At 46.7% G+C, this 142,598-nt stretch overlaps 4 protein-coding genes and 1 pseudogene across 11 annotated transcripts; 4 read left to right on the top strand and 1 right to left on the bottom strand.

Annotated features, from left to right (window-relative positions):
- The first annotated feature begins 125 nt into the window (after positions 1-125).
- LOC148139300 (putative G protein-coupled receptor 139) lies at positions 126-2,589 on the top strand. Its single transcript, XM_087980964.1, has 2 exons — positions 126-195; positions 1,667-2,589. The coding sequence occupies exons 1-2, from the start codon at positions 126-128 to the stop codon at positions 2,587-2,589; spliced, it is 993 nt and encodes a 330-aa protein (XP_087837090.1).
- A 21,119-nt stretch (positions 2,590-23,708) lies between these two features.
- On the top strand, positions 23,709-26,146 carry LOC148139299 (putative G protein-coupled receptor 139; annotated as a pseudogene).
- Positions 26,147-51,829: 25,683 nt separating this feature from the next.
- LOC122544241 (sialic acid-binding Ig-like lectin 13) lies at positions 51,830-75,355 on the bottom strand. Of its 7 annotated transcripts, none has more exons than XM_087981026.1 (8): positions 74,603-75,355; positions 70,558-70,938; positions 68,451-68,753; positions 63,224-63,511; positions 60,204-60,491; positions 58,389-58,473; positions 55,501-55,567; positions 51,830-52,151 (listed from the first exon to the last, which is right to left on the bottom strand). In XM_087981026.1, exons 1-8 carry the CDS (start codon positions 74,646-74,648, stop codon positions 52,029-52,031), a joined length of 1,581 nt encoding a protein of 526 aa, XP_087837152.1. In that variant the 5' UTR covers positions 74,649-75,355; the 3' UTR covers positions 51,830-52,028. The 7 variants fall into 7 exon arrangements, with proteins under 7 accessions (XP_087837152.1, XP_087837153.1, XP_087837157.1 ...); XM_087981027.1 differs by having other exon boundaries at positions 55,501-55,564; XM_087981029.1 differs by having other exon boundaries at positions 52,012-52,151; positions 58,397-58,473.
- A 13,447-nt stretch (positions 75,356-88,802) lies between these two features.
- Positions 88,803-119,178, top strand: LOC122544177 (C-reactive protein-like). Of its 2 annotated transcripts, XM_087981034.1 has the most exons (4): positions 88,803-88,933; positions 96,227-96,377; positions 114,113-114,182; positions 118,181-119,178. In XM_087981034.1, exons 3-4 carry the CDS (start codon positions 114,125-114,127, stop codon positions 118,984-118,986), a joined length of 864 nt encoding a protein of 287 aa, XP_087837160.1. In that variant the 5' UTR covers positions 88,803-88,933; positions 96,227-96,377; positions 114,113-114,124; the 3' UTR covers positions 118,987-119,178. The 2 variants fall into 2 exon arrangements, with proteins under 2 accessions (XP_087837160.1, XP_043539147.1); XM_043683212.2 differs by lacking the exon at positions 96,227-96,377 and having other exon boundaries at positions 88,814-88,933.
- A 5,919-nt stretch (positions 119,179-125,097) lies between these two features.
- Positions 125,098-130,063, top strand: LOC122544178 (C-reactive protein-like). Its single transcript, XM_043683213.2, has 3 exons — positions 125,098-125,146; positions 126,731-126,806; positions 129,022-130,063. The coding sequence occupies exons 2-3, from the start codon at positions 126,743-126,745 to the stop codon at positions 129,633-129,635; spliced, it is 678 nt and encodes a 225-aa protein (XP_043539148.1). The 5' UTR covers positions 125,098-125,146; positions 126,731-126,742; the 3' UTR covers positions 129,636-130,063.
- Positions 130,064-142,598: the final 12,535 nt, after the last annotated feature.

Raw genomic sequence — 142,598 nt, 5'->3', positions numbered from 1 at the left:
ACAGGGGTATAACAATGCCAGTTGAGACTTATTCTCTATATAAAAAAATCTATGAGAGCAGATCAGCTGAGAGATCTTGTCAGAGTCTTGGGCACACAATAACAAAATAACAGTCTTTTATAGAAATGGGCTATTGTGGAGTAAAGGAGATAAGGCGTGTTTATTATCCTTTAATTTCAGCTGTTGGAGTTCCTGGTAAGATGTTATCACATTTAATAGTATTGTAACTCTATTGTTGGCTCTTCCTGCCATTACATTTGACTGTTTTAGGCAGCTATCTGGTCTGTCCAACAGTTGGATGACAACATTTTCACTGCTGTTTCTATTTTGACAGGACCATGTTATATCGGTGATGGTTTTTGCTGATCAAAGGCTGGTTTTATTTCAGGGTCATTCTTCTACGTTGAAAGTATTGGAATTGGATACTTGTGTTAAGAGCAGAAATCGGATCACCAGGAAGTGTTAATAATTTCACTTTTTGGGATTAACTTGCAGTGTAATTTTTCTTATAAACATTCTTTTAGGGATTGATGAGGCACCATGTATTACATGGATCTATCATTATTCCCATTCTCTATGGTAGTATTCAGATAAGTGTATCTTCTGCTGCTTTTGATGAAAGAACTGGACAGCTATTCTGAGGGGAAAGTTTATCCTGATTTGTGGACAGAGATTTCTGTTGGTCTTGATCATAAATTATATTGCAGATTTCTGGAAGAGGAGTTGGGTTGGAAGAATGTCAGGCCCTGGTGTGTGTGAGTTTATAGCAAAGAATCTGAAAACCCAACATTCCTGAGCAAGGAAGGGATGTAAAATGGATCTATGAAATTGGGTTTTTGCAAGGGGAGAAGATGGTGATGTAGTTGGAAAATGAGAATCGAAGGCTGAATATTGGAGTGGGTGATATGTAAGTAGAATTTTTCACTGTTTCTACTACTTCAAAACGAATGGGAGCTGTGAATTGGCCCATAGTGCATAATGTCTCCACTGACAGTTTAGATAAAGCAAGTCTAATTAATATATGCAGCCAAGAATGAAGGGGAGTAGACTCACAGCTTCTGTGAAATGTACCATTGTATCTAAGAATGTACACATGGAACACTTTTTAATTTATATATGCTCTTTGGCAAACCAAATCTTCCTAGGAAAGGAGCTGAAGTTGAAGTCTTGACAGACATTGTGGCTGTAATTTATCACATATATGCTGAGTGGTTTAACTATTAACTTACTGCAATTTGCCATGAATTCATGTTTAACTTATGTTGACTTTGCTTTGGATGTTAATATAAAAGTTAGATAAAGGAAACTTTGTCCATTGAGTTTCATTTCCCCCTTGGACAGTTTGGTATGTTTGGATCTTTGTTTTTGTTTCTTCTCAACAGGGGTCATACACAGTACACTTTAAAATTCAAAGACAGGTAGTTTATCGGGCTGATATTTAGAAGAGGATTTAGATTGTCTTCATTCCATGTGGTGCAAATTAAGTGAAAAGTGTGCAGGAACATGTGGAAAGTTGGAACATCTGGAGAAGCACTGGAATATTGACAGAAACCTCACTGTTCGGCTATGATTGGATAGTGGGCTTGTGGACAGGATGGAAGATGTGAAGGCAAAATTAAATGCACAACTGCTGATGGATCTTTTCCTCTCTCTTTCTCTCTGATAGTTAACCTGGTGGCAATTGTTATCCTATGCCGAGGCAAGTGTGGTCTTTCACCATGTATCACTTGCTACCTTGTGGGAATGGCAGCCTCTGATCTTCTTGTTGTCATCAGTGATCCCTTATTGAGGCAGACAGCCTCAATGTACTTTGCAGATTCCTTCATTTTCATTACTCCTCTCTGTATTGTAATTTATTTTTCAGCCATGGCAGCCACTGTTGCTTCTGTGTGGCTCACAGTTGCTTTCACTGTGGATCGATTTGTGGCCATTTGTTGTGAGAAGCTGAAAACAAAATATTGCACCAAGAAAACTGCAACTGTGGTTATATTAACAGTGAGTCTGCTAGGCTGTTTGGAGTCTATCCCTTGGTGCTTTGTAAAGGAACCTAAATATGTAATTGGTAATGTTCCCTGGGATTGTGTCACTAAACCGAGCTTCCATACATCCCCTGGATGGGCTACCTTAGAAATGATTCATTACGTTTTAACACCCTGCATCCCTCTCTTTTTAATTCTGCTGCTCAATGTTTTGACAGTCAGACACATTTCAGTAGCAAGTAAAGTTCGAAGAGGACTTCGGGGCAAAAGCTACAGAGATGAGCACAATGATCCAGAGATGAAGAGTCGTAGGAAATCCATTATTTTACTCTTGAGCATTTCAGGCAGTTTCATCCTGTTATGGGTGTTACACATTGCGTACATCATCTACCGGCGAATTGCAGATATGATACCGTATTACTCCTATATTGACCCGAACTACACCATATACCGCACATCAAAGATGTTGCAAGTACTCAGTACTTGCACTAACACGGGTATTTATGTTGTGACCCAGACTAAATTCAGAGAGGAGCTGAAGAATGGGGTGAAATACCCATTCAATCTCATTGGTAAATTTCTGTCAACAGTCACGGGGACACGCTTGTAACCTTCTCCCTTGATTTTCTCCCTCACTTTACAGTTTAGACCCAAACATAAATAATAAATGAAGTCTGACACACACACACACACACACACACACACAAAGTTTCAGGATTCTTCCCTCTGGTTGACTCTCTGCATCAGAACTAGGAAGCAACAATCAGACATACACTAATTCACACACACATACGCTCTCTCACGTATACACACAAACTCACTCACACTTCTTTTCACACACAAATACACTTACACACACACTTGCTACCTCTCTCACATACAGACACTCTCTCTCTTTCTCTGACATGCACACACTCTCTTTCCGTCTCTCACGTACGCAGTCACCCAATATTGCAGAATAACATATGCATTCAACAAAGCACAAATATAAACATAGATAATAGCGCAGGAGCAGGCCATTCAGCCCTTCAAGCCTGCTCCACATTCAGCATAAATATGGCTGAACATTCAACTCATTCCCACGCTGGCCTTCTTCCTCATGAAGTGGCAGATGGCACGGGGCAGGGTGACACTAGGCACACAGACACACAAGATGGCTGCTGAGCCCTAAGTTGGCCACTTGATGCACAAGATGGCCGTCGACCCACAATATGGAGAGAGACAGCTGAGCAAACACAAATACTGCCTGGGGCCACCTGAATGCCAGCACAATGCACTCACAACCAAGTTGATTCGTGTAAGATGGGTGGGGAACAGAATAAACATGTGTAGCCTATATTGCCCGCCAAAGTGCCTGGATCCAGCCAACTCCTTTGATATAAATGCTAACAATTTGATACAGACTCAATACAAAGTGCTAATAGCCAGGGCTGCAGTAATGGTCCTTCTCAGGAAGAGCAATTAGCGCCCATTACTGCAGCAATGGACTTCCGCTCACACATCGAAACTGACAATGTCCACACTGAAACTGACAACAACCACGTTGAAAGTAACAAAGGCTGCGCTGGAACTGACAATGACTGCAGCAAAACGATCAACGATTCTGCAATACTGACAATAAACTATCTTACAGAGACAATAACCTCATCACTGACCTATTTCTCACAAACTGTATAAAAGTATCTTGATATGTGCTCCGGGTTGAGAGAAGACTCACAGCCGATCACTGTGCTGTTGATATCTTTCTCTCCCCGGAGCTCTGGTATTTCCTTGTACAATAAACTCTGTCATTGAACCCCAACTCAGACTCCGAGGCTGGTGATTTTCCCCACAACAATTGGCACTGCGAGCAGGGTTCTTATTACTGGGTGCCTTGGTCGAAAGCCACGATCGGGGAGCCAGGGTATGAACCAGTTTGTCTCTGCAAACGGGAAGAGTCAGACCGGCCAAAGACACAGTTTAAAAGGTATAAGATTGCGAGATGGGATGTAGGCCAGAGGTAGGCATTGGGAGCCTGTGGAGGTTGTGATATTGATCAGACCAATCACAATCTGGGATCAATGCTGCTGCTGAGAAGATCCAGGTGATTTCCCCAATCTTCCACCCTCAGGATCATTGGAAATCAGATACATGTCTCAAACTTTGAATTGGATGGCATTGGGATCATCTCCTGTCCCTCAGCCAATTTTTGAGAAGAGCTCAAAATAGCTGATTGCTGCTTTCTCGGTCACATCTCTTTTGAAGCAACTGTTTTGACTGAAGCTCGCAGAGTTCCTGAGTTCGGTCACTGCTCGTTCAATTGTTGTCCTGTTTCCCCAGAAAACACTTCCTGCTCAACACGAGACATCGATTCCTTCTCCCCTGCTCACTCTCCCCATTTAAACAAAACAGATGGACTTGTTGGGGTGGGCGAGGGGCCGTATATTGCCCCTAAGCATTCCCCACCTACCTTGGGGATACACTGAGTAGACAATCTCACTCATTTTCCCAATGGACACTGATGGCTTCTGCTGTTGCTGATGTCTGCTTTGGTTCCAAACTGGAAAATGTGAAGCCGGAGTTTGGGGGATCTGCTCAGGCACAGGGCAAGAGAAAAAGAGGACGGCAAGAACCACAAATATGTAACAGGAGAGAGAGAGGCAGGAAGAGAGATAATAAGTGATAGAAAGGCAAAAGAAACAGATAAGACAAACAGAAAGGAAGAGAGAAAGATAAAGAGTGATGCAAAGACACAGAGATAGCTAGAGGGAGAAAGGGAGAGAGACTGATTTAGAGAGATGGAAAGGAAGATAAACATATAGTGAAGGACAGAAAGGCAGAGAGACAGATAAAGAGATAAAGACATATAGAACATAGAACATAGAACATAGAAGAATTCAGCGCAGTACAGGTCCTTCGGCCCTCGATGTTGCGCCGATCCAAGCCCACCTAACCTACACTAGCCCACTATCCTCCATATGCCTATCCAATGCCCGCTTAAATGCCCATAATGAGGGAGAGTCCACCACTGCTACTGGCAGGGCATTCCATGAACTCACGACTCGTTGAGTGAAGAACCTACCCCTAACATCTGTCCTATACCTACCCCCCCTTAATTTAAAGCTATGCCCCCTTGTAATAGCTGACTCCATACGTGGAAAAAGATTCTCACTGTCGACCCTATCTAAACCCCTAATCATCTTATACACCTCTATCAAGTCACCCCGAAACCTTCTTTTCTCCAATGAAAACAACCCCAAGTGCCTCAGCCTTTCCTCATACGATCTTTCTACCATACCAGGCAACATCCTGGTAAACCTCCTCTGCACCCGTTCCAGTGCCTCCACATCCTTCCTATAGTATAGCGACCAAAACTGCACACAATACTCCAGATGTGGCCGCACCAGAGTCTTATACAACTGCAACATGACCTCAGTACTCCGGAACTCAATTCCTCTACCAATAAAAGCCAGTACGCCATATGCCTTCTTCACCGCACTATTTACCTGGGTGGCAACTTTCAAAGATTTGTGTACATGGACACCAAGATCCCTCTGCTCATCCACACTACCAAGTATCCGACTGTTAGCCCAGTACCCCATCTTTTTATTACCCTTACCAAAGTGAATCACCTCACACTTAGCTACATTGAACTCCATTTGCCACCTTTCTGCCCAGTTCTGCAGCTTATCTATATCCCGCTGTAACCTGCCACATCCTTCCTCACTGTCTACAACTCCTCCGACTTTCGTATCATCCGCAAACTTACTCACCCAACCTTCTAACCCCTCCTCCAGGTCATTTATAAAAATGACAAACAACAATGGTCCCAAAACAGATCCTTGCGGAACACCGCTAGTGACGGCACTCCAAGATGAACCTTTGCCATCAACTACTACCCTCTGTCTTCTTCCAGCCAGCCAACTCCTAATCCAAACCTCCAACTCACCCTCAATGCCATACCTCCGTATTTTTTGCAGTAGTCTACCATGGGGAACCTTATCAAACGCCTTACTAAAATCCATATACACCACATCTCCTGCTTTCCCCTCGTCCACCTCCTTAGTCACCTTCTCAAAGAATTCAATAAGGTTTGTGAGGCACGACCTGCCCTTCACAAAACCATACTGACTATCCTTGATCACATTATTCCTATCCAGATGTTCACAAATCCTATCCCTTACAATTCTCTCTAAGATTTTGCCCACAACAGAAGTGAGACTCACCGGCCTATAGTTACTAGGGTTATCCCTACTCCCCTTCTTGAACAAGGGAACCACATTTGCTAGCCTCCAATCTTCTGGCACTACTCCTGTAGACAACGAGGACATAAAAATCAAGGCCAATGGCTCTGCAATCTCCTCCCTTGCTTCCCAGAGAATCCTAGGATAAATGCCATCAGGCCCAGGAGACTTATCTATTTTCACCCTTTCCAGAATTTCCATCACCTCTTCTCTACATACCTCAAAGCCATCCATTCTACTTAATTGTGACTCAGTATTCACATTGACAACAATGTCCTGTTCCTGATTGAATACTGACGAAAAGTATTCATTCAGTGTCTCCCCAATCTCTTCAGCCTCCACACGCATCTTCCCACTACTATCCTTGACTGGACCTATTCCTACCCAAGTCATTCTTTTATTCCTGACATACCTATAGAAAGCCTTAGGGTTTTCCCTAATCCTACCAACTAAGGACCTTTCATGACCCCTCCTTGCTGCTCTTAGCTCTCTCTTCAGGTCCTTCCTGGCTACCTTATAACTCTCAATTGCCCCAATTGAACCTTCACGCCTCATTTTACATAGGCCGCCCTCTTCCATTTAACAAGGGATTCTAATTCCTTATTAAACCACGGCTCCCTCACACGACCCTTTCCTCCCTGCCTGACGGGCACATACTTATCAAGGACACTCAATAGTTGCTCCTTGAACAAGCTCCACATATCAATTACACCCTTGCCTTGAAGCTTACTTTTCCAGGCCACACATCCTAAGTCATGCCTCACAGCATCATAATTTCCCTGCCCCCATCTATAACTCTTGCCCTGTAGTGCACACTTATCCCTCTCCATCACTAGAGTAAAGGTCACCGAATTGTGGTCACTGTCCCCAAAGTGCTCACCTACCTCTAATTCTAACACCTGGCCTGGTTCATTACCCAGAACCAAATCCAGTATGGCCTCACCTTTTGTTGGCCTATCTACATATTGTGTCAGGAAACCCTCCTGCACACATTGGACAAACACTGACCCATCTAACGAACTTGAGCTATAGCTTTCCCAATTAATATCAGGAAAGTTAAAGTCCCCCATAACAACCACCCTATTACTTTCACTCTTCTCTTGAATCATCCTCGCAATCCTTTCTTCTACGTTTCTAGGACTATTAGGAGGCCTGTAAAAAACTCCTAACAGGGTGAGCTCACCTTTCCTATTGCTAACCTCAGCCCAAACTACCTCAGATGGCGAGTCTTCATCCATCGTCCTTTCCACAGCTGTAATACTATCTTTGACAAGCAATGCCACACCTCCCCCTCTTTTACCCCCACCTCTTACCCTACTAAAACATTTAAACCCTGGAACCTGCAACAGCCAATCCTGTCCCTGTTCTACCCATGTCTCCGTAATAGCCACAGCATCGAAGTCCCAGGTACCAACCCACGCTGCAAGTTCACCTACCTTATTTCGTATACTTCTTGCATTGAAGTATACACACTTCAAACCACTTTCCTGTTTACAGGCACCCTCCTTTGAAATTGATGCCATGTTCCTAACCTCCCTACATTCCAGGTCCTGCACCCTAAAGCTACAGTCTGGGTTCCCATGCCCCTGCAGAGTTAGTTTAAACCCCCCCCAAGAGCACTAGCAAACCTCCCACCAAGGATACTGGTGCCCCTCAGGTTCAGGTGTAGACCATCCTGTTTATAGAGGTCCCACCTTCCCCAGAAAGAACCCCAGTTATCCAAATACCGGAATCCCTCCCTCCTGCACCATCCCTGTAGCCACGCATTTAACTGTTCTCTCTCCCTATTCCTCGACTCTCTATCACGTGGCACGGGTAACAAACCAGAGACAACAACTCTGTTCGTTCTAACTCTGAGCTTCCAACCTAGCTCCCTGAAAGCCTGCCTAACATCCTCAGCGCTCCTCCTACCTATGTCATTGGTGCCAATGTGGACCACGACTTCGGGCTGCTCCCCCTCCCCCTTAAGGACCCGGAAAACACGATCAGAGACATCACGTACCCTTGCACCTGGGAGGCAACATACCAAACGTGAGTCTCTCTCGTTCCCACAAAACCTCCTATCTGTGCCCCGAACTATCGAGTCCCCAATTACTATTGCTCTGCTCTTCTCCACCCTTCCCTTCTGAGTAACGGGGACAGATTCCGTGCCAGAGGCCTGAGCCCCGTTACTTGCCCCTGGTAAGTCGTCCCCCCCACAAGTATCCAAAACGGTATACTTGTTCTTGAGGGGAATGGCTGCAGGGGGTCCCTGCACTGGCTGCTTCCTCCCAGTCCCCCTCACTGTCACCCATCTATCTGCCATCTTTGGAGTTACTACTTCCCTAAAGCTCTGATCTACGACCCCCTCTGCCTCCCGAATGATCCTAAGTTCATCCAACTCCAGCTCCAGTTCCCTAACACGGTCTTAGAGGAGCTGGAGATGGGTGCACTTCCTGCAAGTGTTATCAGCAGGGACGTCCATGGCATCCCTCACCTCAAACATGTTGCAAGAGGAACATTGTACTGCCTTCACTGCTATCCCTCTGAAAGTAACCTTTTATAAAAAAAAAACTGGGTCTAAAGAATACAACAAGCAAAATGCAGCACTTACCTACTTACCAATATAGATTGAGAGAAAGGAAGAAAGATGGTTACAGCAAGATAGAACAGAGAAATAAGAAGACAGAGAGATTGAAAAGCAGAGACTCAGCCAAAGAGAGAGAATGGCAGACAGCCTGCTACAGAGATGGAAAAGCAGAGAGAGGTAAAGAGATAGGCATGTATGGGATAGGTAAAGAGGGATAGAAAGGCAATGAGACAGATAAAGATAAAAAGACAGAGAGAACGATAAATAGAGAGAGAAATGTACAGAGACAGAGAATTCAGAATATAATGGGATGAACAGAGAGAGATAGCGAGAAGATAAAAGCGAAAGGAGCTGAGTTGTGAAGGGATGGAGAAATTTCTCAAACTTGTTTCCCTCCTGTTTTGGACGTGTTAAAACACTGCCCTCTGTTGGTGACTGGAGGGACGGACCCGATGGCAACGACACAAGCAGAGGGCAGCATCGCGTAGTGTTCAATCCACAATGGTACATACAATAACACAGCCTCAGGCTCAATGTGGACATTGTGAAATGAGAGGTAATTAGCAACAAGACATATTGCCAGAATCTTAACATTGTTTTTAAATATTTGCTTTTGCACATGGGCAGCTTCATGTAGCTGTTTTATTTTCCTTCCAGAACGAGAAGCTTTGCTTGTGATAAAATGTGTGACACAACTATGACTCAAAATCTTTGGTAAAAGCACATTGGAAATCCAAAACTCCCATTACCTTAAATACGCTTAAATGTTTAAACGTTGCATTGATTATAGAAACATACAGTACAAAGGATGCCCTTTGGTTTCTGTTTTTCTATCTCTCTTATCAATGTGCCTGCCTTTATAACTCTCCGAGGCGAGGGCTGTTTTCCCTGGAGCGTCGGAGCCTGAGGGGTGACCATATAGAGGTTTATAAAATCATGAGGGGCATGGATAGGATAAATAGACAAAGTCTTTTGTCTGGGGTGGGGAGTCCAGAACTAGAGGGCATAGGTTTAGGGTGAGAGAGTAAGATATAAAAGAGACCTAAGGGGCAACTTTTTCATGCAGAGGGTGGTTTGTATATGGAATGAGCCGCCAGAGAAAGTGGTGGAGGCTGGTATAATTGCAACATTTAAAAGGCATTTGGATACGTATATGAATAGGAAGGGTTTGGAGGGATATGGGCCGGGTGCTGGCAGGTGGGACTAGATTGGGTTGGGATATCAGGTCAGCATGGCCATATTGTCTGAAGGGTCTGTTTCCGTGCTGTACATCACTATGAATCCATATAACTCTTTTTTTTCTGTTTGCCTTTCTATCTATCCTTATTAATCTCTCTGCCTTTCGATCTCTCCTTTCTACCTCAGTTTATATATATATATATATATTATATCACTCAGGCTGTCCTCTCTTTCTCTCACTTACACTGCTGGAACACATCATCAAGTCTGTCCTGCCAAAACTACATGACTACCTACATTGGTCGGGAGCTGGTCGGGAGCTGGTCGGGAAGGTAAGTGATTGATATTTGAGTGGGTGTGTTCTATACCCCAGGCCCTACATAGTAGGGCCTCCCTCCCATCCTCCTCCTCTAACCTAACTTTAAAGTTCACAGGTAAGCTACTCAGTGTTCTTGCTTTGGAGATGAAGTGTAGCGTAATGGCAGCGCAGGCAGTGGAATGTTCCTCCTGCCGGATGTTTGAGATAGGGGTGACCACAGATACTCCTGCCGACTTCATCTGCAGGAAATGCAGTCAGATTCTGCTCCTCACAGAACGAGTTAGGGAACTGGAACTGGAGTTGGATGAACTGAGGATTATTCGAGAGGCTGAGAAGGTGATAGAAAGAAGCTACAGGGACATAGTTACGCCAGTGAACAGAGGTAGCTGGGTAACAGTTAGAGGTGGGAAGGGGAGGAAGCAGGCAGTGCAGGGATCCCCTGTAGTCATTCTCGTAAACAATAGGTATACCGCTTTGGATACTGGTGGGGGGGACAGCCTAGCAGGCGTAAGCTGCAGTGACCGGGTCTGTGGCGTGAGGTCTGGCTCTGAGACTCAGAAGGGAAAGGGGGAGAGGAGGAGAGCGCTAGTTATAGGAGACTCTCTAGTTAGAGGGACGGACAGGCGATTCTGTGGACATGGGCGAAACTCTCGGATGGTTTGTTGCCTCCCGGGTGCCAGGGTCCGAGACGTCTCGGACCGTGTCTTCAGAATCCTTAAGGGGGAGGGTGTGCAGCCAGAAGTCATGGTGCACATTGGCATCAACGACATAGGTAGGAAGAGAGGTGGGGAGGTCATTCAAGAGCTCAGGGAGTTAGGCTGGAAGCTGAAAGCTAGGACAGACAGAGTCGACATCTCTGGATTGTTGCCGGTGCCATGTGACAGTGAGGCAAGGAATAGGGAGAGAGTGCAGTTGAACACGTGGCTGCAAGGATGGTGTAGGAGGGAGGGCTTCAGGTATTTGGACAATTGGACTGCGTTCTGGGGAAGGTGGGACCTGTACAAGCAGGACGGGTTGCACCTGAACCAGAAGGGCACCAATATCCTGGGGGGTAGGTTTGCTAGCTATCTTCGGGGGGGTTTAAATTAATTTGGCAGGGGGATGGAATCCGGACTTGTAGTCCAGCAAATAGGCTAGCTGTTTGTCAGGATGTCCAAATGTGTGGGGAGGCTGTGAAGAAGGTAGCACTGACAGGGAATACTTGCGGACACAGAGATGGGTTCAAGTGTGTATACTTCAACGCAAGGAGTATCAGAAATAAGGTCGGTGAACTTAAGGCGTGGATAGGTACCTGGGACTACAATGTTGTGGCCATCACGGAAACGTGGATAGAAGAGGGACAGGAATGGTTGTTGAAGGTTCCTGGTTACAGATGTTTCAGTAGGATTAGGGAGGGTGGTAAAAAAGGAGGGGGGGTGGCGTTGCTAATTAGAAATGGTATAACAGCTGCAGAAAGGCAGTTCAAGGGGGATCTGCCTTTAGAGGTAGTATGAGCTGAAATCAGAAATAGGAAAGGTGCAGTCACCTTGTTGGGTGTTTACTATAGGCCCCCCAATAGCAGCAGAGATGTGGAGAAACAGATTGGGAAACAGATTTTGGAAAGGTGCAGAAGCCACAGGGTAGTAGTCATTGGCGATTTCAACTTCCCAAATATTGACTGGAAGCTCTTTAGATCAAGTAGATTGGATGGGGCGGTGTTTGCGCAGTGTGTCCAGGAAGCTTTTCTAACACAGTATGTAGATTGTCCGACCAGAGGGGAGACCATTTTGGATTTGGTACTCGGTAATGAACCGGGACAAGTGATGGGCTTGTTAGTGGGTGAACATTTTGGTGATGGTGACCACAATTCTGTGACTTTCACCTTGGTTATGGAGAGAGATAGGTGCGTGCAACAGGGTAGGTTTTACAATTGGGGGAAGGGTAATTATGATGCTGTAAGACAGGATCTGAGGAGCATAAGTTGGGAGCATAGGCTGTCGGGGAAGGATGTCGTGGAAATGTGGAACTTTTTCAAGGAACAGATACGACGTGTCCTTGATACATATGTAGCGGCCAGGCAGGAAAGAAATGGTCGTGTGAGGGAACCTTGGTTGACGAGGGAGGTTGAATGTCTTGTAAAGAGGAAGAAGGAGGCTTACATAAGGTTGAGGAAACAGGGTTCAGACAGAGCAGTGGAGGAATCCAGGATAGCCAGAAGGGACCTGAAGAAAGGGATTAGGAGAGCCAAGAGAGGGCATGAAAAATCTTTGGCGGATAGGATCAAGGATAACCCAAAGGCATTTTATGCGTATGTGAGAAACATGAGAATGATGAGAACGAGGGTAGGTCCAATCAAGGACAGTAGTGGGAGACTGTGTATTGAGTCGGAAGAGATAGGAGAGGTCTTGAATGAGTACTTTTCTTCAGTATTTACGAATGAGAGGAACCGTATTGTTGAAGAGGAGAGTGTGAAACGGACTGGTAAGCTAGAGGAGATACATGTTAGGAAGGAAGATGTGTTGGACATTTTGAACAACTTGAGGATAGACAAGTCCCCTGGGCTTGATGGGATATATCCTAGGATTATGTGGGAAGCAAGAGAGGAAATTACAGTACCGTTGGCAATGATCTTTTCATCTTCACTGTCAACGGGGGTGGTACCAGGGCACTGGAGAGTGGCGAATGTTGTGCCCCTGTTCAAAAAAGGGAATAGGGATAACCCCGGGAATTACAGGCCAGTTAGTCTTACTTCGGTGGTAGGTAAAGTAATGGAAAGGGTACTGAGGGATAGGATTTATGAGTATCTGGAAAGGCACTGCTTGATTAGGGACAGCCAGCACGGATTTGTGAAGGGTAGGTCTTGCCTTACAAGTCTGATTGAATTCTTTGAGGAGGTGACCAAGCATGTGGATGAGGGTAGAGCAGTGGATGTAGTATACATGGATTTTAGTAAGGCATTTGATAAGGTTCCCCATGGTAGGCTTATGTGGAAAGTCAGGAGGCATGGGATAGAGGGACATTTGGCCAATTGGATAGAAAACTGGCTAACCGGCCGAAGTCAGAGAGTGGTGGTAGATGGTAAATATTCAGCCTGGAGCCCAGTTACAAGTGGAGTTCCGCAGGGATCAGTTCTGGGTCCTCTGCTGTTCGTAATTTTTATTAATGATTTGGATGAGGGAGTCGAAGGGTGGGTCAGTAAATTTGCAGATGATACGAAGATTGGTGGAGTTGTGGATAGTGAGGAGGGCTCTTGTCGGCTGCAAAGGGACTTGGATATGATGCAGAGCTGGGCTGAGGAGTGGCAGACGGAGTTCAACCCTGCCAAGTGTGAGGTTGTCCATTTTGGAAAGACAAATAAGAATGCGGAATACAGGGTTAACGGTAGGGTTCTTAGTGAGGTGGAGGAACAGAGGGATCTTGGGGTCTATGTTCATAGGTCTTTGAAAGTTGCCACTCAGGTGGATAGAGCTTGTAAGAAGGCCTAAGGTGTATTAGCGTTCATTAGCAGAGGGATTGAATTCAAGAGTCATGAAGTGATGTTGCAACTGTACAGGACTTTGGTTAGGCCACATGTGGAGTACTGTGTGCAGTTCTGGTCGCCTCACTTTAGGAAAGATGTGGAAGCTTTGGAGAGGGTGCAGAGAAGATTTACCAGGATGTTGCCTGGAATGGAGAATAGGTCGTACGAGGATAGGTTGAGAGTGCTAGGCCTTTTCTCGTTGGAACGGCGAAGGATGAGGGGTGACTTGATAGAGGTTTATAAGATGATCAGAGGAATAGATAGAGTAGACAGTCAGAAACTTTTTCCCCGGGTACAACAGAGTGTTACAAGGGGACATAAATTTCAGGTGAAGGGTGGAAGGTATAGGGGAGATGTCAGGGATGGGTTCTTTACCCAGAGAGTGGTGGGGGCATGGAATGCGCTGCCTGTGGGAGTGGTAGAGTCAGAACCTTTGGTGACCTTTAAGCGGCAATTGGATAGGTACATGGATGGGTGCTTAAGCTAGGACAAATGTTCGGCACATCATGGCCGAAAGGCCTGTTCTGTGCTGTATTGTTCTATGTTCTATGTTCTATTACTCCCACCTCCCAGGTGAAGGCCTGAAGTCTTGAATGTTGCATCGTTCAAGTGCTCAGCTAAATGATAATTTAAAGTTTGCGAGGTTCCCCACCTCAACTCCCCTCCCAGGCAGTGCATTACAGACCCCACTCCAACTGTTTAGATGTAAAACATTCCCGAAGCTCTCTTCCTGCTCGCTCTCAAAAGTAAACTTGGATTCAGGAATCTAAATCACATTTTCCCAAAATGAGACTTTACCAAAATGAGATTTTACCATGTTAACTATTAATTAAAGATTAACAATCCAACAAGACTTTTGGTTCAATAAAGTTTCTGTCCCAAGTTGTGAAATGGTATCTTATCATTGACTTCAGGAAGAAAGGCGGACACACACTCATCTACATCAACGGAACGGAGGTTGAGAGCATCAATTTCCTCAGAGCGATGAGAACCGACAACCGGTCCTGGACCTACCACATAGATGTGACGGTCAAGGAGACACAATCACATCTCCTCTTCCTCAGGTGGCTTAGGAAATTCGGCATGTCCATAATGACCCTCACTAACATTTACAGATGCCCCATCGAAAGCACACTGTCTGGGTGTGTAGTGGCCTGGTACGGCAAATGTTCTGTCCATGAGCCGAAGATTGTGATCACAGCCCAGACCATCATGGAATCCAACCTCCTATCCATGGACTCCATTTACACTTCTCGTTGTCAGGGAAAGGCTGACAATATCATCAAATCTCCCTCCCAACCCAGTAACGCTCCCCTACAGTGGGAAGTGTGAAGGGAGCAGCATCTATGCTATAGTGGGGGAATGGGTCTTGGAGTGCTGGGGGAGAAAGGGTGTTGATAATTCAGATTGAGTGGTGGGAATGTGAGAATGGCACAACCCAGACTGGGATGGGGGAGACAGTCCCACTGGGATGGAGACTGAGGAGAGAGGACATGGGGACTGAGGAATGTAACGAGGAAAGCTGAAAGAAAGGAAAGGGATGGGAGTGAGTACACAGTTTGAAGGTGTTGAACTCTATACTAAGTCCAGAAGTTTTTAAAGTGTCCAATCTGAAGGTGGGATGCTATTCCTCCAGATTTCAGCAGAGGTTTGTGACGTCACCACATGCTGGGGTTCCCACCCTCTGCTCGTGAGTTCACCAATAGAGAGGGAAAGAAACGTTGACTGATAGCAGACAGTTGCCCAAGGCTGGAATTGAACCCAGGTCCCGTGAGGCAGTAGTGCTTACCACCATGCCACCCAAAGTCCACCTGACCCACAGGTGTATGATTAGTGTCTGGTCAGGTAGTTCAAGATTCCTAACCAGGGAATCAGTGGGAATGTTGCTGTTGACAAGAGTTGAAGCATCAGCTGAATTTGAAAATTAGCATTGTCTTCATTCACCAGACATGGGCATCGCTGGCTGGGCCCAGCATTTCTTGCCAATCCCTAGTTGCGCCTTGAGAAGATGGTGGTGAGCTGCCTTCTTGAACCAATGGAGTCTATGTAATGTCAGTGGACCCACAGTGCCCCTAAGGGAAGGATTTCCAGCATTTTGAACCAGAGAAATTGAGGAAACTGCAACATATTTCCTATTCAGGATGGCGTTCCAGTACCAGATTTGAAACATTAACTCTGTTTCTCTCTGCACAGATGCTGCCAGACCGGCAGCATTTCTCCAATAGTTTGTTATAGATGATCAAGTTGTTTGGAGATTGTCACAGTCAAGTTTGACCTCTTTCCATATTGACAATGAATGTGAGAATCAAAAGTATTCTGTCCAACGTTAATTGATAAACACACTGCTTTAATGCCTGTATGTCACAGCTACCAAAGTGTCAGCTCCGTCCTTTCTGTTTGCTTTCATCCGGTTGGATTTTGATTTGGACTTGAGTACAGGAATACAGTGAAAATTGTACAAAGTTGCTATACTCCGGCAACATCATACTCCCCAAAGGTCAGGATGAAAAGCAGAGACAGAAATAAAATACACACAAAATGGGCAGTATCGAGTGGCATTATTCAGAAAATCGCAGATTCCTCACATTAAACATTCACACAGCAGGCTCCTGTCAGACTACCTGAAGGCTCCTAGACTGATTTCTGGAATGAGGGATGCTGGGAACTATGTTACGTTGACACAAATGGTATATTGGTCCTCGGAGTGAGGGAATTCAAGTACAGGAGCAGGGATGTCTTGCTGCAACTGCACGGTGCCTTAGTGAGACCACAATAGGAAATTTGTGTGTGGATTTTGTCTCCTCATCTATGAAAAAATGTTCTGGAAATGGAGGGAGCGCAGCAAAGATTTACCAATCTGCTTCCTGGGATGGCAGAACTGACATTTGAGGAGAGATTACATTAGTTTGGATTATATTCAGTGGAGATTAGAAGAATCAGGGGAGATCTAAGGGGAGTTAGAGGGAGTGGCTGAGTGGACTCGGATGTTTTACCCTGGAAATTCGGAGGCTGAGGGTTGTTCTTACAGGGGTTTATAAAATCAAGAAGGGTATGGATAGGGTGAATAGCCAAGGGCCTTTGCCTTGGCGGGGGGAGTCCAAAACTAGAGGGGATAGGTTTAAGGTGAGAGGGGATAGACTTGAAAGTCACCTCACAGGGAACTTTTTCACACGGAGGTTGGTGCATGTATGGAACGAGCACCCAGAGGAAGTTGCGGAGGCTGATAAAATTACAATTTTTAAAAGGCATCTAGATTGGTGTATGAATAGGAAGGTTTAGAGGGATATGGGCCAAATGCTGACAAATAGATCTCAGTAGGATTAGGAAGTCTGGTTGGCGCAGATGGGTTGTAGCAAAGGGTCTGTTTCCGTGCTGTATGACTATCTCATAGAAAATTCAAACAGGATTAGAAAGAGTAGATGTAGGAAAGATGTTTTTGATACAAAAACATAAATTGTGGGATTAAAGGGAGAAAGTAGCAAGAGGAGACTGATTTGCAAGATCAGCTGTGATCATATTGAATAGAATGGCCTCATCCTGTTCTTATATTCAATGTTTCTTCTCTGAGGAAGAGTTGAGCAGATTGGGTTTATACACACTGGCATTTTAAGAACAACATGTAAGATCTTAAGGCAGCTCGACAACGAAGTCTCTGAGAGGGTGCTTCCTCCTCGAAACTCGAATGATGGGGCACAGTTAAAAACAAAAGGTCTTTCATTGAAGACTTGATCTTTCTCTGACATTGGATCGCCATTGCACTTCTGTTCCGCAAAGGGCTGGGCCATTGCATACACTCAAGGTTGAGTCAGGTTTATGATTTACGGTGCCACGGTGGCTCCGTGGTTAGCACTGCTGCTTCACAGCACTCAGGATACAGGTTCAATTCCAGCCTCAGGCTACCTTGTGGAGTTTTCACATTCCTCCAGTAGTCTGTATATGTTTCCTCCCACAACCTAAAGATGTGCAGGTTAGGTGGATTCCTCTTTTACGTTTTATCCACCCCCTGAACATTCTTAGACATCCCGGGTTCTCTGGGCTTGTTGCTCCCACATTTCGTCCTGAACGAACATGTTGGGCCTGTCTCTTGCCCAGTAACTCGAACTGCTGTGCTGCAGATTTATACTCAACTAGCTGTTCCCAGTCTATTTTGGCTAGATCCTGCCTTATATTAACAGAATCTGGCTTCCCCCGGTCCAAAGCCCAACTATCCAACAACATTGAGTGAAAATACAGAAGGCAGATAGAGGGCTTGGTAACACGGCGCAATGAGAACAACATCTGTCTCAACGTCGGCAAAACTAAAAAAGTGATAATTGACATAAAAAAAAAGAACAACATGCTCCCCACCCCCCCTTCCCCCAATCAGCGGAACAGGGGTTTGAAAGGATGGAGAGCGTCACGTTCCTCAGAGTGATGATAACTGACAATCTGCCCTGGACTTCCCACATAAATGTGAAGGTCAAGAAGGCACCACAACATCTGTTCTTCCTCAGGCCACTCAAGAAATTTGGCATTTCCATCAAGAAACACAACAACATCTACAGATGCACCACTGAAAGCATAATGTCCGGGTGCATAATGGACTGCTACAGCAACTGTTCTGCCCAAGAGCATAAGAAATGACAGAAGTTTGTGTGCGCAGCCCAGGCCATCACAAAACCAAGGTTCCTTCCATGGACTCCACTTACACAGCTCACTGCCATGGAAATACTGCAAACTTCATCAAAGACCCATCACACCCTGGTAATGATCTCCTATAACCTCTACTGTCAGGCAGAAGCCTGAAGACGTTCATCATAAGGTTCAGGAACAGCTTCTTCCAAGCTGTTTTTGACTGATGAACTGACCGTCTAGCCTTAAATAATGCTGATCTTGCTAACTTGGATGCTGTCTCATGTGCACTTTGTGCAATATAACCTGTATGTCTCTGTCTAGGTCTTTTTGATCTGTACATCCTTGCTTACTATGATCTGCCTTTACAGCTTGTTAACAAAGCTTTTCACTGTACTTTGCTACACATGACAACAAATCAATCAATGCTATTTGAAGATCTCTGAATTTCTGCAGTGCATCTTGTAGATGGTACATGCTGCTGTTACTGACCATAAGTGATGGAGGAGGTGGATGCTTGCGGATGTGGTGCCAATCAAGTGGGGCCGCTTTGTCCTGGATGGTGTCAAACTTCTTGAATGTTATTGGAGCCACACTCATCCAGGCTAGTGGGGAGTATTCCATCACACTCCTGACTTATGCCTTGTAGATGGTGGATAGGCTCAGGGGAGTCAGGAGGTGAGTTGCTCACTGCAGGACTCCTAGTTTCTGAATTGCTTTTGTTGCCACTGTGTTTATGTGGTGAGACCAGTTGTGTTTCTGATCAATGATAAGCCCCAAGGTGATAGTAGGGGATTCAGTGAAGGAAACTCCATTGAATGTCAAGGGGAGGTGATTAGATTGTCTCTAATTGGTGATGGTCATAGCCTGGCATTTGTGTGGTGCAAATGTTAATTGGCACTTGTCAGACCAAGCATGGATATTGTCCAGATCTTGTTGCATTTACACACAACTGCTTCAGAGTCTGAGGAGTCACGAATGGTGCTGAACATTGTGCAATGATTGGCGAACATCCCCACTTCTGACCTTATGGTGGAGGGAAGGTCATTGATGAACCAGCTGAAGATGTTTGGGCCTAGGACACTAGCCTGAGGAACTCCTGCAGAGATTCCCAGAACTAGGCACAGCGCTGCACTGTCCCTTGAGGGAGAAAGTGAGGACAGCAGATCAGAGTAGAAGAGTGTGGTGCTGGAAAAGTACAGCCAGTCAGGCAGTATCTGAGGAGCCGGAGAGTCGATATTTCGGACATAAGCTGTTCTGCTCGAAATGTCGACTCTCCTGCTCCTCGGATGCTGCCTGACCGGCTGTGCTTTTCCTGCACCACACTCTTCAACACTGTCCGTTGAAGCACCATCTATATATCGATATAAAAAACTCTCCTGAATACATTTCAAGAAATTTGTCTTCTCGAACCCTTTATGCTATGATTATTCCTATTAATATTGAGGAAGTTGAAATTCCTTAATTACACCTGTATTGGTTTACATACCTTACTGAATTGCCTACCACTTGACAGGGTAGATGTAGAGGGTTTTTGTTTCCCTTGTGGGAGAAAATGGGACAGAGACTATAATTTCTGAACAAGGGTCACACCTTTAAGACAAAGATGAGGAGGAATTTCTTCAATCAGATGATTATGAATCTGTGGAATGTTCTACAGCAGAGGGCTGATGGGATTTTGGGGAAAAGGCAGGAAAGTGGAGTTGAGGAATTTCAGATTAGCCATCATCTCAGTGAATGGTGGAGCAGGTGCAATGGACTGATAGGCCATGTGCTATAGTCTTATCCATCGTATCCCCATAATCACATACACTACTGGCGAACAAGCATCAACCTGTCCCTCAATCCTTCAGATCTCCAGCAGTGGCTTGCTGTTCTCACAAACTACAGATGGGGTCTGTGTTTAAGCCATCTACAATGTTGACTTTCCTGTTCCTTGCCTGACCTGTGTGCTTTTCCAGCTCCACATCTATTGACCCAAAGGCACAAACTATACGATTATATGTAGGGCCTTGGTGGTGTTGTAGAACAGACAGACCTAGGATTCAGGTACTTAATACTTTGAAATGTACATCACATATAGATGGGGTGGTTAGAAGGCATTTATCACACTTGCCTTCATTGCTCAGACCTTTAAGAATGGGAGTTGGGACGTCATGTTGAGGCTACACAGGTCATTGGTGGGGTCTCTTCTGGAGTAGTGTGTCCAGTGTTGGTCACCCTGTTACAGGAGTGTGGGAGGGTTAGGGTGACCTTATAGCAGTTTATAAAATCATGATGGGTAGAGATAAGGTGAATGGCAGGTTTTGTTTCCCCTAGGGTGGGGTATTTCAAGAGTAAGGAGCATATTTTTCAGGTGAGAGGAGGGAGATTTAAAGTAGACATGAGGGCAATTGTTTTTAGTGCAGAGAGTCATTCCTGTGTGGATTGAACTTTCAGAGGAAGTGTTGAATGCAGGTACAGTTACATTGTTTAAAAGACATTTGGATAAATTTATAAACAAGAAATGCTTGGAGGGAAAGGGCCAAGTGCAGGTGGGACTAGTTTAGTTTGAGATTGTGGTCAATATAGACTGGGTGGACCGAAGGGTTCGTTTCCGTGCTGTATGAATCTATGACTCAATTTGGCAGAAAGGAAACAGAATGTATCTTCTCAAGAAGAATTGTTAGTTCTTTTGTAGCATGTGACTTATTTTTGAAACTCACACTCCCCTTTGAGGCAGGTAGGATTTGAATCCTGAGCTTCTATTCCAAAGATAGATATTACCACTTGTTAATAGAATTAACAGTGTGGAATGAAGCCATTTGGCCCATTACGTCTGCACGAAAGCATCCCACTCAGACCCATAACCCCCTATTTACCATGGCTAATCCACCTCGCCTGCACATTATGGGACATTTCGTGTAACCAATTCATGTAAGCTGCACAGCTTTGGAGTGTGGGAGGAAATCAAAGCACTCAGAGGAAACCCACTCTCACACAGGGAGAACACATAAACTCCACACAGGTTAGAAACAAAGCTGGGTCCCTGATGCTGTGAGGCAGCAGTGCTAACCACTGTGCTAACCATGCCACCGTAGATCATTAAATAGCATTGGTCATAGCATTGATTTAAATATTGGACACCCAGTATCTCCTGTTTATTTGACAGGATATCTGCATATTTCAGCTGATGACAAACAGCTTGCTGGAAGAACTGCACCACAAAGCATTCTATCATCCACAAATTCCTGAATGTTCACTTTGCATCTTAAATTTAGTCTACCTTTCTCTGAAATTCAAAAGAGAGAGTGGAAATTGAAAATTCATGGGAACATAGGCTAAGTTTTTATGGTGTTGGCATTCGGAAATGTTTAAACTTTGCATGCCTTACAGTTCAGGTCAATCCTTCAGCCAAAACTTTGAAATGTTATTTTTTTCCAGCGATATCATCAAGCTTGTGAACGGGAAATAGCAAACAGATTGTGGAATGGAGGATTCTCACTGTAGTGGAAACAGCCAACTGCAAAAGGACGAGGACAGTGAAAGTCACAAATAGTTCAAGTGTAACAAAGAACTGAGCTCAAATATCTTTGTGCTCACAAGTCAGTATTGAGAAGGAGAAACATAGCCAAGAACTAAAAGAGTTCTGATTTGACTGGAGACAACAGTCGATGTAGAGTCATAGAGATGTACAACATGGAAACAGACCCTTTGGTCCAACTCATCCATGCCGACCAGAAATCCCAACCTAATCTAGTTCCCCATTTGTCAGTACTTGACCCTGTATCCCTCTCAATATATCCTTTTCTAATACTCTTCCAGACGCCTTTTAAATGTTGCAATTGCACCAGCCTCCACCACTTCCTCTAGCAGCTCATTCCATACAGGTATCACCCTCTTCATGAAAAAGTTGTCCCTTAGGTCCCTTTTATATCTATCCCCTCTCACTTTAAACCTATACCCTCTAGTTCTGGACTTCCCCATCCCAGGGAAAATACTTTGTCTATTTATCCGACCCATGCCCCTCATAATTTTATAAACCTCTCTACAAGGTCATCCCTCAGCCTTCAAAACTCCATGGAAAACAGCCCCAGCCCATTCAGCCTCTCCCTATAGCTCAAATCCTCCAACTTTGGCAACATCCTTGTAAATCTTTTCTGAACCCTTTCAAGTTTCACAACATCCTTCCAATTGGAAGGAGACCAGAATTGTGCGCAATATTCCAAAAGTGGCCTAACCAATGTCCTGTACAGCCACAACATCACCTCCCAACTCCATTACTCAATGCTCTAACCAATAAAGGAAAGCATACCAAATGCCTTCTTCACTATCCTATCTACCTGTGACTCTACTTTCAAGGAGCTATGAACCTGCACTCCAAAGTCTCTTTGTTCAGCAACACTCCCTGGGACCTTACCACTAAGTGTATAAGTTCCACTTTCCCAAACATGCAGCACCTCGCATTTATCTAAATTAATCCATCTGTTACTCCTCAGCCCAATGCCCCATCTAACCAAGATCCCATTGTAATCTGAGGCAACCTTATTTCCTGTCTATTACACTTCCAATTTTGTTGTCTTCTGCAAATTTACAAACTATACTTCCTTTGTTCAAATCCAAATCATACATGTAAATGATGAAAAGTGGTGGGCCCAGCACCGATCCTTTTGGCCCTCCACTGCTTACAGGCCTCCAGTCTGAAAAATAATCCTCCACCACCAGCCTTTGTCTTCTACCTTTGAGCCAGTTCTCTATCCAAATGGCTAGTTTTCCCTGTATTCCATGATATCTAACCGATGGGGATCGTTGTCAAATGAACAGGTGATCACTTTCAGAGAAACAGGCTTGAGCAGGAGGGCGAAGGAAACACTTCCTCTATTATTACACTCAGCAGCTATTCACAGGCTGAAATGCTGAGTGTTCACTTAACCTGTTCCCATTGTAGGGACTTGGTATTGTGAATGGAACACTGCACAAAGGGAAGCACAAATGTTGGGGTCCCTGGTAAAGTTGAAGAGTGGAGAAATCTGTCACATTTATAATTGTATCGATGATATTGAATTTGCTCTTTAAGATTACATGAAATTGGTAAATGAACTGATTCCAGCTTCATTACTTCATTAACTTCTAAACCATGAAATGATTGTGCTCGATTCACCATACCCCTCACATCAGAGACAACTCTGGTGAGGTAATGTGTTTGTTCAACTTCTTGGAAATAATCTCAACGAACAGGGGTATAACAATGCCAGTTGAGACTTATTCTCTATATAAAAAATCAATGAGAGCAGATCAGCTGAGAGATCTTGTCAGAGTCTTGGGCACAAAATAACAGTCTTTTACAGAAATGGGCTATTGTGGAGTAAAGGAGATAAGGCGTGTTTATTATCCTTTAATTTCAGCTGTTGGAGTTCCTGGTAAGATGTTATCACATTTAATAGTATTGTAACTCTATTGTTGGCTCTTCCTGCCATTACATTTGACTGTTTTAGGCAGCTATCTGGTCTGTCCAACAGTTGGATGACAACATTTTCACTGCTGTTTCTATTTTGACAGGACCATGTTATATCGGTGATGGTTTTTGCTGATCAAAGGCTGGTTTTATTTCAGGGTCATTCTTCTACGTTGAAAGTATTGGAATTGGATACTTGTGTTAAGAGCAGAAATCGGATCACCAGGAAGTGTTAATAATTTCACTTTTTGGGATTAACTTGCAGTGTAATTTTTCTTATAAACATTCTTTTAGGGATTGATGAGGCACCATGTGTTACATGGATCTATCATTATTCCCATTCTCTATGGTAGTATTCAGATAAGTGTATCTTCTGCTGCTTTTGATGAAAGAACTGGACAGCTATTCTGAGGGGAAAGTTTATCCTGATTTGTGGACAGAGATTTCTGTTGGTCTTGATCATAAATTATATTGCAGGTTGTTTAGATTTCTGGAAGAGGAGTTGGGTTGGAAGAATGTCAGGCCCTTGTGTGTGAGTTTATAGCAAAGAATCTGAAAACCCAACATTCCTGAGCAAGGAAGGGATGTAAAATGGATCTATGAAATTGGGTTTTTGCAAGGGGAGAAGATGGTGATGGAGTTGGAAAATGAGAATCAAAGGCTGAATATTGGAGTGGATGATATGTAAGTAGAACTTTTCACTGTTTCTACTACTTCAAAACAAATGGGAGCTGTGAATTGGCCCATAGTGCATAATGTCTCCACTGACAGTTTAGATAAAGCAAGTCCAATTAATATATGCAGCCAAGAATGAAGGGGAGTGGACTCACAGCTTCTGTGAAATGTACCATTGTATCTAAGAATGTACACATGGAACACTTTTTAATTTATATATGCTCTTTGGCAAACCAAATCTTCCTAGGAAAGGAGCTGAAGTTGAAGTCTTGACAGACATTGTGGCTGTAATTTATCACATAAATGCTGAGTGGTCTAACTATTAACTTACTGCAATTTGCCATGAATTCATGTTTAACTTATGTTGACTTTGCTTTGGATGTTAGTATAAAAGTTAGATAAAGGAAACTTTGTCCATTGAGTTTCATTTCCCCCTTGGACAGTTTGGTATGTTTGGATCTTTGTTTTTGTTTCTTCTCAACAGGGGTCATACACAGGACACTTTAAAATTCAAAGACAGGTAGTTTATCGGGCTGATATTTAGAAGAGGATTTAGATTGTCTTCATTCCATGTGGTGCAAATTAAGTGAAAAGTGTGCAGGAACATGTGGAAAGTTGGAGCATCTAGAGAAGCACTGGAATATTGACAGAAACCTCACTGTTCGGTTATGATTGGATAGTGGGCTTGTGGACAGGATGGAAGATGTGAAGGCAAAATTAAATGCGCAACTGCTGATGGATCTTTTCCTCTCTCTTTCTCTCTGATAGTTAACCTGGTGGCAATTGTTATCCTATGCCGAGGCAAGTGTGGTCTTTCACCATGTATCACTTGCTACCTTGTGGGAATGGCAGCCTCTGATCTTCTTGTTGTCATCAGTGATCCCTTATTGAGGCAGACAGCCTCAATGTACTTTGCAGATTCCTTCATTTTCATTACTCCTCTCTGTATTGTAATTTATTTTTCAGCCATGGCAGCCACTGTTGCTTCTGTGTGGCTCACAGTTGCTTTCACTGTGGATCGATTTGTGGCCATTTGTTGTGAGAAGCTGAAAACAAAATATTGCACCAAGAAAATTGCAACTGTGGTTATATTAACAGTGAGTCTGCTAGGCTGTTTGGAGTCTATCCCTTGGTGCTTTTCAAAGGAACCTAAATATGTAATTGGTAATGTTCCCTGGAATTGTGTCACTAAACCGAGCTTCCATACATCCCCTGGATGGGCTACCTTAGAAATGATTCATTACGTTTTAACACCCTGCATCCCTCTCTTTTTAATTCTGCTGCTCAATGTTTTGACAGTCAGACACATTTCAGTAGCTAGTAAAGTTCGAAGAGGACTTCAGGTGATGAAGAGTCGTAGGAAATCCATTATTTTACTCTTGAGCATTTCAGGCAGTTTCATCCTGTTATGGGTGTTACACATTGTGTACATCATTTACCGGCGAATTGCAGATATGATACCGTATTACTCCTATATTGACCCGAACTAAACAATATACCGCACATCAAAGATGTTGCAAGTACTCAGTACTTGCACTAACACGGGTATTTATGTTGTGACGCAGACTAAATTCAGAGAGGAGCTGAAGAATGGGGTGAAATACCCATTCAATCTCATTGGTAAATTTCTGTCAGCAGTCACGGGGACAAGCTTGTAACTTTCTCCCTTGATTTTCTCCCCCACTGCATAGTTTAGACCCAAACATAGATAATAAATAAAGTCCGACACACACACACACACAGTTTCAGGATTCTTCCCTCTGGTTGACTCTGTATCAGAACTAGGAAGCAACAATCAGACATACACTAATTCACACACACATACGCTCTCTCACGTATACACACAAACTCACTCACACTCCTTTTCACACACAAATACACTTACACACACACTTGCTACCTCTCTCACACACAGACACTCTCTCTCTTTCTCTCACATGCACACACTCTCTTTCCGTCTCTCACGTATGCAGTCACCCAATATTACAGAATAACATATGGATTCAACAGAGCACAAATATAAACATAGATAATAGCGCAGGAGCAGGCCATTCAGCCCTTCAAGCCTGCTCCACATTCAGCATAAATATGGCTGAACATTCAACTCATTCCCACGCTGGCCTTCTTCCTCATGAAGTGGCAGATGGCACGGGGCAGGGTGACACTAGGCACACAGACACACAAGATGGCTGCTGAGCCCTAAGTTGGCCACTTGATGCACAAGATGGCCGTCGACCCACAATATGGAGAGAGACAGCTGAGCAAACACAAATACTGCCTGGGGCCACCTGAATGCCAGCACAATGCACTCACAACCAAGTTGATTCGTGTAAGATGGGTGGGGAACAGAATAAACATGTGTAGCCTATATTACCCGCCAAAGTGCCTAGATCCAGCCATCTCCTTTGATATAAATGCTAACAATTTGATACAGACTCAATACAAAGTGCTAATAGCCAGGGCTGCAGTAATGGTCCTTCTCAGGAAGAGCAATTAGCGCCCATTACTGCAGCAATGGACTTCCGCTCACACATCGAAACTGACAATGTCCACACTGAAACTGACAACAACCGCGTTGAAAGTAACAAAGGCTGCGCTGGAACTGACAATGACTGCAGCAAAACGATCAACGATTCTGCAATACTGACAATAAACTATCTTACAGAGACAATAACCTCATCACTGACCTATTTCTCACAAACTGTATAAAAGTATCTTGATATGTGCTCCGGGTTGAGAGAAGACTCACAGCCGATCACTGTGCTGTTGATATCTTTCTCTCCCCGGAGCTCTGGTATTTCCTTGTACAATAAACTCTGTCATTGAACCCCAACTCAGACTCCGAGGCTGGTGATTTTCCCCACAACAATTGGCACTGCGAGCAGGATTCTTATTACTGGGTGCCTTGGTGGAAAGCCACGATCGGGGAGCCAGGGTATGAACCAGTTTGTCTCTGCAAACGGGAAGAGTCAGACCGGCCAAAGACACAGTTTAAAAGGTATAAGATTGCGAGATGGGATGTAGGCCAGAGGTAGGCATTGGGAGCCTGTGGAGGTTGTGATATTGATCAGACCAATCACAATCTGGGATCAATGCTGCTGCTGAGAAGATCCAGGTGATTTCCCCAATCTTCCACTCTCAGGATCATTGGAAATCAGATACATGACTCAAACTTTGAATTGGATGGCATTGGGATCATCTCCTGTCCCTCAGCCAACTTTTGAGAAGAGCTCAAAACAGCTGATTGCTGCTTTCTCGGTCACATCTCTTTTGAAGCAACTGTTTTAACTGAAGCTCACAGAGTTCCTGAGTTCGGTCACTGCTCGTTCAATTGTTGTCCTGTTTCCCCAGAAAACACTTCCTGCTCAACACGAGACATCGATTCGATTCCTTCTCCCCTGCTCACTCTCCCCATTTAAACAAAACAGAGGGACTTGTTGGGGTGGGCGAGGGGCCGTATATTGCCCCTAAGCATTCCCCACCTACCTTGGGGATACCCTGAGTAGACAATCTCACTCGTTTTCCCAATGGACACTGATGGCTTCTGCTGTTGCTGATGTCTGCTTTGGTTCCAAACTGGAAAATGTGAGGCCGGAGTTTGGGGGATCTGCTCAGGCACAGGGCAAGAGAAAAAGAGGACTGCAAGAACCACAAATATGTAACAGGAGAGAGAGAGAGGCAGGAAGAGGGATAATAAGTGATAGAAAGACAAAAGAAACAGATAAGACAAACAGAAAGGAAGAGAGAAAAGTAAAGAGTGATACAAAGGCACAGACATAGCGAGAGGGAGAAAGGGAGAGAGACTGATTTAGAGAGATGGAAAGGAAGATAAACACATAGTGAAGGACGGAAAAGCAGAGAGACAGATAAATGGCAGAGAGCGTGCTGATCAGATAGAAAAACAAAGACAGGTAAAGAGATAGGAATGTATGGGATAGGTATTACAGTGGTGGAAAGGACGATGGATGAGGACTTGCCATCTGAGGTAGTCTGGGATGAGGTTAGGAATAGGAAAGGTGAGGTCACCCTGTTAGGAGTCTTTTACAGGCCTCCTAATAGTCCTAGAATCATTGAAGAAAGGATAGGGAAGGTGATTCAGGAGATGAGTGACAGTAATAGGGTGGTTGTTATGGGGGACTTTAACTTTCCTGATATTGATTGGGAAAGCTATAGCTCAAGTTCGTTAGATGGGTCAGTGTTTGTTCAATGTGTGCAGGAGTGTTTCCTGACACAATATGTAGACAGGCCAACAAGAGGTGAGGCCATACTGGATTTGGTTCTGGGTAACGAACCAGGCCAGGTGTTAGAATTAGAGGTAGGTGAGCACTTTGGGGATAGTGACCATAATTCGGTGATTTTTACTCTCGTGATGGAGAGGGATAAGTGTGTACTACAGGACAAGAGTTATAGCTGGGGTCAGGGAAATTATGATGCGGTGAGGCATGACTTAGGATATGTGGCTTGGAAAAGTAGACTCCAAGGCAAGAGTGTAAATGATATGTGGAGCTTGTTCAAGGAGCAACTATTGAGTGTCCTTGATAATTATGTACCTGTCAGGCAGGGAGGAAAGGGTCGTGCGAGGGAGCCGTGGTTTAATAAGGAATTGGAATCCCTTGTTAAATGGAAGAGGGTGGCCTATCTCAAGATGAGACGTGAAGGTTCAATTGGGGCGATTGAGAGTTATAGGGTAGCCAGGAAGGACCTGAAGAGAGAGCTAAGAGCAGCAAGGAGGGGACATGAAAGGTCCTTAGTCGGTAGGATTAGGGAAAACCCTAAGGCTTTCTATAGGTATGTTAGGAATAAAAGAATGACGAGGGTAGGAATAGGTCCAGTCAAGGATAGTAGTGGGAAGTTGCGTGTGGAGGCGGAAGAGATTGGGGAGACACTGAATGAATACTTTTCTTCAGTATTCACTCAGGAACAGGACATTGTTGTCAATGTGAGTACTGAGTCACAAATAAGTAGAATGGATGGCTTTGAGGTATGTCGAGAAGAGGTGTTGGAAATCCTGGAAAAGGTGAAAATAGACAAGTCCCCTGGGCCTGATGGCATTTATCCTAGGATTCTCTAGGAAGCAAGGGAGGAGATTGCAGAACCATTGGCCTTGATTTTTATGTCCTATTTGTCTACAGGAGTAGTGCCAGAAGACTGGAGGATAGCAAATGTGGTTCCCTTGTTCAAAAAGGGGAGTAGGGATAACCCTAGTAACTATAGGCCGGTGAGTCTCACTTCTGTTGTGGGCAAAGTCTTAGAGAGAATTGTAAGGGATAGGATTTATGCACATCTGGATAGGAATAATGTGATCAAGGATAGTCAGCATGGTTTTGTGAAGGGCAGGTCATGCCTCACAAACCTTATTGAATTCTTTGAAAAGGTGACGAAGGAGGTTGATGAGGGGAAAGCGGTAGATGTGGTATATATGGATTTTAGTAAGGCGTTTGATAAGGTTCCCCATGGTAGGCTACTGCAGAAAATACGGAGATATGGCATTGAGGGTGAGTTGGAGGTTTGGATTAGGAATTGGCTGGATGGAAGAAGACAGAGGGTAGTAGTTGATGGCAAAGTTTCTTCATGGAGTGCCGTCACTAGCGGTGTTCCGCAAGGATCTGTTTTGGGACCATTGCTGTTTGTCATTTTTATAAATGACCTGGAAGAGGGGTTAGAAGGTTGGGTGAGCAAGTTTGCGGATGATACGAAAGTCGGAGGAGTTGTTGACAGTGAGGAAGGATGTGGCAGGTTACAGCAGGATATAGAGAAGCTGCAGAGCTGGGCAGAAAGGTGGCAAATGGAATTCAATGTAGCTAAGTGTGAGGTGATTCACTTTGGGAAGAATAACAAAAAGATGGGGTACTGGGCTAATGGTCGGATACTTGGTAGTATGGATGAGCAGAGGGATCTTGGTGTCCATGTACACAGATCTCTGAAAGTTGCCACCCAGGTAAATAGTGCGGTGAGGAAGGCATATGGCGTACTGGCTTTTATTGGTAGAGGAATTGAGTTCCGGAGTCCTGAGGTCATGATGCAGTTGTATAAGACTCTGGTGCGGCCGCATCTGGAATATTGTGTGCAGTTTTGGTCGCCATACTATAGGAAGGATGTGGAGGCACTGGAACGGGTGCAGAGGAGGTTTACCAGGATGTTGCCTGGTATGGAAGGAAGATCGTATGAGGAAAGACTGAGACACTTGGGGCTGTTTTCATTAGAGAAAAGAAGGTTTAGGGGTGACTTGATTGAGGTGTACAAGATGATTAGGGGGTTAGATAGGGTTGACAGTGTGAACCTTTTCCCGCGTATGGAGTCGGGTATTACAAGGGGGCATAGCTTTAAATTAAGGGGGGGTAGATATAGGACTGAAGTTAGGGGTAGGTTCTTCACTCAGCGAGTCGTAAGTTCATGGAATGCCCTGCCAGTAGCAGTGGTGGACTCTCCCTCTTTATGGGCATTTAAGCGGGCATTGGATAGGTATATGGAGGATAGTGGGTTAGTATAGGTTAGGTGGGCTTGGATCGGCGCAACATCGAGGGCCAAAGGGCCTGTACTGCGCTGTATTCTTCTATGTTCTATGTAAATAGGGACAGAAAGGCAGTGAGATAGATAAAGATAAAAAGACAGGGATTGATAAATTGAGAGAGAGAGAGAGAGATAGCGAGACAGGGAATGCAGAATATAAAGGGATGAACAGAGAGATGACAAAAGCAAAAGGAGCCGAGTTGTGAAGGGATGGAGAAATTTCTCAAACTTGTTTCCCTCCTGTTTTGGACGTGTTAAAACTCTGCCCTCTGTTGGCGACTGGAGGGACAGACTCAATGGCAACGACACAAGCAGAGAGCAGCGTCGCCTAGTGTTCAATCCACAATGGTACATACAATAACACAGCCTCAGGCTCAATGTGGACATTGTGAAATGAGAGGTAATTAGCAACAACGCGTATTGCCAGAATCTTAACATTGTTTTTAAATATTTGCTTTTACACACGGGCCGCTTCATGTGGCTGTTTTCTTTCCCTTCCAAAACAAGAAGTTTTGCTTGCGTTAAAATCTGTGATGCAAGTATGACTCGAAATCTTTGATAAATCTAAAACTCCTATTTTCTTAAAGAAGCTTAAAAGTTTAAATGTTGCATTGATTATAGAAACATACAGGACAGAGGATGCTCTTTGGTTTCAGTTTTTCTATCTCTCTTATCAGGGTGCCTGCCTTTATATCTCTCCTATTTAACTGTCTTTTCCTGTCTGTCTTCCTATATTCTTATTAGTCTCTCTGCCTTTCTGCCGTTATCAATCTTTCTCAGTGCATCAGTTTCTTTACCTTTATCTCTCCTTCCATATGTGTCTATCACTCAGGCTGTCCTCTCTTTCTCTCACTGCCAGAACACATCATTGAATCTGTCGTGCCAAAACTACACGACTACCTACATTAGTCCCACTTCCCAGCTGAATGCCCATAGCCTGGAGTGTGGTGTCACTTCAGGTGCTCAACTAAGTGATAATGTGAAGTTAGCGTGGTTCCCCACCTCAACCCCCCCTCCCAGACAGACACTCCTACCTTTCGGATGTAAAGGTCCAGGTCCGCAATGGCCTGGTACAGCAACTGCTTTGGTATTGATGCTAAAAAAAACTACAGAGATTGTAAAGACAGCCCAGACCATCTTGGAAGCCAACCTCCCATACATGGAGTCCATTGACACTTCGTGAGGCCATGGAAAGGATGCCAACATCACCAAAGATCCCTCCAAACCCAGTATCACTCTCCTGCAATGTTTTCCATAAGTCAGAAGATAGAGAAGGTTGTACTCAGTTACTACCAGGTTCAGGAACAGCTTCTTCCCTGCTATTATTAGACTGATGAATTGACTCTCTAACTTCAAATAATGTTGATCTTGCTCATGTTGATCTTGATTTGTGAATCTCCTGTGCAGTGTAACTTTGTATTCTTCACTCTGTCTAAGCACTCTATGGTCTGTATGTCCTTGTTTGCTATGATCTTTCTGTATTACAAAACAAAGCTTTTCTCTGTACTTAGGTGCATGTGACTACGGCAAATCAAATTATATCAAGGTATCTTAGAAGATTTACTCATTCTCTTTGTGCATGGGCCTGTCTTTCTCTCTTTCTGTGTAACTCAATGTCATCTGTCTCTTTCTCTCTCTCTATGTGACTCTCTGTCTGTCTGTCTGTCTGTCTCTCTCTCTCTCTCTGTAACTCACTGTCTGTCTCTCTCTCTCACGGTACAACCATTCCCCTGGAATCACACATTGACCTGATGATACTTCCATTTGCTCACAGGCACCGTGATTTATTGCTCCATCCAGGTGGCTGTCGTTATAGCGACATGGTTGAGAATGGGGACCAGATGATAACACATCCCTCAGGGGCAGCAACTGTCACATCTCCAATTTTGGCAAGATTCAGCCACAGGCCCAAATAAAATAAAAACAAATAAAACAACAAACAATTTGACATTGCTCTGGCCTTTTCCTAACCCCCCTGTTGTGAGTTTTTGTTCTATTGGGTCACTTGAAATTGGGTCACACTCAGAATGTAAGTGCGTTGTAATTAAAAATAAACCATTACAGGTTCACTTACAGTTAGGGCTTCACTGAGTAAATCCGGGGAGGGGGCACTCACTTTGAAGGGTCGCTCCGTTTCTTGTCACCCCAAATGTTCGAAGCATCGGTGGAGACTTGTGACGGCAAATTACTGCAGATGCTGGAATCTATGCTGAAAACAGCAAATGCTGGAGGTCACAGCATCCATGGAGAGAGCACCAGCTGATGTTTCGAGACTAGATGACTCCTCATCATCACTGAGGTGAAGTGTGGAGGGGGCAGCATCTACGTTATAGTGGGGGAATGGGTCTTGGAGTGCTGAGGGAGAAAGGGTGTTGATAATTCAGATTGAGTGGTGAGAATGTGAGAATGGCACAACCCAGACTGGGATGGAGGAGACAGTCCCACTGGGATGGAGACTGAGGAGAGAGGACATGGGGACTGACAATGTGACAAGGAATGTTAAAAGAAAGGAAAGTGATGGGAGTGAGTTAACCAATAGAGAGGGAGTAGACCAATGATTGAAGGGTGTATTGACCAATAGAGCTTGGGAGAACCGGTGAATGTGGGTAGGCTTGACCATTGGAATAAGAGAACTGTCAACTGGGATAGGACTGACGACGGTGGGCCGATTTAACCAATTAAAACAGCGGACTGGTGACTGAAAGCAGAAATAACCAATACATTGGGAGAGGGCCTGTGACTGAAGTCTAGATCAGAGTGGTGCTAGAAAAGCATAGCAGGTCAGGCAGCGTTGGAGGAGCAGGAAAATCGTGTTTCAGGCAAAAGTCCTTCATCAGGAATGTGAATAGCCAAGGGCTTTTACCTTGACTAGGGGAGTCCATAGCTAGAGGGCATAGGTTTAAGGTGAGAGGGGAAAGATTTGAAAGGTATACCACAGGCAACATGGCCTGTGACTGAAGGCAAGTCTGACCAATAGAGTGGGAGAAGAAAGATGTCTGTGGACAACTCTGACCGTTAGAGTGAGAGACTGTGGTGACTGAAGGGGTAGGACTTACCAATAGGTTGGGGAGAGTGGTGATTGAAAACAGGTCTAACCAATAAAGAGGCAGAGCTCCAGTGACTGAAGGCAGGTCCGACCATTAGAAAGCGGGTGTACAGGGGCGTGAAGGCAGGTCCAAGTAAGAAGACAGCTTACATTGGTTACGATTATATTCACTGGAGTTTAGAAGACTCAGAGGAGATTTAAGGGGAGTTATAGGGAGTGGCTGAGTAGGCTGGGACTTTTTTCCCTGGAACGTCGAGGCTAAGGGTTGATCTTACAGGGGTATGGATGAGGTGAATAGCCAAGGGCTTTTACCTTGGCTGGGGGAGTCCAGAGATAGAGGGCATAGGTTTAAGGTGAGAGGGGAAAGATTTGAAAGGTATCTCACAGGCATCATTTTCACACGGAGGTTGGTGCATGTATGGAATGAGCAGCCAGAGGAAGTTTCAGAGGCTGATAAAATTACAATTTTTAAAACGCAATTTTAGATTGGTGTATCAATAGGAAAGATTTAAAGGGATATGGGCCAAATGCTGACAAATAGTTCTCGGTAGGATTAGGATGTCTGGTTGATAGGTTGTACCGAAGGGTCTGTTTCCATGCTGTATTGCTCTATGTCATAGAAAATTCAAACAGGATTAGGAAAAATAGATGCAGGAAAGATGTTTTTGCTACAACAACATAAATTGCTGGATTAAAAGGGAGAAAGTAGTAAGAGGGGACTGATTTGGAAGATCAGCCGTGACCATATTGAATGGAATGGCCTAATCCTGTTCTTATATTCAATGTTTCTTCTCTGAGGAAGGGTTGAACAGATTGGGTTTATACACACTAGCATTTTAAAAACAACATATAAGATCTTCCCTCCCCACCCCTCTCCGCCTTCCGCAAAGACCGTTCCCTCCGTGACTACCTGGTCAGGTCCACGCCCCCCTACGACCCACCCTCCCATCCTGGCACTTTCCCCTGCCACCGCAGGAACTGTAAAACCTGCGCCCACACCTCCTCCCTCACCTCTATCCAAGGCCCCAAAGGAGCTTTCCACATCCATCAAAGTTTTACCTGCACATCCACTAATATCATCTATTGTATCCGTTGCTCCCGATGCGGTCTCCTCTACATTGGGGAGACAGGGCGCCTCCTAGCAGAGCGCTTTAGGGAACATCTCCGAGACACCCGCACCAATCAACCAAATCGCCCAGTGGCTCAACATTTCAACTCCCCCTCCCACTCTGCCGAGGATATGGAGGTGCTGGGCCTCCTCCACCGCCGCTCCCTCACCACCAGACGCCTGGAGGAAGAACGCCTCATCTTCCGCCTCGGAACACTTCAACCCCAGGGCATCAATGTGGATTTCAACAGTTTCCTCATTTCCCCTTCCCCCACCTCATCCTAGCTTCTAACCTCCAGCAACTCGATCCCCTGACCTGTCCGGACTTGTCCGACCTGCCCAGCTCCTTTTCCACCTATCCACTCCACCCTCTCCTCCCTGACCTATCACCTTCATCTCCTTCCCCACTGACCTATTGCACTCTATGCCACTCTCTCCCCACCCCCACCCTCCTCTAGCTTATCTCTCCACGCTTCAGGCTCTCTGCCTTTATTCCTGATGAAGGGCTTTTGCCCGAAACGTCGATTTTGCCTGTCCTCGGATGCTGCCTGAATTGCTGTGCTCTTCCAGCACCACTGATCCAGAATCTGGTTTCCAGCATCTGCAGTCATTGTTTTTACCTCATATAAGATCTTAAGGCAGCTCGACTGTAAAGATGCTGACAGGACGTTTCTTCCTAGAAACTCGAATGATGGGGCACAGTTAAAAACAAAGGGTCTTTCATTGAAGACTTGGTCATTCTCTGCCATTGGATCGCCATTGCACTTCTGTTCCCCAAAGGGCTGGGCCATTGCATACACTCAAGGTTGAGTCAGGTTTATGATTTAGGGTGGCACGGTGGCTCAGTGGTTAGCACTGCTGCCTCACAGCACTAGGGACCCAGGTTCAATTCCAGCCTCAGGCTATTGTGTGGAGTTTGCACATTCTCCCTCTGTCTGTATGTGTTTCCTCTGGGTGCTCCGGTTTCCTCCCACTGCCTAAAGATGTGCAGGTTAGATGGATTGCTCAATTGCCCGTCATACCCAGGGGTGAATAGGTTTGCCATGGTAAATGGAGGGTGGGCAGGTGGGTCTGTGTGGGATGATCTTTGGAGGCTTGATGGGCTGAATGACCTCTTTCAGCGCTGTCGGGATTCTCTTGATGAGAGAGTTTAGTCGATAATCAGGACCTGCTGTGATTGGATTGAGGCTGTAACGGCCACCATCCTGCTCTTTCTTCTTGAACTTCTGTGCAGGGAATCCACCCCAAGCTATAAAATGGAGGCGTGATCAAATCTCCTCCGTTTCCAATGGTGGAAAAGGTTTCTCAGCTGTGACAATTGGTCAACATCACCAACAACTGGAAACATCCAATCATCTTTCTGCTTTCAAAGAGCAACACAGAACTCTGTTCTGTCCCTACACAGTACATTGTGAAGCTTGGGAGGCTCAAAACTCACAAACCAAGACCTTCAGAGACTATGGGAACTGGCTGTCAATCCTTAAGTGGAGCAAAAGATCCTCTGAGAGCACGGACAGAGCCTTGGTTTAACTTTTCATCTTTCTCTCTTTTTCTGTCTACCTGTCTGCCTTCATCAATCTCTCTGCCTTTCTATCTTCCTCGAACAATCTTTCTGCCTTTCTCTCTCACTTTTCTATCTCAGTTTACCAGTTTCTCTGCCTTTATCTCTCCTTCTATACATTTATCACTCGGGCTGTCGTCCCTTTCTCTGCCTCTCTAACTGCCGGAACAGACCATCAAGTCTGTCCTGACCTACGTTCATCCAACTTTCCAGCACAAGGCCATAGCTTTGTGCAACTTCAAGTGTGCATCCAAATGTTATTTTAAAGATTGTGAGGTTTCCTGCCTCAACTGGGTATGTGTAACATTTTACAATCCCCAGCAGAGGGCGATTATGCTGTGACTGTCTGCATTGTGAAGAAACTTCTACAATGTGTTTCTGTCTTATTTTGGAAGTGTGGAAACGCCGCCCTCTGTTGGCGACTGGATGCAACGCCACAAGTGGAGGACACCGTCATCTAGTGTTCACTCCACAATGGCACGTGCAGTAACATAGCCTCATACCTAGTGTAGACATTGAGAAACCTCCAGTGTATCTCCTCCACTTGCTGCACCCTACCCCTCCAACCACAACAAAGATAGAACCCCCCCCCGATCCTCACCTTCCACTCCAACAATCTCCAGATACAATGCATTATCCTCCGCCATTTCCAACACTTACAGTCAGACCCCACCACCAGAGATAGATTTCCCTCCCCATCCCTTTCAGCATTCCACAGGGACCAATCCTTCCACAACGCCCTTGTTAGGTCCATGCAAACCCCGGACTCCACCAATTCACCCTCCACTCCTGGCACCTTCCCTACCCACTGTAAGAGGTGCGAAACCTGCACCCACATTTCTCCCCCTCACCTCCACCCAAGACCCCAAAGGATCCTTCACATCTGGCAGAGATTTTCCTGCACATCCAAACATCCCATCTACTTATGGAACGTTTCAGAGAACATCTCCACAACACATGCGGCAAACAGCTCCACTCCCTGTGGTCGGTCAGTTCAACTCTCCCTCCCACTCCACCAAGGATATGCAAGTCATGGGCCTCCTCCACTGACAAATGCTAGCCATCTGACATCTGGAGGAAGAACGTCTCATCTTCCACCTTGGGACCTTCCAATCATTCGGCATCACCGTCTGTTTCACCAGTTTCCTCATCTTCCCTTCCACCACCTCACCCCAGATCCAACTCTCCAATTCGGCACCGCTCTCTTGAACTGTCCTACCTGTCCATCTTCCTTCCCACCTATCTGCTCTGACCTATCACCTTCACCCCCACCTTCATCTGCCTATCACCTTCCTCCAGCCCCACCCTCCACCCATTTATCTCTCAGCACCCTTGCCCACCCACAACTCCACATTTCTGATCAATTCTTCTGCTCCTCGGATGCTGCCAGATTGGCTGTGCTTTTCCAGTGCCACATCTTTTGACTCTGATTGAGAAATGAGAGGTTTATTGCCAGAATCTTAACATTGTTCTTCAACATGTGTTTTTTCAGATGGGCAGCTTCTTGTAGCTGTTCTATTTTCCCTCTGGAACGAGAAGCGTTGCCTGTATCAAACTGTGTGACGAAAGTCTGACTCCAAATCTTTGATAAAACCCCGTTGGAAATCCAATGTTTAAATGTTGCAATGATTGTGGAAACATACAGTACAGAAGACGCCATTTGGTTTCTGTTTTTCTGTGTCTCTTTATGTAGATCTCTCTGCCATTACATCTGTCTTTCTCAGTTTGTCTGTCTCTCTATATCTGGAGGCAGTGGAGTAGGCAGTGTATGAGCTCCTCAACCTGGGGCTTGACAATTTGTCTGCCTCCTTCACCCCCCACTTTTCTTCCTTTCTTTCTAAGATTTAAAAACATTTTTTTCTCTGCCAAGAAAACTCACCTTGGAGAGGCTGAAGGCCTGGAGTGGAGCATACCGGACGCTGGAGTGGAGTGTACTGGAGGCCTGGGGTGGAGTGTACTGGAGGCCTGGAGTGGAGTGTACTGGAGGCCTGGATTGGTGCGTGCTGGCAGCCTGGAGCGGAGTGTGCTGGAGGCCTGGAGCGGAGTGTGCGGGAGGCCTGGAGCGGAGAGTGCTGGAGTCCTGGAGTGGAGTGTACTGGAGGCCTGGAGTGGTGCATGCTGGCAGCCTGGAGTGGAGTGTGCTGGAGGCATGGAGTGGAGTGTGCTGGAGGCATGGAGTGGAGTGTGCTGGAGGCTTGGAGTGGAGTGTGCTGGAGGCTTGGAGCGGTGTGTGCTGGAGGCCTGGAGCGGTGTGTGCTGGAGGCCTGGAGCGGTGTGTGCTGGAGGCCTGGAGCGGTGTGTGCTGGAGGCCTGGAGCGGTGTGTGCTGGAGGCCTGGAGCGGTGTGTGCTGGAGGCCTGGAGCAGAGTGTGCTGGAGGTCTGGAGCAGAGTGTGCTGTAGGCCTGGAATGGTGTGTGCTGGCAGCCTGGAATAGAGTGAGCTGGAGAACTGGAGTGGAGTGTGCTGGAGGCCTCGAGTGGAGTGTGCTGGAGGCTTGGAGCGGTGTGTGCTGGAGGCCTGGAGTGGAGTGTACTGGAGGCCCGGAACAGAGTGTGCTGAAGGCCTGGAGTGGTGTGTGCTGGCAGCCTGGAATAGAGTGAGCTGGAGAACTGGAGTGCAGTGTGCTGGAGGCCTGGAGTGAAATGTGCTGATGGTCTGGAACAGAGTGTGCTGGAGGCCTGGAGTGGAGTGTGCTGGAGGCCTGGAGTGGAGTGTACTGGAGGCCTGGAGTGGTGCGTGCTGGCAGCCTGGAGGCCTGGAGTGGAATGTGCTAGAGGCCTGGAGTGGAGTGTACTGGAGGCTTGGAGTGGAGTGTGCTGAAGGCCTGGAGTGGAATATGCTGGTAGCCTGGACTGGAGTATGCTGGAGGCCTGGAGCGGAGTGTACTGGAGCCTGGAGTGGAGTGTCCTGGAGGCTTGGAGCGGAGTGTGCTGAAGGCCTGGAGTGGAATATGCTGGTAGCCTGGACTGGAGTATGCTGGAGGCCTGGAGCAGAGTGTACTGGAGCCTGGAGTGGAGTGTCCTGGAGGCCTGGAGTGGAGTGTGCTGAAGGCCTGGAGTGGAGTGTGCTGAAGGTCTGGAATAGAGGGGGCTGAAGGCCTGGCGAGGAGTGTTCTGGAGGCCTGGAGTGGAATATGCTGGTAGCCTGGACTGGAGTATGCTGGAGGCCTGGAGTGGAGTGTACTGGAGGCCTGGAGTGGAGTGTGCTGGAAGCCTGGAGTGGAGTGTGCTGGAAGCCTGGAGTGGAGTGTGCTGGTAGCCTGGACTGGAGTATGCTGGAGGCCTGGAGCAGAGTGTACTGGAGCCTGGAGTGGAGTGTACTGGAGGCCTGGAGTGGAGTGTGCTGAAGGCCTGGAGTGGAGTGTGCTGAAGGTCTGGAATAGAGGGGGCTGAAGGCCTGGCGAGGAGTGTTCTGGAGGCCTGGAGTGGAATATGCTGGTAGCCTGGAGTGGAGTGTGCTGGAAGCCTGGAGTGGAGTGTGCTGGAGGCCTGGAGTGGAGTGTACTGGCCGCCTGGAATAGAGGGAGCTGGAGGCCTGGAGTGGAATGTGCTGAAGGTCTGGTACAGAGTGTGCTGGAGGCCTGGAGCGGAGTGTGCTGGAGGCCTGGAGCGGAGTGTACTGGAGGCCTGGAACAGAGTGTGCTGAAGGCCTGGAGTGGAGTGTGCTGGAGGCCTGGAATAGAGTGTGCTGGAGGCCTAGAATAGAGTGTGCTGGAGGCCTGGAATAGAGTGTACTGCAGGCCTGGAATAGAGTGTACTGGAGGCCTGGAGTGGAGTGTGCTGAAGGCCTGGAGTGGAGTGTGCTGAAGGTCTGGAATAGAGGGGGCTGAAGGCCTGGCGAGGAGTGTTCTGGAGGCCTGGAGTGGAATATGCTGGTAGCCTGGACTGGAGTATGCTGGAGGCCTGGAGTGGAGTGTACTGGAGGCCTGGTGTGGAGTGTGCTGGAGGCCTGGAGTGGAGTGTGCTGGAGGCATGGAGTGGAATGTACTGGAGGCCTGGAGTGGAGTGTGCTGAAGGCCTGGAATAGAGTGATCTGGAGAACTGGAGTGGAATGTGCTGAAGGTCTGGCGTGGAGTGTGCTGAAGGCCTGGCGTGGAGTGTGCTGGAGGCCTGGCGTGGAGTGTGCTGGAGGCCTGGCATGGAGTGTGCTGAAGGTCTGGAACAGAGTGTGCTGAAGGCCTGGAGTGGAGTGTGCTGAAGTCCTGGAGTGGTGCATGCTGGCAGCCTGGAGTGGAGTGGGCTGGAGGCCTGGAGCGGTGTGTGCTGGAGGCCTGGAGCGGTGTGTGCTGGAGGCCTGGAGCGGAGTGGGCTGGAGGTCTGGAGTGGAGTGGGCTGGAGGCCTGGAGCGGTGTGTGCTGGAGGACAGGAGTGGAATGTGCTAGAGGCCTGGCATGGAGTGTGCTGGAGGCCTGGAGTGGAGTGTGCTGGAGGCCTGGAATAGAGTGTGCTGGAGGCATGGAGTGGAGTGTACTGGAGGCTTGGAGCGGAGTGTGCTGAAGGCCTGGAATAGAGTGAGCTGGATAACTGGAATGGAATGTGCTGAAGGCCTGGCGTGGAGTGTGCTGAAGGCCTGGCGTGGAGTGTGCTGGAGGCCTGGAGTGGAGTGTGCTGGAGTCCTGGAGCAGTGTGTGCTGGAGGCATGGAGTGGAGTATGTTGGAGTCCTGGAGTGGTGCGGGCTGGCAGCCTGGAGTGGTGCGAGCTGGCAGCCTGGTGTGGAGTGGGCTGGAGGACTGGAGCGGTGTCTGCTGGAGGACTGGAGTGGAATGTGCTGGTGGCCTGGCATGGAGTGTGCTGAAGGCCTGGCATGCAGTGTGCTGGAGGCCTGGATTGGAATGTGCTGAAGGCTGGAACAGAGTGTGCTGAAGGCCTGGAGTGGAGTGTGCTGGAATCCTGGAGTGGGATGTGCTGAAGGTTTGGAACAGAGTGTGCTGAAGGCCTGGAGTGCAGTGTGCTGGAGTCCTGGAGTGGTGCATGCTGGAGGCCTGGAGTGGAGTGGGCTGGAGGCCTGGAGCGGAGTGGGCTGGAGGCCTGGAGTGGTGTGTGCTGGAGGACTGGAGTGGAATGTGCTAGAGGCCTGGCATGGTGTGTGCTGAAGGCCTGGAGTGGAATAAGCTGGCAGCCTGGACTGGAGTATGCTGGAGGCCTGGAGTGGAGTGTGCAGGAGGCCTGGAATAGAGTGTACTGGAGGCCTGGAGTGGAGTGTGCTGGCAGCCTGGAGTGGATTGTGCTGGAGGCATGGAGTGGAATGTACTGGAGGCCTGGAGTGGAGTGTGCTGAAGGCCTGTGTGGAATGTGCTGGCAGCCTGGAATAGAGTGGGCTGGAAGCCTGGAGTGGATTGTGCTGGCAGCCTGGAGTGGATTGTGCTGGAGGCCTGGAGTGGAGTGTGCTGGAGGCCTGGAGTGGAGTGTGCTGGAGGCCTGGAGTGGAGTGTGCTGAAGGCCTGGAATAGAGTGTGCTGAAGGCCTGGAGTGGAGTGTGCTGGAGGCCTGGAATAGAGTGTACTGGAGGCCTGGAGCGGAGTGTACTGGAGCCTGGAGTGGAGTGTGCTGGCAGTCTGGGGTGGTGCGTGCTGGAGGCCTGGAGCGGAGTGTACTGGCAGCCTGGAATACAGTGGGCTGGAGAACTGGAGTGGAGTATGCTGGAGGCCTGGAGTGGAATTTGCTGAAGGTCTGGTACAGACTGTGCTGAAGGCCTGGCGTGGAGTGCTGGAGGCCTGGATCAGAGTGTGCTGAAGGCCTGGAGTGGAGTTTGCTGGAGGCCTGCAGCGGAGTTTGCTGGAGGCCTGGAGCAGAGTGTGCTGGAAGCCTGGAGTGGAGTGTGCTGGAGGCCTGGAATAGAGTGGGCTGAAGGCCTGGAGTGGAATGTGATGAAGGTCTGGAACTGAGAGTGCTGGAGGCCTGGAGCAGAGAGTCCTGGAGGCCTGGAGTGGAGTGTGCCGGAGGCTTGGAACGGAGTGTGATGTAGGCCTGGAGTGGAGTGTGCTGGCAGTCTGGAGTGGTGCGTGCTGGAGGCCTGGAGCGGAGTGTGCTCGAGGCCTGGAGCAGAGTGTGCTGAAGTCCTGGAGTGGAATGTGTTGGCAGCCTGGAATAGACAGAGCTGGAGGCCTGGAGTGGAGTGTGCTGGATGCATGGAATAGTGTGTGCTGGAGGACTGGAATGGAGAGTGCTGTAGGCCTGGAATGGAGTGTGTTTGAGGCCTGGAGCAGTGTGTGCTGGAGGCCTGCAGTGGAGTTTGCTGGAGGCCTGGAATAGAGTGTGATGGAGGCCTGGAACGGAATGTGCTGGAGACCTGGAACAGAATGTGCTGAAGGCCTGGAGTGGAGTGTGCTGGCAGCCTGGAGTGGAGTGTGCTGGCAGCCTCGAAATGAGTGGGCTGGAGGCCTGGAATAGAGTGGGCTGGAGGCTTGAAGCGGTGTGTACTGGCAGCCTGGAGTGGAGTGTGCTGGCAGCCTGGAATAGAGTGGGCTGAATGCCTGGAGCAGAGTGTGCTGGCAGCCTAGAAATGAGTGGGCTGGAGCCCTGGAGTGGAGTGTGCTGGCAGCCTGGAGTGGAGTGGGCTGGAGGCCTCGAGTGGAGTGTGCTGGAGGCCTGGAGTGGAGTGTGCTGGAGGCCTGGAATAGAGTGTGCTGGAGGCCTAGAATAGAGTGTGCTGAAGGCCTGGAGTGGAGTGTGCTGGAGGCCTGGAATAGAGTGTGCTGGAGGCATGGAGTGGAGTGTACTGGAGGCTTGGAGCGGAGTGTGCTGAAGGCCTGGAATAGAGTGAGCTGGATAACTGGAATGGAATGTGCTGAAGGTCTGGAATAGAGTGTGCTGAAGGCCTGGCGTGGAGTGTGCTGGAGGCCTGGAGTGGAGTGTGCTGGAGTCCTGGAGCAGTGTGTGCTGGAGGCATGGAGTGGAGTATGTTGGAGTCCTGGAGTGGTGCGGGCTGGCAGCCTGGAGTGGTGCGAGCTGGCAGCCTGGTGTGGAGTGGGCTGGAGGCCTGGAGCGGTGTCTGCTGGAGGACTGGAGTGGAATGTGCTGGTGGCCTGGCATGGAGTGTGCTGAAGGCCTGGAGTGGAATAAGCTGGCAGCCTGGACTGGAGTATGCTGGAGGCCTGGAGTGGAGTGTACTGGAGGCCTGGAGTGGAGTGTGCAGGAGGCCTGGAATAGAGTGTACTGGAGGCCTGGAGTGGAGTGTGCTGGCAGCCTGGAGTGGATTGTGCTGGAGGCATGGAGTGGAATGTACTGGAGGCCTGGAGTGGAGTGTGCTGAAGGCCTGTGTGGAATGTGCTGGCAGCCTGGAATAGAGTGGGCTGGAAGCCTGGAGTGGAGTGTGCTGGCAGCCTGGAGTGGATTGTGCTGGAGGCCTGGAGTGGAGTGTGCTGGAGGCCTGGAGTGGAGTGTGCTGAAGGCCTGGAATAGAGTGTGCTGAAGGCCTGGAGTGGAGTGTGCTGGAGGCCTGGAATAGAGTGTACTGGAGGCCTGGAGCGGAGTGTACTGGAGCCTGGAGTGGAGTGTGCTGGCAGTCTGGGGTGGTGCGTGCTGGAGGCCTGGAGCGGAGTGTACTGGCAGCCTGGAATACAGTGGGCTGGAGAACTGGAGTGGAGTGTGCTGGAGGCCTGGAGTGGAATTTGCTGAAGGTCTGGTACAGACTGTGCTGAAGGCCTGGCGTGGAGTGCTGGAGGCCTGGAGTGGAGTGGGCTGGAGGCCTGGAGTGGTGCATGCTGGAGGCCTGGAGTGGAGTGGGCTGGAGGCCTGGAGTGGGATGTGCTGAAGGTCTGGAACAGAGTGTGCTGAAGGCCTGGAGTGGAGTGTGCTGGAGTCCTGGAGTGGTGCATGCTGGCAGCCTGGAGTGGAGTGGGCTGGAGGCCTCGAGTGGAGTGTGCTGGAGGCTTGGAGTGGAGTGTGCTGAAGGCCTGGAGTGGAGTGTGCTGGCAATCTGGAGTGGTGCGTGCTGGAGGCCTGGAGTGGAGTGTGCTGGAGGCCTGGAGCAGAGTGTGCTGAAGCCCTGGAGTGGAGTGTGCTGGCAGCGTGGAATAGAGGGCGCTGGAGGCCTGGAGTGGAGTGTGCTGGAGGCCTGGAGCAGAGTGTGCTAGAGACATGGAGTGGAGTTTACTGTAGGCCTGGAATGGAGTGGGCTGGAGTCCTGGAGCAGTGTGTGCTGGAGGCCTGGAGTGGAGTGTGCTGGATGCTCGAAGCGGAGTATGCTGTAGGCATGGAGTGGAATGTTATGGCAGCCTGGAGTGGAGTGTGCCGGAGGCCTGGAGCAGAGTGTGCTAGAGACATGGAGTGGAGTTTACTGGAGGCCTGGAGTGGAGTGGGCTGGAGGCCTCGAGTGGAGTGTGCTGGAGGCTTGGAGTGGAGTGTGCTGGAGGCTTGGAGTGGAGTGTGCTGAAGGTCTGGAACAGAGTGTGCTGAAGGCCTGGCGTGGCGTGTGTTGGAGGCCTGGAGTGGAGTGTGCTGGAGTCCTGGAGCAGTGTGTGCTGGAGGCCTGGAGTGGAGTGTGCTGGCAGCCTGGAGTGGTGCGTGCTGGCAGCCTGGAGTGGAGCGGTGTGTGCTGGAGGCCTGGAATAGAGTGTACTGGAGGCCTGGAGTGGAGTGTACTGGAGACCTGGAGTGGAGTGTACTGGATGCTCGAAGCGGAGTATGCTGTAGGCATGGAGTGGAATGTTATGGCAGCCTGGAGTGGAGTGTGCCGGAGGCCTGGAGCAGAGTGTGCTAGAGACATGGAGTGGAGTTTACTGGAGGCCTGGAGTGGAGTGTGCCGGAGGCTTGGAGCGGAGTGTGATTAAGGCCTGAAATGGAGTGTGCTGGCAGTCTGGAGTGGTGCGTGCTGGAGGCCTGGAGTGGAGTGTGCTGGAGGCCTGGAAAAGAGTGTGCTGAAGATCTGGAGTGGAGTGTGCTGGATGCATGGAATAGTGTGTGCTGGAGGACTAGAATGGAGAGTGCTGGAGGACTGGAATAGAGTGTGTTGGAGGCCTGGAGCGGAGTGTGCTGGAGGCTTGGAGCGGTGTGTGCTGGAGGCCTGGAGTGGAGTGTGCTGAAGGCCTGGAATAGAGTGTGCTGAAGGCCTGGAATAGAGTGTACTGCAGGCCTGGAGTGGAGTGTGCTGGAGGCCTAGAATAGAGTGTGCTGGAGGCTTGGAGCGGTGTGTGCTGGAGGCCTGGAGTGGAGTGTGCTGAAGGCCTGGAATAGAGTGTGCTGAAGGCCTGGAATAGAGTGTACTGCAGGCCTGGAGTGGAGTGTGCTGGAGGCCTAGAATAGAGTGTGCTGGAGGCCTAGAATAGAGTGTGCTGGAGGCATGGAGTGGAATGTACTGGAGGCCTGGAGCAGAGTGTGCTGGAGGCCTGGAGCAGAGTGTGCTGGAGGCCTGTAGCAGAGTGTGCTGGAGGCCTGTAGCAGAGTGTGCTAGAGGCCTGGAACAGAGTGTGCTGAAGGCCTGGAGCAGAGTGTGCTGAAGGCCTGGAACATTGTATGCTGAAGGCCTGGAGTGGTGTGTTATGGCAGCCTGGAATAGAGTGAGCTGGAGAACTGAAGTGGAGTGGGCTGCAGGCCTAGATTGGAGTGTGCTGGATGCCTGGAGCAGTGTGTGCTGGAGGACTGGAGTGGAATGTGCTAGCGGCCTGGCATGGAGTGTGCTGGAAGCATGGAGCAGAGTGTACTGGAGGCATGGAGTGGAGTGTACTGGAGGCTTGGAGCGGAGTGTGCTGAAGGCCTGGAATAGAGTGAGCTGGAGAACTGGAGTGGAGTGTGCTGGAGGCCTGGAGTGGAGTGTGCTGGAGTCCTGGAGCAGGGTGTGCTGGAGGCATGGAGTGGAGTATGCTGGAGTCCTGGAGTGGTGCGGGCTGGCAGCCTGGAGTGGTGCGGGCTGGCAGCCTGGAGTGGAGTGGGCTGGAGGCCTGGAGCGGTGTCTGCTAGAGGACTGGAGTGGAATGTGCTGGTGGCCTGGCATGGAGTGTGCTGAAGGCCTGGCGTGGAGTGTGCTGGAGGCCTGGAGTGGGATGTGCTGAAGGTCTGGAACAGAGTGTGCTGAAGGCCTGGAGTGGAGTGTGCTGGAGTCCTGGAGTGGTGCATGCTGGCAGCCTGGAGTGGAGTGGGCTGGAGGCCTGGAGCGGTGTGTGCTGGAGGCCTGGAGCGGAGTGGGCTGGAGGTCTGGAGTGGAGTGGGCTGGAGGCCTGGAGCGGAGTGTACTGGAGCCTGGAGTGGAGTGTCCTGGAGGCTTAGAGCGGACTGTGCTGAAGGCCTGGAGTGGAGTGTGCTGGCAGCCTGGGGTGGTGCGTGCTGGAGGCCTGGAGCGGAGTGTACTGGCAGCCTGGAATACAGTGGGCTGGAGAACTGGAGTGGAGTGTGCTGGAGGCCTGGAGTGGAATGTGCTGAAGGTCTGGTACAGACTGTGCTGAAGGCCTGGCGTGGAGTGCTGGAGGCCTGGATCAGAGTGTGCTGAAGGCCTGGAGTGGAGTTTGCTGGAGGCCTGCAGCGGAGTTTGCTGGAGGCCTGGAGCAGAGTGTGCTGGAGGCCTGGAGCAGAATGTGCTGAAGCACTGGAGCAGAGTGTGCTAGCAGCCTGGAATAGAGTGGGCTGGAGGCCTGGAATAGAGTGGGCTGAAGGCCTGGAGTGTAGTGTGCTGGAGGCCTGGAGTGGAATGTGATGAAGGTCTGGAACTGAGAGTGCTGGAGGCCTGGAGCAGAGAGGCCTGGAGTGGAGTGTACCGGAGGCTTGGAGTGGAGTGTGATGTAGGACTGGAGTGGAGTGTGCTGGCAGTCTGGAGTGGTGCGTGCTGGAGGCCTGGAGCGGAGTGTGCTCGAGGCCTGGAGCAGAGTGTGCTGAAGTCCTGGAGTGGAGTGTGCTGGCAGCCTGGAATAGAGTGTGCTGGAGGCCTGGAATAGAGTGTGCTGGAGGCCTGGAGAAGAGTGTACTGGAGGCCTGGAGTGGAGTGTGCTGGAGGCCTGGAGTGGAGTGTCCTGGAGGCTTGGAGCGGAGTGTGCTGAAGGCCTGATGTGGAGTGTGCTGGCAGTCTGGAGTGGTGCGTGCTGGAGTCCTGGAGTGGAGTGTGCTCGAGGCCTGGAGCAGAGTGTGCTGAAGTCCTGGAGTGGAATGTGCTGGCAGCCTGGAATAGAGGGAGCTGGAGGCCTGGAGTGGAGTGTGCTGGTTGCATGGAATAGTGTGTGCTGGAGGACTGGAATGGAGAGTGCTGGAGGCCTGAAATGGAGTGTGTTGGAGGTCTGGAGCAGAGTGTGCTGGAGGCCTGCAGTGGAGTTTGCTGGAGGCCTGGAATAGAGTGTGATGGAGGCCTGGAACGGAATGTGCTGGAGGCCTGGAACAGAGTGTGCTGAAGGCCTGGAGTGGAGTGTGCTGGCAGCCTGGAATAGAGTGGGCTGGAGGCCTGGAGTGGAGTGTGCTGGCAGCCTCGAAATGAGTGGGCTGGAGGCCTGGAGTGGAGTGTGCTGGTAGCCTAGAATAGAGTGGGCTGGAGGCTTGAAGCGGTGTGTACTGGCAGCCTGGAGTGGAGTGTGCTGGCAGCCTAGAAATGAGTGGGCTGGAGCCCTGGAGTGGAGTGTGCTGGAGCCCTGGAGTGGAGTGTGCTGGAGGCCTGGAGTGGAGTGGGCTGGAGGCCTGGAGTGGTGCATGCTGGAGGCCTGGAGTGGAGTGGGCTGGAGGCCTGGAGTGGTGCGTGCTGGAGGCCTGGAGTGGAGTTGGCTGGCGGCCTAGATTGGAGTGTGCTGAAGGCCTGGAGCGCTGTGTGCTGGAGTACTGGCGTGGAATGTGCTAGCGGCCTGGCATGGAGTGTGCTGGAGGCCTGGAGCAGAGTGTACTGGAGCCCTGGAGTGGAGTGTACTGGATGCTTGAAGCGGAGTGTGCTGTAGGCATGGAGTGGAGTGTGCCGGAGGCCTGGAGCGGATTGTGCTAGAGGCATGGAGTGGAATGTACTGCAGGCCTGGAGTGGAGCGTGCTGGAGGCCTGGAGCAGAGTGTGCTGAAGACCTGGAACAGAGTGTGCTGAAGGCCTGGAGTGGAGTGTGCTGGCATCCTGGAACAGAGTGGGCTAGAGGCCTGGAGTGGAGTGTGCTAGAGGCATGGAATAGAGTGGGCTGAAGGTCTGGAATGGAGTGTGCTGGACGCCTGGAGTGGAATGTGCTGAAGGTCTGGAACTGAGTGTGCTGAAGGCCTGGAGTGGAGTGTGCTGGAGGCCTGGAGTGGAGTGCGCTGGAGGCCTGGAGCAGTGGGTGCTGGAGGCCTGGAGTGGTGCGTGCTGGAGGCCTGGAGTGGTGCGTGCTGGAGGCCTGGAGTGGAGTGTGCTGGAGGCCTGGAGCAGTGGGTGCTGGAGGCCTGGAGCAGTGGGTGCTGGAGGCCTGGAGTGGTGTGTGCTGGAGGCCTGGAGTGGAGTGTGCTGGAGGCCTGGAGCAGTGGGTGCTGGAGGCCTGGAGTGGTGCGTGCTGGAGGCCTGGAGTGGTGCATGCTGGAGGCCTGGAGGGGAGTAGGCTGGAGGCTTAGATTGGAGTGTGCTGAAGGCCTGGAGGGCTGTGTGCTGGAGTACTGGCGTGGAATGTGCTAGCGGCCTGGCATGGAGTGTGCTGGAGGCCTGGAGGAGAGTGTACTGGAGGCCTGGAGTGGATTGTACTGGAGGCTTGAAGCGGAGTGCGCTGTAGGCATGGAGTGGAATGTTATGGCAGCCTGGAGTGAAGTGTACTGCAGGCCTGGAGTGGAGTGTGCTAGAGGCATGGAGTGAAGTGTTCTGCAGGCCTGGAGTGGAGCGTGCTGGAGGCTTGGAGCAGAGTGTGCTGAAGGCCTGGAACAGAGTGTGCTGAAGGCCTGGAGTGGAGTGTGCTGGCAGCCTGGAACAGAGTGGGCTAGAGGCCTGGAGTGGAGTGTGCTAGAGGCATGGAATAGAGTGGGCTGAAGGCCTGGAATGGAGTGTGCTGGACGCCTGGAGTGGAATGTGCTGAAGGTCTGGAACTGAGTGTGCTGAAGGCCTGGAGTGGAGTGTGCTGGAGGCCTGGAGTGGAGTGCGCTGGAGGCCTGGAGCAGTGGGTGCTGGAGGCCTGGAGTGGTGCGTGCTGGAGGCCTGGAGTGGTGCGTGCTGGAGGCCTGGAGTGGAGTGTGCTGGAGGCCTGGAGCAGTGGGTGCTGGAGGCCTGGAGCAGTGGGTGCTGGAGGCCTGGAGTGGTGCGTGCTGGAGGCCTGGAGTGGAGTGTGCTGGAGGCCTGGAGCAGTGGGTGCTGGAGGCCTGGAGTGGTGCGTGCTGGCAGCCTGGTATAGAGTGGGCTAGAGGCCTGGAGTGGAGTGTGCTAGAGGCATGGAATAGAGTGTGCTGGAGGCCTGGAGTGGAGTGTGCTGGAGGCCTGGAGCAGTGTGTGCTGGAGGCCTGGAGTGGAGTGGGCTGGAGGCCCGGAGTGGTGCGTGCTGGCAGCCTGGAAGGGAGTGGGCTGGAGGCCTGGATTGGAGTGTGTTGGAGGCCTGGAGCGGTGTGTGCTGGAGGACTGGAGTGGAATGTGCTAGAGGCCTGGCATGGAGTATGCTGGAGGCCTGGAGCGGAATGTGCTGAAGGCCTAGAGTGGAGTGTGCTGGCAGTCTGGAGTGGTGCGTGCTGGAGGCCTGGAGCGGAGTGTGCTGAAGCCCTGGAGTGGAGTGTGCTGGCAGCCTGGAATAGAGGGAGCTGGAGGCCTGGAGTGGAGTGTGCTAGAGGCCTGGAATAGTGTGGGCTGAAGGCCTGGAGGGGAGTGTGCTGTCGGTCTAGAATGGAGTGGACTAGCGCCCTGGAATGGAATGTGCTGGAGGCCTGGAGCAGTGTGGGCTGGAGGCTTTGAGTGGAGCAGGATGGATGCCTGGAATAGATTGTGCTGGAGGCCTGGAGTGGTGTTGGCTGGAAGTCTGGAGTGGAGTGTACTGGAGGTCTGGAATGGGCTGGCAGCTTGGAGTGCTGGAGGACTGGAGCGGAGTGGAGCAGACTAGAGGACTGGAGCATGCAGTGCGATTGGAGGCTTTGAGTGGAGCATGCTGGAAGCCTGGAATAGAGTGTGCTGGAGGCCCAGAGTGGAGTGGGCTGGAGGCCTGGAGTGGGGTGAGCTGGAGGCCTGGAGTGGAGTATGCTGGAAGCCTGGAATAGAGTGGCTGGAAGCCTGGAGCGGTGTGGGCTGGATGCCTGGAGTGGAGTGTGTTGGAGGCCTGGTGTGGGGTGAGCTGGAGGCCTGGAGTGAATGTGCTGGAGGCCTAGAGCAGTGTGTGCTGAAGGCCGGGAGTGGATCGTCCTGGAGGACTGGAGTGGAGCTTACTGGAGGCCTGGAGTAGGACGTGCTGGAGACCTGGAGTGAAATGTGCTCGAGGCCTGGAGTGGACTTTGCTGAAGGCCTGCAGCAGAGGTGGCTGGAGGCCTGGAGCATGTGCAGTAGCTGAGAGCGGAAGAGGGACGGTGGTTGAACTAGGTTCTGGCGTGGGCAATTAGTGGCTTGTGGTGAACTACTGCAATTTCATGTTTATTTGTAATCTGTTTAATTAACTGTTTATGCCTTTAACTAAGTCTTATTTTCTAACTTTTACTGTGAATAGTAAGGGTAATATAACTTAGTTTCTTGTTATTCCTCTTTTTATATCTAAGTTTTGTACCTCGCTATTCTGTACCTAAGGTGGCATCCTGATAAGTGACACTGTACATTTTTCACTGTACTTGAGTGTACATGACAATAAAGGATATTCTAATTGGTATTTACCTCTCTTTTTCTATCTCTCCACCTTTCAATTTGTCCTTGTTAATCTCTCTGCCTTTCTATCTTGTTTCATCAATCTTTCTGCTGCTCTCTCTCTCCTTTCTGTCTCAGTTTATCAGTTGCTCTGCCTTTATTTCTCCTTACTGATATTTACCACTCTGGCTATCCTCTCAATCTTTCTCTCTCTCTCTCTCTCTCTCTCTGACTGCCAGAACAGACCATCTGGTCTGTCCTAACAAAAATACCCAACTCCCTACATTAGTCCCCCTTTCCAGCCCATTGCCTTGAGTATTTTGCCACTTCAAGTGCTCATCCAAGTGTTACTTTAAAGGTTGTGACATTTCCTGCCTCAACTCCCCTCCCAGGCAGTGCATTCCAGACCACCCGACCCCCTAATGTTTGGGTGAACAAGATTCTTGAAGCTGTCTTCCCACTCCCTTTCGAACCTAAGCTTGGATTTAGGATTCTAAATTGCATTTTCCCACAATGAGATTTTACGACATTAACTATTAAGAAAAGATAAACACTCCAGCAACACTTTTGATTCAATAACGTTTTTGTTCCAAGTTGTGAATATACTTGTGTTCAGCTCTGAGTTGGCTCCATTTCGGTGAATTGGGTGAATCCATCTTGATATCATTTCCATTTAATTGCAGCATATTCATTGGGCTCCTCTTCCTGGGCTGGAGGGTCAGGTTTGTGAGCGTTGAAAACACAGACCGCTGAATACAGAACCTCCTCACTTTCATCTGACTTGGTCTGTGATAGAAAGCTATGTGTTAGTTATGGATCTGGTGGGACAGATAGGAGTGTATTACCTGAATCAGGAGTGTATCTTGCAAATGTCCCAACCAATGCAAGGACCGAGAAATCTCGAAGCCCCAGTGCGGTCACTTGGCAAAGCTCCTCTAGCAGCACCTTCCAAACCCATGGTGTCTACCACCCAGAATGACATGCATGGGAACACCATCTCCTACAAGTTCCCTGCCAAGCCACACACAATCCTGACTTGCATTTACATCAGCATTCCTTCCTAGTGTTTGGATCTAAAGTCATCATCTGTCTTCAACATAGCATTGTCCCTCGCTCAAAAGACTGCAAAGATTCAGGAAGACAGCACATGGCCACATTATCCAGGGCAACTAGGAATGAGCAATAAATGCCAGTCAGCCAATTAAGTGATGCCCAAAACCCATAAACAAAAGTGACAGGGCAGTACAGAATGATGCACCTACGCAGCTCAGTGAAGAACCAAAAGGACAATGGTGGGTTACAGGATAATGTCCTTCAATAGGTGAATGAAGGGGTTATAGGAATTTCTACCTGAAGGTGTGAGTGAGGGAAAGGCAGGAGAGATGGCGGATACCATTGGATGGTTCCATGAACAGATTGCCAGAATCACCTCATTGTCCGAAGTTTCGGATCAGCCCCAAGGAACAGCATGGGTAGTGGGAAGAAGGGCCTTCACTGACCGTTCCTTCTTGTATGTCTGGAGTAACACCCACTGAGCACGGTACCCTCGAGATGTCTGTAGCTAGGAACAAATCATGGCCCGGCAGCATCCAAGGAGCAGGAGAATCGACGTTTTGGGCATAAGCCCTTCTTACGCCCGAAACATCGATTCTCCTGCTCCTTGGATGCTGCCTGACCTGCTGCGCTTTTCCAGCAACACATTTTCCACTCTGATCTCCAGCATCTGCAGTCCTCACTTTCTCCTAACAAATCATGGCCCCTCCAACGCACATGCTTCTGCAATTAGTTTGCAAACCAGGTTTAATACGAGATTCATGATGGTTTTTTTTTGTCAAGGTTCATCCTGATTCTGGACTTTATGTTTGGCTCCCAAGGACAGACTCGGCGATAAATGTCAACTGCATTTGGAGGATGATCTAGTTGGTGAGACCTGCCCTTTAAACTGCTTCGACCTGATGGGTCCTTCAGTGCAAGGAGGTCTTACCCATGACAGTTGCAAGCTGGTTCATTCCAAGATTCAGGAATTCCAAGCGACATCTCCTTCGAAGGATTACACACTATGAACACGAAGAGTATTGATATTTTGTGGGTGTATTTTAGAGTGGAACATGCAATATGGAAACCTTTTGAGACCAGAAAAATGGTGCAGCAAACCTTTGCAAGTTTCTCCAATATTTTAACAAGAAATTCCTTTCTGTTCTGCGAGATTTTGTTTTCCATCCCACCTGACTGTGCACCTGAATGGGCAGGTGGACAGCGCTTTATTTTTAAAAAAGTGTGGAAGAAGCCTGTTTGCAACTTGTTCAAGTCCGAGTGAATCAAATTGCTGCTCTTCGGAAAAAGTAGTTTGTTTTGGGAGAGTGAGTCCAAACACATTGGAGAAAGTGAGGACTGCAGATGCTGGAGAGCAGAGTCGAAGAGTGTAGTGCTGGAAAAGCACAGCCAGTCAGGCAGCATCCGAGGAGAGTTGACATTTTGAGCATAAGCTCTTCAATGAGGAATGAGGGGGTGGCCCAAGGGGCTGAGCGATAAATGGGAGGGGACGTGGGGCTGGGGGAAAGGTAGCTGGGAATGCGATAGGTAGATGAAGGTGGGGATGAAGGTTATAGGTCAGAGCAGAGGATGGACTGGATAGGTGGGAAGGAAGATGGACGGGTAAGATAGTTCAAGAGGGCAGTGCCGTGTTGAAAAGTTGGATCTATGATAAGGCAGGGGGAGGGGAAATCAGGAAACCGATGAAATCCACATTGACACCATGTGTTTGGAGGGGCCCAAGGTGGATGATGAGGTGTTCTTCCTCTAATTGTTGGGCAGCTAGAGTTTGGCAGTGGAGCAGCCATGTTCTTGGCAGAGTGGGCGGGGGAGTTAAAGTGTTCTGCCCCAGGGCGGTGGGGCTGTTTAGTGCGTGGGCCTGGGACACATGGTGAATCCAGAGACATTGGCAGCACTTGCTGTGGGTTCAGGAGAGCTGAGCAAAGGGACAGCCTTCTGATTGTTCAACCTGCAGCTTAACTCAGCCCCCATGAGTGAAATGCCAAGGGAAACCTCAGAGGGTCAGTGACAAACAGCATCTCTCTGTCACTTTTCACTGTAAAATTTCTCTCTCCTGCTCTCTGTCAAAAGAAATGGGAAAAAGATGACGGCTTTCAGAGATGCTGACCCTAGAAATAATTCTCGAACATAATGCAAAAGGGAAGACTCTGGGTCCAACTGATCAATCAGTGAATTAAAGACTGCTCATTGCTTTGCAGACAATGTTTAATCAGTAGGAATCAAGAGAATTCTGAGAACCATTTTACTTTTGTGGTCTGAAATTATGGTTGAGAATTGTGGTTCCTATGACTATATTTCCCCCCACCAATATCACACTACTTTGTTATTCTGATACTTGTGAACAAGTCTATCTTGGGATTAAAAGGGTTTAGCTTAAGTATATATGTATAGCTTAAATAGACCTAAGTAATAGTTGGTCAGTAATTAGTGATCCATCTTTTTAGTCATTTTTATTATAGGATAAATATTTATAACAATTAGAGTGATTTGTCCTCTTTATGACGAAACAGAGTGAATATTCTGTTGAGGTTCTGAGTTGCAGTCAGTCAGGTAAATTGGTTTTTGTGGTATACACAGTAGAAACACGTGTCACAGTTTGTGGAATAGTGGGGCTCAAAGATCAGCCCAAACTGAGCGGCAATAAGCCAGAAAACCACATCACAAGTCTCACTTGTTTTATAAGTGCTTTGAAGTACTGCAGGATATCCCAGACTGGAGTCAAAGCAATTGAGCAACATTTGCACTTTTTGTGAGATCGAGCTGGAACTATTGTAAAATGCATGATGGCATATGCTGTAAGTTTCTTTTGAAAGTTTAAAAAGAAGTTTAGTATTTTTTTTTCTGCATGTGGAGGATACATCTATCTTTGGGCCTTTTTGAAATTTGTGACTCAGAACATATCTGTGACTCATTTCCCAGAGCAATCGTTCAATGAGTCACCTCCAAGCTATGGACTGAGGTGGGCAGTTGCTAATGCATGAGTTCCATCAAACAGGGATTTTCCATTGAGTTGGTCAGAACCAGAATCCAAAATTATGTGATAGCCACTTCTGATTTAGGTACTTTCCATGTTCTCACTTACCTCTGTGTTCAGTGGGTGCTGTGTCAAACTGGCTGCAGGAGTAGCAACTATATCTCTTTTCTTCCTGCTAAAAACAAAAATCGTTAAAGAGTTCCAAGTAAGCAGGTAACGTGGTGCACGCAAAAATCAGTAGAAATGAGTCTGACAGGTTGCTGGGATTCTGCATGAACAGCGAGCCTGAACACATTAGGCAAAAGTGAGGACTGCAGATGCTGGAGATTAGAGCGGTGCTGGAAAAGCATAGCACATCAGGCAGCATCTGAGGAGCAGGAAAATCGACACCTCAGGCAGGAGCCCTTTACCCTTTCTGATGAAGGGCTCCTGCCCAAAATGTCAATTTTCCTGCTCCTCAGTTGCTGCCCAGCCTGAGCACAGTGCAGATTCTAACCAGGCAACAAATTGCTAACAAATATTTCTGAGTGAAGGAGGTTACCTTATGAGGAAAGATTAGACAATTTGTGCCTGAAGCAATTGGAGTTCAGGAGAATGAGCAGTGATTTTATTGAAGCAACATAAGATCCTAAGGGGTTTGACTGAGTGGACAATGGGAAGATGTGAGTTCAGCAGGTGGACCTCATAGAATAGGAGTTCCCCGATTGGGGCTGTTAACCTGGTCCAGTCAGGGAGCTCTGCCTGACACATAGAAACAGGAGTGTCACCCGGTACGGAGGGGGCAGGGCAGGTCTGAGGACCACCTCATGGGTCTGCTCCTGGGCCTGGCCAAACTGGCCATAAACAGATCCAGCCAGCGGGGTCGTGGAGGGGGTCATTAGGCCCAACTACCTGTCCCTCTTCCGTGGTTATATTAGAGCCCGAGTGTCTCTGAAGAAGGAGCACATGGTGTCCACCAACACCCATGAGCTGTTCAGGGAGAGGTGGGTGCCACGGGGAGTGGAGTCTATTATTTCCCCGTCCAACTCTATTTTGATTTAATCCCTGCCCTCCCCTTCACTGTTTGATCACACAGTATTGCCCTTTGATGTGAAGGGCACTGCTTGTCACTGGCCACTCGGGTGTTTCCTTTCTTCCTGGTGGTGGGAATTGAATAAAGATTTGTACACCTTGTGTCTTTCACTGTGTCTCACACCTGCACACACACAAAAAAAAATGAAAAAATAAATAAACAAAAGTGTCGGGGCTTCTGCTCACCCTGAGAGCCTGCTCTGAGCTAGTTGGGTCAGTGTCATGTACTATACACATGGAAATAAAGGGTGACCTGGTGACAGGATACTGACCTTTGTGGAGTTATTTCAGTGACCCCTTGAGGAAGAATCTAAGACAGAAGATACCGTGGACCTGTATTCATATTAAAAGTACTTCCATATGATGGACTTTTTCCTCAGTAAGAAATTAATGCAATTCCCTTTTGAAGACAAGAACAAAGTCACCATCCACTGAACTCTTCCTACTTTTCCTCTCGGACTCCCTGTGAACATCTACATAGTGCACTGCAGGAATTCACTAAGCCTCCTCAGACAGTACCTTCCAAACACATAACTCCTTCAATCTAGAACGATAAGGGCAGCAGAGACATTGGAACATGACCCCCTGCAGGTTCTGCTGCAAGCCACTTACCATCCTGATTTGGAAATATATCGCCTTTCTTTCAGAGTCACTGGGTTAAAATCCTGGAGTTCACTCCCCTAACTCCATTGGGAGTCTACCTGCAGCACATGGACTACAGCACATGTCTCAAGAAGGCAGCTCACCATCGCCTTCTCAAGGGGCAATAAAACGCTGGCCCAGCCAATGATGGCGAAATCTTGTGAATGTACCTTTTTTTAAAGAAGGGCACGACAACGACTATGGCGGTCAAAACCAACAAGATTGAATTTGCATTGAAATCTCACCCTGACTTGAGGATTCCTCCCAAAGACATTTTCAGTCATGTAATGAATTTGGAAACTGCTGTTTGGGCAGATGCTTGCAATGACAGAAAGCCAGCATGCATTGAGAATGGCTTGAGCAGATAGACGGTATTACACTTCACGTGCTTATTGTGAGGACATTTCTCTCACAATTTCCCACTGCTGGGGTGCATTCTCTTACCATTCTGCTGAAATTTGAATCAATTCTGTAGGGAATAGAACCTTGTGAAGCCAGGACGGCAATTGTTCCCTCTTGGTCTCTTGGTACTGTGGCTGAGAGAAGTGATGGATCGGTGATCGGCCAGTGGTATGCCCACCGGGGGCTCCCGAAAACTTCTGTCATCCCCCTATTTTCAGCAGTTTGGAACATAGTCTCCTGTGGTCCAGTCACTGTCTCCCTACCACTGGACTAGAGAATTCTAGGTTCAAGTCCCATCTGTACCCAGAGTATAGACAATACACTTGAAAGTGTTGATTAACTTGTAACCTATAAGCCCACAAATGAGGACACCCTTTCTTTATGGGGCTCCTATGACTGATGTGGTAGTGTCCCTACCTTTGGTACAGAAGGCTGGAGGCTGGAGTCCCTTTTCACTACAGAGAAGTGTGACAACAGGTTGAATTGAAACACTGAGAAATAATCTCTCCTCCATTGCCCCCTTTTTAATTCTCAACTCAGTTGCAGGATCAGGAATCTCAGAGTAAACCATTCTAACTGAGCCCTCCATATATGCAGTCATCTGATGCTATCAGCCTGAAAAGGCAGTCTGTGATACCTGAGTTTAAACATACCATACCTAAAGGGCAGTCTGTGTTACCTGAGTTTAAACATACCGACCGAAAGGGCAGTCTATGATACCTGAGTTTAAACATACCGACCGAAAGGGCAGTCTATGATACCTGAGTTTAAACATACCGACCGAAAGGGCAGTCTATGATACCTGAGTTTAAACATACCATATCTAAAGTGCAGCCTATGATACCTGAGTTTAAGCATGACATGCCAAAATAAACACATACCTCCGCACCTTCACTGCAATCCAAATCAGACTGATAACGGCCAAAGCTGTTCCGACAGAGATGGAAATTATCCAGGGAAGGCTTCCTAGGAATATTCAGAAAAGGCAGTGCTCTAAGATTATGAGTTGATAGTGACATAGCATTTATCTGAATGAAAATACACTTCCCTATATATGTTAACATAATAAAGTTGCTCTATTCCTCAAAGGTGAGATGGCCTCGCAATCCTGAGATTGTAGATAATGCTTTGGAGATATTCGTTAAATTAGGCTGGTGGTGGAATTCAAATATATATATATATATATATTTTATTTGGGATTGAAATGTAGTCTCAATAACGCTGTGCATGACAACCCATATAGATCGATGGAGAAAAGAAATATCAAAGTCATGAGAATGAAATCTACCGTCCCAATGCTGTGTTGCCATATGTGACTTTACATCCATAATAAAATGTTTCCCACTTGTCTCCCTTCTGAAATAGACCAGTATGGGTCGCTCCCTTCAGTTCAAGGGGTTAGATTCAGGTAGGAATGGGGTAACAAGTGCTGATGTATGAAGCATAACTGGATTGCATTTGAATATAATCCCTTGCACTTAGAAGAGTGGGGGAGAGAGGGATCTCACAGAAACCTATAAAAGTTTAACTGGGCTAGACAGTGCAAATGCAGGAAGGATGTTCCCTATGACAAGGGAGCCCAGAATCAGAAGGGGTCATCGCCTAAGAGTCCGGGTTAGGTGACTTAGGAATAAAATGAGGAGACATGTTTTCACCTGGAGAGTGGGGAGCCTGTGGAAGTTCTGTGGCCAAAACATTGGATGTTTTGAAGAAGGAGTTAGATATCATTCTTTGGTCGAAGGGGATCAACTGGTATGGCTGAAAAGTCCGAGGGGGCTTAGTAACTCCTTCACTCTCTTTCTCGCAATCTTTGGAACACTCTTCCCCAGCCAGCAGTGGGTGTGGCCATTGACTAAATTAAAGTGCTTGGTAAATTTCCATTCAACAAGAGAGACATGGTCTGCAGGGTGGACAGACAGAAAAGGGGAGTTCAGTCCAGAACCTGAGCGACCATGGTGTGATTAAATGGTACAGGAGAGTCGATGGGCCAAATGGCCTACTCCTGCTCTAATTCTTGAAATCAACTGAATGACAGCCAGGAGCATAGTCCATAACATTGAGAAGAGTTTCTGGTATCAAAAAGACCCAAATTAACAGAATGATTCCTGTCGGTTTAATGGACACAAGAGACATCTCCCACTTCATATAAATTCATTTTGATCACAATGAATAAAAGTTACAATTATTACAGTCACACCTTCAGAGAAGACATTGAGCTGGGCATTATATGCGCATTAACATTATACCGAGAGAAAGCAGATGAGGCAAATGCATTGAGTGTTTTTTGTGAAGGAGAGCGATTTTGTTCTTATTGTTAAAAGGATCAGAGAGAATGGGGAGAAGGCAGGAACAAGGGATGGACTTGGATGATCAGTCGTGACCATATTGCATGTCGGCACAGACTGGAACAGCAAATGGTCTACTCCTTCAACTATTTTCTATATTCTATGGTTCACATTCACAGTGATAGTGGTCAGTTGGGGCTGGACACAGGCACACCTGCCCTAGAGGTTGAACAATATCTCTCAATACGTTGGTTACAAAAAAATCAATCCTGCATTTAATAACGGGTTCAGTAAAATATTATATATAATTTTGGTTTGCTACGTTTTGCGGAAAAGAGACTACAAATTTACTACCACAGTTGACTTTGTGACAGGGTAAGCTGTTTCTAATAATTACATTCAGAGATGTACCTGTTGAATGGAGCTGGTACCTGCTGACACTAACACCCTGCGCATTCTCAGCCGTGCATGAGATTAGTTTTTCAAATCCAGTGAGATGCTTCAGTTTGAGGGTGCTCTGAAACAGGCCATTATTCATTCTCCAGGAATGAACTCTAACATCTGAAGTGTTTCCCGTGATCTTTCTCCCATTGAGGGTCCATGTGACGTTTACTGGGGGATTGGCTCTGACTCTGCAGGTACAAGCGAGGCCAATCTTGGAAGTGGTGCAGGTTGGACCAGATATGATGCTGGATCTCCCTACAACAAAGAACAATGGTGTCCAAATTATGCGCATTTTAATCAAGGAGTTGTGGTGTTTACATTGAAGACCTCTTTTTATTGACTAACTAAGGGAGATAATGACATTACGTGATCTAATCCTTACAGTGCAGCAAGAGGCCATTCGATCCATCATGTCTGCACCAACACTCTGAAAAGCATTCCATCTACCCCCATTCTTTCTTACCCCCCCCCCACCCCATTTCCCAGGGCTAATCCACCTCGCCTGCACATCCATGGACAGTTCAGGACAATTCCCTATGGCCAGTCCACCTATTCTGCACATCTCCAGGAGGAAATTGGTGCAACTGGTGGAAACCCACACAGACACGAGGAATTTGTGCAAACACCACACAGAGAGTCACTCAAGGCTGGAACCCAGGGCCCTGGCACTGTGCGGTAGCAGTGCCAACCACTGAACCACCATGCCACCCTATTAATTGACAGCAAGCTATTGATTGAGGTTAGGAGTAAGTGAGGACTGCAGATGCTGGAGAGTCAGAGTTGATAAAGCATAGCGTTGGAAAAAGCACAGGTTACTAGAGTGAAATCTCCCAAATCATTTCAGATCCATGTTGATGAGTTGTGGCTGGCTTCAGAAGCTAATGGGACAATGGATTACGTTCCCAGCTAACTCAACACAGAACATTATATTTAAATCATTTATGATGCCAGCAGTAGTTACAGACTATGGAAGACAGAACCATTCATCCTTCAGAATCTCTGCTGATATTCAGACAGGTCATGCCTGTTTAGCACTTCAGTGTTGTTTTTGCCATGACATTGTTGGTCTCCTTATGTTAAAAAAGGAATTGAATTCTGTCAAATCTCAGTTTTGAGTTGTTCATTTTTCCAGTTGAGCTCTAACTTCACTGAAATCAATGACCAAAGTTGGTAGCTACCAGGATGGTTGAGGAGAAAGTGAGGACTGCAAATGCTGGAGATCAGAGTTGGGAGTGTGGTGCTGGAAAAGCATAGCAGGTCAGACAGCATCTGAGGAGCAGGAGAATCGACGTTTCAGGTATATTCCTGATGTTTATTTCCACAACATCGATCCTTCTGCTCCTCAGATACTACCTGACCTGCTGTGCTTTTAGATTTGATTAGATTTCCTACAATGTGGAAACAGGCCCTTCGGCTCAACAAGTCCACACCAACCCTCCAAAGAGTAACCCACCCACCTCTGACTAATGCACCTAGTAACTATGGACAATTTAGCCTGGCCAATTCACCTGACCTGCACATCTTTGGAATGTGGGAGGAAACCAGAGCACCCGGAGGAAACCCACACAGACACAGGGAGAATGTGCAATCTCCGCACAGACAGTCGCCTGAGGCTGGAATCAAACCTGGGACCCTGGTGTTGTGAGGCAGCAGTGCTAACCACTGAGCCACCATGTCGCCCGTAAATACCACACTCTCAACCAGGATGGTTGGGTCAAGCAGAAAGCCAATACATACACAGTGTGTCCAAACATTGTGTACTAAATGGCCATAAGCTGCTGAGATCCATTTGGCATGCAAGTTTAACACTGTATGTATAGTGTAAATATAATGTTGTACCTTCATCAAACATCTGGAAAGGTGAACTTTATGGCATTTTCTTTCATTTTCAAGGAGAAATGTCTTGTAATGCACTAATTTTATGAGCAAAATGCATGTTTGGAAAATAATATCGGTCTCAGAAGAAATGATAGACCCAATTGTCTTAGTCATGGAGTAAGCTGTCTGCAGCGTAAAATTGTGCAGCTTGGAAGCAAAACCTTTGGTCCAACACATCCATGTCAACCAGATATCCTAAATTAATCGAGTCCCATCTACCAACATCTGGCTGATATCCCTCTAAATCCTTCCGATTCATGTCCCTATCCAAGTGACTTTCAAACAAATTTCAGGGCATTTCTGAAGCAGTCATTGTTTAAATGCAGCAAAACATGATCAGCCAGGCTTGGACTTACAAGTGGCAAGGAACCAATCATGTCACATAAATACCATGCAATGTCTATCGCTGACAGAGACAATCTAACCATTACCGTAACAATCGACAGCATTACCATAATTAAATCGCTCACTGTCAACATTCCGGGGGTTACCATTGATCAGACATTCAACTGGATTTGCCAAACAAATACAGAGGCTGCAAGGACAATCAACAGGTTGGGAATACTGCATTGGGTAATCACCTCCTGCCTTGCCAAAGCCAGCCCACTACCTACAAAGCAAGTCATGAGTGTGATGCAATACGCCCCACTTGCCTGGATGAGTGCAGCTTCCCACAAAACTCAATAGCCTTGAACCCATCCAGAACAAAGTATCCCACTTGATTGGCATCACACCCACTCCCTCTACTACTGACGCTCAGTAGCAGCAGTGTGTAGCATTGACAAGGTTTCTTAGCCAGCACCTTCCAAACCCAATGACTATTACCATCTAGAAGGACAACTGCACAAATTCATGGGACCACACTGCCTGCAAATCTATCTACAACTTCCTCACTATCTTGATTTGGCTACACCATTAGTTCAGTGTTGCTGAGTCAAAGATCTAGAAATCACTCTTGAATGGAATTCAAGGTGTATTTACAGCATGGTTGTTCAAGAAGGCAGCCCATCACCACCTTCTGAAGTGCAGCTACGGATGGACAAATAAATGCTGGCTCGGCCAGAGATGCCCACATCCCATGAGTGAAATATAAAGAAATTAGGACGTACCTGTTGAATTGAGCTGGTATTTCCTGACACTAACGCCATTTTCGTTCTCTGCCCTGCATAAAATCAGCTCTTCAGATCCATTTAGGTGAGTCAATGTCAGAGAGCTCTGAAACAGACCATTATTCTTCATCCAGGAATAGACTATAATATCTGAAGTGTTCCTTGCGATGCTTTTCCCACTGATGTTCCATGTGATGTTTGCTGGGGGATTGGCTCTGTCAATGCAGATACATGAAGTCTCATTCTTGGCACTTGTGCAGTTCAGATCAAATACTATTGTGGGTTCATCTGAAGAAATGGAGCAGATTCATATGGTCATAATTGCAATCATCCACACATAATGTCTAGATTGTGGAGTGTATTCTATTTAACTAACTGGAGAAGTTAATGAAATTATCACTGACAACAATTTAAATGCCAAGAGATAATAACAGTGGTGTTCACCACCAAAGGGTGCTGTTGTCAAGCCAAATTAAGAATTGTACGATATCACGTTTACTATAAACTATTCTCTCGCTGTTCCCAGATATAATCTCAAAAACATTTTATGAATACCTCATTTCAGTGATTGCGTGAAACTTGAAAGGGTTCATAAAAGATTGGCAAGGATGTTGCCAGGGTTGGAGGATTTGAACTGAAGCGAGAGGCTGAACAGGCTGGGGCTGTTTTCCCTGGAGCGTCGGAGGCTGAGAGGTGACCTTATAGAGGTTTATAAAATTAGGAGGGGCATGGATAGGTTAAATAGACAAAGTCTTTTCCCTGGGGCTGGGGAGTCCAGAACTAGAGGGTATAGGTTTAGGGTGAGAGGAAAAAGATATAAAAGAGACCTAAAGGGCAACTTTTTCACGCAGAGGGTGGTACGTGTACGGAATGAGCTGCCAGAGGAAGTGGTAGAGGCTGGTACAATTGCAACATTTAAAAGGCATCTGCATGGGTATATGAATAGGAAGGGTTTGGAGGGATATGGGCCGGGTGCTAGCAGGTGGGACTAGATTGGGTTGGGATATCTGGTTGGCATGGACGGGTTGGACCAAAGGGTCTGTTTCCATGCTGCACATCTCTATGACTCTAGGACTCTATCTGTCATTAGTTGTCTACATAAAATAAATAGCTATATCTCCTTATTAGCAGAGTAAAATGCATTCCTGAGGCTGGAAAAGTTTAGGTTAAAGTAAAACCAACAGAATGCCTCCTTCCCTTCCTCCTCATAACTCGCTTACTCACTGAACTCCAAAAATCTATTAATGTTGTACTCAAGAGATAAGTGGCACTCAACTAGCTGTTTTTATATGCTTCAAAGACATCTTAATACAAAGCCAATTTTATTTGGCTCTTAATTAAGCTGTCCTTTCACTTGTTAAAATTATTATTATGGATTCATAATATACATCTTACATTATAGTTTTCATTTTAAAATGGAAAGTAAAAAGAGAAATGTAATTAGATTTGTAGAAATCAAATGTAGATCATTTTTAGCCAGCAACCGAACACACTAGACAATCAAATAGATAGCAAAATAGTTAATTTGTCTCTTAAATGTCATGACCAATCAGAATACATTTGCCTGTTTCAAAATTTAAACAGGGTTTATTAATTAACTGTCAGTTAACACTAACTGGTACATTCTATAAGGCAACATCGCAGCCAATCAAACTCCATTTGGCAACCAATTAGCACTTTCCATCAGACAGTTTAATAATTGGGTTATCTCCTAAAATTTGCCATTTTTGAAATTTGACCTGATTTGTGCATGATCAAATATCAGGGAAAATGTTCTGAAGGAGGGTCACTGGACAAGAAACTGAAGTCCACTTTCTCTCCACAGATGCTGACAGACCTGCTGAGTTTTCACAGCAATTTCCAGCATCCCCAGTTCTTTGGACTTCTGTTTGAACAAATGTTTTGTTTAAGCAAAACTGAAGATTTGGGCCAACAAATCAGCATGAATGAAATATTTCTTGGGAGAAAGTAAATATACTCACTGGCTTTGCCATTAGGATTACATTTGTGTTCGTGATGGGATTAACTGTCTGCAGTAATTAAAATGCAATGCATTGCGAGAGTAACTGTTGAATTGAGTTGGTATCTGCTGATACTAATGCCCTACTCGTTCCCTCTTATGCATGACATTAGTTTTTCTAATCCTGCTGGGTGAGTCAATGTCAGCGAACTCTGAAGCAGCCTATTGTACATCGTCCAAGAATGAACTGTAACATCTGAAGTGTTCTCTATGATGTTTCTGCCACTGAGATTCCATGTGAAATTTGCTGGGGGGTTGGCTCTGACTCTACAGATACAAGACATCCCATTCTTCTCTCTGGTGCAACTCGGATTTGATAAACTCTAGGTTTATCTAAAACAAAGCAAAATACAGGATTCTATTTATCAGCATTTAATTCCTACGGGTGCAAAGTCAGAAGTTAGTCAGTTAATTTCTGGAGGAAATGAATGGCACCACCAATATCATTCTAGACCAGATCAAATCCCCTTAAAGTATAATAAGAACGCTTTTCGTATTTGAAAAGTAAGTGCAAGAGGTTGTGTTCCAGATGCAATTTGATTGGCCAAACTACTTGACTTTAAATACAACATACTTTCTCTTTACACTACAGTTAAAATACAGTCAAAATAAACAAAAAGAAAGGGATTGGTGTAAGTGTAAATCTATCAGAATGCTTAACAAAATAGTATATATACTAAATACTATTAATTACCATTCCAGTACTGTAACATCCCATTAACACACCCTCGGCAAGGGCAATTCAATAAAATAGATTGATCAATGTGAGGTGTTGCATTTTGGGAAAGTAAACCTGAGCAGGACTCATACACTTAATGATAAGTTCCTATTGCTAACAAAGAGACCTTGAAGTGCAGGTTCATAGCTCCTTGAAAGTAGAGATGCAGGTATATACGATAGTGAAGAAGGCATTTTGTATGCTTCCCTTTACTGGTCAGAGTTAAAAGTCACACAACACCAGGTTATAGTCCAACAGGTTTATTCGGAAACACTAGCATTTGGAGTGCTGCTCCTTCATCAGGTGATGTGGAGTATAAGATCATAGGACACAGAATTTACAGCAACATTTTTCTATATATTCTGCATCCTATGATCTTATTCTCCACAATCATCCAATGAAGAAGCAGCGCTCCAAAAGCTAGTGCTTCCAAATAAACCTATTGGACTATAACCTGGCGTTGTGTGAGTTTTAACTTTGTACGCCTGAGTATCTGAGCTGGGAGGTCATGTTACAGCTGTGCAGGACATTGGTTAGGCCACTTTTAGAATATTGCCTGCAATTCTGGTCTCCTTCTAATTGGAAGGATATTATGAAACGTGAAGGGTTCAGAAAAGATTAAAAGGATGTTGCCAGGGTTGGAGAATTTGAGCTATAGGAAAGAGATTGAATGAGCTGGGGTTGTTTTCCCTGGAGGCTGAGGATGACCTTATAGAGATCTATAAAATCATGAAGGAAATGAATTGGATAAATAGACAAAGTCTTTTCCCTAGGGTGGGGAAGTCCAGAGCTAGAGGGCGTAGCTTTAGGGTGAGAGGGGAAAGATATAAAAGGGACTAAGGGGCAACTTTTTCACACAAAGGGTGCTGCATGTATGGAATGAATTGCCAGAGAAAGTGGTGGAGGTTGGTACAATTGCAACATTTAAGAGGCATTTGGATGGGTATGTGAATAGGAAGGGCTTGGAGGGATATGGACCGGGTGCTGGAAAGGAGGACTAGATTGGGTTAGGATATCTGGTCAGCAAGGATGTGCTAGATTGAAGGGTCTGTTTCATGCTGTACATCTCTATGATCCTATGACTCTATGTCTCAAATGCAATTCTAGCAGCAGGAAGAAAATCCAGCTTTTGGCTGTTACAAAGAGATGAATAACAGATTCCATGTCTATCTTCAAGACCCAGAAATAGCTGGAAGCTAAATCTAAAAATCCTGGTTCTGTGCGAGCTCAAACCCACCCATTCAGGCCACTTCTATTGTTTCAACTTGTAAAAGAATAGGCCTCAGAGGCTGTTTACCTTATTGGTTTTGAGCATACCACTCGGCACCTTTCTTCATAAAAGAAGGAAGTAAATGTACCTCTTAAAGCCATAGGATTGTCACAATATTCATCTGTTGTCTTAATTGTGTTTCAGTCAATTCAGACCCATGTTGGACAGGAACCATATAACTCATTGAAGTCTCCAGTTCACTATTCTCCCTAGGTGAACATGGAATTGGTGCAGTGGATAATGTTACAAAATGATCAGAAGAGTCTTAAGATGCAGGTCAGTGATTATTTTTTGAGCCAACTTTGGGAGAGTCATCTCGAAAAAATTCTGAAGTTGCACTCTAAAATGGGTTGTTATTGGCAAGCACGTTGGGTTTTATACATTCCAAAAACAAAGTGCCTGCTACCTCTGGTCTCACCACTCCTGATCTTCCCATTTACCAGTCTATCTCCACTCTGAGGGTCGTGCTTGGTTCCCATCCTTGACTAGATCACCTTGCCTTTCTCGGTGTGGTGGAGGGTAATCTTCCCTTTCCATTTCCAACTCATGTGGGTGGCACGGTGGCACAGTGGTTAGCACTGCTGCCTCACAGCACCAGAGACCCGGGTTCAGTTCCTGCCTCAGGCGACTGACTGTGTGGAGTTTGCACGTTCTCCCCGTGTCTGTGTGGGTTTCCTCCGGGTGCTCCGGTTTCCTCCCACAATCCAAAGATGTGCAGGTCAGGTAAAGTGGCCATGCTAAATTGCCCATAGTGTTAGGTAAGGGGTAAATGTATGGGTGGGTTGCGCTTCGGCGGTGCGGTGTGGACTTGTTGGGCTGAAGGGCCTGTTTCTACATTGTAAGTAATCTAATGTCTCAGGGTTAACGCTGATTTAGCCATGTCAAAATGGGCAAAGTTATTTTCTGACATTAGATGTTAATGATGAAAGGGACAATATTTAGGGAAAAGAAAGTATAGATCCACTTCTTTACCAGTGGAAGCATATATGGTCGCTGGCCAATGATTGATAGATTTAGGGAGAGACTGACCTTTTGCTACTCTGATCATTACGGCCGTTCAACGTGTTATAGTCGTTTGTCTAATAACGTCGTTGATATACTGTCCAATTCCAGTTTGAAAAAGGTCACTTTTCCAGGAGAGTTGAACAAAAGAGACAAAATCTGAAACTGATTACTGATCGGATGGTTAAGTAAAGCTGAAAGAAAAACAACGACTTACATCTCACATCCAATCTAAGAGTTTCTTGACCGGTCACCACTCCATCAGCCCCTGTAAGTTCACAGACCAGGGTCCGTCCGTGATCATCAGCGGATGGAACGAACGAGAATGTTGATAAAACAGTCCAGGAAATCTCGAAATTATTCCTGCTTTTCATTGACTGTGATTGAATAGGAGTTAGGCTCGGCCTTTGTGTCCATTTCAGCTCAAAATCACAAGTTGAACAACTATGGGTGACTGAACAGTTCAGATGAGCTGGTTTTCCAGCAATGAACAGCTCAGAGATTGTGATTTGAGGTTTCTCTGTCAGCAGAAAGGAAAAATAAGAAGAATTAGAGATTCCAAATTCTATATTAGGGAGGGATGTGCAAACAATGACAAATAAATGCATGGCAACACTTGCTTCTTGATCTCTGCTACAGCCTAAGCTTCCTCAGAGTTACAGAATTAATAAGAACATACTTGTGCTTTGTTACTATTCACATCCCCCGCCTCCCCCCACCCCTTCCCCCAGTGTGTTTTGATCCTGGAGGATTATTTAACATCCCGCTTTAGGCTACAGGATATAACATATGCAGACAGTTCCTCGCAGGCACCGTGTGTTAATTCGTGGGGGGAAATACACACCGTGTGAGGACAATGGCCTCATTTTGACAACAATTAATTACAGGGAGAAAGTGAGGGCTGCCGATGTGGCTGCAGAGCCCACAGCGTGATGCTGGAAAAGCACAGCAGGTCAGGCAGCACCCGAGGAGATGAATTGCTGCAGTGTATCTTGTAGGCGGAGGCACACTGCTTTCAGACAAGGAATGTGGATCAAGCAGGCAGATTTGTCCAGGGTGGTGAGAAGCCTTCTGAGTGATGTTGGGATCTGCGTCCATGCAGGGAGGTAGAGTGGGATCTTTGAAACACCAGAATTTCAATGGTGGACAGAATTTGGAGAGTCAAGCGATCGGTAACTTGCTGCACAATTCCTCTCTCTGACCTGCACATGTAGCTATATGTTTGCATGACTAATCCAGCCAATTCCTGACAATGGAGATCCGTTCGGTCAATGGCATCCTCAGTCTCGACCTACAGACTGCTTCTGGCCTTAGCTCAATGCACGAAACATCATTGCAACTTTCAAAACAGCAATTGGAAAGCTCAGTTCAATATTAATATGGAGTTTGCTAGGCTCAATAAAGGATCTGCATTATGTTGTGAGATAGTTCGACGAGTGGAAACATGCTGGGGGTGTAAGTACATGCAGTCGAGGGTGTGGTACTGGAAAAGCACAGCAAGTCAGGCAGCATCCGAGGAGCAGGAGAATCGACTTTTCGGGCATGCTTCCGTCGGGCATAATGCAGATCCTTTTTTGAGCCCAGCAAACACCATATTAATATTGAACTGAGCTTTCCAATTGCTGTTTTGAAAGTTGCAATGACGTTTTGTGCATTGAGCTAAGGCCAGAAGCAGTCTGTAGGTCGAGACTGAGGATGTCATTGACTGAACGGATCTCCATTGCCAGGAATTGGCTGGATTAGTCATGCAAACATGTAGCTACAAGGGCAGGTACTGGAAAAGCACAACAAGTCAGGCAGCATCAAAGATCCCACTCTACCTCCCTGCATGGATGCGGATCCCAACATCACTCAGAAAGCTTCTCACCACCCTGGACAAATCTGCCTGCTTGATCCACATTCCTTGTCTGAAAGCAGTGTACCTCCGCCTACAAGATACACTGCAGCAATTCACCAAAGCCCCTCTGACTGCACTCCCAGCCCGTGCTCTCTACTATCGAGAAGGATGGGAGGGTGCAAATACTCGGGATGCCACCTCGCACACTCCTGCAGTTCCCCTCGAAACCACTTGGGCTTGGAGGGAGGTTGCTGTAGCTGCAAAGGCACTGGGTCTAAGTATTGGAAATCCCTCCCTAACCTCACTGTGGGTTGTGGAGTGGGGTGGGGGGTTCTCAGTTTCCATGGTTAAGGAAGAAAAATCGCTCCCTCTATTGGCAGGGAAATTATGCATATTTAATAAATGTTGGTCCAGTCAGCAATGACCACATCACATGCTGGAATGCAACAATTCATCGTACAAGCCCTGAAATGAATGGAACACCTACCTAAAATGGTGAGAGAGACAGGAATATTGCGAGAGCTGGCGTCTGGTATATTCCTCGCCGTAGTAATCTTCACCCTGATGTAATACTCTCCTTCATCTCTCTTCCTTACGTGTTTTATTAACAATGAACATTGTTTCTTTGTCAGGTCCCCCCTCAATTCTGTTCTCCCTTTATATTCAGGGCTCACACTACCTGGATCTCTGTTGCTGTAGATAACGCTAACCCCTGGGCTTCCCGGTTTATGACCCCCCTTTAACCAGAGAATCCGTGGATTTCTGCCTCCGGCGGGGTAATCAAAAGTACACGGGATCTCCGCACTTGACCCCTTCACTGCCGATACATTCCAGGGAACCTTCAGCGACCATCGGGAACTATGGACAGCTAAATAAGGAAAATGGATTAGACTTCCAAAGAACTCTGTAACTACACCAAATTAATGACAGTCAAATATTGTGAACTCAATTGTCAAACACTCAATAGATATCATTACCAACAATATATTCATCAAATTATAGGACCATAAGACATAGGAGTGGAAGTAAGGCCATTCGGCCCATCGAGTCCACTCCGCCATTCAATCATGGCTGATGGGCATTTCAACTCCACTTACCCGTATTCTCCCCGTGTGACATCAAGAATTTATCAATCTCTGCCTTGAAGACATTTAGCGTCCCGGCCTCCACTGCACTCTGTGGCAATGAATTCCACAGGTCCACCACTCTCTGGCTGAAGAAATGTCTCCGCATTTCTGTTCTGAATTGACCCCCTCTAATTCTAAGGCTGTGCCCACGGGTCCTAGTCTCCTCGCCTAACGGAAACAATTTGCTAGCGTTCACCCTTTCCAAGCCATGTATTATCTTGTAAGTTTCTATTAGATCTCCCCTTAACCTTGAGGAGAAAGTGAGGTCTGCAGATGCTGGAGATCAGAGCTGAAAATGTGTTGCTGGAAAAGCGCAGCAGGTCAGGCAGCATCCAGGGAACAGGAGAATCGACGTTTCGGGCATAAGCCCTTCCTGAAGAAGGGCTTATGCCCGAAATGTTGATTCTCCTGTTCCCTGGATGCTGCCTGACCTGCTGTGCTTTTCCAGCAACACATTTTCAGTTCCCCTTAACCTTCTAAACTCCAATGAATACAATCCCAGGATCCTCAGCCGTTCCTTGTATGTTAGACCTACCATTCAAGGGATCATCCGTGTGAATCTCTAGACATGCTCCAGTGCCAGTATGTCCTTCCTGAGGTGTGGGGCCCAAAACTGGACACAGTACTCCAAATGGGGCCTAACCAGAGCTTTATAAAGTCTCAGTAGCACATCGCTACTTTTATATTCCCACCCTCTTGAGATAAATGACAACATTGCATTCAGTTTCTTAATCACGGACTCAACCTGCATGTTTACCTTTAGAGAATCCTCGACTAGCACTTCCAGATCCCTTTGTACTTTGGCTTTATGAATTTTCTCACCGTTTAGAAAGTAGTCCATGCTTGTACTTTTTTTTCCAAAGTGCAAGACCACGCATTTGCTTACATTGAATTCCATCAGCCATTTCCTGGACCACTCTCCCAAACTGTCTAGATCCTTCTGCAGCCTCCCCACTTCCTCAGTACTACCTGCTTGTCCACCTAACTTTGTATCATCTGAAAACTTCACTAGAATGCCCCCAGTCCCTTCATCCAGATCATTAATGTATAACGTGAACAGCTGCGGCCCCAACACTGAACCCTGTGGGACACCGCTTGTCACTGGCTGCCATTCCGAAAAAGAACCTTTTATCCCAACTCTCTGCCTTCTGTCAGACAGCCAATCCTCAATCCATGCCAGTAGCTCACCTCGAACACCATGGGCCCTCACCTTACTAAGCAGCCTCCTGTGTGGCACCTTATCAAAGGCCTTTTGGAAGTCTAGATAGACCACATCCACTGGGTTTCCCTGGTCTAACCCATTTGTCACCTCTTCAAAGAATTCTAACAGGTTTGTCAGGCACGACCTCCCCTTACTAAATCCATGTTGACTTGCTGTAATCTGACCCTGCTCTTCCAAGAATTTAGAAACCTCATCCTTAACAATGGATTCTAGAATTTTACCAACAACCAAGGTTAGGCTAATTGGCCTATAATTTTCCATCTTTTGTCTTGATCCTTTCTTGAACAAGGGGGTTACAACAGCGATCTTCCAATCATCCGGGACTTTCCCTGACTCCAGTGACTTTTGAAAGATCTCAACCAACGCCTCTGCTATTTCCTCAGCCACCTCCCTCAGAACTATAGGATGTAGCCCATCGGGGCCAGGAGATTTATCAATTTTAAGACCTTTTAGCTTTTCTAGCACTTTCTCTTTTGTAATGGCAATCATACTCAACTCAGCCCCCTGACTCCCTTTAATTGTTGGGATATTACTCATGTCTTCCACAGTGAAAACTGATGCAAAGAACTTATTAAGTTCTTCAGCTATTTCCTTATCTCCAATCACTAGCCTTCCAGCATCAGTTTGAAATGCCCAATGTCTACTTTTGCCTGTCATTTGTTTCTTATGTATTGAAAGAAACTTTTACTATCATTTCTAATATTACTGGCTAGCCTACCTTCATATGTGATCCTCTCCTTCCTTATTTCTCTCTTTGTTATCCTCTGTTTGTTTTTGTAGCCTTCCCAATCTTCTGATTTCCCAGTGCTCTTGGCCACTTTATAGGCTCTCTCTTTTTCTTTGATGCATTTCCTGACTTCCTTTGTCAGCCATGGCTGTCTAATCCATCCCCAGATAATCTTTCTTTTCTTGGGGATGAACCTCTACTGTGTCCTCAATTATACCCACAAACTCCTGCCATTTTTGCTCTACTGTCTTCCCTGCTAGGCTCTGCTTCCAGTCAATTTTCGTCAGTTCCTCTCTCATGCCCTCATAATTACCTTTATTTAACTGTAACACCATTACATCTGATTTTGCCTTCTCTCTTTCAAACTGCATACTGAACTCTACCATATTATGATCGCTGCTTCCTAAGTGTTCCCTTACTTTAAGATCTTTTATAAAGTCTGGTTCATTACATAGCACTAGGTCCAGAATAGCCTGCTATTATCATTGGGAATCCCCAAATTACAATAACAGTTCCTTTTGAAGAAATTGAAATATGTACTGAGAATTAATAAACTCCAATGAAAGTGCAAGATATGGAATTTCCAGTGAAAGTGTCTGTTCATTAACAGACTCACATACCAACCAGAAATATTTATATACTGAACCAATACCATATTTCATAGAACATAGACATAGAACATAGAAAAGTACAGCACAGAATAGGCCCTTTGGCCCACGATGTTCTGCCCAGATTAATCCTAACATAAAATAAAATAACTTAATCTAAGCACCCCTCAACTCACTACTCTCCATGTGCATGCCTGCAGTCGCTTAAATTTCCCCAAGGACTCTGGCTACACCACCGCTAGCAATGCATTCCATACATTCACAATGCTCTGCTTAATGAACCTACCTCTGATGTCTCCTCTATGCCTTTCTCCTAATATCTTAAAACTATGACCCCCCCTGCCAGTCAATCCTGCCCTGGGGAAAAATCTTTGGCTATTGACTCTATCCATGCCTCTCATTACCTTGCATACCTCGATCAGGTCTCCTCCCTTCTTCTCTCCAGAGAGAAAAGTCCGAGCTTAGTCAACCTCTCTTCATAAGGCAAGCCCTCCAGTCCAGGCAGCATCCTGGGAAACCTTCTTTGCACCCTCTCCAAACCCTCCTTATCTTTCGTACAATAGGGTGACCAGAATTGGACACAATATTCCGGGTGTGGTCTCACCTGGGACTTGTGGAGCTGCAGCAAAACCTCGCGACTCTTAAACTCAATCCCCCTGTTAATGAAAGCCAAAACATCATATGCTTTCTTAACAACCCTATCCACTTGGGCTGCAACTTTGAGGGATCTATGTACTTGAACACCCAGATCCCTCTGTTCCTCCACACTGACCCATAATTTCCAACAACAGCTTCAGACATTAGTAAGTTATTCCAAAATCCAGCAATTCTGAAAGATAATACTGCACCTTTGTCAAGTAACACGATGAGAGAAAGGAACGCTACAGTCTGCATCACTGCGGAATATATCTCAGACGGATTGAAGTTGAAACGTGGCTCAGGAAGAGTCTCCTCTCTGGTAATATATCACTTATCGATTAGAATCGAATCAGAGTATGGGGGGATCAGCTGCCGGGCACAGTGAGTGAATGAGACTCATATTCTCTCCAACAGCTCGCTCACGTTCAGAGACCAGGGTGGCTGCTCATCCTTCCAAGCAGCTACAATCATGCTTGGGATATGGGCGGTAAGGATACAGGATATAACGCCAAAAAAAAGAGGCAAATTGGTCTTTTCCTCTCATCAGTTATTCAGTCACCTGAATTGCAGATTCAGGTACCAAAAATAACCTGACGGAAAGGTTCAGCCTCAGATTTCTCACACCTTTTATCGGCTTGCCTGTCAGTGCGTTGTAAATGTTCTATTGCGGTTACCAATGACACAGAGGTGTGCTTTTCACACCTTCAGCTGACCAGGCAGAAGGCTGTGGCTGAAATGCCAGTGGCGCAGAGATATGTTTTCTTCAGCAAACAGTTTAACCCAGTCTATCTTCTATATTTAGACATGACGTCCAGTCTTCACAGTTTCTGTTTCAACTTAAGAAACTGGGTCGGCTCAATTGATCCTAATTCGACCTGCTGCAACCTTTTTCTTTTCTGATTTCGCTGCTCGATTTGGTTTGTGTTTTATTTTCGATTCCAAGGTGAAACACTGCCAAATGAAACCGGGGAACGGTCCACAAAAAAAGAGGTAATTGAGAGATCTACTGCATTGTGCATGTTGTAGAAACCTCTATCTGATCTGATTTGCACTGAGACACTGCATGAGTTGCAATGGAATGGTCTGATCTGCAGTCAGTGTACTAGGGAGTTGGGATCAATCCCCACCCACTAAGGCAGCTGGTGGAAATTGAATTTAAAAAATGCTAAAATTGAGAGCTCGCCTCTGTGATCGTGAAACAACATTTTCCTGCCTTTGTCATTTACATATGGTTATTCAGGAAAACTCTCCCCAATAGTATTTCCACCTAAAGGTGACTCCAGACTCACAGTTGTGTGACTTTGAGCAGCTTTGTAGTCAATCACTCAGATTGAAAGCGATTGAAACTGGCCGTATCAGCAAATTGAAAAATCTCTGAAATACCGCTGTTTTAACACCAAGCCTCGCCTTTCCTCGCCCTTGCTGAAACGATGGCTAATATTACATTCCCCCTTTCTCGAAGGAAGAACTGGAGAAGAAAATGAAGTTTTCTGAGTCGAAGCGCCCAATATGAGGAATGAAACGCACAACAAACATGGGGGGATAGGAGAGTTGAGGAGGTGAGGTAATTCTCTCGTGAAAATCAGGCAGACTCGAAGCAGAAAAGGGGAATGGAACATTTGCAAATTGTGTTTCATTTTGATCAATTCACTCAGGAATGGACTGTTCACTGACTGTCCACCGAAGCAACAATAATTCAAAATCCTCACTGTCTCACTGCTTGGCACTGTTTCAGACCCTCCACTTGTGTCTTGGTAGAGTTCGCTTCCCAAAACATTGGTTTCACAGGCATCACCACCTCTGTCTGTCCTCCTGCTGAGTCTAACACATGTCCCTTTGGTTAACCGCCAGTAGACCGTTGCATTCCTCATCCATTTTCACATCCTCTCCCCTCTGTTCCCCATCAGTCTTCATATTCAAGCTTTAGTGAATCGATTGCATCATCCCCCACCCCACTCTCAGGCAGTGCATTCCATATCCTAAATGCATTGTGCCTGAGTGGTTTGCTCCAATCCTTCCGTCTCTTTTCCTCGGATGTCAGAAGTGATGTATGAAGAGGGAATGAATCCGTTAGCACCGTGGAGAATTATGAGAGGTGGATCTAGTCTAACCACATGGAGTTCTAAAAGGTCTGGAAAGGCAGGATGTTCCCCCTTACTGGGGAACAAGGACATTGGGTAGGCCATTTATGGCTGAGATAAGGAGATATTTCTTCACCAGAGAGTGAGGAGCCTATAGCATTTTCTGCCACAGAAAGGCGTTGAGGTCAAAACATTGGATGGGTCCATGCCAGGTGTAAATATAGTTCTTAGGGCTAAAGGGGTCAAGGGATATGGGAGATAAACTGGGAACCGGGGACTGAATTGTGTGAGCAGCTATTCTCATCCTGAGCTGTGGATCAGGCTCTAAGGGCTGAATGGCCTCCTCCTGTTCCTTTTTCCCATGTTTCCCAATGGTTCTAAACGTGAACCCTCTACTTCTCATTTCTTTAAGCAGTGGGAACTGATTTACCCTATTTATTCACGCTAGAACCCCCCCCCCCTCCTTAATACTGAATACCACTGCCTTCTCAAGGGGCAGTTAGGGAGAAAGATGAATGCTTACTTAGCTAGCTAGCGATGCTTATATCCCACGACTGAGTAATAATAGTGTTTAAATGAATAGATTTCACCTTTTATTCTTTCCATCTGATATCCTCCATTAAAGTGCGTGGACACGTGGTCTTATAATCAATGCAACATGGTCTCCTTATCTTCTTTTCAAAATGTTACATAGACTTGAAAATTAACTTTCCATTCATGGATATGCTGCAGCCAGATTTCCGTTATTAGACATTATATTTTGGCAGCTCATATGCTCCCTGAAATCATCTACTGAATTGTAAAATCTGCATGCATTCACATCAAGTGGTCCAATTCTTTTTAGATTAGATTAGATTAGATTACTTACAGTGTGGAAACAGGCCCTTCGGCCCAACAAGTCCACACCGACCCGCCGAAGCGTATAGCACCCAGACCCATACTGCTACATTTACCTCTTCACCTAACACTACGGACAATTTAGCATGGTCAATTCACCTAACCTGCACATTTTTGGATTGTGGGAGGAAACCGGAGCACCCGGAGGAAACCCACGCAGACACGGGGAGAATGTGCAAACTCCACACAGAGAGTCGCCTGAGGCGGGAATTGAACCCGGGTCTCTGGCGCTGTGAGGCAGCAGTGCTAACCACTGTGCCACCGTGCCGCCTTTCTGTGGCAGAAAATGCTATAGGCTCCTCACTCTCTGGCGAAGAAATATCTCCTTATCTCAGCCCTAAATGGCCTACCCAATGTCCTTGTTCCCCAGTAATGGTATTATACTGTATAGCAATCTTAATTGATATTCCCCTTCATTTTACCAGCATTCTAATTTCATTCCCCACTTTCCTACTTCTTATTAACACATGACATTCTCTGAAATTGAGAAATTGGTTGAGTGGAAGGCAACAGCGGATTAGGATGACTGGTAGGTACTTAGGTTGGCAGGATGTGATTGGTGTTCCACAAGGACCTCTGTAAGGGCGTCAGCTATTCACATTTCCAAATTTGCGGATTGCACGAAGTGAGGCAAACTTGTAGAGGATAGCATAAAATGTAAAAGTCATATTGATATTCGAAGTAAATTGGCAAAAATATGCTCGGTGGAGTTCAATAGCAACATTACCCTCACCAATACTTAAAATGTGAATCCAATTAGACAGCATTGGATAGGATAAATACACAAAGTCTTTTCCCTGGAGTCGGAGGGTCCAGAACTAGAGGGCATAGGTTTAGGGTGAGAGGGGAAAGATATAAAAGAAACCTAAGGGGCAATGTTTTCACGCTGAGGGTGGTACGTGTATTGAATGAGCTGCCAGAGGAAGTGGTGGAGGTTAGTAAAATTGCAACATTTGAAAGGCATCTGGATGGGTATATGAATAGGAAGGTTTTGGAGGGATACGGGCCAGGTGCTTGCAGGTGGAACTAGATTGGGTTGGGATATCTGGTCGGCATGGATGAGTTGGACTGAAGGGTCTGTTTCTGTGCTGTATATCTCTATGACCCTTTTACTCTGTGACCAGTAGGCTTCTGTGTGGCATATCCTATTATTTATTCACCGGTTGTGGGTGTCCCTCACAAGGCCGTCATTATAATTACCCACCCCGAATTTCCCAGAGGGCAGATAAGAGTCAATCACATTACTATGTGTCTGGAGTCACATGTAGCCAGACCAGGTAAGGATGACAGATTTCCTTTCCTGAAGGATATTAGTGAACCAGATGGGATTCCCCCCCACCCCCACCCCACCCCGATAATCGACAATGGTTTCACTGTCATCATTAGAGACATATTACCAGATGTTTAAAAGATCTGAATTCCAACTGGTCTCTGAGAAGCCTAGGTATTCATCCATCTGTACTCTGCCTGCACTTCTCTGATGTGATGTGGATCCCTCCATAATAATGATATCAATGCAATTGTACCTATCGTGCATGCAGAATGGTGAATACATTTGTGGGTCCAGCCCTGACAACCAGGAACTGAAGCCTCTAAGGCCAGTGGCAGTCCCTTCATATAGATCGGACACATGCTGCATCCATGACCCCACCCCATATTGCAGGATTTAACTGCCACGTGACCAAGCTGAACTGCCATACCAGAACTTTTAAAGCAAATTACTACGACAAGGGTATTGCCGAATAAGCTCACCAATCAGTTTCTTCCCCTGTCAATTATCTGTAAACTGCAACTCACTCACAGCTTTACACTCTCTCCACCCAAAGCATTGTTCAGTTCACTCCAATCACTTTCACTGACTTGTTCCGCTAGACCTGTTTCCAATAGTTTTGGCAGTTGAACCTGCAAGCACAGTCTCAGATCAATGCTCTTCCTTCTTCCAAGGGAGAGTGTTTCACTTGGCATTACAGCATCCATCGTCCCTTTGTCTTTCTGGGTAGCAGTTCATGGTCAATTGCATTTCTCTGTGGCGAAATGGTGGACAGGCCAGTTCAGCATGACAGTACCGCTCTCCCTAACATACATAGGGGAAACAGCAAGAACTCTATGAGAATTGACAGTGATCCTATGGTCAACATTAGGATAGGCATTAATTCAAGATATTGTTAATGAGTCCATGAGGAGATGCAGTCTCATTTCCCCAGAATATTAATCCAGTTCTCCGGATGAGCAGCCCAGTGATATGACCAAAAATATCCCTAGTGGTGAAAGCAAGAATTCAAACCCTGACCTAGTTATTACAGGAACTAGGGTGAGAATTAGTTAATTCGACTTCATTTGACGCGGTCAAAGCATGACTGAACAGTTGAGGTTAAGTCGAAAATGGCATCTGAACCGCGTCAAGCTGTTGACCAGAAAAAAAAACCCTACCTACAACTGACATTTTAAAGTATGGGTTTCAATCCCAACAACTAAAGGTCAGAAAACCACTCGTGTGTAGGAGCAGGTGCCCAGGTAACCACAGAATATTTGTATCGCATTGTTAGGCCACTGATAAAGATCGGTGAAATATTTGACTAAACATTGTATTTAAGATTATTTTTCTAACCCAGTCTGAAGTTTATGTCCTGTGCTGTAATGTAAATCTGGGTGACTGGGTGGCCTTAGTTCTCTGTTTGTGAGCTGTTGCCACAAATTTGGCGCCGTCATTCTTGACAGAGAAATGTAGGAAGGAGGTTCCTGATGAATGACTAGTCCAAGACCAGACCTTGCACACAGATTCAGATGTGGAGGAATCTCTTCACCCAGAGAGAGATGAGTCTGTGGAATTCTCTGCTGAGGCCAAAACACTAAAGATATAGAAGAAAGATGCAGTCATGATTCTTAGGACGAATGGGATCAAGAGGTATAGGGAGAAAGCAGGAGCAGGGAGTTGAATTGAATGCTCAGCAGTGATCAGATTGAATGGGAAGCAGGTTCAAAGGGCTGAATGGCCTCATCCTGCCTCTGTGTTCAATGTTTCTATCTCCAGTCACTGGAGGCCTGTGACCAGTGGAGTGTCACAAAGATCAGGGCTGTGTCCACTACTTTTCGTCATTTATATAAATAATTTGGATGTGAACATAGGAGGTATAGTTAGTAATTTTGCAAATGACACCAAAATTGGAGGTGTAGTGGATAGCAAAGAAGATTACAATGTGATCTTTATCAAATGGACCAATGGGCAGAGAAGTGACAGATGGAGTTTAATTTAGATAAATGTGAGGTGCTGCATTTTGGAAAAGCAAATCTTAACAGGACTTACACACTTAATGGTAAGGTCCTCGGGAGTTTTGCTGAATAAAGAGACCTTGGAGTGCAGGTTTTGTAGCTACTTGAAAGTAGAGTTGCAGGTAGATAGGATAGTGAAGAAGGCATTTTGTATGCTTTCCTTTATTGGTCAGAGTGTTGAGTATAGGAGTTGGGAGAAAGTGAGGACTGCAGATGCTGGAGATCAGAGCTTAAAAATGTGTTGCTGGAGTTGAGAGGTCATGTTGCAGCTGTACAAGATGTTGGTTAGGCCACTTTTGGAATATTGCGAGCAATTCTAGTCTCCTTTCTATCGAAAGGATGTTGTGAAACTTTAAAGAGTTCAGAAAAGATTTATAAGGGTATTGCCACGGTTGGAGGATTTGAGCTATAGGGAGAGGTTGAATAGGCTGGGGCTGTTTTCCCTGGAGATTCGGAGGCTGAGGGATGACCTTGTAGAGGTTTATAAAATCATGAGAGGCATGGATAGGATAAATAGACAAAGTATTTTCCCTGGGGTGGGGGAGTCCAAAACGAGAGGGCATAGGTTTATGGTGAGAGGGGAAAAATATAAAAGGGACCTAAGGAGCAGCTTTTTCACACAGTGGGTGTGCATGTATGGAATGAGCTGCCAAAAGAAGTGGTGGAGGCTGGTACAATTGCAGCATTTAAAAGGCATCTGGATGACTATATGAATAGGAAGTGTTTGGAGGGATATAGGCCAAGCGCAGGCAAATGGGAGTAGACTACTTTCAGATGTCTGGTTGGCATGGGCGAGTTGCACCAAAGGGTCTGTTTCCGTACTGTACATCTCCATGGTTTATGACTCTAATCCTGTTCAGATTCATTTTGCCTTTGATGGAAGGGTTAGCTCAGCTTCTTGTTAAAACGTCTGAAGGTATTGGAGGGAAATAAAATTCTCATTTACCCAAGTGGCCAGAAGATCTTCCACCAATACTCAGATTTGATTATAATCAATGAGCAATAAATTTCCTGCAAGCAGGAGCCTAATATCCATTTGTTGTAGTCTTAAATATTGATGTAATCTTCAAACATTCCTCTGTTGTGTATTTTGTGTATAAAGGAGATTGTGACATTGCTTGATTTTCACTCCCTGTCAAAATATTTATGGTTCGTTAAATGTCTGTAAATTGAGCAGCTTATTTTGTGCATACTACACTGGGAAGGTTAAACCTCTCAGAATAGGATTTGCCCGTTTGTAAACATGCATTCTAATTTGTTGAAATGACATTTTCTTTTACTGGAATTTGAAGTTTCAATAGCAATTTGATTGGGTCTGTTTTTCTAGTGATATATCTATTGGGGATGGTTACAGATTAATTCACAATACTTGACCAGAAAACTATGGACTTTTTAAATTGACCTATCATTGCAGAGTTGTCTTGTTAGTTTAGTCCTATTGCTTACTCAGTCTAACTACAGCTCCCCATTCTTCATGAATCAGAAAATCTTGCCTGGAGATTTTCGGCAGTGGGCATTTGTAGACAAAATGTTACATCTGATTCTGTCACCAATATCAACATTCATAGAGTCATACAGCATGGAAACAGAGCCTTCGGTACAATTCGTCCATGCCAACCAGATATCAATCTAGTCCCATTTGCCAGCACTGGCCCATATCCCTCCAAACCCTTCCTATTCATATACCCATCCAGGTGCCTTTTTTAGATTAGATTAGATTACTTACAGTGTGGAAACAGGCCCTTTGGCCCAACAAGTCCACACCGACCCATTGAAGCGCAACCCACCCAGACCCCTACATTTACCCCTTCACTTAACACTACGGGCAATTTAGCATGGCCAATTCACCTGGCCTGTACATCTTTGGACTGTGGGAGGAAACCGGAGCACCCGGAGGAAACCCACGCAGACACGGGGAGAATGTGCAAACTCCACACAGTCAGTCGCCTGAGGTGGGAATTGAACCCGGGTCTCTGGCGCTGTGAGGCAGCAATGCTAACCACTGTGCCACTGTGCTGCCCACTGTGCCCCCCCCGCTGTAATTGTGCCAGCCTCCATTACTTCCTCTGGCAGCTCATTCCATACATGCACCACCCTCTGCATGAAAAAGTTACCCCTTTGGTCCTTTTTCTATCTTTCCCCTCTCACCCTAAACCCTATGCCCTCTAGTTCTGGACTGCCCTACCCCAGTGAAAAGACTTTGCCTATTTATCCTATCCATGCCCCTCATGATTTTATAAACCTCTATGAGATCACCCTAAGTATGTTTTTATGTATTTAAAGTTGTGGAAGGAATGGCAATTTCAAAAAATGATGTGATGTATTTTCTTCTTTTTATGATAAACAAAAACATAATTCCAACAAATTTGAATGCATATTTACAAATTGGCAAATCCTATTTTGATAAGTTTAACCTTCCCAATGTAATATGCACGAAATAAACTGCTCAATTTATAGACATTTAATGAACCATGTATTTAACGAAGATGTATTTTCTTCTTTCTATGATCCCTGTGATATCGATCCAACAAAGCTTTTAAAAGAAGACAGAATTGAAGGTAATATGACATACATGTGATGATTAAAATATGGAGAAGATCATGAGTCTGCTGCACACCACAGATCAATGCTGGTACAGAATTCTTGACTCCTCCAATCTTTGGCGAGTAAGTTTTACATTCTCATGTCTGTTAGCTTTTTGAAAAGGCATTATAATCATTGAGGAACAATCTCTCGCCAGACAAGTAATTGGTGATGGGTTCAACCTGAGAGGCATCTCTGGCAAGTAGCAACATTAAAAAGTGACTTTCATAGTATCCTTATCCAGCTGTGGGAATAGAAAGTGCACTGTTGTCATCATTCAACATCACACAGCAAAAATCCAATTGAGCTGATGCGTGGTGGTAACTAAGGATACGGTTAATGTCCAAGTTGATGTCCCGGACTTGTTGAGTTTCTCTTTCCCTTTTAATTTCTTATTTACAGTTATTTCCGGGATGGAACTTGCATCTTCGCCAGTGAAGAAAGATGCAAATTAGGCGTTTGGCACAGATCTGCCATTTCTTTATCCTCCTTTGCCAATTCCCCAGATTTCTTTCACCCAGGTTCAACATTTACTTTGTTACCTTGAATTTCATTTTTTAACATACACAACATTTTTTCCTTTCTTGTTTTTCTATTTTTAGCTAATTCTCTCACACTCTAATTTTCTCACTTTTTATATCTCTTGTTTTATTTGTAATTTTTGTCCAGTCATCAGTCTTTGCACAATTAAATGTGTTTCTTTGTGTTTAGTAGTACGTTTGAATTTTTCAGTGACAGTTGGTTCATCCCATAGAATGTTTGTTGTGTGCTGGAATTAATCAATGCACTTTCTGGTACATCTCTTTAATGTTTGCCTTTTCATCTCTATTCATATACCCTTAAACTAAATTGACAGTTTAGTTTCACTAGTTCTGCTTTCATGCCCTCACAACTGTCCTGTTCAAATTGAACATAATCTTAGAATCATGAAGTTCTTACAGTGGGGATGTCGTCCATTTGGATTATTGAGTCCACACCAACTTTCTGAAGAACATCCTAACTAGACCCTCCCCTTTTACTGTAACCTTACATTTCCCATCTCTAATTCACTTAAATTGCATATCCCTAGGCATTATGAGAAATGTAACACAGCTCATCCATCTCACCTGCACATCTTTGGACAGCAGGAGGGTACTGGAGCATCTGCAGATAACATTCATTTATACAGGGAGAATGTATAAACTCCACACAGTCACCCAAGGTTGGAATTGCACCCAGGCCCTTGGGGCTGTGAGGCAGCAGTGCTAAGCATTCAGCCACCATGCTGTGCTAGGCAGCAGGTCTATGCTTCCCGCCCTTAAACTCTATATAAATGCAATCATATTAGGGTCACTGCCAGTGAGGGGCAGTTTCACGATAAGGTCAGTAATTAATCTGATCTCAAAACCAGCTTGCTCATTGTTAATATCATACATGCTGGTCAAAGAAATTGCCCTGAAAAAAGTCAATTCATTCTTCCTTTTGACTACTCTATCCCTTCTGATTTTTCCAGCCCATATGTTGGTGACAATCCCCCAGGATAATCTTTGCACTCTTTTGACAAGCTCCCATAATTTCTTGCTGGGTATTCTGTCCCATCTTATGGTTACAGATAGGCAGCCTGCACAAAATCTCCACAAATTGGAGATGTAGTGGACAGCAAAGGAGGTGACCTCAGAGTACAACGGGATCTTGATCAGATGGGTCAATGCGCTGAGTAGTGGCAGATGGAGTTTAATTTAGATGAATGCAAGGTGATGCATTTTGGAAAAGCTATTCATAGCAGAACTTATACTTATTGGTAAAGCCCGAGGGAGCATTGCTGAACAGACATCTTGCAGTGCAGGTTCATATTTCCTTGAAAGTAGAGTTGCAGATTGACAGTGCAGTGCATAAGGCGTTTGGTATGCTTTCCTTTATTGATCAGAGTATTGAGTACAGGAGTTGGGAGGTCATGTTGCGGCTGTACAGGATGTTGGTTAGGCCACTGTTGGAATATTGCATGCAATTCTGGTCTCCTTCCTAGCAGAAGGATGTTGTGAAACCTGAAAGGGCTCAGAAAAGATTTGCAAGGATGTTGGAGGATTTGTGCTATTGGAAGAGGCTGAACAGGTTTGGGCCGTTTTCTCTGGAGCATTGGAGGCTGAGGGATGATCTTATAGAGGTTTATAAAATCATGAGGGGCATGGATAGGATAAATAGATGAAGTCTTTTCCTTGGGGTGGGGGAGTCCAGAACTAGAGGGCTTAAGTTTAGGGTGAGAGAGGAAAAATATTAAAAGGACCTAAGGGGCAACTTTTTCACGCAGAGGGTGGTGCGTGTACAGAATGAGCTGCCAGAGGAAGTGGTGGAGGCTGGTACAATTGCCTCATTTAAAAGGCATCTGGATGGGTATATGAATCGGGAAGAATTTAGGGGATATGGGCCGGGTGCTGCTCAGTTAGGATAGGATATCTGATCAGCATGGACGAGTTGGACTGAAGGGTCAGTTTAGATTAGATTACTTACAGTGTGGAAACAGGCCCTTCGTCCCAACAAGTCCACACCAACCTGCCGAAGCGCAACCCACCCCCCTACATTTACTCCTTCACCTAACCAGCACATTTTTAGACTCTGGGAGGAAACCCACGTAGACACGGGGAGAATGTGCAAACTCCACACAGTCAATTGCCTGAGGCAGGAATTGAACCTGGGTCTCTGGCGCTGTGAGGCAGCAGTGCTAACCACTGTGCCACCGTGCCACCCTGTACGTCTGCTGTACATCTCTAACACTCTAAATCACCTCTTGCTTTTATCATGCCCAGTCTCGACTCAGACTGCTTCTATATCCTGCCTTTCCTCGATTTAGGTCACTCCTTTGTTGTCCTAATATAACATTCAAATAACAGAGCCAATCCTCTACAGTTTCCCAGCTTCCTGCTGTCCCTAAATGTCATATACCCAATTTTCGTTGCCCCGCAGTCAGGTCTCAGTACTTGCCAGTAGGACTGACTTATTTATCTCGATTTGTATTACTAGTTCATCCACTTTGAGTTGTTAAATGAATTCAAACACAGTGCCTCAAGCTTTGACTTTTTAAAATTATTTTTGGATCATGTAGCCCAGGGGTGCGGAACCTACAGCCTTCTAGGCCACTGCGTGTGGCCTTTTGAATGAATCCAAATTTTGCAGAACAAATCTTTTATTTTTTATTAATATGTTTTTCTTCGTCCTTTATTATTTTTATTTTAATCTTAAAATGAATGTACTTAAAATACCAGAGAGTAAAAGAAAATTCAGTGAAATAATCCTCACAGACTGACCACCACAATTAAAAAAATAATAAGTCATAAGGGCTATTTCGACACCTGCTATGCTTATGATTTAGTTATTTTAGTTAGTTAGTACATAGTAGTTAGATTTTAACAAAATAATGTGAATTTTGAAGAATATACAATTGAAGTTTCTTGGTTGCGGCCTTATTAGATTACAACTAACATAATGCAGCCTTCCAACATGAAAAGGTTCCCCACCTCTGATCTAGCCCAATCTGTTGATTTGGCTTGAGATCTATATCCTCAGTACTGCCCTGTAATTGTCTGCTTATAATTTCCCACGTCAATTTTTGTCCTCTGTTGCCTCTTCCTGACTCTTTGACTCACCAAATCTTCGAAAACCTGGGCCATTATCATCAAAATTTAGTTGAAAATCCCGCTCCACTTCACGAGATATCAGTATGGTTCAGGTGTAATCTGTCACAGTGGCACAGATCCCACATTCCCCAGTACTGGAGCAAATGCCCGACTAATTGTAATCCACATCTCCCACATCAAACTTTCAGCCGTACATTCATCTCTCCAGCTTTGATCTCCAACTTGAACAGAGATAGGGAGATTTAGAGGCTGTTTATGATGTAATGGGAGTTAGGGAGTGTTGTGTAGTGGTGGTCTGGTATGGTGGTTGGATTTTAAAGGTAAATTTGACGGCATAAATCACTTTGCATTAGTCCTACTCTCTATCATGTGCTGCTACATAACAAAAGAGATACAGAAAGACAGAGAGAGAGAGAGAACTGTATGTGTGTGAATACTATGCCTGTGTGTTTCCTCATTTTGTAAGGCATAAAAAGGTAAAAGGCAAAGTCACCATAGTCATGTTGGATAATGGGCTGCTCTCCATCAAAGAAAGACTGATGGTGGCTTAGCCTTCAGGGCACCATGTGTGATGATGTTGCTCCTTTAACAAGGTAAGGTAGTATCTGGCTTTTTATCAAAGAGGTCATAAATGCGTAGATTCCAAAGTGTCTGGGTTTATCTACATGAAGAAGCTTTTAAGCTTTTAAATAAATACTTTTACAATGAAAGGGAGTGGCCAGTTCTCCCAGCTTACCTTTTCTCGGGTTTGGTTTGGTTTAAGCAAACAGTCTAGCTGGTCAGAGGCTGCTGGTCAAAGGAACAGCTGCATGGAAGAAGATGTGCCAGGCTGAATCTCTGCCATCCCTCTCTCCTGTAAGACACGGTGTTTGATTTTAACTTTTTGCCAAGGAGTGTTTATGGGGATTGTTGCAGGAATTTGGAACAGCATCATTAAGTTGGGATCATCTGTTGGGTTTTCGGATCGGTTAAGTTATTCTGCACTCTGTTCTCTTTTGTTTGTCTTACATTCAGTAAATAAATCCGATTTTGTTGAAAACCGAGGGCTTTTGACCAGGTGCATCACCAGGAATATCCATCTTATATCTGCTCAAAACAATGAGAAAAGTTCATGTCTGGGCTACCTTCTTGAAAAGTTTTAAAGGGGTCTGTCCTGGTCCATAACACGTGCCTCAGGTGAGAGGTGAGTTTGAGAAGGGCAGCTCTTCATGCTAAATTAAACCCAGCTGAATTAAACCCATACTGTTGGCATTCCTTCTATCGCAGATAAGTCATCCATGCTGTTCAAAACTGAACTAATCAACTCATAATTGAGTGTGAGTGTATGCCTGTGTGTGTGCATTGCTGATATTAACAGTGTGTGTGTACTCATGCAAGAAGTCTGTGTCAGTGTTCCAGTAAATGAGTGTGTTTGTGTAAGTGTCCGAGAATGTGAGAATGCATGAGCTTGGAACATATGTGTGTGCATCAGTGAGTGTTTGAATTTGTATGTGCATATTTGTTTGTGAGGAATATGTATGTGTGTGTGCGATTGTAAGCATGTGTGAGATAGATATGTGTAAAATGTGAGTCCATATGTTTGTCAGTTTCTGTGTCTGCGACTTTGTTTGGAGGGGAGTCCATTTTCTTGTGTGCTTCTGTCTCTTTGTGAAAAGTATGTGATCAGTCTATGCATGTTTTGAGCAAGTGTCAGTATTTATGTGTGTACATTTGGGAGTCAGTGTGGTTCACTAATGCCCTCAGTAGCTGAGATGACCTCCACAAAGTTCTGTAGGATATCTTTGCTCTTGAATCAGCATTATTCCTGGTAGCTGCAGTGATGGCAAACCTCACATTCTCTACAGTAAAGTGCACATTACTGCTGGCCACACATTTGGGAGCTGATATAGCTGCATGAGGAGGTTAAACATTTAATGTTCAAATAGATAACGAATTGTTTAAACAAGTCAAATCTCTTGCGAAAAGTCCAGAAGGGGAAAGTCCATTTTCTGGAAAATATGTTCTTGCTTGTTGAAACTCATTAAATTGCTCAATCAAACTGTACAGAATCTTTGTCGTCGATTGAGAAATTTCAACTTTCTCACTCTATTCAAAAACAGTGAGTACCATTCACAGTTCATTGAGATTGAAATTAAAGTAAGAAAGAGAAAGAGAAGGACAAGGATAGGGATAAAAAGAGAAAGAGAGAGATGAAGCAGTACAGACAGTGAAAGAGAAACAGAGACAGAGAGTGTGAGATAGAAACAGAGAGACAGTGAGAAACAGGGAAACAAAGAACAGAGTAGTGAAAAGCAAAACAAACAGAGAGACAGAGAGACGGATGCAAAGAAAGACAGACAGAGAGAGAATGTGAGATTGGCAGAGAGAAACAGAGACAGAAAGAAAGAGAGAGAGGCAGAAAGAGGCAGACAGATTGAAGGAGACAGAGAGAAACAAAGAGATTGAGGGAGACAGAGGGTGAGACAGCTAGAAAGAGAACACCTGAAATGCAAAGCAACACAGACAGAAAAAGAGAGACAGAGAGAAACACAAACAGTGAGAAAGAGACATTGAGGGTGACAGCGAAAAACTGATAGAAAGAGAGGGACAGAGAGAAGCACAGACAGGAAGAAAGATTGAGAGAAGCAGAGAGAAACAGACAGAGAGTGAGAGAGGCAGAGTTTAACTCAGACATGAAGGAGAGAGAGAGAGACAAAAAAACACAGACAGGAAGAGAGATTGAGAAAAGCAGACAGGAAGAGTGAGTGAGAGTGGAAGAGAGACAGACAGAAAGAGAGAAAGACGCAGAAAGAAACACTGAGAGAGTGAGAGATGCAGAGAGAAAAACAGAAGCAAGAGAGAGTGAGAGAGACAAAGAAACACAGACAGAAAAAGAGAGACAGGGAGGCAAAGAAATGACAACAGAAAGAGAGACTGAAAGAGAGGCAGAGAAAAACACAGTTAGAAAAAGAGAGTGTGAGAGACGGAAAGAAACACAGACAGAAAGAGAGATGGAGAGACACAGAGACAAATACAGATGGAAAGTGAGAGAGAGCCAGACAGACAGAGGGAAACACAGACAGAAAGAGAGAGTAATAAAGGTAGAGAGAAACTCAAACTGACAGAGACTGGAGAGGTAGAAAGAAACAGACAGGAAGAGAGAATGAAAGAAGCCGAGTGAAACACAGAAAGAGACCATGGGAGAGACAGGGAGAACCACAGAAAGAGAGTGTGGTAGAGGCAGAGAGAAATGCAGAAAGACAATGAGAGAGAGAGACATTTGCCACTGCTATGGCCACGTGACCATTAAGATCCTGGTACAGTTTCTGTATTATCACCTTCAGCATTTTCCACTCTCAATTTGTGTGTCATCTACAAACTACATGATCACAACCCCTATGTTATGTCAAATTCTTTGAGAGGTTTTACAGAATTAGCAATTATTTCCACATACTCTCATTCACATGTGTGAAATGAAACATTTACAGGTGTCACTGAACGGGTCATCTTATGTGCAAATGTGTCTCTGAACAGAATCTTAGCAGAAAGCAGAAAAGTAGAGAAGACAAGTTAAGAAATTAAAAGTTACGGTTCTTTAGTACAATGTCGAAGAACAAAGATACACAGATAATAGTTCAACATCCAGACTGTAAGTGCTCGGCCATGCTGGGCTGGCACTCCTCAAAAGGGCTTGACATTGCGCCAACACTGCCACAATCTGCCTGTTCATTCTCTCACTGCCTCAGTCGGCCTGCTCCCTGCCTCACTTCCTCAGTCGGCCTGTCCTCTCTCTCTCTGCCTGCCTCAGTCTGCCTGTTTCCTCTCTCACTGCCCCAGTCTGCCTGCTCCCTCTCTCCCTGCCTCAGTCTGCCTGTTCTCTGTCTCACTGCCTCAGTCTGCCTGTTTCCTCTCTCACAGCCTCAGTCTGCCTGTTTCCTCTCTCACTGTCTCAGTCTGCATGTTCCCTTTCTGTCTCAGTCTGCCTGTTCTTTCTCTCACTGCCTCAGTCTGCCTGTTTCCTCTCTCACTGCCCCAGTCTGCCTGGTCCCTCTCTCTGCCTCAGTCTGCCTGCTCCCTCTCTCCCTGCCTCAGTCTGCCTGTTCTCTCTCTCACTGCTTCAGTCTGCCTGTTTCCTCTCTCACTGCCTCAGTCTGCCTGCTCCCTCTCTCCCTGCCTCAGTCTGCCTGCTCCCTCTCTCACTGCCTCAGTCTGCCAACTCCCTCTCTCACTGCCTCAGTCTGCATGTTCTCTGTCTCACTGCCTCAGTCTGCCTGTTTCCTCTCTCACTGCCTCAGTCTGCCGGTTCTCTCCCTTTCTGCCTCAGTCTGCCTGTTTCCTCTCTCACTGCCTCAGTCTGCCTGTTCCCTCTCTCACTGCCTCTGTCTGTCCGCTCCCTCTCTCACTGCCTCAGTCTGCCTGTTCCCTCTCTCCCTGCCTCAGTCTGCCTGCTACCTCTCTCACTGCCCCAGTCTGCCTGTTCCCTCTCTCCCTGCCTCAGTCCACCTGTTCTCTCCCTTATTGCCTCAGTCCTCCTGTTCCCTCTCTCACTGCCTCAGACTGCCTGTTCCCTCTCTCCCTGCCTCAGTCTGCCTGTTCACTCCCTGACTGCCTCAGTTCGCCTGCTCCCTCTCTCAGTGCCTCAGTCTGCCTGTTTCCTCTCTCACTGCCCCAGTCTGCCTGATCCCTCTCTCACTGTCTCAGTCTGCATGTTCCCTCTCTGTCTCAGTCTGCCTTTTCTTTCTCTCACTGCCTCAGTCTGCCTGTTTCCTCTCTCTGCCTGCCCCAGTCTGCCTGCTCCCTCTCTCCCTGCCTCAGTCTGCCGGTTCTCTCTCTCACTGCCTCAGTCTGCCTGTTTCCTCTCTCACAGCCTCAGTCTGCCTGTTTCCTCTCTCACTGCCTCAGTCGGCCTGCTCCCTCTCTCATTTCCTCAGTCGGCCTGTACTCTCTCTCTCTGCCTGCCTCAGTCTGCCTGCTCCCTCTCTCACTGTCTCAGTCTGCATGTTTCCTCTCTGTCTCAGTCTGCTTATTCTTTCTCTCACTGCCTCAGTCTGCCTGTTTCCTCTCTCACTGCCCCAGTCTGCCTGGTCCCTCTCTCACTGCCTCAGTCTGCCTGGTCCCTCTCTCCCTGCCTCCGTCTGCCTGTTCTTTCTCTCACTGCCTCAGTCTGCCGGTTCTCTCCCTTTCTGCCGCAGTCTGCCTGTTTCCTCTCTTACTGCCTCAGTCTGCCTCTTCCCTCTCTCACTGCCTCCGTCAGCCTGCTCCCTCTCTCCCTGCCTCAGACTACCTGTTCTCTCTCTCACTGCCTCAGTCTGCCGGTTCTCTCCCTTTCTGCCTCAGTCTGCCTGTTTCCTCTCTCACTGCCTCAGTTTGCCTGTTCCCTCTCTCACTGCCTCCGTCTGCCTGCTCCCTCTCTCCCTGCCTCAGACTACCTGTTCTCTCTCTCACTGCCTCAGTCTGCCTGCTCCCTATCTCACTGCCTCAGTCTGCCTGTTCTCTCCCTCACTGCCTCAATCTGCCTGTTCTCTCTCTTACTGCCTCATTCTGCCTGCTCCCTCTCTCACAGCCTCAGTCTGCCTGTTCCCTCTCTCACTGCCTTAGTCCACCTGATCTCTTCCTTACTGCCTCAGTCTGCCTGCTCCCTCTGTCACTGCCTCAGTCTGCCTGTTCCCTCTCTCACTGCCTCAGTCCACCTGTTCTCACCCTTATTGCCTCAGTCTGCCTGTTCCCTCTCTCACTGCCTCAGTCTGCCTGCTCCCTCTCTCACTGCCCCAGTCTGCCTGTTCCCTCTCTCACTGCCTCAGTCCACCTGTTCTCACCCTTATTGCCTCAGTCTGCCTGTTCCCTCTCTCAATGCCTCAGTCTGCCTGTTCCCTCTCTCCCTGACTCAGTCTGCCTGTTCTCTGTCTCACTGCCTCAGTCTGCCTGTTTCCTCACTCACTGCCTCAGTCTGCCTGCTCCCTCTATCCTTGCCTCAATCTGCCTGTTCTCTCTCTCACTGCCTCAGTCTGCCGGTTCTCTCCCTTTCTGCCTCAGTCTGCCTGTTTCCTCTCTCACTGCCTCAGTCTGCCTGTTCCCTCTCTCACTGCCTCCGTCTGCCTGCTCCCTCTCTCCCTGCCTCAGACTACCTGTTCTCTCTCTCACTGCCTCAGTATGCCTGTTCTCTCTCTTACTGCCTCATTCTGCCTGCTCCCTCTTTCACTGCCTCAGTCTGCCAACTCCCTCTCTCACTGTCTCAGTCTGCATGTTCCCTCCCTCACTGCCGCAGTCTGCCTGTTCCCTCTCTCCCTGCCTCAGTCTGCCTATTCTCTCTCTCACTGCCTCAGTCTGCCTGTTCCCACCCTTACTGCATCAGTCTGCCTGTTCTCTGTCTTCCTGCCTCAGTCTGCCTGTTTCCTCTCTCACTGCCCCAGTCTGCCTGTTCTCTGTCTCCATTCCTCCGTCTGCCTGTTTCCTCTCTCACTGCCCCAGTCTGCCTGTTCACTCCCTCACTGCCTCAGTCGGCCTGCTCCCTCTCTCATTTCCTCAGTCTGCCTGTCCTCTCTCAGTGCCTGCCTCAGTCTGCCTGCTCCCTATCTCACTGTCTCACTCTGCATGTTCCCTCTCTGTCTCAGTCTGCCTGTTCTTTCTCTCACTGCCTCAGTCTGCTTGTTTCCTCTCTCTGTGCCTCAGTCTGCCTGTTCCCTCTCTCACTGCCTCAGTCTGCTTTCTCCCTCTCTCCCTGCCTCTGTCTGCCTGTTTTCTCTCTCACTGCCTCAGTCTGTCCGCTCCGTCTCTCACTGCCTCAGTCTGCCAACTCCCTCTCTCACTGTCTCAGTCTGCATGTTCCCTCCCTCACTGCCGCAGTCTGCCTGTTCCCTCTCTCCCTGCCTCAGTCTGCCTGTTCTCTCTCTCACTGCCTCAGTCTGCCTGTTCCCACCCTTACTGCATCAGTCTGCCTGTTCTCTGTCTTCCTGCCTCAGTCTGCCTGTTTCCTCTCTCACTGCCCCAGTCTGCCTGTTCTCTGTCTCCATTCCTCCGTCTGCCTGTTTCCTCTCTCACTGCCCCAGTCTGCCTGTTCACTCCCTCACTGCCTCAGTCGGCCTGCTCCCTCTCTCATTTCCTCAGTCTGCCTGTCCTCTCTCAGTGCCTGCCTCAGTCTGCCTGCTCCCTATCTCACTGTTTCATTCTGCATGTTCCCTCTCTGTCTCAGTCTGCCTGTTCTTTCTCTCACTGCCTCAGTCTGCTTGTTTCCTCTCTCTGTGCCTCAGTCTGCCTGTTCCCTCTCTCACTGCCTCAGTCTGCTTTCTCCCTCTCTCCCTGCCTCTGTCTGCCTGTTTTCTCTCTCACTGCCTCAGTCTGTCCGCTCCCTCTCTCACTGCCTCAGTCTGCCTGTTTCCTCTCTCACTGCCTCAGTCTGCCTCTCCCTCAATCCTTGCCTCAGTCTGCCTGTTCGCTCTCTCTCTGCATCAGTCTGCCGGTTCTCTCCCTTTCTGCCTCAGTCTGCCTGTTTCCTCTCTCCGTGCCTCAGTCTGCCTGTTCCCTCTCTCACTGCCTCAGTCTGCCTGTTCCCTTTCTCACTGCCTCAGTCTGCCTGTTCCCTCTCTCACTGCCTCAGTCCACCTGTTCTCTCCCTTATTGCCTCAGTCTGCCTGTTCCCTCTCTCAATGCCTCAGTCTGCCTGGTCCCTCTCTCCCTGCCTCAGTCTGCCTGTTCTCTCTTTCACTGTCTCAGTCTGCCTGTTCTCTGTCTCACTGCCTCAGTCTGTGTGTTCTCTGTCTCCCTGCCTCCGTCTGCCTGTTTTCTCTCTCACTGTCCCAGTCTGCCTGTTCACTCACTCACTGCCTCATTCGGCCTGCTCCCTCTCTCATTTCCTCAGTCGGCCTGTCCTCTCTCTCTGCCTGCCTCAGTCTGCCTGCTCCTTCTCTCACTGTCTCACTTTGCCTGCTCCCTCTCTGTCTCCGTCTGCCTGTTCTCTCTCTCACTGCCTCAGTCTGCCAGTTTCCTCTCTCCGTGCCTCAGTCTACCTGTTCCCTCTCTCCCTGCCTCAGTCTGCCTGTTCCCTCTCTCCCTGCCTCAGTCTGCCTGTTCACTCCCTGACTGCCTCAGTGTGCCTGCTCCCTCTCTCACTGCCTCAGTCTGCCTGCTCCTTCTCTCACTGTCTCACTTTGCCTGCTCCCTCTCTGTCTCCGTCTGCCTGTTCTCTCTCTCACTGCCTCAGTCTGCCAGTTTCCTCTCTCCGTGCCTCAGTCTACCTGTTCCCTCTCTCACTGCCTCAGTCTGCCTGTTCCCTCTCTCCCTGCCTCAGTCTGCCTGTTCACTCCCTGACTGCCTCAGTGTGCCTGCTCCCTTTCTCACTGCCTCAGTCTGCCTGTTTCCTCTCTCACTGCCCCAGTCTGCCTGATCTCTCTCTCACTGTCTCAGTCTGCATGTTCCCTCTGTGTCTCAGTCTGCCTTTTCTTTCTCTCACTGCCTCAGTCTGCCTGTTTCCTCTCTCTGCCTGCCCCAGTCTGCCAGGTCCCTCATTCACTGCCTCAGTCTGCCTGCTCCCTCTCTCCCTGCCTCAGTCTGCCGGTTCTCTTTCTCACTGCCTCAGTCTGCCTGTTTCCTCTCTCATAGCCTCAGTCTGCCTGTTCTCTCTCTCACTGCATCAGTCTGCCTGTTTCTCTCTCACTGCCTCAGTCTGCCTGTTTCCTCTCTCACTGCCTCAGTCGGCCTGCTCCCTCTCTCATTTCCTCAGTCGGCCTGTCCTCTCTCTCTGCCTGCCTCAGTCTGCCTGCTCCCTCTCTCACTGTCTCAGTCTGCATGTTCCCTCTCTGTCTCAGTCTGCCTGTTCTCTCTCTCACTGCTTCAGTCTGCCTGTTTCCTCTCTCACTGCCTCAGTCTGCCTGCTCCCTCTCTCATTGTCTCAGTCTGCATGTTCTCTGTCTCACTGCGTCAGTCTGCCTCTCCCTCTCTCACTGCCTCAGTCTGGCTGCTCCCTCTCTCCCTGCCTCAGTCTGCCTGTTCTCTCTCTCACTGCCTCAGTCTGTCTGCTCCCTCTCTCACTGCCTCAGTCTGCCGGCTTCCTCTATCCTTGCCTTAGTCTGCCTGTTCTCTCTCTCACTGCCTCAGTCTGCTGGTTCTCTCCCTTTCTGCCTCAGTCTGCCTGTTCCCTCTCTCACTGCCTCAGTCTGCCTGTTCCCTTTCTCACTGCCTCAGTCTGCCTGTTCCCTCTCTCACTGCCTCAGTCCACCTGTTCTCTCCCTTATTGCCTCAGTCTGCCTGTTCCCTCTATCAATGCCTCAGTCTGCCTGGTCCCTCTCTCCCTGCCTTTTGAGTGGGAGCAGCGGACGAGTTGAGGTGAACCCGGGAGACTACAGCTAAGGTAAGAGTTTTTTTCAAAATTACTTACCTGTAGCGGGCATCGGTGTTTTGTTTTCTCTCTCCTTCACAGAAAGAGCGGGAGCAGCAGAGGAAGTGACGGCAAGCAGAGGGGCAGCCGGGAAGGAGAACTGTGAGTATAAATACTCACTGTTTCACCACCAACGGTCATTTGAGTGGGAGCAGCGGACGAGTTGAGGTGAACCCGGGAGACTACAGCTAAGGTAAGAGTTTTTTTCAAAATTACTTACCTGTAGCGGGCATCGGTGTTTTTGTTTTCTCTCTCCTTCACAGAAAGAGCGGGAGCAGCAGAGGAAGTGACGGCAAGCAGAGGGGCAGCCGAGACCCGGAAGCAGTTAGTGTAAGCTTAGCTGGGTTAGTTTTTTTCCCCCTTTAAAAGCGTGAAGGAGAGGAACCCGAGGCACTACACGGGTAGTGCCTCCCACCCGCCCTCCTCCTCTAACCTAATAATAACATCTGTTGTGGCAAGCAGGTAAGTGCTGAATTTTGCTTGTATTATTTAGATACAGTTTTTGTTTAAACAGTTAGCTTTAGAGGGATGGCAGTGAAGGCAGTGCAATGTTCCTCCTGCAACATGTATGAGGTGAGGGATGCCATCGACGTCCCTGCCGATTACACTTGCAGGAAGTGCACCCATCTCCAGCTCCTCCAAGACCGTGTTAGGGAACTGGAGCTGGAGTTGGATGAACTTCGGATCATTCAGGAGGCAGAGGGGGTCATAGATCAGAGTTATAGGGAAGTAGTAACTCCAAAGATGGCAGATAGATGGGTTACAGTGAGGGGGACTGGGAGGAAGCAGCCAGTGCAGGGACCTCCTGCGGCCATTCCCCTCAAGAACAAGTATACCGTTTTGGATACTTGTGGGGGGGATGACTTACCAGGGGTAAGTAACGGGGCTCAGGTCTCTGGCACGGAGCCTGTCCCCGTTACTCAGAAGGGAAGGGTGAAGAAGAGCAGAGCAGTAGTAATTGGGGACTCGATAGTTCGTGGCACAGATAGGCGGTTTTGTGGGAACGAGAGAGACTCACGTTTGGTATGTTGCCTCCCAGGTGCAAGGGTACGTGATGTCTCTGATCGTGTTTTCCGGGTCCTGGAGGGGGAGGGGGAGCAACCCGAAGTCGTGGTCCACATTGGCACCAACGACATAGGTAGGAGGAGTGCTGAGGATGTTAGACAGGCTTTCAGGGAGCTAGGTTGGAAGCTTGGAGTTAGAACAAACAGAGTTGTTGTCTCTGGTTTGTTACCCGTGCCACGTGATAGAGATTCGAGGAATAGGGAGAGAGAACAATTAAATGCGTGGCTTCAGGGATGGTGCAGGAGGGAGGGGTTCCAGTTTTTGGATAACTGGGGTTCTTTCTGGGGACGGTGGGACCTCTATAAACAGGATGGTCTACACCTGAACCTGAGGGGAACCAGTATCCTTGGGGGGAGGTTTGCTAGTGCTCTTGGGGGGGGTTTAAACTAACTCGGCAGGGGCATGGGAACCCAGATTGTAGCTTCAGGGTGCAGGGCCTGGAGTGTAGGGAGGTGAGGAACATGGCATCAATTTCCAAGGAGGGTGCCTGTAAACAGGGAAGTGGCTTGAAGTGTGTATACTTCAATGCAAGAAGTATACGAAATAAGGTAGGTGAACTTGCAGCGTTGGTTGGTACCTGGGACTTCGATGTTGTGGCTATTACGGAGACATGGCTAGAACAGGGACAGGATTGGCTGTTGCAGGTTCCGGGATTTAAATGTTTTAGTAGGGTCAGAGGTGGGGGTAAAAGAGGGGGAGGTGTGGCATTGCTTGTCAAAGATAGTATTACAGCGGTGGAAAGGACGATGGATGAGGACTTGCCATCTGAGGTGGTTTGGGCTGAGGTTAGGAATAGGAAAGGTGAGGTCACCCTGTTAGGAGTCTTTTACAGGCCTCCTAATAGTCCTAGAATCATTGAAGAAAGGATTGGGAAGGTGATTCAGGAGATGAGTGACAGTAATAGGGTGGTTGTTATGGGGGACTTTAACTTTCCTGATATTGATTGGGAAAGCTATAGCTCAAGTTCGTTAGATGGGTCAGTGTTTGTTCAATGTGTGCAGGAGAGTTTCCTGACACAATATGTAGACAGGCCAACAAGAGGTGAGGCCATACTGGATTTGGTTCTGGGTAACGAACCAGGCCAGGTGTTAGAATTAGAGGTAGGTGAGCACTTTGGGGATAGTGACCATAATTCGGTGATTTTTACACTCGTGATGGAGAGGGATAAGTGTGTACTACAGGGCAAGAATTATAGCTGGGGTAAGGGAAATTATGATGCGGTGAGGCATGACTTAGGATGTGTGGCTTGGAAAAGTAGACTCCAAGGCAAGAGTGTAAATGATATGTGGAACTTGTTCAAGGGGCAACTATTGAGTGTCCTTGATAATTATGTACCTGTCAGGCAGGAAGGAAAGGGTCGTGCGAGGGAGCCGTGGTTTAATAAGGAATTGGAATCCCTTGTTAAATGGAAGAGGGCGGCCTATCTCAAGATGAGACGTGAAGGTTCAATTGGGGCGATTGAGAGTTATAGGGTAGCCAGGAAGGACCTGAAGAGAGAGCTAAAAGCAGCAAGGAGGGGACATGAAAGGTCCTTAGTAGATAGGATTAGGGAAAACCCTAAGGCTTTCTATAGGTATGTTAGGAATAAAAGAATGACTAGGGTAGGAATAGGTCCAGTCAAGGATAGTAGGGGGAAGTTGCGTGTGGAGGCGGAAGAGATTGGGGAGACACTGAATGAATACTTTTCTTCAGTATTCACTCAGGAACAGGGCATTGTTGTCGATGAGAATACTGAGGAACAAATAAGTAGAATGGATGGCTTTGAGGTATGTAGAGAAGAGGTGTTGGAAATCCTGGAAAAGGTGAAAATAGATAAGTCCCCTGGGCCTGATGGCATTTATCCTAGGATTCTCTGGGAAGCAAGGGAGGAGATTGCAGAGCCATTGGCCTTGATTTTTATGTCCTCTTTGTCTACAGGAGTAGTCCCAGAAGACTGGAGGATAGCAAATGTGGTTCCCTTGTTCAAAAAGGGGAGTAGGGATAGCCCTAGTAACTATAGGCCGGTGAGTCTCACTTCTGTTGTGGGCAAAGTCTTAGAGAGAATTGTAAGGGATAGGATTTATGCACATCTGGATAGGAATAATGTGATCAAGGATAGTCAGCATGGTTTTGTGAAGGGCAAGTCGTGCCTCACAAACCTTATTGAATTCTTTGAAAAGATGACGAAGGAGGTTGATGAGGGGAAAGCGGTAGATGTGGTATATATGGATTTTAGTAAGGCGTTTGATAAGGTTCCCCATGGTAGGCTACTGCAGAAAATACGGAGATATGGCATTGAGGGTGAGTTGGAGGTTTGGATTAGGAATTGGCTGGATGGAAGAAGACAGAGGGTAGTAGTTGATGGCAAAGTTTCTTCATGGAGTGCCGTCACTAGCGGTGTTCCGCAAGGATCTGTTTTGGGACCATTGCTGTTTGTCATTTTTATAAATGACCTGGAAGAGGGGTTAGAAGGTTGGGTGAGCAAGTTTGCGGATGATACGAAAGTCGGAGGAGTTGCTGACAGTGAGGAAGCATGTGGCAGGTTACAGCAGGATATAGAGAAGCTGCAGAGCTGGGCAGAAAGGTGGCAGATGGAATTCAATGTAGCTAAGTGCGAGGTGATTCACTTTGGGAAGAATAACAAAAAGATGGGGTACTGGGCTAATGGTCGGATACTTGGTAGTGTGGATGAGCAGAGGGATCTTGGTGTCCATGTACACAGATCTCTGAAAGTTGCCACCCAGGTAAATAGTGCGGTGAGGAAGGCATATGGCGTACTGGCTTTTATTGGTAGAGGAATTGAGTTCCGGAGTCCTGAGGTCATGATGCAGTTGTATAAGACTCTGGTACGGCCGCATCTGGAATATTGTGTGCAGTTTTGGTCCCCATACTATAGGAAGGATGTGGAGGCATTGGAACGGGTGCAGAGGAGGTTTACCAGGATGTTGCCTGGTATGGAAGGAAAATCGTATGAGGAAAGACTGAGGCACTTGGGGCTGTTTTCACTAGAGAAAAGAAGGTTTAGGGGTGACTTGATTGAGGTGTACAAGATGATTAGGGGGTTAGATAGGGTCGACAGTATGAACCTTTTCCCGCGTATTGAGTCGGGTATTACAAGGGGGCAGAGCTTTAAATTAAGGGGGGGTAGATATAGGACTGATGTTAGGGGTAGGTTCTTCACTCAGCGAGTCGTAAGTTCATGGAATGCCCTGCCAGTAACAGTGGTGGACTCTCCCTCTTTATGGGCATTTAAGAGGGCATTGGATAGGTATATGGAGGATAGTCGGTTAGTGTAGTTTAGGTGGGCTTGGATCGGCGCAACATCGAGGGCCCAAGGGCCTGTACTGCGCTGTATTCTTCTATGTTCTATGTTCTATGTTCTATGCCTCAGTCTGCCTGTTCTCTCTTTCACTGTCTCAGTCTGCCTGTTCTCTGTCTCACTGCCTCAGTCTGTGTGTTCTCTGTCTCCCTGCCTCCGTCTGCCTGTTTTCTCTCTCACTGTCCCAGTCTGCCTGTTCACTCACTCACTGCCTCATTCGGCCTGCTCCCTCTCTCATTTCCTCAGTCGGCCTGTCCTCTCTCTCTGCCTGCCTCAGTCTGCCTGCTCCTTCTCTCACTGTCTCACTTTGCCTGCTCCCTCTCTGTCTCCGTCTGCCTGTTCTCTCTCTCACTGCCTCAGTCTGCCAGTTTCCTCTCTCCGTGCCTCAGTCTACCTGTTCCCTCTCTCACTGCCTCAGTCTGCCTGTTCCCTCTCTCCCTGCCTCAGTCTGCCTGTTCACTCCCTGACTGCCTCAGTGTGCCTGTTTCCTCTCTCACTGCCCCAGTCTGCCTGATCCCTCTCTCACTGTCTCAGTCTGCCTGTTTCCTCTCTCTGCCTGCCTCACTCTGCCTGCTCCCTCTCTCCCTGCCTCAGTCTGCCGGTTCTCTCTCTCACTGCCTCAGTCTGCCTGTTTCCTCTCTCACAGCCTCAGTCTGCCTGTTTCCTCTCTCACTGCCTCAGTCGGCCTGCTCCCTCTCTCATTTCCTCAGTCGACCTGTCCTCTCTCACTGCCTCAGTCTGCCTGTTCCCTCTCTCACTGCCTCCGTCTGCCTGCTCCCTCTCTCCCTGCCTCAGACTACCTGTTCTCTCTCTCACTGCCTCAGTCTGCCTGCTCCCTATCTCACTGCCTCAGTCTGCCTCTTCTCTCTCTCACTGCCTCAGTATGCCTGTTCTCTCTCTTACTGCCTTATTCTGCCTGCTCCCTCTTTCACTGCCTCAGTCTGCCAACTCCCTCTCTCACTGTCTCAGTCTGCATGTTCCCTCTCTCACTGCCGCAGTCTGCCTGTTCCCTTTCTCCTTGCCTCAGTCTGCCTGTTCTCTCTCTCACTGCCTCAGTCTGCCTGTTCCCACCCTTACTGCATCAGTCTGTCTGTTCTCTGTCTTCCTGCCTCAGTCTGCCTGTTTCCTCTCTCACTGCCCCAGTCTGCCTGTTCTCTGTCTCCATTCCTCCGTCTGCCTGTTTCCTCTCTCACTGCCCCAGTCTGCCTGTTCACTCCCTCACTGCCTCAGTCGGCCTGCTCCCTCTCTCATTTCCTCAGTCTGCCTGTCCTCTCTCAGTGCCTGCCTCAGTCTGCCTGCTCCCTATCTCACTGTCTCACTCTGCATGTTCCCTCTCTGTCTCAGTCTGCCTGTTCTTTCTCTCACTGCCTCAGTCTGCTTGTTTCCTCTCTCCGTGCCTCAGTCTGCCTGTTCCCTCTCTCACTGCCTCAGTCTGCCTTCTCCCTCTCTCCCAGCCTCTGTCTGCCTGTTCTCTCTCTCACTGCCTCAGTCTGTCCGCTCCCTCTCTCACTGCCTCAGTCTGCCTGCTCCCTCTCTCATTGTCTCAGTCTGCATGTTCTCTGTCTTACTGCCTCAGTCTGCCTGTTTCCTCTCTCACTGCCTCAGTCTGCCTGCTCCCTCTATCCTTGCCTCAGTCTGCCTGTTCGCTCTCTCTCTGCCTCAGTCTGCCGGTTCTCTCCCTTTCTGCCTCAGTCTGCCTGTTTCCTCTCTCCGTGCCTCAGTCTGCCTGTTCCCTCTCTCATTGTCTCAGTCTGCATGTTCTCTGTCTTACTGCCTCAGTCTGCCTGTTTCCTCTCTCACTGCCTCAGTCTGCCTGCTCCCTCTATCCTTGCCTCAGTCTGCCTGTTCGCTCTCTCTCTGCCTCAGTCTGCCGGTTCTCTCCCTTTCTGCCTCAGTCTGCCTGTTTCCTCTCTCACTGCCTCAGTCTGCCTGTTCCCTCTCTCACTGCCTCAGTCTGTCCGCTCCCTCTCTCACTGCCTCAGTCAGCCTGTTCCCTCTTTCGCTGCTTCAGTCTGCCTGCTACCTCTCTCACTGTCCCAGTCTGCCTGTTCCCTCTCTCACTGCCTCAATCCACCTGTTCTCTCCCTTATAGCCTCAGTCTGCCTGTTCCCTCTCTCACTGCCTCAGTCTGCCTGTTCCCTCTCTCCCTGCCTCAGTCTGCCTGTTCACTCCCTGACTGCCTCAGTTCGCCTGCTCCCTCTCTCACTGCCTCAGTCTGCTTGTTTCCTCTCTCACTGCCCCAGTCTGCCTGATCCCTCTCTCACTGTCTCAGTCTGCCTTTTCTTTCTCTCACTGCCTCAGTCTGCCTGTTTCCTCTCTCTGCCTGCCCCAGTCTGCCTGCTCCCTCTCTCCCTGCCTCAGTCTGCCGGTTCTCTCCCTCACTGCCTCAGTCTGCCTGTTTCCTTTCTCACAGCCTCAGTCTGCCTGTTTTCTCTCTCACTGCCTCAGTCGGCCTGCTCCCTCTCTCATTTCCTCAGTCGACCTGTCCTCTCTCTCTGCCTGCCTCCGTCTGCCTGCTCCCTCTCTCACTGTCTCAGTCTGCATGTTCCCTCTCTATCTCAGTCTGCCTGTTCTTTCTCTCACTGCCTCAGTCTGCCTGTTTCCTCTCTCACTGGCCCAGTCTGCCTGGTCCCTCTCTCACTGCCTCAGTCTGCCTGCTCCCTCTCTCCCTACCTCAGTCTGCCTGTTCTCTCTCTCACTGCCTCAGTCTGCCTGTTTCCTCTCTCACTGCCTCAGTCTGCCTGCTCCCTCTGTCATTGTCTCAGTCTGCATGTTCTCTGTCTCACTGCCTCAGTCTGCCTGCTCCCTCTCTCACTGCCTCAGTCTGGCTGCTCCCTCTCTCCCTGCCTCAGTCTGCCTGTTCTCTCTCTCACTGCCTCAGTCTGTCTGCTCCCTCTCTCACTGCCTCAGTCTGCCGGCTTCCTCTATCCTTGCCTTAGTCTGCCTGTTCTCTCTCTCACTGCCTCAGTCTGCTGGTTCTCTCCCTTTCTGCCTCAGTCTGCCTGTTCCCTCTCTCACTGCCTCAGTCTGCCTGTTCCCTCTCTCACTGCCTCAGTCTGCCTGTTCCCTCTCTCACTGCCTCAGTCCACCTGTTCTCTCCCTTATTGCCTCAGTCTGCCTGTTCCCTCTCTCAATGCCTCAGTCTGCCTGGTCCCTCTCTCCCTGCATCAGTCTGCCTGTTCTCTGTCTCACTGCCTCAGTCTGTGTGTTCTCTGTCTCCCTGCCTCCGTCTGCCTGTTTTCTCTCTCACTGTCCCAGTCTGCCTGTTCACTCACTCACTGCCTCATTCGGCCTGCTCCCTCTCTCATTTCCTCAGTCGGCCTGTCCTCTCTCTCTGCCTGCCTCAGTCTGCCTGCTCCTTCTCTCACTGTCTCACTTTGCCTGCTCCCTCTCTGTCTCCGTCTGCCTGTTCCCTCTCTCACTGCCTCAGTCTGCCAGTTTCCTCTCTCCGTGCCTCAGTCTACCTGTTCCCTCTCTCACTGCCTCAGTCTGCCTGCTCCCTCTCTCCCTGCCTCTGTCGACCTGTTCCCTCTCTCACTGCCTCAGTCTGCCTGTTCCCTCTCTCACTGCCTCAGTCTGCCTGTTCCCTCTCTCCCTGCCTCAGTCTGCCTGTTCACTCCCTGACTGCCTCAGTGTGCCTGTTTCCTCTCTCACTGCCCCAGTCTGCCTGATCCCTCTCTCACTGTCTCAGTCTGCCTTTTCTTTCTCTCACTGCCTCAGTCTGCCTGTTTCCTCTCTCTGCCTGCCTCAGTCTGCCTGCTCCCTCTCTCCCTGCCTCAGTCTGCCGGTTCTCTCTCTCACTGCCTCAGTCTGCCTGTTTCCTCTCTCACAGCCTCAGTCTGCCTGTTTCCTCTCTCACTGCCTCAGTCGGCCTGCTCCCTCTCTCATTTCCTCAGTCGACCTGTCCTCTCTCTCTGCCTGCCTCAGTCTGCCTGTTCCCTCTCTCACTGCCTCCGTCTGCCTTCTCCCTCTCTCCCTGCCTCAGACTACCTGTTCTCTCTCTCACTGCCTCAGTCTGCCTGCTCCCTATCTCACTGCCTCAGTCTGCCTCTTCTCTCTCTCACTGCCTCAGTATGCCTGTTCTCTCTCTTACTGCCTCATTCTGCCTGCTCCCTCTCTTACTTCCTCAGTCTGCCAACTCCCTCTCTCACTGTCTCAGTCTGCATGTTCCCTCTCTCACTGCCGCAGTCTGCCTGTTCCCTCTCTTCTTGCCTCAGTCTGCCTGTTCTCTCTCTCACTGCCTCAGTCTGCCTGTTCCCACCCTTACTGCATCAGTCTGCCTGTTCTCTGTCTTCCTGCCTCAGTCTGCCTGTTTCCTCTCTCACTGCCCCAGTCTGCCTGTTCTCTGTCTCCATTCCTCCGTCTGCCTGTTTCCTCTCTCACTGCCCCAGTCTGCCTGTTCACTCCCTCACTGCCTCAGTCGGCCTGCTCCCTCTCTCATTTCCTCAGTCTGCCTGTCCTCTCTCAGTGCCTGCCTCAGTCTGCCTGCTCCCTATCTCACTGTCTCACTCTGCATGTTCCCTCTCTGTCTCAGTCTGCCTGTTCTTTCTCTCACTGCCTCAGTCTGCCTGTTTCCTCTCTCTGCCTGCCCCAGTCTGCCTGCTCCCTCTCTCCCTGCCTCAGTCTGCTGGTTCTCTCTCTCACTGCCTCAGTCTGCCTGTTTCCTCTCTCACAGCCTCAGTCTGCCTGTTTCCTCTCTCACTGCCTCAGTCGGCCTGCTCCCTCTCTCATTTCCTCAGTCGACCTGTCCTCTCTCTCTGCCTGCCTCAGTCTGCCTGTTCCCTCTCTCACTGCCTCCGTCTGCCTTCTCCCTCTCTCCCTGCCTCAGACTACCTGTTCTCTCTCTCACTGCCTCAGTCTGCCTGCTCCCTATCTCACTGCCTCAGTCTGCCAACTCCCTCACTCACTGCCTCAGTATGCCTGTTCTCTCTCTTACTGCCGCAGTCTGCCTGTTCCCTCTCTCCTTGCCTCAGTCTGCCTGTTCTCTCTCTCACTGCCTCAGTCTGCCTGTTCCCACCCTTATTGCATCAGTCTGCCTGTTCTGTCTTCCTGCCTCAGTCTGCCTGTTTCCTCTCTCACTGCCCCAGTTTGCCTGTTCTCTGTCTCCATTCCTCCATCTGCCTGTTTCCTCCCTCACTGCCCCAGTCTGCCTGTTCACTCCCTCACTGCCTCAGTCGGCCTGCTCCCTCTCTCATTTCCTCAGTCTGCCTGTCCTCTCTCAGTGCCTGCCTCAGTCTGCCTGCTCCCTATCTCACTGTCTCACTCTGCATGTTCCCTCTCTGTCTCAGTCTGCCTGTTCTTTCTCACACTGCCTCAGTCTGCTTGTTTCCTCTCTCCGTGCCTCAGTCTGCCTGTTCCCTCTCTCACTGCCTCAGTCTGCCTTCTCCCTCTCTCCCTGCCTCTGTCTGCCTGTTCTCTCTCTCACTGCCTCAGTCTGTCCGCTCCCTCCCTCACTGCCTCAGTCTGCCTGCTCCCTCTCTCATTGTCTCAGTCTGCATGTTCTCTGTCTTACTGCCTCAGTCTGCCTGTTTCCTCTCTCACTGCCTCAGTCTGCCTGCTCCCTCTATCCTTGCCTCAGTCTGCCTGTTCGCTCTCTCTCTGCCTCAGTCTGCCGGTTCTCTCCCTTTCTGCCTCAGTCTGCCTGTTTCCTCTCTCACTGCCTCAGTCTGCCTGTTCCCTCTCTCACTGCCTCAGTCTGCCTTCTCCCTCTCTCCCTGCCTCAGTCTGCCTGTTCTCTCTCTCACTGCCTCAGTCTGTCCGCACCCTCTCTCACTGCCTCAGTCTGCCTGCTCCCTCTCTCATTGTCTCAGTCTGCATGTTCTCTGTCTTACTGCCTCAGTCTGCCTGTTTCCTCTCTCACTGCCTCAGTCTGCCTGCTCCCTCTATCCTTGCCTCAGTCTGCCTGTTCGCTCTCTTTCTGCCTCAGTCTGACGGTTCTCTCCCTTTCTGCCTCAGTCTGCCTGTTTCCTCTCTCACTGCCTCAGTCTGCCTGTTCCCTCTCTCACTGCCTCAGTCTGTCCGCTCCCTCTCTCACTGCCTCAGTCAGCCTGTTCCCTCTTTCGCTGCTTCAGTCTGCCTGCTACCTCTCTCACTGTCCCAGTCTGCCTGTTCCCTCTCTCACTGCCTCAATCCACCTGTTCTCTCCCTTATCGCCTCAGTCTGCCTGTTCCCTCTCTCACTGCCTCAGTCTGCCTGTTCCCTCTCTCCCTGCCTCAGTCTGCCTGTTCACTCCCTGACTGCCTCAGTTCGCCTGCTCCCTCTCTCACTGCCTCAGTCTGCCTGTTTCCTCTCTCACTGCCCCAGTCTGCCAGGTCCCTCTCTCACTGTCTCAGTCTGCCTTTTCTTTCTCTCACTGCCTCAGTCTGCCTGTTTCCTCTCTCTGCCTGCCCCAGTCTGCCTGCTCCCTCTCTCCCTGCCTCAGTCTGCCGGTTCTCTCTCTCACTGCCTCAGTCTGCCTGTTTCCTCTCTCACAGCCTCAGTCTGCCTGTTTTCTCTCTCACTGCCTCAGTCGGCCTGCTCCCTCTCTCATTTCCTCAGTCGACCTGTCCTCTCTCTCTGCCTGCCTCAGTCTGCCTGCTCCCTCTCTCACTGCCTCAGTCTGCCTGTTTCCTCTCTCACTGCCTCAGTCTGCCTGTTTCCTCTCTCACTGCCCCAGTCTGCCTGGTCCCTCTCTCACTGCCTCAGTCTGCATGCTCCCTCTCTCCCTACCTCAGTCTGCCTGTTCTCTCTCTCACTGCCTCAGTCTGCCTGTTTCCTCTCTCACTGCCTCAGTCTGCCTGCTCCCTCTCTCATTGTCTCAGTCTGCATGTTCTCTGTCTCACTGCGTCAGTCTGCTTGCTCCCTCTCTCACTCCCTCAGTCTGGCTGCTCCATCTCGCCCTGCCTCAGTCTGCCTGTTCTCTCTCTCACTGCCTCAGTCTGTCTGCTCCCTCTCTCACTGCCTCAGTCTGCCTGCTTCCTCTATCCTTGCCTTAGTCTGCCTGTTCTCTCTCTCACTGCCTCAGTCTGCTGGTTCTCTCCCTTTCTGCCTCAGTCTGCCTGTTTCCTCTCTCACTGCCTCAGTCTGCCTGTTCCCTTTCTCACTGCCTCAGTCTGCCTGTTCCCTCTCTCACTGCCTCAGTCCACCTGTTCTCTCCCTTATTGCCTCAGTCTGCCTGTTCCCTCTCTCAATGCCTCAGTCTGCCTGGTCCCTCTCTCCCTGCCTCAGTCTGCCTGTTCTCTCTTTCACTGTCTCAGTCTGCCTGTTCTCTGTCTCACTGCCTCAGTCTGTGTGTTCTCTGTCTCCCTGCCTCCGTCTGCCTGTTTTCTCTCTCACTGTCCCAGTCTGCCTGTTCACTCACTCACTGCCTCATTCGGCCTGCTCCCTCTCTCATTTCCTCAGTCGGCCTGTCCTCTCTCTCTGCCTGCCTCAGTCTGCCTGCTCCTTCTCTCACTGTCTCACTTTGCCTGCTCCCTCTCTGTCTCCGTCTGCCTGTTCTCTCTCTCACTGCCTCAGTCTGCCAGTTTCCTCTCTCACTGCCTCAGTCTACCTGTTCCCTCTCTCACTGCCTCAGTCTGCCTGTTCCCTCTCTCCCTGCCTCAGTCTGCCTGTTCACTCCCTGACTGCCTCAGTGTGCCTGCTCCCTCTCTCACTGCCTCAGTCTGCCTGCTCCTTCTCTCACTGTCTCACTTTGCCTGCTCCCTCTCTGTCTCCGTCTGCCTGTTCTCTCTCTCACTGCCTCAGTCTGCCAGTTTCCTCTCTCCGTGCCTCAGTCTACCTGTTCCCTCTCTCACTGCCTCAGTCTGCCTGTTCCCTCTCTCCCTGCCTCAGTCTGCCTGTTCACTCCCTGACTGCCTCAGTGTGCCTGCTCCCTCTCTCACTGCCTCAGTCTGCCTGTTTCCTCTCTCACTGCCCCAGTTTGCCTGATCTCTCTCTCACTGTCTCAGTCTGCATGTTCCCTCTGTGTCTCAGTCTGCCTTTTCTTTCTCTCACTGCCTCAGTCTGCCAGTTTCCTCTCTCTGCCTGCCCCAGTCTGCCAGGTCCCTCATTCACTGCCTCAGTCTGCCTGCTCCCTCTCTCACTGTCTCAGTGTGCCTGTTCTTTCTCTCACTGCCTCAGTCTGCCTGTTTCCTCTCTCACTGCCCCAGTCTGCCTGGTCCCTCTCTCACTGCCTCAGTCTGCCTGTTCTCTCTCTCACTGCTTCAGTCTGCCTGTTTCCTCTCTCACTGCCTCAGTCTGCCTGCTCCCTCTCTCATAGTCTCAGTCTGCATGTTCTCTCTCTCACTGCGTCAGTCTGCCTGCTCCCTCTCTCACTGCCTCAGTCTGGCTGCTCCCTCTCTCCCTGCCTCAGTCTGCCTGTTCTCTCTCTCACTGCCTCAGTCTGTCTGCTCCCTCTCTCACTGCCTCAGTCTGCCGGCTTCCTCTATCCTTGCCTTAGTCTGCCTGTTCTCTCTCTCACTGCCTCAGTCTGCTGGTTCTCTCCCTTTCTGCCTCAGTCTGCCTGTTCCCTTTCTCACTGCCTCAGTCTGCCTGTTCCCTTTCTCACTGCCTCAGTCTGCCTGTTCCCTCTCTCACTGCCTCAGTCCACCTGTTCTCTCCCTTATTGCCTCAGTCTGCCTGTTCCCTCTCTCCCTGCCTCAGTCTGCCTGGTCCCTCTCTCCCTGCCTCAGTCTGCCTGTTCTCTCTTTCACTGTCTCAGTCTGCCTGTTCTCTGTCTCACTGCCTCAGTCTGTGTGTTCTCTGTCTCCCTGCCTCCGTCTGCCTGTTTTCTCTCTCACTGTCCCAGTCTGCCTGTTCACTCACTCACTGCCTCATTCGGCCTGCTCCCTCTCTCATTTCCTCAGTCGGCCTGTCCTCTCTCTCTGCCTGCCTCAGTCTGCCTGCTCCTTCTCTCACTGTCTCACTTTGCCTGCTCCCTCTCTGTCTCCGTCTGCCTGTTCTCTCTCTCACTGCCTCAGTCTGCCAGTTTCCTCTCTCACTGCCTCAGTCTACCTGTTCCCTCTCTCACTGCCTCAGTCTGCCTGTTCCCTCTCTCCCTGCCTCAGTCTGCCTGTTCACTCCCTGACTGCCTCAGTGTGCCTGCTCCCTCTCTCACTGCCTCAGTCTGCCTGCTCCTTCTCTCACTGTCTCACTTTGCCTGCTCCCTCTCTGTCTCCGTCTGCCTGTTCTCTCTCTCACTGCCTCAGTCTGCCAGTTTCCTCTCTCCATGCCTCAGTCTACCTGTTCCCTCTCTCACTGCCTCAGTCTGCCTGTTCCCTCTCTCACTGCCTCAGTCTGCCTGTTCCCTCTCTCCCTGCCTCTGTCTACCTGTTCCCTCTCTCACTGCCTCAGTCTACCTGTTCCCTCTCTCACTGCCTCAGTCGGCCTGCTCCCTCTCTCCCTGCCTCAGTCTGCCTGTTCTCTCTCTCACTGCCTCAGTCTGTCTGTTTCCTCTCTCACTGCCTCAGTCTGCCTGCTCCCTCTCTCCCTGCCTCAGTCTGCCTGTTCTCTCTCTCACTGCCTCAGTCTGCATGTTTCCTCTCTCACTGCCTCAATCTGCCTGCTCCCTCTCTCATTGTCTCAGTCTGCATGTTCTCTGTCTCACTGCCTCAGTCTGCCCGGTCCCTCTCTCACTGCCTCAGTCTGCCTGTTCTCTCTCTCACTGCCTCAGTCTGTCTGCTCCCTCTCTCACTGCCTCAGTCTGCCTGCTCCCTCTCTCATTTTCTCAGTCTGTATGTTCTCTGTCTCACTGCCTCAGTCTGCCTGTTTCCTCTCTCACTGCCTCAGTCTGCCTGCTTCCTCTATCCTTGCCTGAGTCTGCCTGTTCTCTCTCTCACTGCCTCAGTCTGCCAGTTCTCTCCCTTTCTGCCTCAGTCTGCCTGTTTCCTCTCTCACTGCCTCAGTCTGCCTGTTCCCTTTCTCACTGCTCCAGTCTGCCTGTTCTCTCTCTCACTGCCTCATTCTGCCTGCTCCCTCTCTCACTGCCTCAGTCTGCCTGTTCCCTCTCTCACTGCCTCAGTCTGCCTGTTCTCTCCCTTATATCCTCAGTCTGCCTGGTCCCTCTCTCCCTGCCTCAGTCTGCCTGTTCTCTCTCTCACTGTCTCAGTCTGCCTGTTCTCTGTCTCACTGCCTCAGTCTGTGTGTTCTCTGTCTCCCTTCCTCCGTCTGCCTGTTTTCTCTCTCACTGTCCCAGTCTGCCTGTTCACTCTCTCACTGCCTCAGTCTGCCTGCTCCCTCTCTCACTGTCTCACTTTGCCTGCTCCCTCTCTGTCTCCGTCTGCCTGTTCTCTCTCTCACTGCCTCAGTCTGCCAGTTTCCTCTCTCCGTGCCTCAGTCTGCCTGCTGCCTCTCTCCCTGCCTCAGTCTGCCTGTTCTCTCTCTCACTGCCTCAGTCTGCCTGCTCCCTCTCTCACTGCCTCTGTCTGCCTGCTCCCTCTCTCCCTGCCTCAGTCTGCCTGATCTCTGTCTCACTGCCTCAGTCTGCCTGTTTCCTCTCTCACTGCCCCAGTCTGCCTGTTCCCTCTCTCCCTGCCTCAGTCGGCCTGTCCTCTCTCTCTCTGCCTGCCTCAGTCTGCCTGCTCCCTGTCTCACTGTCTCAGTCTGCCTGCTCTCTGTCTCGATGCCTCATGCTGACTACTCTCTGGCCGCTTTTTGGAAAGACTGGTATTGACGTCGGAGGCCTCTGTTGCCACTGACCCACATCTCACATCAGGTAAGTAGGTATGACTTGGGTAAAAAGACTGGGGAGAAAAGATTGGAAAAAGCAAAAGTGACAGCGGACTGAGCAGATGACCCTTGTGCATGCAGGAGCCTTATGCACTGTGCTGTCAATCTGCTTCCATCATTTTGCCAAACAAGAATGATTACATTATAAGACCCTCAATAAAACAATTCTTCCATCATCGTCGTCTTTGCTACAGCCAACTTTATGTCCAACTGTGCCCCTTGCTTTCGATCCCATAGACTCTTATACTCTTGACCCATTCTGACATTGTGATGGAAGCAAAGGAGCTGATGAAGCAGCTGAGGATGATGGGCCAGAGGAGTCCCTATGGATAAGACCTGAACTTAAGACGGCTGATTGCCAACAACCACGACCATCTTCCATTCTTATGTAATGGGGAAGAGTAAACCAATACTGAAACTCAAAAGTTTCCACAGTTCATGACAAATGTTGAGAATTATTTCTCTCCAGTGTGGAAACAGGCCATTTTGGCCCAACAAGTCCACACCGACCTCCGATGAATATCCCAGACCTGTTCCCCTACCCAATGACTTTCCATTTCTCCTGAGTAATGCATCAAACCTACACCCCACTGAACACTATGGGCAATTTAGAGTCAAGATTAGAGTGGTACTGGAAAAGCATAGCAGGTAAGGCAGCATCTGAGGAGCAGGAGAATCAATGTTTCGAGCGGGAGCCCTTCATCAGCAATGAGGCTGGAAACTTTGGGAGTTGTATATTTTCTCTCTCCACCCCGAGGCTCCCAGCCTCATTCCTGATGAAGGGCTTTTGCCCGAAACGTCGATTTTCCTGCTCCTCGGATGCTGCCTGACCTGCTTTGCTTTTCCAGCACCACTCTGATCTAAACTCTGGTTTCCAGCATCTGCCATCCTCACTTTTGCCTTGCAATTTAGCCTGGCCCATTCACCTGACCTGCACATCTTTGGGCTGTGGAAGGAAACCGGAGCAAACCTACGCAGACACGGGGAGAATGTACCAACTCCATACAGACAGTCACCCTGAGGCTGGAATCGAACCTGGGCCCCTGGCGCCGTGAGGCAGCAGGGCTAATCACTGAGTCACTGTGCCATCAATTAAACCATCAGCTTTCCGAAATGACTGTGGCTCAGGATTACTCAAATTTGCACCAGATTTTGTTATTAACAGGACACAGTATCTATTTATTGCAAACGCATTTCTTAATTTGCAAACTGTAATGAAGAATAAAGAACTGTTGTCTACCCTCAATGGTAAACTTCAATCCCAAATACAGACAGACTCACTTAAGAATAAGACAGATGGTTTGACAGGAAATGATGGAGAAAACATTACGATAGGGAAAAGACAAATACTGAAAACAATAGCCTAGGCCTCACTGATGGGACTGATTGCCTTTCACAGTTTTGTTCATTTTAACAATTGATGACAGGATATAGTCTGTAGAGTGATGGTCATTTTCAATTTAATACTTGAACATAGTTGCACATAGATTTTTTATTTAAATTTTCTGGGTGTTTTATTCATTGTTTCACTCCCAAAAAAAGTAATAGATGTTTTGTATATTACATCTGTGGATACTTCTGGTTAACCTGCTCCCACCTGACTGCAGCAAATTGATTCGTCCAAAGAATTTAGTCTTTACCCTAAAGGCTCCTGATGACTCTCTGAAACTCTAATTTAGCAGTGACAAGAACAACACATTTCCTACAGGACTTGTAGCAATCGATATGTCCAAATTGCAAAATTCGCATGGCATTTCAGCTCTGTAATGGAGTCTGGCTTCTTTTACTGTTTGTATTTAAAAATCGAAGAATTTGTTGCCCCTTGTGCTTCTGTTTTGATCTGTCGTACATAGCCTTGAGAAAGAGGAATCCCAAAGTGGGAACGATAGGGGGAGATGGACAGAACGAGGAATTGACTGAGATCTGCAGATAAAGATTAAGTGACAAAAAGAGAAAATCAGAGATAAAAGCTAACATGGAGAGTAAAGAGAGAAAGACAAGCTGAGATCAAATTTCAAGGTGAAAGTCAATAAGCATTCGTCAGAGTAGCCAAATGTAGGTAGCACAGAGTTCACTACCAATTGCAAATCCCTGCTTCAGTGCACGGCTGCAGTTTATTTTCCATAAGAAAGTTACTCATGAAATATGGGTGCCCGTTCGTCAGTCAAATATATTACTCACCACTTATTCCCCTTCCAAAGTGTCGTGAAATACGAAAGGCGATGTGGTGGAAGTAGATATATATTGCTCTTAGGCAGCAAATGACAAGACTTAAATCCAGGTCTAGGTACATTTCTCTGACAATATGGAGCTCCCTAGTAGTGACCCTTGGACAGCAAACCCTCACCCAATACTATCTCTGATATTGTCATACTCCCTCATTATATACCTTCTGACGGTTCAGTGTTCCATTCATCTTGACCATTCGATAGTTTAGTGCTTCTTCGCTATTGATTCTCCAACAATATGCATCACTTCCTCATTACAGACCTCCCAAAAGCGCGACACAGCTTCACTACATGTCCTTAAGTACTGATATTGCACGACTAACGTAGAACTGTGCCTCTGACTGTGCAGCACTCCTTCATTGCAACCCATTTGGCATTGCAACATACAACTGACATTTCAGTTTTCCCTCAATATCCCTCAATTCCCACAAATCATTGTTTTGAAGCTTGCTTTCAGGCTGCGGAGTGAGTCTTGAACCCGCAATGTTTGGACTCTGAGTTGGCAACTGAGACAGAGCTGGTATGCTAACATATTTGGGTTGTTTCTCAGAGCAATGTTGTGTCTTTTGTGTGTTCAGTTTAACGTGTGAATTCTGAGTTTCCACAACAGCTGCAGACCAAGGTAACCGACTTCCTGTTCATTAACATTCGCAGACTTGAAACACGATGAAGACCTTCATTCTCCTTGCTTCTTGCCTTTTCGTGCTGGGATCTGTCAGTGGAGGTATGTCAGTTCTGGTGTATCACAGGCTACAGTTCGTCATCCCCATAGCAAGCTTTATTTCCCAATAGGAGTGAGCAGCTGTGCAGAAGACATAGCTCCTAAATTCTAACATGAAACTGAATACAGTTAATTCCATCTCTTTGTGTGTGTATGTGTGTGTGTCTGTAACTGTATGTTTGTGTGTCTATATGTAAAACCGCGCACGTGGCACAGCAAATACCTCTGTGAGCTTCAGTTATAAAGAAGCAAGTTTGGGAAATGCGGCAGAGTGGCATCATCACTACACTGGTAATCCAACGCCCAATTTTAATTCTCTGGCGATTTCGTTCAAATCCCATCCATGGCACATGATGAAATTTAATGGGGCGAGCAATCAGAAATAAGGTTTTCAATTGGATGATAGCCATTATCATATTGAAAGGACGAATGGCCAATGCCATAGTGTCATACAGAATGGAAACAGACCTTTCAGTCCATTCCAAACATAATCCCAAACTGATTTGGTCTCGCATGCCTTCTTCTAGCCCAATCATTCCCGTTCATTTACTTGTCCAAATATCTTTTAAACATTGCACATGTATCCACATCTCACTTCCTCAGGAAGTTCATTGCACATGAGAACTACTCTCTGTATAGAAAATTTTCACCTCATATCTGTTTAAAATCTCCACCTTCTCATATTAAAAATGTGGCCCCTAGTCATCTCCCATTTCGGGACAAGAACTCTAACATTAACTCTATATTAATACCTTTCACAATTTTATACACCACGATAAGGCAGCATCTCAAGCTCTTACACTCCAGTGAAAAATGTCCCAGCCTATGCAGCCTTCTTCTGTATTCTATGTTGTTATCTCTATGAGTTTGCTGCATGCCTGTTAAGGTTACTTATGTGTGGACGACTATGTAAGTATGACTGCAGATGAAATATATGGAGGGTGGGAATATAGATGTAGGTAGGCAAGGAGGTAAATGGGTTAGATCAGAAGGGAGGTCCGGTGCATCAGGGTGGCTGCAGAATTTGCAGGATTTGACGGGAGCAAGCAGATGGTGAGCACCAACATTTCCTTCAGAGCGATTCACTTAATTAAGTTGCTACACTCCAAAACGTGCCACTGAATGTACCAGCAGAGATATTGAAAAAAGATCATGGGGAACAGGTTTGTGACCACTGATAAAAGGGAACCCAGGAGATCTGGGCCATGCCAACTTCCAGGTGGAGTTACTCAGGAGTTAGACATCGTGGAAGTCATGAGCAGCATACTGGAATGACCGGAAGTTAGGGGGCAGAGGTGAGTGTAATGGATAGTCATGGATAATATTGGATTCCCCTCCATACAAAATACACTTTGGAGGAAGCTGTAAGGTATGAAGGTGGATAGAATCTCCCAGACCCACTGAAGTAAAGCCCACAGTTCTGATGGAGAGAGCTGAGAAAGTTATGGAGACTATGGTTGTGATCTTTCAGGAATCACTGGTGACAGAGAGGGTCGCAGAGGAGCTGGAAATGGCAAATGTAACACCCCGGTTTTAAAAAGAGACAAAGGCAGAAAACAGGAAGATATAGGCCGGTTAGCCTGACCTTGTTATTGGCAATATTTTACAGTCAATGATTAAGGATGAGATTACAGAATACTTGTTAAAACAGCTTCGTCAAGGGGACATCATGTCTGACAAATCTGGTAGAATTCTTTCAGGAGTAACAAGCAAGTTAGACGAAGGAAATTCAGTGAACATAAACTATTTGGATTTCCAGAAAGCCTTTGACAAGATGCAGTACATAGAGGTTGCTAAATAAGAGTCCACGCTGTCAGGGGCTAGGTACTGTCATAAACAGAGTAGTTAAGATTAGAGTTTTGCTTGAAAAGCACAGCATCTGAGGAGCAGGAAAATCAACGTTTCGGGCACAATCTCTAAACAGAATAGTGGCTGACAGGCAGAAGGCAGGGAGTAGGGATTAACAGATCTTTTTCAAGATGGCATCCAAGGACTAGTTCCGCAGGAGTCTGTGTTGGGACCACAACAGCTCACGTTGTACATTAGCAAGCTGAACAAAGGAATTGAGGGTATTGTTGCTATCTACAGATTGCACAAAGATAGATGGAGGGACCAGTTGTGTTGAGGAAGTGGAGATGCTGCACTCAGACTTCAGGTATAGTTAGTAAGGTTGCAGAAGACACCAGAATTGGAGGTGTAGTGGACAGCGAAGAAGGTTACCACAGACTACAATGAGATCTTGATCAGATGGGACAATGGGTTGAGAAGTGGCAGATAGAGTTTGGAGAAATGTGAGATGCTGCATTTTGGGAAAGCAAATCTTAGCAGGACTTTTACACTTAATGGAAAGGTCCTGCAATGTGTTGCTAAATAAGGAGATCTTGGAGTGCAGGTTCATGGCTCCTTGAAAGTGGAGTCACCGGTAAATAGGATAGTGAAGAAGGTGAGTGGTATGCTTTCCTTCATTGGTCAGAGTCTAGACTACAGGAGTTGGAAGGTCATGTTGCAGCTTACAATACATTGATTAGGCCACTTTTGGAATACTGTGTGCAATTCAGGTCTTCTTCCTATTGGAAAGATGTTGTGAAACTTGAAAGGGTTCAGAAAAGATTTGCAAGAATGTTGCCAGGGTTGGAGAATTTGAGCTATTGGGAGAGATTGAATAGTCTGGGGCTGTTTTCTCTGGAGCGTTGGAGGTTGAGGGGTGACCTGGTAGAGGTTTATAAAATCATGAGAAGCATGGATAGGATAAATAGACAAATACTCTTCCCTGGGGTGGGGGAGTCCAGAACTAGAGGGCATAAGTTTAAGGTGACCGGGGAAAGATATAAAAAAGACCTGAGGGGCAATGTTTTCATGCAACGGGTGGTACATGTATGGAATTAGCTGCCAAAGGAAATGGTGGAGGCTGGTACAATTGAAAAGGCATCTGGATGAGTACATGAATAGGAAGGGTTTGGAGGGATATGGGCTGGGTGCTGGCAGGTGGGACTACATTGGGTTGCGATATCTGGTCGGCATGGACAGGTTGGACTGAAGGGTCTGATTCCGTGTTGTACATCTCTATGACTCTATGATTCTAACTAAGAGTGACAGATAGAAAGTGTGAGTTTATGCACTTTGATAGGAAGCATTGATTATGTTCTGTATGGCATTCATTTCAACAAGACTGGACTGAAAGAGCAGAGATGTAGTGTTGAGGCTGCAAAAGGCTCTGCTCAGACTGCATTAGAAATATTGTTCACAATTTTGGGATCCTGTCTAAGGAAGAATGGGCTGGCCTTGAACAGGGTGAAGAGGAGGTTTACAGAAATGGTCCCCAAGACAAAGGGCTTGTGAAATGCGGAGAAGTTGAGGATTCTGAGTCTGTATTCAATGGAGTTTAGAGGTGAGATCTGACAGAAATATACAGAACACTGAAAAGTCTCGGTAAAATATGTGTACACTTGTTCGAGAGACTGGGACCAGTGTAAAAGGACAACAGGTAAGAACTGTGGTAAGGAGGAATTTCCTCAGCCAGAAGGCGGTGCGTTTGGGGAGCCCACTGTGTTTATTTAAGATAGTGAGAGATGCATCAGTTCTTGATTGGTAAGGCGTCCAACGTCTATGGGGTTGAAGCAGGAGAATGGAGTTGAGCTGTGATTGCATGGTGGGCCGAATGGTCTAATTCTGCTCCTAAATATTATGATCTTATGATATGATGATAATATGCCTAACAGTTCCCCATAGGTAATGACGCAGATAGGGAAATCCGAATTGTCCGATTTCTCTGGTTGCTGCTTGGAGTTGGAGACTATTTATGAGAGTGTTGAGTGTCAGATTTCCCTGATGGATGGGTTGTAGTTCTCAGGCAATTTTAGTGGAGTCAGTATACCTTAGTCATCTATGAACAGCACCTTGAATGATTTGCGCTATTGTGAGAAATTTCCACTCCTGTTTCTATAACACTGCCACTCCATTCCGAAATGGCACTGATGTGAACTCATTGTTTTATTTTAAAGGTTTCTCAGGCAAGTCGCTGGTCTTCCAGACTCAAACCGACAATTCTTACGTGAAGCTGCTTCCCGCCGAATTTCCCCAGCTCTCTGCATTCACCCTCTGCCTGAGGGCCGCCTCAGAGGCGAAGCGAGGTTACAGCTTGTTCTCCTATGCCACAGCGACTAAGGACAACGAGTTACTGCTCTGGCACAACGAGAACACAAAGCTCTCCCTCCGCCTTGACACTGACTTGCTCGATTTTGACCTCCCAGAGCTGGACGCCCAACTGAGACACATCTGCGTGACCTGGGACTCCCTGACTGGACTCATCACCTTCTGGATCAATGGAGTCCGGAGCCTTCGCAAAGTTGGCCATCAGGGTGGCATGGTGGGTGGAGGGGGCATTGTTATCCTGGGGCAGGAGCAGGACCAGGAAGGGGGTGGGTTTGACAGACAGCAGAGTTTTGTAGGAGAGTTGACAGATGTTAACCTGTGGGACCATGTCCTGTCCCCAACAGACATCAAGGTGTTAAATCGAGGATGCCACCGCGCAGGGGGTAACATCATCAATTGGGCCACAGTGGAATACGAGAGCAGGGGAATAATCAACATCCAGGGCAATAAAGACTGCAAGCACCAAGCTGCCTGTGATGAGTTGACAATGACAGGAAAATGCATTCACACAGAATCTAACTCTCACACATTTTCATGTGCACACATAATGTCAGACTCAGCCACACCCCCGTATATGCATACACACAAACACACCCATACACACACCATATACAAATCACATGAGAACCAATGTGCACTTCACAAACAAAATTAGGACTTGAAAGAGTACCTGCTTTCAAGTTGGCTGGGCACTGGATTGTGAATGATCCTTTGTCGGATGTTTAATACCTGGTCTTGAAATCTATTTGATAAGATTAGGGAAGATTTGCATAATATCACCCAAATGCACAAAGTTTAAAATGTAGCGCTTGCTATCTGATCAAAATAATAAAATAGCATCCAGAAATTCGAATTGTCTCTGTGTTTATATTACAAAAATGTCTGTCAAATGTTGCTACCCTTTTCATCTAAATCCACCTGTGTTTGAATGCCTTCCTGACCTATCACATTCTCTGTCACTTTCTCTCAGATTCACACACACACACGCAGTACAGCTGATATGAGGAAGACGATCCTGGCTGAAGAGGGTTGCAGAGAGAATGAGGGTTGCACGGGAGAAATGAGGTTACAGAGATAGGGAGGATTGTAGGGGCCAGAGAGGTTCACAGAGATAGGACTGTTACGTGGGAGGTTTGCAGGCTAGCTAGGAATGAGGGATGAGGAAGGAATTGAGACGTTGTATAGTTGGAGGAGTTTATATGAATAGGGGAACTCAGTATGGCTTCAGGGAGTCGTGGGACAGCTCAACTCTATGAATTTAGTCATGAGGGGCAGGGACAGCAGAACTTGAGACATGATGAATTTTATGAAAGGTATAACGTGAGATATCAGACACAGTACGTTGTAACATTTATGTCTGTATGGGCGAATGAGGAGGAAAGATGGTGCAAATGATAGTGCAGTGGCACATTTGAGTAACATGGGGGCAGAGATGCAACGCAGGATAATGCAACGACAGAGGTGAGGAAAGGGGAGTGGCATGGCATACTGCGTAGTATGCTATTGGATAATTAGGACTACATCCACTGGAGTTTTGAAGAATGAAAGCGGGGGAGGAACACAGAAGCCGACAACATTTTGACAAACTGGGCAGGGTAACAGCAGGGAGGGTGCTCCCGATGGTCAGTGATTCCAGAACAAGGGGTCACAGTTTAAAGATACAAGGTAGCCCTGCAGTGACATTAGCTGCTACAGAAAGCACTTGAGGGCAACACTTTGAAATTTTCAATAAGAAGTTATATATTGTTCTTGGGGCTCAAATGATCAGAAGGTATGGGGAGAAAGTAGGAAGAGATACTGAGTAGGATCGTCTGCCATGATCATATTGAATTCCGGAGTTGGCTGGAAGGACTGAATGGCCCACTCCAGCTCCAGTTTTCCAGGTCTTCCATCTACCTGCAGAATTCAGTGATTTGATGAGAGAAACATTGCCTGCACAAATGAATGCATCCCATCCTATAGCAGAAGCAGGAAATGAGGAACCCCGATAGAACTGCGCAGAAAGACGTGCGCACAGATAACGCATGCGCAGATGGCTGCATGCCGAGCCAAACAGACAGGGAAAAGAAACACGCATCCTTATCTTAAAAAAAACACCCGCATGTTCTAGGGTTTTTAGCTCTTTAGCAATGACGTACGACTCAGCGGAAACAGTGACAGTTTTGAGGGCATGCCCACGGTAAATATGGTTTCCTTGAGGAAATATTTCACTCAGTTCGGAATGGAGCAATGGCGGCTGCAATGACCACCATCGACCATGACATCCTTATAACACTAACTCTCCAATCCTGCCAACCTTTTCTAAACCCTCACTGATCTAATAATATCCTAAACACTAGAGTCAGGCCGCCCAATCTATTGAACTCATCATCAGGCCATGAGTGGACGGGAGACTGGTGGGCCTTTTTTTAACATTGGGTTTTCCTCCATTTATTTATTTTCATTTATTATTTACCTGAGCTGCAGGCATGGACGGCATTTCGTCAATCCCTGGTTTCCCTTGAGCTAAGGTGTCTTGTTGGGTCACTTCCAATTCAAACCTCATTGCTATGAGTCAAGTCACGTGTAAACCAAACCAGATAAGATGTCAGGGTTTGGAGGGATACGGGCCGAGTGCTGGCAAGTGGGACTAGATTGGGTTGGGATATCTGGTCGGCATGGACGGGTGAAGGGTCTGTTTCCATGCTGTACATCTCTATGACTCTCTCTGAGGGTCTTTAGTGAACGCAAACGTGTTAACATCAAGAGCCATCAGGTCCTGCTGGCACATATTCCAGCAATATCCTGGGCTAAAATGATAGGCACTTGCGTGGGAATCATTAACCTAGTGGCATTATCAAGAGATTATTAATCCACAAGACTGTAATAATCTTCTGGGTACCTGAGTTCAAATGTCACCATGGCAGATAGTGCAACTTGATTTCAGTAAAACTGGGACAAAATAATGACCTGCTAGATAATTGGTAAAAGTCCTGAGTGCATGGCCGTATGCACACTATGAATTTAGAGAAAATGATTTATCATAAATGTCAAACACGTTCTGTTGAACCAACATTTGCTGTTGTTGCTTTATTTTGATATATCTGATGAAGTCCAAAATCAGCATTAAAGAAATAATCACAAGGTCTATACCCAACACATTAATAATAACCTCAAACTACACGAATTATTATCGGGTGCAAGGCACCAGAGGACACTTTTTCAGCAAAGTTCACAGCTCACCGGTTCATTTGCTGACATTGCACTCAGCAGTTCTGTCAGTTCTAGAAAATCGAAATGGAATTATGTATGTTGCAAAGGCCTAATTGAGCAATGCGGTTTTTTTTTCCAGAAAGAATGTATATCACCCTCCCAAGGGCAATGTCTAACAGGTTCCACCCCTACGTGGCAAGTTTGCCATTTAAAGCAATGAGGATACTGGAGATAACGTACATCCATGTGATACCACTGTCCTGAGAAACAATAACAATGTTTTCTTTAAAAAAAAGACATGCAGCTTTTAAAATGTTCTTCCCATATTACTCATTAGTTCATTGTGAACTTAAAGAAGTGCAATCCATTTTAAAGTTCATTTTATAAAATGCGTTTGGCAGGAGTGAACAGAAAGAGAGTGTAATCACAAAGAAGCGAACTGAAATGTAGAATAAATTGCAACGTAACATTCTAAAGTATAAAAAAAGGTGAGAGATTGAGAAAGCAGACGCAAACCGTACGTTTCAACCAGCAGGGCAACTTAGAGTGAGACGTCACAGTTTTAGGATAAGGACTAGGTGGTTTCAAGAAAGATGAAAATAAGTTATTTTCTCAATTGATTGTGAATCTGCAAATGTTAGAAACTAGAATGCAGTGAGACATTAAGTAATTTTAATGTGGAGATTGACAAACTATAATTAATAATGGGTTGAAGACTTATGGAGAACAGAGAGGAAAATGGAGCTGAGGCCGAGGTGAGATTAGCCCTAATTGCAGGAAATAGCAGAGCAGGCTCGAGGGCTTGAATTGCCTCCGTTTGCTCCTGTATTTATGATCTTATGTAAAGGAATGCACAAAATAATACCCCGACTTAATATGTAAAAACGATTGTGAAACTTGCATCAAGTGGTTTGGCACCTGCACAACATTTAGCTCCGTTGGTTGGATGGCCAGTTTGCAATGCAGAGTGGAACTAACAGCCTGGTTTCAATTCATTGGACAACCTGAAATCCTGCTCAACTCTCCCACTTTCCTGAGACCCTCTGGTTAAACCACAGCCACTGATCTCTCTGCAATGAGCGAGCCAGCCTCTGGCACTACTGCAACTTTAGCTTCCACCTGCTCAAGTACATTTTGAAGAAAAACTTACAGTCAGGTATAGCCTTGAATTGGAAAATCGCAATGGAAGCAACACGTAAAGACCCTTTCCCAACCACCATCTCTGTTTCAGGTCTTCAGACTATTTAGTTAATCCCATTCCCCTGCTATTTCTCCTTACCCTGGATATATTTCCCTCAATATCTTCATTCAATTTCCACTTAAGTTCCCAACTGATTTGTTTAAACTATTCAGGCTGTCATTTCGAGATTATGGCAGACCACTGCCTGAAAGGAAAATCTATACTCGCGGCTATCTATTTTGATAATTAGTCTGCATCCTCACCCATCATTTATAGACAGCTACAGGAAGGATATTATTAAATTGGCGAGGCTACAGAAACGATGTACCAGGATACCATCAGGACTGGAGAGTTTGAGTTATCAGGAGAGTCTAGGACATTTTTCACTGGAGGGTAGGAGGTTAAGGCATATAAAATCATAACGGATATAGATAAGACGAATAATAAAGGACTTTTCACAGGGTAAGGAAGTCTAAAACCAGAGGGCATATGTTTATGGTGAGAGGGGAAAAGATACAAAAGGGACTTTTACACACAGAGGGTTGTCCATGTTTGTAATGAGCTGCCAGAGGAAATTATGGATGCACGTACAGTTACAATATTTAAAAAGCATTTGGAGAGGTTTAGAGGGATATGGGCCAAATGCAGACAAGTGGGACTTGGTTAGTTTGGGAAACTCGGTCGATGTAGGGTAAATTGGACTGAACAGTCTGTTTCCGTGTTGTACAACTCTGTGACTGTGTGACTCGATGATGTGGTTGATCATATATTTGCCCACGGCAACTTCTTGCTGTCACCATGCTGCAAGAAGAATAAGCCTGGCATTTCCGGTCTCCACTGGAACTCAAGACCTGGTACTGGCACTATTTTATGAAACATTGGCGGTGGACTCTTCAATATAATAACAATCATCCTCAATCAATGGATAATGCCGATATCAAGAACAGATCTAGTACAAATCTAGTTATACTAGAGCACTCTTAGTTGCATTCCATTTTAAGTTCCAACAAAAGGTTATTTTGTTGCAGTGGTAGTGTCCCTACCTCTGAGCGAAGATACCTAGGATCAAGTCCCATCTGTTCCAGAGGTGTCTAATAACGCCTCTCAACAAGTTGATCAGAAAATGTACCAGCTCTGCTGAACTGCCAAGTGAATTAATTATAATAGGTGTCAGTATGGGACAGTAGGTCACACCATTGAATCTTCAGCACAAGAGAGAGACTCATGACTCCAAGACTGAAGATGTACCTTTCGATATTTGTACTGAGACACTGTGAAATCAATAAACTAGCCACCACAGAACACACTATTGAACCAATACTGATGGAATTCCACCTTTTTGTGAGATATGCAGTGAACTAAGACCTGATCAGGATAGTCATTGTTCAGTTAGAGAGCTTTGATACTGTCCCTCTGCATCAAGTCAGGGGTGAGCCTGGAAGAGGTTGCATTGATATGCTGCATTTCAGGATTTAGAGGACTTTAGAAAGTCAGCGAGGATTGTAGAAGCTGGCTGAAATTGCAGAGTGATGGAGGGTTGTAGGAACGGGAGAAGGTGACAGAGAGAGAAATGGAGAGACTGGCGGTGTTTTCAGAATTAGCGAGGGGTGTGGGGCTGGAGGAAGTTACAGGGATAGAGATGGGTTTAGAGCTGTCAAAGGTTGTAGAGGTAGGAAGGTTTGAAGGGGTAAGCGAAAGTTACAGAGATATGTGAGATTGTTGGGCCTTATTTTGCAAAGCAACAAAAACAAATTGATTCTGCAGTTGAGATGCTTACAAAAATGGAGAGGGTTTCAGGACCTGCAGAAGTTGTGTGTGTTCAGGAAGGTTGTAAAGATGGGATGAGCTCATTGCTGTAATGAATATTGTCAGGCTTGGGGAAGTCATAGAGATAAGGAAGGTTATGGGGATTAGTTCTTTAAGCTGGGCTGAGGCTGGGGATGGGGCACGGAATGAACCTTAAATTTAAATTGAATGCACTGCAGCCATGTGTATTAAGTCTAAGATAGACAGATAGAAAGTGTAAGGGTGTATTCATGTGTGTATGTCTGTATCGTGTGTTTTGTGTGTGTGTGCGTGTTTGTATGTACACGCACGCGTGTGTCCATCCATTTCTGAATGATTGTCTGTAATCTGAGTTTCTGATTTTCTGTATTTCACATCCATGTTGTTGATATATATGCGTCTGAATGTGTGCATTGAAGCTGCACATAAGACTTAAATGCTTGCAAATCAAAATAAATTTATGAGGAGCATTGACATCTAATGTTCAGTCAGCTCCTGAATTGTTTAAATAAGGAGTTCAATGGCAGTAATTCTATTGCTCAATAATCTCCTTCCTCCTGTGCAAGCTCCTTAAATTGCTCATTCGTACAGCACAAAGCTGCACAGACTCCTACATGTCGGGTGAGAGAACACCGATCCCACAGTGCAATCCAAACCAGTAAGTACCAGTCACAGATGTACGGAAACTGAAAGAGACAAAGAGAGAAAGAGTAAGGACAGTGGGAATAGGCATGCAAATAAATGGTCAATGAGTGGGGGCAGAGGGGACAAAATCAGAAGGGGTGCACATCATAGGGACAGACAGAGAGGAAGGTAAAAGCAGAGAGAGATGGAGAGATAGCGAGAGAGAGAGAAATTGAGAGAGACGGCAAGAGGTGGAGGAAGAAAGACGGGGAGAAACAGACACTGAGAAAAGGAAGGAGACAGAGAGAAAGGCATGCCTAAAGGAAGAGACACGGAGTCAAATTGAAACAGAGAGAGAGAGAGAGCAAATGATGGACAGTGAGGAGAAAGAGACAGAGAGCGTTAGAGGCACAGATGTATCGCATTCTTTCAATTCATCTGGGCAACTCTTAGAGTACTGACATTCACACAGCTCAGGGCACCCTTAGTACTGGCTGTTGGGCCATGCGGCCCTCACTCACTGCTGGCCTTCCGAGAGTGAAGCACAACTTCGGCATTGACCCGCCAAGCAGATTGGCACACACTCGGAACTCGCAGACAGAAAGTGTAGCATACCCTCAGCACTGACCTTCTGACATTGCATCACTCCCTCGGTGCAGATTGTAGCAGATTGCAGTGGTACCTCAGTGTTGTCTCTCCGACAGTACCACACTCTCTCACGGTGGTAAATCAGATGCTGGAAATCAGAGTCGAGATTAACGTGGTGCTGGAAAAACGCAGCAGGTCAGGCAGCATCAGAGGAGCAGGGAAGGGCTGCTCCTGATGAAGGGCTTTTGCCCGAAACGTCGATTTCCCCGCTCCTCGGATGCTGCCTGACCTGCGGCGTTTTTCCAGCACCTCTCTCACTACTAACCCTTAGATAGTGCAGTACTCCCTCAGTACAGATCCTCCAGTAGTACAGAACTCCCTCAGCACTGACCCTCCGACAGTGCAACACTCCCTCAGCACTGACCCTCCGACAGTGCAGCACTCCCTCAGCACTGACCCTCCGACAGTGCAGCACTGACCCTCTGACAGTGCAGCACTCCCTCAGCACTGACCCTCCGACAGTGCAGCACTCCCTCAGCACTGACCCTCCGACAGTGCAGCACTCCCTCAGCACTGACCCTCCGACAGTGCAGCACTCCCTCAGCATTGACCCTCTGACAGTGCAGCACTCCCTCAGCACTGACCCTCCGACAGTGCAGCACTCCCTCAGCACTGATTCGGTGACAGTGCAGCACTCCCTCAGCACTGACCCTCTGACAGTGCAGCACTCCCTCAGCACTGACCCTCTGACAGTGCAGCAATGCTGAAATATAGCAGAGGAGAGACAACTTCAATGTCTGCATGGAAGACCAATTCAATGCGATTTTAAACAATAGCCCGTCTACACCGATGTAGGAATGTTTGCCAGTGGACCAAACCTGTGCACTGCCAAACCTCGGAAAGAGTTATTGGGGATATCACTTTGTCTCCTGGGTGTTGAGTTTTCCATGTCAGTGTTGGACCGCAGATCCGATTGTACTAAGCAGCATCAAACCTAGGGACGTAACTCTCTGATCATTACCATTTACAGACTGTTCGCACGATGAAGAATCTCTTTCTCCTTGGGCTTGTCAGCTGCATTATTCTACCTGGACTGGTCCATGGAGGTATGCTTGCTTTGATAGCAAACAGGCTGCGGGGTTGCAATCCTCATTCCAAAATGTATTTTCTAATGCCGAGAATGAGCAGCCACGCAGAGCAGGGAGGTAGCAGATCGCAAAAGGAAACCCAGCTCTACGTCAGAGTGTGTTTGTGTGTCTGTACATGAAAGAGCCATGGAGGCGTAGACATTCGGTCAGTTTTTTTTTCTCACAGCAGGGACAGAGGCCTTTCAGTCCATCGTGCACATGCCAGTCTTCAAGCACTTACCTGTTCTATTTCTATTTACCAGCACTTGACCCACAGCTTTTTTATGGTAATGAATTTCTAGTGCTTATTAAATACTTCTCAAATGTCTTGAGTGTCCCAACCTTTGTAATCCTTAAGGCCTTACGTTCCAGATACACGCAACCCTCTGCATGCAATTAACTTAAATGTCCCCTTGAAATTTCCGTTCTTTATCTTAAAGCTGTTCCAGTTGGTTACTAATCCCTCTGCTAAGGTGAAAGATTTCTCACTGACTATATCACTTAGATCATTGTACACTTCAATCAGTTCTGCCTTCAGTCTCCTCTGCTGGAAAGCAAACAAGCATAGGATGTCTGTTCTGTCTTCAGTGTCTGCATGCTTTTCTGTGTGCCGATGCGAACGGGTCTTAATGCGTGTTTGTGTGTATGTGTGTGCAGGTCTCTCTGTTCATCCATGTGAATGAGTATCACTGATTTTGTCAGTTTATGGAAATGATATTTTCAATTAGAATTCCTACAGTGTGAAAGCAGGCCATTGGACCCAACATGTCCACACCGACCTCCAAAGAGCATCCCACCCAGACCCATCCCCTAAACCTATTACTCTACATTACCCCTGACTAATGCACTTAGTCTACACATCCCTGAACACAATGGGACAATTTAGCATGGCCAATCCACCCTAACCTGCGCATGGTTTGCACTGCTGCCTCACAGCGCCAGAGACCCGGGTTCAATTCCCACCTCAGGCGACTGACTGTGTGGGGTTTGCACATTCTCCCCGTGTCTGTGTGAGTTTCCTCTGGGTGCTCCGGTTTCCTCCCACAGTCCAAAGATGTGCAGGTCAGGTGAATTGGCCATGCTAAATTGCCCGTAGTGTTAAGTGAAGGGGTAAATGTAAGGGAATGGGTCTGGGTGGGTTGCGCTTCGGCGTGGACTTGTTGGGCCACGCTGTAAGTAATCTGGACTGTGGCAGAAAACCGGAACACCCGGAGGAAACCCACGTAGACACGGGGAGAATGTGCAAACTCCACACAGATAGTTGCCCCGAGGCTGGAATCGAACCCGGGCCCCTGGTATTGTGAGGAGCGCTGCTAACCACTGAGCTACCGTGCTGCCCAACAACATTTGCGTGGGTGCTTTTCTGTGTTTTCGTGTATGAATTCCTGTTTCTTTGCGCGTGCTTGTGTGTACAGAAGTCAATGCGTTTCTGTGACATGCATGCGTGTACGCATATGAATGAGAAACTGTGCTTCTTTGGAGAGCCTGTGCTAATAAGTGGGTTTTTTGTGTGACTGTGTGTAAATCTGTTTATAAACGTAACGGTGTCTATGAGGTAGAGAAAGTGTGTGTGTGTGTTTGACAGAGAATACCATGAGTATTTGGTCGAGAGAGAGAGAGAAAAAACAATCTTAGATTAGATTAGATTCCCCACAGTGTGGAAACAGGCCCTTCGGCCCAACAAGTCCACACCGACCCGCCGAAGCGCAACCCACCCAGACCCATTCCCCTACATTTACCCCCTTCACCTAACACTACGGGCAATTTAGCCTTGCCAATTCACCTAACCTGCACATCTTTGGACTGTGGGAGGAAACCGGAGCACCCGGAGGAAACCCACGCAGACACGGGGAGAATGTGCAAATTCCACACAGAGAGTCGCCTGAGGCGGGAATTGAACGCGGGTGTCTGGCGCTGTGAGTCAGCAGTGCTAACCACTGTGCCACCGTGCCGCCTGTTTAAGGGCGTCCCTCAGCCTCCAACGCTCCAGGGAAAACAGCCCAGCCTATTCAGCCTCTCCTTGTAGCTGAGGGTGTGCGACCGCACGACAGTGCTTGTTTGAAGGTGTGTGAGTGCGTGAAGAGTAGGAGGCTGGAAGATCCGTCCTTTCCCCATTTCCGCCTCTCCCTTTCCCTTTGCATCTCACAGATGTTCCTTTCCAAAGGCTCAACGCTGAATTTTCCTTTGTTTACAGGTTTATTGGGCAAATCGCTAGTTTTCTCGACTCAAACCGACAGTATTTACGTCAAGCTGCTGCCCAATGAATTCTCCCAGCTCTCGGCGTTCACCCTCTGCCTGAGGGTTGCCTCAGAGGAGAAGCGAGGCTACAGCCTGTTGTCCTATGCCACAAATGCTACGGACAATGAGTTGCTGCTCTGGCAAGAGGGCGCAAAGCTGTCCCTGTACTTTGGCAGCGACTCATTCCATTTCGCCCTCCCGGTGAACGACGCTCTGCTGAGGCACATCTGCGTGAGTTGGGACTCCTCAAACGGATCCATCACTTTCTGGATCAATGGAGTCCGGAGTTTTCGGAAAGTCGGGAAAAAAGATGGGGTAGTCCGAGGCGGTGGTACGTTCATCCTGGGTCAGGAACAGGACTTGGTGGAGGGCAAGTTTGAGAGCAAGCAGAGTTTGGTGGGAGAGCTGACAGATGTCCACCTGTGGGACCATGTCCTGTCAGCAAACGACATCAAGGCGCTCAGTCAAGGGTGTCACAGCGCTGGGGGTAACATCATCAACTGGGACACAGTGCTATACGAGAGCAGGGGGAATGTGAATGTGGAGGATAATCATGATTGTTGCTTCTAAAAAAAAACACATTGGGACTTGATTGAGGCACTCACCATGCTGTCTCTCCTCCGGGCACTCCTGTAATCAGGCACAAGTGCAGAAACACAAATACACCCCAACACATCCTCCTTAACACAACCCACGCCAGCACAGTGAAACATGGGTAGATACAGAAACGAATGCACCACAATAACATGCATGAACTAATCTGTAGCTTATGGATGTGCGCAACAGTTGCAAATAATCATGGACGCGTGTCAGAGGTTAGACTGCTGAGAGAGCCCCCTGAGTCAAAATCTATCCTGAATTATGAATGTGCCTTCATGTAATTGCAAATAATTAATCCCTATATATCCCTCTGTGCTTTCATGACTATGTGCGAATCAAGCATTGAGCAAATACACAAAATAAACAGTTATTCTTGCCATTAAATTGATAAACTTGCAATACAAAAGAGGCTTCTTTGATTTTATTCTGAACGTTTTCTCTCTCTGTCTATTAATCACATGCACGTACCTGTGTACACTTTTCAGTGGCAATGTTGCTACTCTCAGACCAGGAGACCTAGTTTCAAACCTTATCTCCTCTAGACGCCTGTTACAACATCGCTGAGCAGATTGATTGGGGAGGTTATTTCTTGGGCAGCTACCAGGAATTGGGAAGTCAGTGGGTACTGGACTATGTCCGAAGGCTGGAGCAGGTCTGGAGGCTTTCTTGAAATGTATAAGGAATTGTAGATTGAGGCTGTAGGTGTGTGAACAGTATCTATAGGTGGGCTGGTGCAGTTATATACATAGGGAGGGATCTAGGGGTTCGATTCTGGGTAATCCAAGATGGAGGACGGAAAAATTTCTGGCTGTAACAGCTGCTTCTTTTTTGAGGTGTTGGAGGTGATTTCCTCGAATTCCAGGAGCAGCAATTACTGTTGCATATGCTGTTGCATTGCTTTAGAACTTTGGAATGGGGATATGAATAGGAAGGGTTTGGAGGGACATTGGCCGGGTACTGGCAGGTGGGACTAGATTGGGTTCGAATATCTGGTCGGCATGGATGGGTTGGACTGAAGGGTCTGTTTCCATGCTGTATATCTCTATGACTCTATGACTACATATATATCAGGCAAACCAGACAGGTTCTTGAATAAAGACACATAGAGCGAGTTGGTTACAAATAAATTTAAATAAGAGCAAAGAGGCAAGAATCATTATTCAAATATTTAAGAAGTATGAATATACTTGCATAACCATTCTCTTCACATGTAACACACACACACACACACACCGACATAAAACCTTCAAATCATGGAAACTATTGCCATACTTTTAGAAGTGCAAATTAACAATGCCTCAGCGAACAAGCAGTTCAATGTGAAATAAAACATGATTCAGATTTTTTATAACTGTAGTTGAAGAGTCTTTCCACTAAAGCTTTTGCGACTGGATGACTCCATGGATCAGTTATGACAGGTTAAAGTAAGATTTGTTTTTGTTAACAATAGTTAAAATATGGAATTCTCCTTTATTAAGCCTCCATTTCGATGGTAAGTCCCCCCCCCCCCCCCCCCCCCCCCCCCAGTGGATTTTGAATTCAGATATTGATGAGGAACTATTCAGAGAAATACAGAGAATGGTTGAAGGCAGGTTATCTCTCTGACTACCTATGTTCAGATGCAATAAATTGCTTATTATACTGACAATGCATCATGTGAACATACCTTGAGAGTAATGTAGAGTCAGAGATTCCAGTCGCGCGCTTTGTATTCTGTACAACTTCATCACTTTTGCATCACAACGCGTCTCCTTTGCTTTGTCAAACACGCCTTCTGAAACGTCCAATATTAAGCCAGTCAAATATATTCCAAATTAATATTAAATATTTTTAAAGCACCCTCCTTGATACCTACAAAATCTCCGAGAAGCCACTGTTTTGAGTATCGTGGTGCAGGGATGACACTGTTCATAATGCTGCATACAAATCTCTAACAATTGCTAAAGTTTTGTTCTCATCACTGTCAAAGTGCGTTTCATGCTGTTCTCAGTTCAAATGCATTTACCGCGTCGAGCATCAATGATGTTATCAAACAAGTAGTCTACTATCTGCAACAGTCGTAGACTCGCCAACTTTAAGGGCTTTTAAATGGTCATTGGATAGACAAATGGACGAAAATGGAATGGTGTAGGTTAGATGGGCTTCAGATTGGTTCCACAGGTCGGCGCAACATCGAGGGCCGAAGGGCCTGTACTGCGCTGTAATGTTCAATGTTCTGTGTTCTAAGTAAAAAGCCAATCACATTGAAGAATTCTTAGAGGGCGAACAGAGGAAATGAAAGCATTGAATGTCTTTCAACTTAGAATACTTTGATTTCTGCTCGCATAACAATCCCCTCTCCATGTGAATAAATTGCTTCTTTCAAAATGAACTCTGACTTTGCACAATAACTTGTTTCCCGTGGCTTCTTAGCAAATGCTTTATGGAAATTAAGGTACAGGCTTCCATATAACATCAAGATCTATCCTTTTTTTAAAAAATAATCTTTGTAGCTAGCTCTGTCTTGTTCTGTAATTACTTTCTCTGATTAACCTTCCAGTCACTATCTGTTGTTCTTTATATTCCAGTCAACTGACCTAGCGATCATCTTAGCAGAATAATATGTTTTTTTCCTTAAGTTTGATGCTTTCCTAATGGGTCCTACCCTTAGAATTTTTGTTTATGATAGGAATATGCGGATATCCTAAAATGTCAGCCATTGCTTAGCAATTGATCTATCCACTAGCCTGAAAACGTCGATTCTCCTGTTCCTTGGATGCTGCCTGACCTGCTGCGCTTTTCCAGCAACACATTTTCAGCTCTGATCTCCAGCATCTCCAGCCCTCACTTTCTCCTCTCAGCTTTCACGCCTATGTTGTTGCTATTGCTTGAAAATTAGTCTTTAACCCAACCTGCATTTTTCAATCTGATTGAGGGGCATAGATTAAGTGATTATCAAAGGTCCTTTCCGTATGGTGGAGGAATTCAGAACTAGATGTCATACGTTTGGAGTGAGTGGAGAAAGTTTTAAAAAGGACATGAGGGGCAATAATTTTACACAGAATGCAGTTCGTGAGTGGAATGAACTGCTAGTGGAAGTGCTGGACGCAGATCAAATTAGGGCATTTAAAATGCATTTGGATAAGTACATGAAGAAGAAACGTTTGGAGGAATATAAGCGAAGTACGAAAAAAAGGGACTCGATTAGTTTCGGAATATGGTCAGCGTGGAGTAGTTGGACTGAAGGGTTTGTTTCCATGTGTGACCCTATAACTCTATAACAATGAAACTTTTCAAAATATATAAATTAAATCAGAAACTGAAAGTTGCATGCAGATGTTACATGTTAGGTTTCGTATTTCTTCTTTAGATGGAGAAATTCAGCAATCCACAAATGCACGGTTTTAGTATTAGAGATGCAGTTATGAATAATCGTGTACACATAAATCAAACCCTACACAATTTTGTTCGGCAAAGAGTAATTTTTGCTCGCTTTTTTCCAGCAACTATAAAAGAGGGCATTCACATCACCTCATTTGATTTATATTGGTCTCTTTAGGTAGGAATTCCAACAGTGAGCTACCTGCAACTTCAGTGACGACACAGGAAAACTCAAGTAATCTGGTATATGCATGTTCAAAGCTTTTAATGATTACAGCCATAAAACACAAGATAGGATCATTATGTATATTGTTCCAGCTCGAAACTAGGCAAATGTAAGAGAATAAATGAATTCAGCAATCTAAGAACATAAATCGTATGTATAAATAACAAAATGTCCAAAGCAATTTGGTGCTCAGTCCAGGCGGATGAATTCGGAAGAGGTGAAATATGCGGACGGCACACTTCCTCGCTTGATACCACTGACTAAAGAACAAGATTGTCTTTCATTAAATTATTGCATAAATCTATTTGATGATGTAGTGGAGACGTTTTGCATGTTCATAGGATCTCGTTGGAATTCATTTAAAAATCATTCCCCCTTGCTGCAGAATGCAGAATAAGAAGACATATAATTCATTTTGAAAATCAGTTCAAAGAATTGAGCATCACTGATAAGACCAGTCTTTATTGCTCGTCCGTTTTTCTCCTGTAAAGGGCATGAGTAATCCTCCAGTTGGGTGTCGAAATCGTTGAGGTGATAATGTACCGCAGCTGTATTTTTGGCAAGGCATGTCAGGTGTTCTCCTCAGTTTCAAATACATCCAGACCTATGCAGTGCGTGATGCCGAGGGTCCAGACTACCTGATATACCTATCTTTCTGGATGATGAAAGATGTGAGTTCGTGACAACTCGCTGTATGCAATTTGATGAAAATGACTATGGATACCATGGGGATGAGTCATAATAAGCAACTATAGATAGGTGTTGGTTACCTTGGTCTATAATTGCATACATTATTAAGGAAAGCAATTGTTGCAGGTGATATTGTTGGAAAGTCAGAGGTAAGAATGCAAGTATGATGGTAGAATTCGTCATTACCCCTTCCAACTCGATCATGATCCAACTCCTCCCCCACCCCCATCACATTTGATGGTCTGTTTGCCCTTCACGCAGTTTTTATTTAAGTGAATTGAACATATTGATTTGCTGCTGTGGTTAATAGGTGAAAAAAATAGGTGTTTTGGTGATGGGGAGAAGGAAAATAAGTTGTGTGTGAGAGCACATCTGATTATAGAAAAACAATGGAAGTGTACAAGGGCTGTTAAACGGAGATGGACAGCAAAGAGACCTTGGAGTGGAGGTTCATAGCTCCTTGAAAGCGGAGTCACAGGCAGATAGGATAGTGAAGAAGGCGTTTGGTCTGCATTCGTTTATTGGTCACATTATTGAGTACAGGAATTGGGAGGTCATGTTGTGGCTGTACAGGACATTGGTTCGGCCACTGTTGGAATATTGCGTGCAATTCTGGTCTCCTTCCTAACAGAAAGATGTTGTGAAACGTTGAAGGGTTCAGAAAAGATTTACAGGGATGTTGCCAGGATTGGAGGATTTAAGCTATAGGTATAGGCTGAGCAGGCTGGGCAGGCTGGGGCTGTTTTCCGTGGTGCATCGACCTTGTAGAGGTCTACAAAATTATGAGGGGCATGGATAGAATAAATAGACAAAGTCTTTTCCCTGGGATGGGGGAGCCCAGAACGATAGGGCATAGATTTAGGGTGAGAGGGAAAAGATATAAAAGAACTCTAAGGGGCAACGTTTTCACGCAGAGGGTGGTACATGTACGGGATAAGCTGCCAGAGGAAGTGTTGGAGGCTGGTAGAATTGCAACATTTAAAAGGCACTTGGATGGGTGTATGAATAGGAAGGGTTTTGAGGGATATGGGCCGGGTGCTAGCAGGTGTGTCTAGATTGGGTTGGGATATCTGGTCGACGTTGTCGGGTTGGACCGAAGGATCTGTTTCCATGCTGTACATCTCTATGACTCTCAACGAGAAGGTTGAATTTTAATATGTTATACATTTCGGGAATGTTGGGAGAAGAAATGTTCATTGATTAAAGTAATAATTAACATTTGTGAATAATTATGACGGTGCTACTGCTGTGAGAATGAAACAAAGTGTGTTTAAATGTAAGGTTAGAGAACAAATGGAATCGATGGTGGATGTAAGAACAATGTAGCCTTATCATCATCCCCGAAAGGAACCCAGGAAAGTTACAATGTTTGGCGGAGAGATATGTTGCTTTAACTGAGGCACCGTGATCGATGTAATGATAGATCAACCAGCTGAGGGCAGAAACATACAAGTTTGATTTGCCATTGTACAACAACTAGTTAAATCCAAGGGAAACGAAAATTAGAAAGGGCAACACTTTATGAGATTAGAAACGTTTTACATGAACTTGAGAGATCATTTGAAAACATTCACCGTTACAAGTCTGCAATCGTTACTCAACATCCAAAGTGAGGCAACTCATAGTTACAAAGCGATCCCTTTGTGGAAAGTTTGGAAACAAATTTTCTTCCCAGGAAAATTACCACATATGGAATAAGGAATTTGTTTCGGCATCTGAATTCAAAATAAGGTGGAAAACTCAGTCAGCGCGTTTGAATGGAGGAATGCAGTCATGGATCGCAAAGAGAGACAGAAAGCAGTGGTGTTTGGTTAAGCTAAATCAGATGCAGATTGAAGTAATGAATACAAAGAATCAGAGCTTGGAAGTCAATGCCAAATGAATAGCATCTCATGTAGAATTCTTTTCCCTTACAAAATATTAGCAAATGGTTTGGAAAACAATGTGTGAACAGCAGTTTGTAGCATTTTTGTGAATTTATTAGCATTTTGCTGTATTGCATCATAAACCCACAATGACTTGCGAGTCAAAAAAGGATACAATGTCCGTGGGATCAAATATCTCATACTGAAACACTTATTATCATCATGTCTGATGTTCAACTAAATAGAGTATTTCTGCGTTTCCTTAATATCGCTGATTGCTTTATCCCTAAGTCACACATTCAGTACTGATGCAGTTCAGAACATTCAATGGGAAATACATTGAATTGTTGAAACAGAAACGCAACGTATTTCTGATCTGAAACTACATCTCACCGAATGTGCAAGACTAGCATCAATAGTAATCCTGGATAAATATTCTTTAGTTGGCCTCGGAACTCTGTTTCACGACATTTCTGCAGTAGTTCCTCAGGGCACTGTCCTAGTCCAACCATAGTCAGTAGCTTTATCAATTATTTTGCTTCCATCAGAAGGTGACAAGCAGGGATGTGTGTGGATGACTCAGCATTAGGGAGCACCATTTGCGAAACCTCAGTTAATTAAGCAACTCACGTCCAAATAGAAGAAAACCCTGCAAAATATTCAGAATAAGTTGAGAAGTTGCAAATTACATCACGCCAAAATACCAGGTAATTACCATCACCAGCATCAGCCCCCCTTGAATTTCAATGTAATTTCCATTGCTGAATCAGTGACTTATGCAATTGGACACATTCAAAACATTTTTAAAAAGTTAGCTCAGAGACTAACTTTTCTTATTTTAAAGACAGATGTGAAGTGGATTTTTCAGCTGTGATGTAGCTGTTCAAACCATTTGGCTTTAAGAAAAACAGCGCCTACTAAAACACTACAGTTGAAACATGAACAAATGAAAATGGAACTTAGAATAACACAAGCATTGAAAACTTAACTGACCGAACATAGCAACTTAAATAAGGAGCTGTTCCAATTCCCGTAACATCCCATAAACACACCCTTTGGCAAAAGGTAAATTAAAACATAGGTTCTTACAGGCAGGAGAGATTTCAGAGAGAAAACGTCAGTCAAGAATGAACTGCTGAAGCTTGGAACCTTTTTCTGCTCTGCAGCAGCTTCTCACTGTTGCAACTAAACCAAACTGGATTAAAACTGAACTGAGAGAACTGGCCACTCTCCTGCCATTGATAAACAAGGATCTTTCCAGACATTGCAGCACCTCTGCCTTTATGACCTCTCTGAGAAAGAAAACACAAGGACAAAATAACTGCATTAAAGTGACGGTACCATCGTGCTGTCAGCACCATAGCAGTTATCATTGCTCCATAATTACCTCAATATTTCAATTAAATGGTGGGCTTCAAGAACAGGAAAGAGGATTGGTGTCCGGGAGGGATTATTTCACCTTGTGAGTTATCAAATCTTGTCCACCATCTACAAGGCACAGTTCAGGACTGTGATAAAATATTCCCCACTTGCCTGCATCAGTGTAGCTCCAATAACATAATAAAAGCTTCACACCAACCAGGACAAGCCATCTCGATTTGGTTGGCAGCACAGATACAAAATCACCTCCTTCCATCATTGATATCAGCAGCAGCAGTGTGAAGCATCCGCACGATGCAATGCAGGAATTCACCAAGGCTCCATTCAAACAGGTTGCATCACATAGCCACTATGATCTAGAAATGGATGGGTGGCAGATGCAGCTTAATATTACCCCTCCCAGTTCCATTCCAAAACACTCACTATCCCTGACTCGGAATTATATGTCTGGCCCTTTATTGGCTTTGGGACAAAATTCTCGAACTTCCACCTGAAGCACTCATCTTACCTATACCAATTGGGCTGTAAGTGTTCAAGAAGAGAACACATTCTCAAAGGTGGTTAGGGGCAGATAATGAATGCTGGTCACTCGGTGCCTCCGAGAATCTGTGAGTGATTTGCGAAAATGTTCCTGCAAGGTGAGAATGGATTGTTGATTGATGGATATTCCATAAGACCAATGGCTACGCAAGAAAACAAAATGTGAAGTGTGTTCAGAAAACTAATCTGCTTGCCTGCAATAATTTGTAACAAAAATTACAGTTCTTTCATGGACTATACACACATTCATAGAAGATGTATTAAATGTACATTGATCGCTTTTCTGACAACCCGATGAGATGCGTGCTTATGTACAGAACATATATGTAGGTATCCCGGTCTTGATCCTTAATGATTGAAGCATGACAGTCAAATTTGTTTGACTTCAAGTACCCAATCTTAAACAATAAGACTGACACAAAATTTTACGAAGGCATTGGAAATTAGAGGAGACATCAATCCTAGTGATAAATAAATCTGTTCATATTTCATTTGCTGTTTCTCACGTAACATGGTAGATGGTAATCAATCGTCTATCTCCAATGATAGAGTAGCCCTATGATCAGGTTGGGGATCCGATTTATTCCATCTTGCATAAAAGTCATTGTCTTACCAATCAATCTTTAAAAAAATCACAAAGATCCCATGCTCCTTTTTGACTTATTAATAAACCCACTTTCCTTCGAGTACGGGAAAAATGTATGCAAAAAGCTGGCTTTAGTTTAATGAGCAGAGCCACTTAATTGTTTATTAGTTTCACTGACATAATTATCATATTAGTACCAACAGTTTGTTTTCTTTGAATATTTTCGTAGATCGCTGACGACTTCTTACTAAGAACTGCAGCAAGGTCTGAGGTACAAGACAATTAATTTACTATGAATGGATAATTGCAGAGCCACAGACTGTTAAAATCTCAAAGGAAGCTTTTTGTTCTGCGATGCCCCTATCGGCTTTCAATGATATCAAGTTAAACTTGTTCCCTTGTTATTTTACCACAGCCTAACCAACAGTTTTCCTTCAAGGGTGGCACGGTGGCACAGTGGTTAGCACTGCTGCCTCACAGTGCCAGAGACCTGGGTTCAATTCCCGACTCAGGCAACTGACTGTATGGAGCTTGCACATTCTCCCCGTGTCGGCGTGGGTTTCCTCCGGATGCTCCGGTTTCCTCCCACAGTCCAAAAGGTGTGCAGGTCAAGTGAATTGGCCATTCTAAATTGCCTGTAGTGTTACATAAGAAGGGGTATGGGGTGGGTTGCGCTTCGACGGGTTGGTGTGGACTTGTTGGGCCGAAGGGCCTGTTTCCATACTGTAAGTAATCTAAGTATTTATCCAATTTTGTTATAAGTTCCTATGCAATTTATTTACAGCAACATTTCAGTCTATACGCTTCAGATCTGAGAAACTTAAAGTCTGAAACGAAAATACAAAACCTCACAGCTCAAGTTACATTTGGTTGCTCTTTATGTGACTTTATATGCAGGTTTACATTTTTCATTCTTTCTTTTACAAAATTCTTCCAGAACTTTTGTGCACCTGTCAAATCTCCTATTCCGTTCCATGATCCAGGAAAATCCACCCACTATCTTCATAGCTCTAATGAACTGCAAACTCATGTCTCTGGAACTATTATAGCAACAATTTGCTTCATAATATTCCAGACAGTACCAGTAGTCCTAAAACAATGGGCAATTCTAAAGTCCAATATATTTAGAGTAATTGAATTACAACGTATGAAATTGAAACTACCATTCCTCATTCTTCTCTTGCTGGGTTTTGAGTGGATTCTGCATGTCCTAAGTTAATCATTATTAGTAGTTGCATTGAATATAGGCTCAACGCTTGTACTTGCAAGTGCTTCAAGTAAAGAATGCAACCAAACAATGTAATTAATTTTTACTGATATGTCTACGTTAACAAAGTGATAAGAGTCAAGGTCAAAATTTTACTTTGGACGATACATTTGATCTTTTGTAAAGTAGAATGATAACTCCTAGTTATCAGTTTAATACTCAATGATTGCGTTATTTTTAAAAATGAATGGGGCTGTATCAGAGTTGATCGACGTTAAAACCTGAAATCCCGAGTAGTAGATAATAAATATATTCTGTACAATATCCATGTCAAAAAGTTCTCACTAATCCAATAAAATCTATTAGGTTCTGATAATAAAGGAACACACACTGTCATGAAAAATGCAACAGCAAAGCGTGAAAATAGATTAGAAATATACACTTTGTGATTTGAAAGTCATAGGATTTGAAATTGGATACGTATTACACAATGACGACGGCTGTAAACTTATTGTCATCACCTTTCAAAAATTAGCAACAAGTATGATCATTAAAAACAAATTTGATCAATACAATTGCTGAAAGTTCCATTACAAATATGGGTTTAGGCATGTTTTGCAATTATTTCAATTGGAATGCTGTTGAGAGGGATTGTTATCTTAATATATCTTAACGTTATTGCAAGCAAGAAAGTTCAGCAGTCTGTATGATACATGGTTCATCGAATTAACCTCAAATGAGCGAACACTGTTAAGTTTTGCACTGCCAGAGAAACATTGAAATATTGAAATTATTCACTTACCACTTTCTATTGAGCTAGTATGTTGCTCTTGTGTTGGGAATTTCATTCTAAAGAATTATTGCCTAAAATGAAAATTAAACGCTTTTCATGACAACCTTGTGTTAAAATAATTATGATCTGGAACAAACATATTCCAATAGTCAAAGTGTTATTTTTGATGATAACTGATTTTTTTTTGTTTTTCAATGTGTACAGTACAAATTTATTACTGGCTGGCCGCCTTCAATATTAGGCATTGAGATCCAACATTCAAATAATGAGGGATTGAACAAATAAAATGATCAGAATATGAAGGCATAACTTGAACTATTTTAATCCATCATTTACATTGTTAGAACTTGTCAAAAATGAAACTTTGAAGTTACCGAGAAAAAGAGTAAAATTGACGAAGTCTAGGAGATTTTCTGAATTGGAGTTTCAGTATTGGAGAATTAAAACCATGTCATTGCTTTAGCAAAAGAAAGTTAGCTTTCTGTCGAACTAAAATGAGGAACTAACACAGATAAACGGTTTTTGCTTTGCAAGATATAAACCATCAACATGGTCAGTGTAAACATACTTTACAATTATCTATGATTGACAGAAGCGTTTTACAAATCTATATTATTTAAAATTGACTGGTCATGAAGAAAAATGGTAAATTTTAAGGAAAAAAGTCATAAATGTATTTACCCTTCCGATTTAATTTTGATCAACCATATGCTGATCCCACCGATAAAAAACCCCCAAAAAAGAAGTGAAGCAATCACCATGGCAGCTGTAACACCATCATTTGTTTTACGCCTGGAATTTAACTGGTCTGAAAATGCAACAAGAACAAATAATGAATCACATAACCAAATGGCCACAATTGCATCGTCTCGAGCTAATTACCGCCTCAGTTGCAGAAATGGTAAGCAAGACAAAACAAAGCAGTGACATCATTAGACCTGAAATCACGAGATCAGTTAAATGAAACTGGCTGACACTTAAATTCAACGAGAAAATCTCTAAATTACTCAGCTGGTTTCTGTTTTGGTGAACATACAACTGCTGTCAATTGTAAAAATCAGTACTGATGTCCTTTACAGTCATTCTCACAAAAAATAAGAAAAAGATAACTAAGTTCTGTGAGCGACCCAGTAACAAACCAGGCATGTAATACTTTCTTCTACAGATTTCAGACTGAACCAAGTGTTGCATTTCTTTGAATGCAATCCCAATTATTTGCTAACTGGAATATCAAAACTCCACCAAAGTTTTTTTTCATTCCAGAACATAGGAATATGTGAACTCAATCACTTTATATCTCATTCGTTCAAATTCTATTCTCTGAAACTTCCAATCTGGTGCATATTTTATAATGGAGATGTAATTGGTACTCCAAATGTTCAATTACTAATTATTCCAGTGACATGGACTTTGCAGTTGAATCAGCATTTATTTTTCATTCCTATTTGACCTTGAGAAAGTTTTGGTGAGCTGCTAACTTAATCCATTGCGATCTGTGTTGTGCAGGTACAAGCAAAATACTCTGACAGGATGAGATCCATGAAGTTGATCCAATGGCCTTACTGGAATAGCAATATAGTTTCTAGTGAGGATGGTGAATGGCTCAGAGAAGATCATGCAGGTGGCAATATTCTAATGCATCTGTTGCCTGTATCATTCTGAATGAGACTGTTTTGATTATGCTGTCTAAGGACTCCAGGGGAATCTCTGCAAAATAAAAAGCTGTCTGAGTAACCTTGCATTCCCAGCAATGTACAACTTTACTGAAAGAGATTCTACAGCTCATTTTACATTTGGGTGCATTTACATTTCATTGAAGCTAAAGAAGTACGGGACAGTGGGGAGCTCAGATATTGTTCAAATGATGAGGAAAAAGTGAGGGCTGCAGATGCTGGAGATCAGAGCTGAAAATGTGTTGCTGGAAAAGCGCAGCAGGTCAGGCAGCATCCAAGGAACAGGAGAATCGACGTTTTGGGCATAAGCCCTTCCTGAAGAAGGGCTTATGCCCGAAACGTCGATTCTCCTGTTCCTTGGATGCTGCCTGACCTGCTGCGCTTTTCCAGCAACACATTTTCAAATGATGAGGAAGCCAAGAAGGGATGTGGCACTTACCACTGGCCTCCATTACAGCCGTTCTTTTAAATATAAAAAAAAGGTACAATGAAATCAAAGCTAAATTGTTATGAATTGCATGTAGTTGAGGGAAACAGATATTTTAACTTGCATTTCAACAAAAAACCAGCAAAAGAAGGATTCAACGTTGGTCAATTTCTGCCGAATTTTCAG

The sequence above is a fragment of the Chiloscyllium plagiosum genome, unplaced genomic scaffold, assembly GCF_037043375.1.
Source record: "Chiloscyllium plagiosum isolate Xiang-an unplaced genomic scaffold, Cpla_swu_hap1 HiC_scaffold_38, whole genome shotgun sequence".
Lineage (NCBI taxonomy): Eukaryota > Metazoa > Chordata > Chondrichthyes > Orectolobiformes > Hemiscylliidae > Chiloscyllium > Chiloscyllium plagiosum.
Note: the sequence above shows the minus strand (reverse complement) of the source record. Positions and strands in the feature narration are given on the sequence as shown.

Coding starts and splice junctions, on each gene's coding strand:
- LOC122544178 (XM_043683213.2), top strand. CDS start 126,743: ATGAAGAATCTCTTTCTCCTTGGGCTTGTCAGCTGCATTATTCTACCT. Junction 126,807..129,021: donor ACCTGGACTGGTCCATGGAG/GTATGCTTGCTT, acceptor CTTTGTTTACAG/GTTTATTGGGCAAATCGCTA.
- LOC122544241 (XM_087981026.1), bottom strand. CDS start 74,648: ATGCAGACTGTAGCGTTCCTTTCTCTCATCGTGTTACTTGACAAAG. Junction 70,939..74,602: donor CATCGTGTTACTTGACAAAG/GTGCAGTATTAT, acceptor TTCCTTATTTAG/CTGTCCATAGTTCCCGATGG. Junction 60,492..63,223: donor ATACCAGCTCAATTCAACAG/GTACGTCCTAAT, acceptor TCTTTGTTGTAG/GGAGATCCAGCATCATATCT.
- LOC148139300 (XM_087980964.1), top strand. CDS start 126: ATGGGCTATTGTGGAGTAAAGGAGATAAGGCGTGTTTATTATCCTTTA. Junction 196..1,666: donor TTCAGCTGTTGGAGTTCCTG/GTAAGATGTTAT, acceptor TCTCTCTGATAG/TTAACCTGGTGGCAATTGTT.
- LOC122544177 (XM_087981034.1), top strand. CDS start 114,125: ATGAAGACCTTCATTCTCCTTGCTTCTTGCCTTTTCGTGCTGGGATCT. Junction 114,183..118,180: donor GCTGGGATCTGTCAGTGGAG/GTATGTCAGTTC, acceptor TTTATTTTAAAG/GTTTCTCAGGCAAGTCGCTG.